The 143,731-nt window shown below is 46.5% G+C and overlaps 2 protein-coding genes and 1 pseudogene across 6 annotated transcripts; 2 read left to right on the top strand and 1 right to left on the bottom strand.

Annotated features, from left to right (window-relative positions):
• Positions 1-9,285: 9,285 nt before the first annotated feature.
• Positions 9,286-31,008, bottom strand: FAM167A (family with sequence similarity 167 member A). Of its 2 annotated transcripts, XM_050948956.1 has the most exons (3): positions 30,747-31,008; positions 30,585-30,659; positions 9,286-9,549 (listed from the first exon to the last, which is right to left on the bottom strand). In XM_050948956.1, exons 1-3 carry the CDS (start codon positions 30,954-30,956, stop codon positions 9,286-9,288), a joined length of 549 nt encoding a protein of 182 aa, XP_050804913.1. In that variant the 5' UTR covers positions 30,957-31,008. The 2 variants fall into 2 exon arrangements, with proteins under 2 accessions (XP_050804913.1, XP_050804912.1); XM_050948955.1 differs by having other exon boundaries at positions 30,585-31,008.
• A 28,428-nt stretch (positions 31,009-59,436) lies between these two features.
• Positions 59,437-63,276, top strand: LOC127050133 (nucleolar MIF4G domain-containing protein 1-like; annotated as a pseudogene).
• Positions 63,277-73,085: 9,809 nt separating this feature from the next.
• On the top strand, positions 73,086-142,549 carry BLK (BLK proto-oncogene, Src family tyrosine kinase). 4 transcript variants are annotated; one of them, XM_050948843.1, is made up of 13 exons: positions 73,086-73,275; positions 99,603-99,720; positions 101,569-101,617; positions 108,714-108,807; positions 110,120-110,218; positions 111,785-111,888; positions 126,282-126,431; positions 127,160-127,312; positions 130,499-130,678; positions 131,158-131,234; positions 137,191-137,341; positions 140,100-140,231; positions 141,742-142,549. In XM_050948843.1, the coding sequence occupies exons 2-13, from the start codon at positions 99,604-99,606 to the stop codon at positions 141,948-141,950; spliced, it is 1,515 nt and encodes a 504-aa protein (XP_050804800.1). In that variant the 5' UTR covers positions 73,086-73,275; position 99,603; the 3' UTR covers positions 141,951-142,549. The 4 variants fall into 4 exon arrangements, with proteins under 4 accessions (XP_050804800.1, XP_050804803.1, XP_050804801.1 ...); XM_050948844.1 differs by lacking the exon at positions 73,086-73,275 and adding an exon at positions 88,934-89,262; XM_050948845.1 differs by lacking the exon at positions 73,086-73,275 and adding an exon at positions 92,934-92,969.
• The last annotated feature ends 1,182 nt before the right edge of the window (positions 142,550-143,731 follow it).

Genomic DNA, 143,731 nt, shown 5'->3' with positions numbered 1-143,731 from the left:
CTGACCTGGGGCAAATTGCTTAGCCTTTCTCTAGCTCATTTCTCATATCTGTAAAAAGAGGATAATGACATTTACCTGTTTTGCAAAGGGGTCGCGAAGATCAATTAGCTGATCTTTGTAAACTTGTGCTAAGTATTATTAATAACAATTACCTCTGGGAACACAGCAGTCCTCCTAATGGACGACTCCTTTACAATATTGTTTCCAGTTCATAGGCTCAGGACTATTCAGACAGAAATCTAACGCTGTTTGGGGTATTTCTCACCTTGAAGTGGTTTTAAGATATGATGGAAGGGGAACCACTCCTTGCTGCACCCCTTGCTCCAAAGCAGGAAGACAGCAATCTAAAAACGCAAATCTTTCAAAATGTTCCAGCCTGTTCAAACTGGCAGGGCTAAACTTTCAGTTGTATAACCACATGATGCAACAGCTCCTCCAGTCCCTGTTAGAAGCCCAGAATGAATATCTAGTGGTGAGAAGAGTGGGAGATATTAGAAGCTCATGACAGCCAATGGAAAGTTAAAGATGCATCAGGCACCTTGGGCCTTCCTTTCACTTTGTCTTGCTTTGATAGGCCTGGAGCTATGGCCAGATCTTCAGAAGCTGTGGGCATCCCCATCTCCCCCTGAAGTCAACAGGAACTCAGCGACTCTGAAAATCAGGCCATGTAGGGTCCCCCAGGATTCGTCAATTGGTGAATTATCCTCACCTGACTGATAGAAAGGAGCATGAATGTCAGCCCCAGATCTCAGCTGCCCTGAGTATCTGGGAGGTTTGGAATCCTGGCCTATGCTTCACCAATGGCCATTCTCGCTAGAACGGGCAGAACCAAAGAAGCTGGGGTGAAATCCTGGCCTCACTGAAGTCCATGGCAAAACTCCCATTGGCCCCAACGGGGCAGGATTTCACCTCAGATCTGAGCTCTCCTGGTCAAAGTCCAGATCCAAATTTTGTAGTTCAGGGCACATCTTTAAGTGTTGTCATGTTGAGCTCAGCGGTTTCATTTGTCAAGGGGTTGGGCTAATGTCTGCTGTTTGGGGGTCACAAGTGCTCATGTTCCTCAAGAATGGGGTTTTGAGTGAGGTGCTTATACATTCTTGGCCCAGATCATGCATAGGTTTTGGGCTGGACAGACAGGCCAATTTTACCTTTACACTTTGCATTCTGCTCCAAATAGAAATCAGCTTCCCTGGAAGTTCACTGATGGTGGCAGGTCGTGATACATGCAGCCAGGGAAATGTTGTATGGGTTTGTTTTCTATGTATTACACCTTTACAATCCAAGGACTCTGCTGGAAGCAGCTGGCGTTTTGTGCTCAGCTCCAATGTAGCATTTTACAGAGGGGAGAAACATACACTGTGCTCTCTCAAGCAGACTTCACTTTGGTTCTTTTCTTTATGTTTTCCCTTATCTAAAATAAAACCCATTTAGCATATAGCTCCTCTCTGTGAGCCAAAAACACAATAGTGAGGAGGATACTCAGTTTCAGGTCTGTTATTATTCAGACAGCAAAAGAAGTAGCACTGCCTGATGCCTGCCATGCCTTAGAGGATGCCATGTATAGATTCAGCCCGGGAATACAGTTTCAACTCTCAGTTTCCTGGCTTTTTCTGTTTAAATGAGATCGGTACACCGTATTTTTGTCATGATCTTTTTATTTCAGTTCACTTGTCATAGCGGTAATATAGAAACAATAGTGGAAACCATGAAAATACAAATCACTCATTGCTCATGTAATAGCACTTTGTATTGCCAAAAAGTTAAGAATTAGATGCTTCCCTTAGGAAAAAGAAACAAAACCAAACCCATTACAGATGCTGTACTAAGTCTGCTGGCCTCTGGGGCTGGATCCATTGTGGGCCAGTCCTGCTCCTATAGGAGTTTTGCCATTGCCTTGGGTGAGAGATCAACAGGATTAGACCCTACTGCAGGTGCTAAGGCTGTTTTTGTTCACCAGGCCTTGTGTGATGCGTTGCAACGGCTTTAGTGCATGTGGATTCACTCTCCCTGAGTTTCACATTGAGCTTCAGGTTTGAACAAACTCAGCAAACTCAGAGCAAAACTCAGCATGGCCCCACTGCATTTCAGCTGCTTTTGCAACAAATGCCGTTTGAAACCACAGGCCAGTTGGCTTGAAAGAGCCACGAGCCATTTGTTGCACTTGGTCTGGATTGCGAGTGTGGGGCGTGACGTGACACCCAGGAAGCTGCACATGGCTGTGTGGTTTTTTAAATCACAGTCTGGCATTGCTCTGCTTTACAGAAGCTGCTATCCCAGGACTCTTGCATACACATGTGGCACAACTGTCCATGGAGTGTGACTACTTCAAGTCAAGGAACTCAGACACTTCTTTCTTCTCAGAACAAAAAAGGCACCAGTCAACTCTGCAGATGATTATTTGGGCCAGATCCTCAGCTGGCATAAAGCCATCTAGCTACCTGAGGCACTTACAAGTACCCATCCCAACTGTGTCTGAGCACCTCACAAGCCTTAATGCAGTTCTACTTATGACAGCCCTGTGAGGCAGTAAAGTGCTGCCATGCCCATTGTACAGATGGGAAACTGAGACATAGAGTCTAGCCCAAAGCCATGCAGGAAGTCTGTGTGCAGCAGGGAGCTGACCCCAGGCTTGCCTACAGCCCAGCCTAGCACCCAACCCCTGGACCATCCTGCCCTCCTTCAAGGAAGCTGCAGTGTTTCACGCCAAAGAAGGATCTGGCCCTTTGGCCGCAAAATCCCATTCCCCCACTCTCACCAAATATGTCAGTGCTGTTGTTGCCATAGCCAGTTGTTTTGTTAAGTGTCCGGACCCACTGTTCTTTGGCTGGTGAGTAACAACAACAAACTGTGACTGATTTTTGTCGTTTCCTCTACCTCTGCCTCCCAGCCACACAAAACCCTCCCCTTCATTTTCACTCTGTGTATAGCCTCCGTGCTCAAGCCCACAAGGCAAGCAGCTGCTGGTGAAGGCTCTTGGCTAGCACAGTGATGTGCATGGTGTACAAATCTAGACGGGGACAGATCACACTGAAGACCTTGCACACTGCTTGTGTGTTGCATCCCTCGTTAGTGCTTGGTCCACACAAAGGACAGCAATCTACTAGTGCTGCTTGATGATGGATATACTTCTGTTGCTCAAATGGTAGAGCGCAAGGCTAAAGGTTGCAGGTTCAGTTCTTGCTGATGACATAAGCTGGAGGATCGTCCATATTTGCATTGAGATGGCTATTCTTCTGGCTGAGGATCCTTCAGAGCCCGTCCATATCCCCCTGGCTGGAGGTGGAGCTGTTGAGTAATGTGCTACACCAGCTGGTGAGCAATCAGGGGCAGGAATCAAGCCTGACATCATTTTCTATTTTACAAAAATGTGCGTTTTGACTAACAGCTGGCAATTCTGACCGTCCCATCTCTAATAAATATAAAGATTCATTTCTTAAACCCCCATCTTTGAAATGTCTAACCCAGGCTATTCTGATTTCATTATTATGGTGCTTACAATACACTAACTTTTTGCAGTGACTGAGAGAGTCCTTGATGGTACAGGAATGAGATCCGTCTATTCCTGTCCTAAAAGACTGTCCATTGTGATAAATCCAATCTGGGTGTGTTTAGTTATGTAATAACCAGTCACTCATGTCCCCTTTTCTTCAGTCAGTTGGATGCAACTACCTCGTGCCTGAAGCTGGGCGGATTTTTTTCATCAAAGCATTTTTTCAGTGCAAACTGGCTTTTAGATCCAAATGAAAACATTCATTTTTGGTTGACATTTTTTGGGTTTCGGTTAAAAAAAATGTTTTTAAGTAGCTTTTTTGTCTTTTGGCAAAAAAATTTACTGCAAATATTTCTGAAAGCCAACAGTTTTTCATTTTTGGGTTTTCATTAAAAAAAATCTACAGGATTTTTTTTGAAAATGAGCATGTTTCAAAATTTCCTGCAAAAATACGGTAATTGGTATTTTGATCAGTTCTACTCCCATCCCTGTGTTAAAAAAAGAGAGATCCTGACTCTCATTGGTTAGCACATGCACAGCTGTCTATTGAATTTAAAGGGACGATGTACACAAGTAAGTGCTCACCAGTGTAACAATTACACAATCTACTTCAGGTACACTACAATAGTGGTCCGAGACCATACAGTATTGCTAGACACAGTGTTGCCTAGTGAATAGTGTATCACACTAGCACTCAGGAGCCCTGCGTTCTAATCTCACCTCTGCTATTAGCCTGCTGGGTGACCATGGGCAAGTCATTGGACCACTCAGTGCCTCAGTTTCCCCATCTGTAAAATGGGGATAATTATAGAACTGTGGGGCTGGAAGGGACCTCAAGAGGTCATTGCAACACTGGCATACCAGGTGCCAGCTCATGCCAAGGCCCCCATATCTCAGATGAATGCCGGCAAATACATAGCTAGAATCAGTCTGTTAAGAGTGTTAAAATAAATATTAGAATGGTAAGAATGTGTTTAGACTTTATTGAATGCTCGTGAGTTGCTGCTTGCATTAATCTCACATATAACCTTTGTATCCCATATTAGGTAATATCTAGTGGTTCTCAACCTGTGGCCTAATCAGAACACAGCTGTGGCCCATGTGACATCCTCAGGGCCACACAGGTAGCATTGGAGGGGCCCACATAACACATTGTGGGCCACATATGCGGCCCACAATGGTAAATAGGTTGAGAACCACTGAAAGCAGTTGTTCTATGAGACCCTGTGAAAATGACTGTGTAAAGTATTAGACAGGAGAGACATTAATTAGCATGAAGGGCTGATCTTCAGCAGAAGGTATTACGTCCTTTCCAGAAGGCAAGGACCACCAATACCAGATGGATCACTGTGGGACGCTGCAACTGAAATTTCCCCACATGCAGTCAACAAGAGGACAAAAGATTTCTTTGTCCTGCTGTCCTCCATGTAAAGATGAGTCAGGCAAGTGGATTCCTCCCATCAGCTGAGTTTGCAACTCAGAGTACATGGCACTAGGGGGATCAAAACCACAAACCAAAGGAATTTAGTATTTCTATGCTGCTTGGCTCTGGGGGGCACAGTGTTTCTAGGCATAAGTGAAGATCCCCAGTTGCTTAGCCTGGGTTAGCCCTAAAAGACATACAGAGCTTGCTGATTATAGAAGCTCCTATTACCTTTTGCAATTTAAGATTTTAACTCATTTGTGTATCTGTGTTGACTTTCTTTAACCTTCCTTTTCCTATTTAACTAATCTTTAGTTAGTTTATTATAGGATTGGCGATAGGCATTGTCTTTGGTGTGAGATCTAAGGTGCAAGTGACCTGGGGTAATTGACTGATCCTTTGGGACTCAGAGTAACCTGAATATTGCTGTGATCCTTGGAGTAAGGGACCATCTATCACAAACATCTGCTCACTTGCTTGGTGAGACAGATCAGAATACCCAGTGGGACTGTCTGCGACTCCATCCTCAGGCTGCTGTAGCGCCAGAGGAGTTTACCATTGGTAACTGGCTGTGGAATCTAAGTGTAGAACTCACAGCCAATCTGGGGTTTGTGCCTTGATTACTAACAGTCTGGCCTGAGGCAGGTACTCACACTTTTGAGCACTGCAGGCAGCATTAAGTCTAACCCATCCCTCCTCACTGAGGCAGGATTACGTAAACCTAGATGATCTCTGACAGATGTTTGTCTAATCTGTTCTTAAAAACCTCCAGGGACAAGGATTGTACAGCCTCCTGTAGTGACCTATTCCACTACTTACCTCGCCTCATATACGTTATAGTTAGAAAGTTTTTTCTAGTATCTAACCTAACCCCTTGCTGCAGCAAAGCCCATTACTTCTTCTCCAATCCTTGGTGGACAATGGAGCCCAATCAATCACTGTCCTCTTTATAACAGCCCTTAAGGTGTTTTAAAATGATCAGTCCCCTCTCAGTCTTCTCCAGGCTAGACATGTCTAGTTTTTTTTAACCTTTCATCGGACGTCAGGTTTTCTGTCTTTTATTGCTTTTGTTGCTCTCCTCTAGATTCTCTCCAATTTGTCCACCTCTTTCTACAAGTGCGGCACCCAAAACTGGACATAGTACTCCAGATGAGGCCTCACCAGTGCTGAGCTGAGTGGGACAGCTACCTCCCAGGTCTTAACGTACAACACTTCTATTCATACACCTCAGAATGATATTAACCTTTTTTGCAATTGCATCACATTGTTGGCTCATATTTAATTTGTGATCCATTATAACCCCCAGATCCTTTTCAGTAGTACTATGGCCTAGCCAGTTATTCACCATTTTGTAATTGTGCATTTGATTTTATCTTTCTAAGTGAAGTACTTTGCACTTGTCTTTGCTGAAGTTCTTCTTGTTGATCTCAGACCAATTCTCTAAGTTATTGAGGACATTTTGAATTCTAATCTTCAAAGTGCTAGTAATCCCTCCCAGCATGGTGTCAGCTGCAAATTTTACAAGTGTACTCTTCGCTCTGTCATCCAAGTCATTAATGGAAATATTCAATAGCACCAGATCTAAGACAGACCCCTGCAGGACCCCAATGGACACATCCCCCAGCAAAACATTGCTAACTACTCTTTGGGTACTGTCTTTCAACCAGTTGTGCACTCCCCTTATAGTGTTTTATATAGGCATTTCCCTAGTTTGCTTATGAGAATATCATATGGAACTGTGTCAAAAGCCTATTGAAATCAAGATACATCACATCTACTGCTTTGCCCCATATCAACTAGGCCAGTAAGCCTTCCAAAGAATGAAATTAGGTTGGTTTGGCATGATCTGTTCTTGACAAATCCATGCTGGTTATTCCTTATAACCCTGTGCAAAAATAGCAAACATCATTCTGGGATGTATGAGCAGAAGTATTTTTAAACAAAACACGAGAAGTAATTCTTCCCTTCTACTCTGCGTTGATTAGGACTCACCTGGAATATTGTGTCCAGCTCTGGGAACCACATTTCAGCAAAAAGGTGGACAAATTAGAAAACCTCCAGAGAAGAGCAAAAAAAGTGATCAAAGATGAAGAATACATGAGCTATGAGGGAAGATTGAAAAATTTGGGTCTGTTTAGTGTAAAGAGAAGACAGGATGACAGTTTTCAAGTATATAAAACGTTGTGACAAAGAGGAGGGAGAGAAATAGCTCTCTTTAACCTCTGAGGATAGGAGAAGAAGCAATGAGCTTAAATTGCAGCAAGGGCAGTTTAGGTTGGACATTAGAAAAAACTTCATAACTGGCAGAGCAGCTAAGCGCTGGAATAAATTGCCTAGGAAGGTAGTGGAATCTCCTTCATTGGGAATTTTTAAGAGCAGGTTAGACAAGCACCAGTCATGGATGGTGTGGATAATACTTAGTCGTGTCTTGAGCACAGGTGACTGGACTAGACCTCTCGAGGTCCCTTCCAGTCCTAAACTTCTATGATTCTATTATTCTCTAGGTGCTTACTAATGATTGTTTGGTAATTTGTTCCAGTGCCCTTCTGGGTATTGACAATGTTACTGGCCTCCTTTGTAAATTGCTTTGAGATCTGCTAATCAAAAGCATTGTAAAGAGCTGGGTATTACTATTGCCGTAGTAATCAGCCATTGCTACAGAATACTGCAGTACTGGACCAGTGCTGTAGGATACGGTTGATACTTTAATCAAGACTGGATGTTAGCAGTCGTCACACCCCCATGACAGACCCCCTGACCGGTTTCTGGGAGATGAATACCCCATGCACAAGAGGTGGCTAACTGGCATGCCTTACTGCACTAAGGATTGGTCAATTACCTCCAGCGACAATCCTGAACCACTTCTCACTCTGAAAACTGCTGTCCTTTCCTATTAAATGATATTGACACCCTGCAGCTGCTAAAGCCCAAATCATTCAAGGGAAGGAAAAAAACTAACCCCAAAAGACTTCACTGCCCTGTCATTCCTTTCTTGGTCCCTGTGGAGTCTGATTGGCTTATATACAATATAAAATTTGGAATCAAAGCCGTGCAGATGCCTCTGTCACCACCTTCTGCCATTCATCAGAGGAGCTTCCTTCAAGCTGACACTGAGGAAACAGATTTGTGAAGCTGATCTCGCAGGTAGGGGAGAGCACAGCTGGCCTGGTATGATGAGTAATGCAATGTTCCTTTATGCTTGTGCAGAAGTGCGGGCACTGCCCCAGAGATCTGTGTTCGGTGAAGGCTTAGAAGGGATGGCAGCAGGGTCATGAGACGGTCCTGATACAATATAGACCCACGGCTCTGCTTGGCTGTAACTGGTCACTCTCTGTGTTGCTGAGCACATGCTAATGCTACAGATCAACAGCAGACTTGGCAATAGCTCTCTTTCTTGTATTCGTTTTACAGTAATTCTTACTTCTACAATCACTAGGGAAAATATCCATTTTCCTCTTTACATTTCCTTGTTTTATTTGGACCCAGCTATCCTGGCACGCTGGAGGCTGATCCTGTGGAGCGTTGGCTGAGTGGGATGGGGATGTGGGTCACACAGTTTTGGTATATTGCTCTATGTTTCTTAGTCGGATAACAGAGCTGACTCGTACAGCTGTTGTAGAGCAAGCAAGTCAAGAATGAGATCCAGCACATTTGCAACCCTGATCATATCCTCTAGTGGGCACAGACCAGCCTGAATCGCTGTATAAATGTGTACGATGTCCATAGTTACCATTCACCGCAAAGGCACAAGTCAGGACAAGCCCAGCTTCTCTGCAGTTCTTTTGGGATTGTGCACAACGTAAACCCACTATCCCTCATGCCTCGGAGGTGCGGCTGCCAATGGAAATCAGCTTTCTAATCAAGATAGTAACCTTTGGCCCCTTCAAACAGAGGAGTATCATTGGTTTGTAGAGGAGCCATGGGTTCTGGCCCCAGGTGGATGAAAGGGGTTTTGCTTTGGTGTGTGGCTGTACTTCTAACCTTCCCTTTGATTTCCAAGCACCTGGGAGGTCCAGTGGCCTCCCGCTGCCTCGCCGATCCTTCTGGCACTGCTGCTGTCTTTTACAATGGCTTACTGAGCAGGAGGAGGAGGTGGGACTGCACTTGCAAAGAAGCAGACTAAGCGGCAGGCTCTTCCTGATTCCTGATGGTTCCTGATGCTTCTAATACCCCAACTTGTCTGTAGGCTTCTCCATACTGTCTCAGGGCTGAGAGCCAGTGGCACCACCTGGAGGCGAGAGCAGCTGTGGGATCTGCTCCATTTTACCTCTTCCCCTCTGCGTCCTTGTGAGTCTTCGGATCTGGCAGTTCAGTGGAGGAATCCCTCTGTCTGCCCCTCCGCTCCCCCGGCCCTCCCCCACGGACGCTCCCTCTAGCACAGCGAGAACCTGCGGGAGTTGATGTTCATCTTGGTCACGCCGATGAGCTTGAGGGGTGCGGAGAGGCTGAAGGAGCTCACGAGCGGCAGGTCGCAGAAGAGGTCGGCGAGCTCGTCCCGCTCCTCCAGCTCGTAGGTGGCGTCGTTGAGCATGCGCTGGTGCAGGTGGCACGTCTGCTCGATCTTCAGCTTGTTGATGTCGCTGCGCAGACGCATGAGCTGCCGCGCCAACTGCTGGTCCTGCAGGCGCATTTCTGTCTGAAACACAGAGACGGGGGGAGGGGGGCGATCAGTCACCGCAGCACTCGGGATTCACCCAGCTTCCCACTCCCTTTAGCCGAGGGCAGTTTAATTTATCTCTGAGTGAGCAGCGATTAAGAGAAACAGCAATTAGACAGGGGAAAGAATTTCCAGGGAATTATTCCCACCGCCTTGGGTCAGATCCCCTGCTGGTGTAAATCAGCCTAACTCCATGGAGTTACATATACACATCAGCTCAGGGTCTGGTGCATAACAGTCACCAGGGGCTTGTCCCATCCAGTTTTAAGTGACTCCTGTGATGGGGCTTCCTATGGAGAGACGGCTATTCTGCATTATAGTAGATATCACAACCTAGAGGTTGTTTCCTGATATCTAGCCTTGAAAGGTGGCTGATTCAAAAAGCATAAAAGGAAATGCCCTTTCACCCAACACATGATTAGGCTGTGGAACTCATTGCCACTGGATATCATGGGCCAAAATATTAGCAGGAGTCAAAGAGGGATTGGACATTATACGGATAATAAGAATAGCCAGTGTTAGATTAATAAATACCAAAAAAATTAAAGAGTTTTGGAAGGGAAATAAAAACCTTGTGCTCTGGGGCTTAAGCCAGCCTGTAACGATTGCAGACCAGGCTGAGATCTAATGTGGAGAGCAAATTGCATCACACCTGCCAACTGTGGGGTCCTTACACCTTCCTTCAAAACATTTTGTACTGGCCACTGCTGGAGACAGGATACTGGACCAGAGGGAACCAGCATCTGATCCAGTCTCGTCCTTCCAAAGTGCCTAAATTTTGCTTTCATCAGTTTCAGTCTGTTTCTCCTACCTGGTACCTCCTAACCACCCCTTCTCTCTGGGGCTTGCCCTCTTGAAATACTGGTAGATGGTTTTCATTTCCCAACCTGGGCCCTGCTCCCATGCCCATTGGAGTTAATGGCAAGACTCCCATGGATGTCAATAGGCTTTGGATCAGGCCCTTGGTGGTTTTCTGGCCAAGCCAAAGAACATCCAGCCACACTCGGACACCGATTTAGTTCTTTTCATCTTTTCCCAGAAGCCAGCTCGTGGAGGATTATGATTTTTGTCGCCTTTCTCTGGGCTCCCTCCCGTTTGAGCCTGTATCAGTTCCTGCGAGGCTCAGCAACTGACACAGAGCGTCCAGCTAATCCCTGCCCTGTGGGCTGGTGCCACAGAAGGGCTGGAGGGCCTCCTGGGGGAATGCCCTTGAGGCAGGGGGAACAGAGTCTGCCCTTGTGGCTCAATACATTCTTCCCACGCACAGGGACAAGGGGCTGTCATAACCTTATTCCCAGATCTGGACCTTAGCGTCCAAAATATGGGGGTTAGCATGAAAACCTCCAAGCTTAGCCACCAGCCTGGACCTGGTACCTGCTGCCACCACCCAAAAAATTAGAGTGTTTTGGGGCACTCTAGTCCCTCTGAAAAAACCTTCCCTGGGGACCCCAAGACCCAAATCCCTTGAGTCTCACAACCAAGGGAAATAATCCTTTCTCCCTTCCCCCCTCCAGGTGCTCCTGGAGAGATACACAGACACAAGCTCTGTGAAACTACACAGAGTGAATCTCCCTCTCTGTTCCCAATCCTGGAAACAAAAAGTACTTTCCTATTCCCCCAGAGGGAATGCAAAAATCAGGCTAGCAATCCAACACACAGATCTCCCCGATTCCTTCCTCCCACCAATTCCTTGGTGAGTACAGACTCAATTTCCCTGAAGTAAAGAAAAACTCCAACAGGTCTTAAAAGAAAGCTTTATATAAAAAGAAAGAAAAATAAGTACAAATGTTCTCTCTGTATTAAGATGATACAACACAGGGTCAATTGCTTAAAAGAATATTGAATAAACAGCCTTATTCAAAAAGAATACAAATCAAAGCACTCCAGCACTTATATTCATGCAAATACCAAAGAAAAGAAACCATATAACTTACTATCTGATCTCTTTGTCCTTACACTTGGAAACAGAAGACTAGAAAAAAGAAACTACTTCTCCAAAGCTCAGAGAAAGCAGGCAGCCAGAAAACAAAGACAAAGACACTCAATTCCCTCCACCCAAAGTTGAAAAAATCCGGTTTCCTGATTGGTCCTCTGGTCAGGTGCTTCAGGTGAAAGAGACATTAACCCTTAGCTATCTGTTTATGACACGCCCCCCAAATTGCAGACAGTGGGGAAGCTCACTGGCGGCGATTTCCTTCTAGAACTTGAAAATAAACAGATTAATACAACACATACACCTTTACATATACTCCTAAGTATATAACTAACAGACTTCTACATTTTAAGAACACTTTTTAACTACTGAATTCTGGGAAACTCTCACGGGAGAGTGCATCAGCAACTTTATTAGAAGCTCCTGTGATGTGTTGAATTTCAAAATCAAAATCTTGGAGAGCTAAACTCCAACGAAGAAGTTTCTTGTTGTTCCCCTTGGCAGTATGAAGCCACTTTAGTGCAGCATGGTCAGTTTGTAGTTGGAACCGCCGTCCCCAAACATATGGGCGTAGCTTTTCCAGGGCGTACACAATGGCATAGCATTCCTTTTCACTGACTGACCAGTGACTTTCCCTCTCAGACAGTTTCTTGCTGAGAAACACGACAGGATGGAAGTTGTGATCTGTTGCTTCCTGCATGAGCACTGCTCCTATACCACGCTCAGATGCATCTGTGGTTACTAGGAATGGCTTGTCAAAATCCGGGGCCCTGAGCACAGGGTCAGACATGAGCGTCGCCTTAAGCTGGGTAAAGGCCTTTTGACACTCATCAGTCCACTTAACTGCATTTGGCTGGGTCTTTTTGGTCAGGTCGGTCAGTGGGGCAGCGATTTGGCTGTAGTGGGGTACAAATCGCCTGTAGTATCCGGCCAAGCCTAAGAAGGATTGGACCTGCTTCTTGGACCGTGGGACAGGCCACTTTTGGATAGCATCCACCTTGGCCTGTAGGGGGTTTATGGTTCCTCGACCCACCTGGTGCCCCAGGTAAGTCACTCTGTTTTGGCCTATTTGACACTTTTTGGCCTTAACAGTTAGTCCTGCCTGCCTGATGCGCTCAAAGACCTTTTCCAGGTGTAGTAGGTGTTCGGGCCAGGAGTCTGAAAAAATGGCCACATCATCGAGGTAGGCAACTGCAAATTCTCCCAGTCCAGCTAGTAGACCATCTACCAGCCTCTGGAAGGTGGCGGGTGCATTTCGAAGGCCGAAAGGAAGGACATTGAATTCATACACCCCCGCATGGGTGACGAATGCTGACCTCTCCTTGGCAGGTTCATCTAGCGGTACTTGCCAGTACCCCTTGGTTAAGTCTATTGTAGAGATGAACTGGGCACGTCCCAACTTTTCCAATAGCTCATCGGTGCGGGGCATTGGATAGTTGTCCGGACGAGTTACCGCATTTAGCTTACGGTAGTCCACGCAAAAGCGTATTTCCCCATCTGGTTTGGGTACCAGAACCACTGGAGATGCCCATGCACTGGTAGATGAGCGGATTATACCCATCTGTAGCATGTTCTGGATCTCCCGTTCTATAGCAGCTTGGGCATGAGGAGACACTCGGTAGGGTGGGGTTCTGATTGGGTGAGCATTACCTGTATCAATGGAGTGGTATGCCCGTTCAGTCCATCCTGGGGTGGCTGAGAACAATGGGGCGAAGCTAGTGCACAGCTCCTTGATTTGTTGCCGCTGCAGACGTTCCAGGGTGGTTGAGAGGTTCACCTCTTCCACGCCACCGTCTTTTTTCCCGTCGTAGTAGACACCGTCAGGCCACTCAGCATCATCTCCCTGGACTGTAAACTGACAAACCTGTAAGTCTCTGGAATAGAAAGGCTTGAGAGAATTAACATGGTACACTTTAGGCTTTAGTGAGGAATTGGGAAATGCTATGAGGTAGTTTACAGCTCCCAGGCGCTCTTGGACCGTGAAGGGCCCTTCCCATGATGCTTCCATCTTATGGGCCTGTTGCGCCTTCAAGACCATAACCTGGTCTCCTACCTTGAAGGACCGATCTCTGGCATGTCTGTCATACCAGGCCTTTTGCTCTTCCTGAGCATCCTTTAGATTCTCTCTAGCAAGGGCTAAAGAGTGTCGGAGGGTGCTTTGTAGGTTGCTTACAAAGTCCAGAATGTTAGTTCCTGGAGAAGGCGTAAACCCCTCCCATTGCTGCTTCACCAACTGTAATGGCCCCTTAACCTCGTGACCATACACAAGTTCAAATGGTGAAAACCCTAAACTGGGATGTGGTACAGCCCTGTAGGCAAACAGCAACTGCTGCAACACTAGGTCCCAATTATTGGAGAATTCGTTGATGAATTTTCGTATCATGGCCCCCAAAGTTCCATTGAACCTTTCCACCAGGCCATTGGTTTGATGGTGGTACGGGGTGGTAACCAAGTGATTCACCCCATGAGTTTCCCACAGTTTTTCCATGGTCCCTGCCAGGAAATTAGACCCTGAATCTGTAAGGATGTCGGAGGGCCAACCTACCCTGGCAAAGATGTCTGTTAAGGCCAGGCACACAGTGTTAGCCCTGGTGTTGCCTAGAGCTACTGCTTCCGGCCATCGGGTAGCAAAGTCCACTAAAGTCAGTACGTACTGCTTTCCTCTGGGCGTTTTTTTTGGGAAAGGGCCCAGAATATCCACAGCTACTCGCTGAAATGGGACCTCAATTATGGGGAGTGGCTGGAGAGGGGCCTTGACCTGGTCTTGAGGCTTTCCCACTCTTTGGCATACCTCACAAGACCGGACATACTTGGCAACGTCCTTGCCCATCCCCTCCCAGTGGAAGGACTTCCCCAACCGGTCCTTGGTTCTGTTCACCCCAGCATGGCCACTGGGATGATCATGGGCTAAGCTTAAGAGCTTCCCCCGGTACTTAGTTGGAACCACCAACTGTTTTTGCGGCTGCCATTCTTCCCGGTGTCCACCAGAAAGAATTTCCTTGTATAAAAGTCCTTGGTCTATAACAAACCGGGATCGATTAGAAGAGCTGAGAGGCGGTGGGGTGCTCCGTGCCGCCGCCCAAGCTTTCTGAAGGCTGTCATCTGCTTCCTGCTCAGTCTGGAACTGTTCCCTTGAGGCTGGGGTCACCAGTTCTTCCTCAGACTGTGGACTTGGGCTTGGTCCCTCTGGAAGCGATGTAGGTGATGGTGTTGTTTCCGTTGCTGGTGTACCGCTCTCCGCTGGTGCACCTGAGGGTATTTCAGGCTCTGGCTGAGCCTTTTGGGTATGGCTGTCTTGTGCTTCTGCCAGTTTTGGCTCGCTGGCGCCCTCTGGCGTTGAGTTTGAAGATGGGGTTGCACTTGCTGGTGCTGGTTGCTGTTCCAGTTCCGGGCCTGGGACTGGAGATGCTGTGGCTGTTTCAGTGGTAGGCATGGAATCCGGGTCCACTACCTCTGTCTGGGTCTCTGGTAACACAGACGGGGCCTCTGTGGACGGCTCAGGAACAGGAATGGGTCTGGAAGCTTGCCTGGTTTGGCTACGTGTAACCATTCCCACTCTCTTGGCCCGCCTCACCTGGTTGGCCAAGTCTTCCCCCAGTAGCATGGGGATAGGATAATTGTCATAGACTGCAAAAGTCCACATTCCTGACCAGCCTTTGTACTGGACAGGCAGTTGAGCTGTAGGCAAGTCTACAGCTTGTGACATGAAGGGGTAAATTGTAACTTTGGCCTTTGGGTTGATGAATTTGGGGTCAACGAAGGATTGGTGGATAGCTGACACTTGTGCCCCCGTGTCTCTCCACGCAGTAACCTTCTTTCCGCCCACTCTCAAATTTTCCCTTCGCTCCAAGGGTATTTGAGAGGCATCCGGGCCTGGGGATCTTTGGTGTGATGGTGGTGTAATGAATTGCACTCGCATGGTGTTCTTGGGACAGTTGGCCTTGATATGTCCCAGTTCATTACACTTAAAGCATCTTCCATCTGATGGGTCACTGGGCCGAGGTGAGTTACTGGAGACTGGTGAGGTTGAAGGGTAGGGTATCTGTGGCTTTACTTGGGTGGTATGTGGGGTCTTTGGCTGTCCTCGGTTGTAGGGTTTATGGTCTGTGTGCCCCCTGGGGTAATCGTTCCCCTTGACAGTAGCTTTCTTGCTTTCTGCCAGTTCCATCCATTTGGCTCCAATCTCCCCCGCCTCAGCGATATCTTTGGGATTTCCATCTTGTATGTACCGTGTGATGTCTTCAGGAACACCATCCAAGAACTGCTCCATTTGTATGAGGAGGTTCAGTTCTTCCAAGGTTTGAATGTTGTTTCCTGTTATCCAGGCCTCATAGTTTTTTGCAATGTAGTAGGCGTGTTTGGGAAATGACACCTCTGGTTTCCACTTTTGGGTTCTGAAGCGCCGACGGGCATGATCTGGGGTTATCCCCATCCTGTATCTGGCCTTGGTTAGAAAAAGTTTATAGTCATTCATTTGGTGCTTAGGCATTTCAGCTGCCACCTCTGCTAAAGGTCCACTGAGCTGTGACCTCAATTCTACCATGTACTGGTCTTCGGGAATCTTGTACCCAAGACAAGCTCTTTCAAAATTTTCCAAGAAGGCCTCGGTGTCATCACCTGCCTTGTAGGTGGGAAATTTCCTGTGCTGTGGAGCAATAATGGGCGCCGGGTTGTTAGGGTTGGCTGGCACATGCAACCCAGCTTTTGCCATTTCCAGTTCATGTTTTCTCTGTTTTTCCTTCTCTTCATTCTCTTTTTGTTGTTTTTCCATTTCTTTTTGTTGTTTTTCCATTTCTTTTTGTTGTTTTTCCATTTCTTTTTGTTGTTTTTCCATTTCTTTTTGGTGTTTTTCCATGTCTCGGCGGTGGGCCGCCTCTTCTTCTGCTTGTTTCCTTCGGTAGGCCAACTCTTCTTCTTCTAGTTTTCTTTTGTGTGCTGCCTCTTGGGCTGCCTGTTCTCTTTGGAAGGCTGCCAGTTCTCTTTGGTAGGCTGCCTCTTTGATCTGTTCTTCTCTTTCTTTCATCTCCATCTCTTTTTGTTTTATTTCCAGTTGTCGCCTGTGTTCAGCTTCTTTGATTTGTTCTTCGGCCTCAATTTTTGCCTTAGAAGTCATGATTCCTGTTTTCTTGTGTTGGGGTGCCCTCCGGTGTTTATCTTCTGAACTGCAGGTTCTCTGTTGCCTCCTGAAGTCTGCCTAGCAACAGTGCCTTTAGCTAATTTTCCTTTTCTCTCTCTAGCTAATGTTCAATGAAGGGAAACCAGAAAAACCACTTTATTTGCATGCCTATAAGTGCTGGTACTTGCCTCCTAATGGGAGGGCTATTGCATGACAAAAGACCCTTAACATGCAAGCCACAAACTGCGAGAGAGAGCAGAAAAAAAAATTCTCTCTGGTTCCCTTTTAAAAACAACTGCTTCTCTCTGCTAAAAAGCCCTTAGCAGAGAAAAGAAAAATACAATATTTCCACTGGCTTCTGGATTCTGTCTATCCCGTAACCGCTGCTACACCATGTCATAACCTTATTCCCAGATCTGGACCTTAGCGTCCAAAATATGGGGGTTAGCATGAAAACCTCCAAGCTTAGCCACCAGCCTGGACCTGGTACCTGCTGCCACCACCCAAAAAATTAGAGTGTTTTGGGGCACTCTAGTCCCTCTGAAAAAACCTTCCCTGGGGACCCCAAGACCCAAATCCCTTGAGTCTCACAACCAAGGGAAATAATCCTTTTTCCCTTCCCCCCTCCAGGTGCTCCTGGAGAGATACACAGACACAAGCTCTGTGAAACTACACAGAGTGAATCTCCCTCTCTGTTCCCAATCCTGGAAACAAAAAGTACTTTCCTATTCCCCCAGAGGGAATGCAAAAATCAGGCTAGCAATCCAACACACAGATCTCCCCGATTCCTTCCTCCCACCAATTCCCTGGTGAGTACAGACTCAATTTCCCTGAAGTAAAGAAAAACTCCAACAGGTCTTAAAAGAAAGCTTTATATAAAAAGAAAGAAAAATAAGTACAAATGTTCTCTCTGTATTAAGATGATACAACACAGGGTCAATTGCTTAAAAGAATATTGAATAAACAGCCTTATTCAAAAAGAATACAAATCAAAGCACTCCAGCACTTATATTCATGCAAATACCAAAGAAAAGAAACCATATAACTTACTATCTGATCTCTTTGTCCTTACACTTGGAAACAGAAGACTAGAAAAAAGAAACTACTTCTCCAAAGCTCAGAGAAAGCAGGCAGCCAGAAAACAAAGACAAAGACACTCAATTCCCTCCACCCAAAGTTGAAAAAATCCGGTTTCCTGATTGGTCCTCTGGTCAGGTGCTTCAGGTGAAAGAGACATTAACCCTTAGCTATCTGTTTATGACAGGGGCAATAGAGGGTGGCAGGGACAGTGGCCAGGGCAGTCCTATGTCTGAGCAGTTCAGCTCTGAAAAGGCCTCTCAGAGCCATTGCAACAGGACTGCAAGTTAGGGGACTGCCCCAGCTTGTATCAGGGGCTGAAATAATCCCTGGCAGGTCCTGAGTAGGAGAAGCACAAGCTGCTTCCTCTCTGTCTCTGCACAGGTAAATGTTGCAGGGGAAAGACCTGGTGCCTTGCCCAGGGATGGTCTCAGTGTGGAACCACTGCCTCATATGACCAGTGAGGCCTGTTTCTCTCCCTGCCATTTTGTGGGACCTTGGGTAAGTCGCTGAGCAACTCTGGGCCTCAGTTTCCCTTTCTATCAGTTCTCTGCCTCCCTGGGATGCTGTGAGGACTCGTGCTTGATGGGTGTGCTCAGGGCTGAGGTTAAACACAGTTAGGATTAGTCAGCGGCGAGTTTCTCTCACTGCAGTGGTGACAGAGGCAGAGCCTGCCAGGCCCTGGCAGAATTTGCCCGACCGCCCTAAGAACATGGTGAAAACCTTGGATCCTCATCTCAGCGCATGGGGGAGGACTGAGTCACGGTTACGCAATTACACCAGGCCCAGAGGCAGCTTACTTATAGCACTGTCAACATTTGTGATGTCATTCCTATGTCTTCCCCACACAACCTCCACCCCCAAGCAAAACAGAGCCTTACAAAGTATCGATGTTCTTGAAATGTTTCCATTATGGGGGAAGTTTTCTCACTTTTCTGCAGGCGTTTTTAACGTTGCCAAAGAGGCTAGCAAAATGGCCGCCGAAAGTTTCTATTTATTAAGGATGTCGACAACCATTTAGATTATGTTTTCACTACTGTTTTCGGTTAACGGGCTCAATAAAAATTATTTTAAAAAGTCACAGAAATGTTGAAATAACTGTGAAAGTAGAATGAATTATATTGTGAAAATAGAAAGGATTAAAGAAATGCTGTCTGTACCTTTAAGCAAAACTGTTGGAATGCTGCAATCCAGGTGTCAGGAATACAGACATTAACATAGAACAATTGCACCGTTTAAGGGCAATTGGTGAAGTATTAGCCTTAGATCGATACGAGTTAGTAAGGAAGTAGGATATGCATGCTGTGCCCCACGTGAATTTTACTGTTTTGCTTTCTTTGTCCCTTTGTCTCATTCCCGCTCTTTTATCTGTATAAATAAGACCGTTTGGGTCTTGCATGACCACTCACATTATCTGGGTGTTATTGGCAGAGCGCTGCACTAATAAAACAGAGTGGTCTGACAAATTGTGAGTCCTGATTCTAACTTTGACATAACAAAAGAGGGGTCCGTGACATGAAAGCCACTTGGACATTTCCAATTTTTTCAGGAAACCAGCTTTTCCTCTTTTGGGACCCACTCTGGCCTTTCTGATGAGGCACTGGTATTCTGTTAGGACACCATGACATTTTCACACAAGCCAAAATACCAAGATGGCAGATGGTGCTCACATCTCTAATCTCGGACTTTCCTCTCCCTGCCCGCCTCTTGGTGACAACTGGGGTTTTAAAAAGGCAAGCCATGACTACTAGTCTCAGCTGTGCTGGGCAAGTCACTCTTATTCTCTTTGTCAATTCCGCCACCTTGCACTTTGAGATCTCTGCACAAAAAGTGCTCTGAGTGTGCTAAGCAGCTTTATGATCTCCACCGGCTGAATCACAAAGAGAGAGACAATGCACCAGAAACATGAGATGCAATGACTGATAGTAGTAAAATTTTCCCAGGGAGATAAAGCTCTCCTCTGGCTTTGTTTGCTTCTGTGGGGGGGTGGAGTTAGGGGATGGGTGGGAAGTTGCTTCTCTTTTGGCTGAGCTCCCTTAAGAAGAGCTGCTTTATTCCTTCCAGAAATACATAAAGGAAAAAGAAATAAAGCTTTGTGATGGCTGACAAAAGGATTATCGGCACAATGGCGCAACGATGCTGGAGACTCTGCCCATCTCTGATGGAGATCTGACGTTCAGAGTTTTGCTTCTTGATGACTAACAAACACCTTGTACAGTGACAACTCCTTCAGGGGTGTTTACACACCTGAGGCTTGTATTTGTGGAGACTTGACTACGAGTGAAATCCACGAGGCCACGTTCCACTCACATGGGGTTGGCTCGAGATACACAAAGGAAACCAGGCATCACCAATGGCTTGTTCAGTCTAAAATAACCCTCATTGCAATGGAACTATGGCAATTTACAGCAGTGTGGATCTGCCTCTATAGAGCTCACTTCCCTGATGTGATGATTTTCAGGGGTGCTGAGCACCCACAGACCCCATGAACTTCACTAGCAGTTCTGGGTGCTCAGCAGCTCTGAGAGTCAGACCACCAGCCCTTTGCACTTACAGAGCACCTTTCCCTGGAGGAGCTCAAATCTCTTTGAGACCAGTTGAACGCTCCCTCCCCATGAATGTGACTCAGGGGCCATAGTATTAGTGTCACCTCCATTTTACAGATGAGGAAACAATGGTGCCACAACACTGGAATTGCTGATCTCTGAGCCATCTAGGCAACTCACTTGTCACTGATGGTAGACCGGACCAGATCTGCAGAGGAAGGTTAAGTTATATATAGAGATATATCTATCTCATAGAGCTGGAAGGGACCCTGAAAGGTCACGAGTCCAGCCTCCACCAAGTACTGATTTTACTTCAGATCCGTAAGTGGCCCTCTCAAGGATTGAACTCACAACCCTGAGCAGGCCAATGCTCAAACCACCGAGCTATCCCTCCCACCAAGACTTGACTTGTCCAAGAGCACCCAGAAAGTTAGCAGAGCTTGGGGCAGATGCCAGAAATCCTAACTCTGCCTCTGCTACTCTAGTTCTTAGTTGACAGTGATGGGAACACCTAATCCGAGTTTAACAGAAGGCACTGTAAATGATCAATGACCTCTGTTATAAAGAGACACTGTCAGGTAGACAGAGTTCTACACAACTCATTGGAAATAGCTAACAAGGCTATTGTTTACATGTCAATGGCTGCAGTTGTTTTTTTCAATTTAAACGTTCACTCGCAGGGCCAGCAGCTCAACTTCATCTGGCCTGGACAATGAAACCAACCATAAACACACAGGTAAATAGTCCAGCTGTGTGAAGAACAACCAACTGACAGCATCACTGGTGAACGTCAATTGTATATTCCAGAATCCAGTTCAGAAGTCGCAGGTAAGAAATCTCTTTCAATATGATTTCTGTTTTGAAAAGATCCATTTACATTTTAAAAAAGTAGAAGAACAGAACACTGCAACTGATCCCTGTCATATAATCAGAGGGGAGTGTGTGACGTTATTGACATGAACTGTGACAGTATAGAGCATTGTTGTAACCAGGGTCCTATGGTTGCACCAGGTCTTGTACAGAGGAGGTCAAGTGGGGTGTCTATGGAAAGGTTGTAGTTTGCTGGTTATCATTATAGTGTCTGCATGTGTGTATCATTTTTGTATTTGAAGTTATGAATATTGGCTATGTACTTGTATCTCAATGTGTTTGAGCCTAAGTAGCCTCAGTGAAGCGTTTGGTCAACTTCTTGGGAAAGGACTTTTCTCAGGAAGTGTGCAATCAAGAAACACTTAACTGACAATGGACTTTGGGAGATGCCAATCCGCATCTGAGCTTTCTGGGAACGTTCACACTAACATGGAAACAATGGCGTCGGCCTGAAAAAAGCTGAATCATTCATGGACATGTGACTTGCCCAGGTGGCTGCAAACTCCATCTTGTTGCTTGGATTTTGCACAGGAGAACAAAGGGGTTTCCATCCACAAGAGAAAGAATATAAAAGCCCCTGGAAACTCCTCCATTTTGTCTTCAGCTGGCTTAAGAGATGGCTTCTCAGCTCCCAAGAGATGCCTAAAAGAAACTGGAACAAAGGACAGTAACTATGGGGGTGTGAGTGATTGCTGGACCCAGATTGGAAAGGAGTCCAGTCTGTGAAAGAAGCTTATTGGAACATGTCTAAGGGTTAGATTTACCTGTATGCAGTTTCTGAGATTTGCGTGTTTTGTTTCATTTTGCTTAGTAACTTACTTTGTTTTGTCTGTTATTACCTGGAACCACTTAAATCCTACTTTTTATACTTAATAAAATCACTTTTGCTTATTATTGAACCCAGGGTTAGTGACTAGTACCTGGGGGAGCAAACAGCTGTGCATATCTCTCTATCAGTGTTACAGAGGGCGGACAATTGATGAGTTTACCCCATATAAGCTTTATACAGGGTAAAACAAATTCATTTGGGGTTTAGGCTCCCACAAAGACTGAATCCTGGGTGCTGTGAAAGTCTATGTTAACTAAGAAGCCCCTGAGCTGAGTGGATCTCAGTTTCAGTGAACTGCAGAGAGGTGTGGATCTATGCTGCAGCTGACTGAAATGTCTAACTCAGCAAGACAGGAGTGGAGGGAAGCCTCTTCTGGCACGGAGGTTTGTTCTTAGTGGTATCCCAGCTCATCTAGGGATAGTCGTGAGGGAGTTTCTGTGACCGAACTCGTCACAGAGTGAAGCTTATTTTGCCATGGAATCCTGGAGATTAGAGGTGGAAAAGACCGGCTAGCACAACTAGTGGCTGGTCCTACTTCTATTGAAGTCAAAACTCCCATTGACTTCAACGGTGCAAGACTGAGCCCTGAATTCCTGCCCCTGTCAATGTAAGATTAGTCCTCAGGGTTGATTTATTCGCATTTTATGGAGAATTTGCTCTCCTGTTTCCTAATTGCTCAGTTTTCAACAAGGGACGCCTTGGAGGTAGTTCAGAAATGCACCATTTGTTTTGTCTCATTCTGAAACCACAGAAGGTACGTGTCCCAGCTATTGGTATATAACCTCCATTTTCATGTGGAGCATCAGTGAACTCTCAGTACCTCCATCCTAACCAAAGGGATGCATCTTGCTCACCCTCACCAGCCCAGAACGCCCTTTATCAGATATTTACAGTGGAGAGCACATTATAATAGGGAGTTTCATGGACCCACCTCTCCTTTCGTTCACATCCATGCAGATCGCTCCCCTCTCAGTGCAACCCCATAATAGTGCTGTCCATCTGGATAAGGTGCTTATAAAGTCTCCATTACGGTAGTATCTGAGCACCTTGCAATCCTTAAAGTAAGTGCTATAAGCTCAGTGTACAGATGGGGAACTGAGGCACAGAGAGTCTGAGCTTGTCTACACAGGGCAGGGGGGGAGGTGAGTCCGCATTAACGTTAGTGCCCACTCAAGTGACTTGTGTCCATATAGCACAAGGAATATTGTGTACTAACAAGCCAGTCATTCCATGTTCTGTATTCTGCTTTGAAAGCGGATTAAGTTCATTGTTATGGCATCCCACATTCTAAGTTAGCGCCCTAATCACTGCACCGTCCTCCCTCTTGGTGTTTAATGGTAGTCATTACTTCTGTGGGACAGTAATATTAGGAAAATATTTCATTTGCTTTTAACCTCTTTCCATGGCACACACCCGCTGGAAAGAAAAAGAAACCAGCACCATAGGAGCAGCCAGCTCTCTGCAGACCACCAGCAAGGGCCCCTTGGACCATCACTTGGGAGCCTGTGCCCCCTGCTTCAGTGGAGTCAAGGAGTTCAGCCAGTTGTGCCACGAGGGGGCAACCCACAGAAAAGCTTCCCCAGGGAACTCCTATGTGCCACGGAGTGATATTTCCCAGCATCTCTCGCTGCAGCAATGCAGAGCAGGGCGGTGGGAGGAGAATGGTCCTGGCTAGCTGACTGAGTTAGAATTGAGGGACACTGGTGGGGCCGCAGACGGAAGTTTGCATTGCCACGGCCCATGCTGTCACAGACAGAGACCTTTGCTCGCCCAGGCGGCCAGTCCTGCATCTCTCACTAAATCCAATCTCAGAAAAACCAAAGGACTCCTCCCATCCCCCCAGAACACCAGCACGATCTGCGGTGAGGTGCACATCGACAGAGTTCCTGCTCGAGTTTCTTCTTCCAAATTCAGCTAAGTGCCCATTTAGCTCATTTCGGGAGCAGAGGCTGGTATAAAAATAGGCCCATTTGGAAACCTATTGCAGAGTAACAGAGCTCTTGATGTGGATGAGAAATTGATCTGAAATGGAGACACCAAGGTTCATGAAGATTTATGTACCATTACTGCCTTTTTAATTAGGACCTGCGCCAATTCCCATTGAAGTCAGTGGGAAGACTCTCCGTGACTTCAGTAGCAGTCAGATCAACCTTAGTAAATCTGACCATTCACACCAACTATATTCACAGTAGAGCTGGGCGAAAAAATTTTGGACTAAGCTTAAGTTTGCCAAAAAATGCAGATTTGGGTTTCCTGAAAAAATGTCGCAAATTTGTCTCAAATTTTCCAAAGTGTTTGGATTGCAAAAAGAGAGCAAAACAATTTCCAATAAAATCAAAATGTTCTATTTCAACGTTTTCAAAATGAAACTTTTTGATTCAAAACAATTTTTTGTTCCAAATTTGATTTTAATGTGATTTAATTTTGTTTAGAAAAAGATTTTTAAAACCCATCAAAAATGAACTCTTTCATTGCAGGTTGACTGAAACGGTTTGTTCGACACAAACCACCATTTTTCCCCCTACTTCTTTAGTTTGGCCACCAAACTGATCAATCGATTATTTGCGCAGCTCTAATATTCGGGGTACGTGTTTTCTGCTACAGACCAGCTGGAATTAGCTCTATTTTACCTCCCTGAAGAAAGCATCAGATCTGGGGGTGTCTATTAGACAGTATTTTCTCCATCAGGGATGAGCACTGAGCCAAATTCAGACCCATCGTTAGAGGCATGAGGAAGTTGTGCTCACTTGCACCAAGAAGCTGAGAACTGAGGCTTGTTTTTAGGCTGGTAAAATGTATCAAAAACATTTTTAAAAAGAAAGAGAAAAATGTTTCTTTACAAACATTTTGACAAAACAGGAAAATAATTTCATTGAAATGAAAAATGTTCAGTTTTTGGATTTTTTCCACTTTCTTTTACACTTTTTTTTCCTTCCACTTTCTTTTCCATGCTGCCACACCCTCCATGCCAACCAGCTTTCCTGCAGGGCAGGACCCGGCTCCCTTTATCTATCTGAACCTGTTGGCCGATCCATGCTAACAAGTAAATATTAAAGGCCAAAGTCCGTTACTTCAGTCAGAGCTAACCACATCTGTGAGCAGAACTTGAATCTGTGGTGAGTGCAGACGTTGGGCCTTCCACTCTCAGGACACTGTTTAATTTACTTTGCTTTGGAAATACCAAGAAAATCCAATGTTGCAATGTTACTTTTAGGCCATGTCTACACTACAAAATTAAGTCAACCTTACTTACGTCAGCATACATCTGCTGCAGTAATTACATTGCTTGTGTATGTCTACACTTTACTCCTTGTGTCTGTGGTGCGTCCTCACCAGAAGCACTTGTTTCCATTGTATTGTCAGAGTGGGGCATTGTGGGAAGGCTCCTGAAAGCTAGTAACAGCTGACATAAGCAACACAGTGTCTATGTGAGACTTGTGTCGACCCAACTACATTGGCTTTGACTCTATGCCGCTCATGGAGGTGAAGTTATTAAATTGGTATAGCTGGGCTGTTACGTCAGCGGGAACAAAATTTAAGTGTAGACATTTCCATAGGTAGATAGACATGAGCTGCCTTGCATTGACCTAACTCTACTATAGACCAGGCCTTATTTTCTATAGGCCCACTCCTTAAGCCTTTATTCCCATTGACTTAAACGCTGGTTTTGACTGAGCAGGGAATTTAGGATTTACTCTATGATGTTAAAGGACCTTTAACATGATTTGAATACTCAGAACTGGTCAGAACTGTTCATCTAACATAAAAATCAAAGATGGGAATAATTTCCAGGGCTCGGGCATGCTGGGACTGAGAGTTGTTGAACTCCTCGAGAAGCTTGTAATGTGCTGAGCTGTGCAGTTTGCAGTTACAGCTGCACAGCGCGCCTTGGGAAGGAATTTGGATTCCAGAATCTATCAGACTTTAAAGGCCAGATGGTCAACTGATGCCAATCGGTGCAACTCCATTGACTTCAGCAGAGCTATACTAGTGTATGCTAGCTGAGGGGCTGGCCCTAATATGTGTTATGTCATGACTCTGAGGGAGTGCTATCTCCTCCTGAGCCACTAGAGCTGAAGACCATGAAAATTTCCGCTAGATTTGCAATATGGTCTTGGATTTGCCCCTTTGGCCTCTCTGATTGGACCTGTGGCCTTGAGGAGTCAAACTGGCTGCTTTTGAGGAGCTGAAGGCCGTGCCTTGTGTCCCTGGAAGAAAACATGCCCTCTAGATTTGCAGCAAGGGCTTAGCTCTATGCTATAGCTTTAATTTTATATCTGGGCACTTTGAATTGATCCATTTCTTGGCTGGGTGTCCCCACATGAGTGTGCCTTTGACCCCTCAGGGGTTAGATGAGCACCACCAGTTCTGACATTACTTCTAGGGAAGGCCACTCAGGCTAGTACAGACTGCAGGTGGCCACTTTGTTGCTCAGGGCAGACTGGCAAAAGCCAATTAGACTGCTGCTCTGTACTCTGCTGCCAGGTCAGTTCCAGAAGGTAGTTTAGGATGCTGGTTACTCCCTTAATTGTCCGTGTCCCGAGTTCCTCAGAGGTCGCCTCTCATGCGATGCCCTGTTGCTGCACCTGCATTCAGCTGGAGTGGCTGTCCCGGGACGGAGCTCATGGAATTCCCAGCTCCCTTTCTCTGCGCATATAACACAGGCCAGAAATACTTATTGCTCACCTGGTAGCTTGCCAAGGCCCACGGGTAGGGTGTTTGGGGGCATGCCAAGCTCCCTAGAGCAAGATGCCAGTGGCAGGCCCTCTTTGCTGGTATTTGCTCCTGCTATAAGCACATGTAAACCAAAGCCTAGCCACCTCTGGAGGCAAATTCTACCCTGGGAGTTGCAAGTGTAACACCTATTCACTGGGGTGCAACTGAGGCAGAATTTGACCTGTAAGAGGAATTCCTAGCCCCACCAAAGTCAACTGTTGCTTTGCCATTGATTTCAGTGCAGCCAGGATTTCACCCTTAAAGCGAAGTGTAAAATGGGTATTTTGTTTGTTAGGGTATTTTGCTAACTTCAAGCCTTGCTATGCTCTAACCATCTGCTGGCAGCTGTTCCCCATCGTTGGTCCATTCTAGGTGGGGATTAAGTGCTGTGGTGAGTCAAAAACATGGCCTTGTTTCAGGGAAATTCTTCTAAATTACGTAAAATGCAGTCAGGTCCAGTGATGAGTGTCTTGTGAGTGCCCATGGGTATCATTAGGAGAGTGGGACATGTAGATAGGTCTTTTTCATCTTTTTATTTTATCTTTCTCTGTTTATTTACAACTTTTATCTTTCATCCCATGGTGTATGTCCACCCCCAAACCCAAGCCCCAGATCAGAACAGCACAGCTGGGCTCAGAACAAATCTCTACCTGGTTAAAGGGCAGAATCCAAAGTCCAGATGCAAATCTGCTAGAACCTGGGGTTGGAAAACGAAACCTGCACCTTGCCATCACTGGGCCTGTTCAATCTGTTTTTCAGATTAAGGCCATTGTGGAGTGAGGTTTGAGTCATAAACCCAAATTCGACATGGATCCTAATCTGATGCAATGAGCCAAGATTTGCTAACGTGACTAATGATTGTGGGGGGCCCAACTTGACTTCTTAAAGAGGCTGATCTTCAGAAAAGGGCCAAGCACCTGTGCTCTGAAAATCAGGCCCCTGGCAAGTGTATCAAGCTGGACACCCAAAAACTGACACAATCAAAATCACACATCACTTTTGCAAATAATTTATATACAGGTAAACCAGAGCTGGGAAAATGCAGTAAAATGTATGTGTGAATATTCTTGTGAATGAAACTCATTTAAGTCACATTTATTCATTTATTTGCCAATATTTGGGTGGAGAAAATTTTATTCACAAGATTTTTTTTCTTGTGGAAAGCAAAGCACTAGTGCGAATAAATATTCACAAGAACACTCACTCCCAAAGTGCTCTCATAGCCATTTAGAAGAGATGTTATGATTATTACTGCAAATTTGGCAAACAGTTATGAATGTTGGCAGAGCGTTCACAAACAAACACAGAACCTTTTTCTTTTATAATGCCTAGGATGTTCAATCAGGGAACAGGAATAAAACCATGTGACTCAGGTGAACACTCACATGGCATGAATAATAAATACTCATTGTGACAATGAGGAATGGATTGTTGGGTGGTTAGAGCACTGGAGACTTGGGGTTAAGTCTCTGCTGTGCCACAGACATCCTGTGTGACCTTGGGCAAGTCACTTAGCCTCTCTGCGGTTCAGTTCCCCCATCCATAAAATGGGGATAACAACATTGCCCTATTTCACAGGGGTGTTGTGAAGATAAATACATTGAATGTTATCATTCCCTCAGATACTAGAGTAATAGGGACCATAAAAAAAAAGTAAGACAGATCAACTATCTCACGAGGCCAACATCTTTTCTCACAACCAGTTTGTTTGAATAACCAGTCCCTGTGTACAAATTGTGATCTGGTCACATGCAATTTCTAAAGAGGCAAAATAAAAATAAAAAAGTCTACAGTTCATCAGAGATTGCTTGCTGTCTAGAGTTTTCCCAGGGGCAACCCTGATGGTTGGAGTCAGCTCCAGCTTTGACCTCCTACAGAATGCTGTCACACAACCTTACCTTCCCCAAACCAGCCCCTGCTCCTGCCAGGTAAAGAAAAACCATAGAAGATTGTTCACTGCTGTAACTAGTGAGTCTCAAAGACAGAATGTACCAGACCAGTGGTTCCCAAACTTTTTTCCACCAAGGATCCCTTTGCCATCTGACTAAATTACCCAGGCCCATTTCATTTTGTATAGAGGTTTCATGTTCTTATTATTCTCTTTGTTGGGTGAATTATTATTTATTATTTGATCCTTGCTGATTTGATATTCTGTTTCAACAGTAGATAATTTTTTCTTCTTAATGCTTTCACATTTTAACCACTGATCTATTTTTGTCTACAAATTCACAGTCCGTTTTGGTCAATTTCACAGTTAGAGGATTTTAAAAATGGTAAATTTCATGATTTCAGCTGCTTACATCTGAAATTTCACAGTGTTGTAATTGCAGGGGTCCTGACCCAAAAAGGAGTTTGGGGGAGGTCACAAGGTGGTGGGGGGGATTGCAGTACTGCAATCCTTACTTCCGTGCTGCTGCTGGCAGTGGTGCTGCCTTCAGAGTTGGGCAGGTGGAGAGAGGCATCTGTTGACCCAGAGCCCAGCTCTGAAGGCAGAGCCACTGCCAGCAGCAGCGCAGTAGTAAGGATGGTATGGTATGGTATGGTATTGCTACCCTTACTTCTGGGCTGCTGCCTGCAGGGCTGGACCCTCAGTCAGCAGACGCCACTCTCTGCCAGCTCTGACAGCAGCAGCGCAGAAGTAAGGATGATTTGGTATGGTATTACTCCCCTTACTTCTGCGCTGCGACTGGCGGGGCTCTGCCTTCAGAGCTGGGTGCCTGGCCAACAGCCGCTGCTCTCTGGCCACCCAGCTCTGAAGGCAGCGCAGAAGTAAAGAGTGGCAATACTGTACCCCACTAAAATAACCTTGTGACACCCCCACCCCCTGCAACTCCCTTTTGGGTCAGGGCCCCCAGTTTGAGAAACGCTGGTCTCCCTGTGAAATCTGTACTGTATAGGGGAAAAGCCCACAAAAGACTAGGTTTCACGGTCCGTGATGCATTTTTCATGGCCATGAATTTGGTAGGGCCTACACATCACCCTTATTTTCACTTTAACTAAAATGATATTTGTGGTGTAGTCATGGTACTACTGGAATGCCCCCACCAGCATGAGCTCTCCTGCACCATGCGTGTGAGGTCACGAAGTGCAAGGACACCATTTTCAGTGGTGAGCTGGAGCCGGTTCCCACAGGTTCCCAAGAACCGGTTGCTAAAATTAGACCTCCGTGGAGAATCGGTTGTTAAAGGGCCAGGGAGTGGGCAAAGAACTCCAGTCCCCAGGCCGGACCACCCTGTTGCTCCCAGGATTCCCTGCTTCCCCCCAGCTGCAGCATGGCCAGCCGCCGGCATCAGCTGGGCAGCTCAGCTGAGCTCTGGAGTTGTCCTGCTGCTTTGAGCTGCTGGCAAGGTAAAGGGGGAGGGGGCTGCAAGCTCTAGTGTTGCCGGAGGGGCAAGTGGGGCAATTTACCCCAGGCCCTGCAGGGACCCCTGGCCCCACGTGTATGTCTCCCTCAACCCTGGCCCCTCCCCGACTCCCCCCTCTTAAATCAGAACGTTTTATAGGGAACCGGTTGTTAAGATTTTGGCAGCTCATCACTGACCATTTTATTCTCAAAATGGACCCCTCCGCACAGCGTGACCTTGCACAAGAAGATGGTGTCCTGGGTGACCACAAGGAGGACACCATCTTGTTCTCCAAATGGCACCCTCTCCACAGTGTGATCTCACCATACAGGGTGACCTGGCAGGTATGGTGAGATCACACTGTGGAGAGGGTGCCATTTGGAGAACAAGATGGTGTCCTCCTTGTGGCAAAAATGTCATAACACTGTACCAGCGCATTCCAGCCCCGCTGCTGTACTCTGGCTCAAGGGGCAGACCCCCACATAACCCATGGCAGACCCCACTTTGGGAACCATTGGATTAGACGGTCACTTTAAATTTCTCTTTTAAGACCATTATTTATCTTGGAAAGGAAACCACTTACCAGTTCCTTCCTGAGCCAATTCAGAGCTTCCTGAATGCTTTCAAAGCCACTTAGTTTCCCTGAAGTCAGAGTCACCTTCTCCTGGGAAGAACTCCCTTTGAGATGCACCTGCACCTTTCTTAAAGGGGCAGCTTCCTCTGTGGCCTTTTTTTCTTCTTTAACCTCTTCCTCCCCAGAGGGCTTGGGGCTCTTCCACGTCTGGTCCTCAAGTTTGGCCTTCCACTCCAAGTAGGAAGGGCGCCTGGTCTCCAGTCTCAGTTTCTCTGTCAGAGCCTTCAGGCTTCTCAGGTGGTCATGGGGGGGTGTGGCATTCTCAGAGGAGGCATCTGCACTGTCCACCACCTCTTCTATTTGGATTCTGGGCAAAGACATCCTCTTCTGTAGTAAAATGTTATAGAGGTTGATTGTAAAGTTCAGGGCAACAGCAAAACTCAGGGGATCCTTCTTCTGAGAACAGCTTCCATCTGTTGACTTGATACACAAAAGCAAGCTCTCGTAAGCCAGCCAGTCAGATCAGCTGCCTCTCCTCTCTGGCGTCACTTTAATTACGGAAAACACCTAAAAATAACGAGCGATTGTTTTAGCTGCAAGAAGAAAAAAAAGGAAATGACAGCTGAGTGACAGCTCCTCCTAAAACCTGTCTGGAATGCAGCGAGTGAACACACGTTATAAACCACCATGCAAAGCTCTTCCTGGGTTATGTTACTTCCCTACAGATTCCTGACTGTTCTCTTGGGCAAGAATTAACAAGCTCTAACTTTTAGAGAAACCTTTGTCACGAAGATCTCTCAATCCTTAAGCTTCAGACCATAAAGAGGTCAGGAAGAAAGCCTTGTCCCCCTCTACTGATAGCATAGCATTGCATAACTAGATGCCTTCAGGAGGTTTTATGCTTTCCTCTGAAGCATCCAGCGTTGGCCATTGGTGAAGTGAGGCTCTTGATCAGCCAGGCTCAGATGCAGTAAAAACTCAGATTTCTAGTCAGAATGCAAGCCAAAGGCAGTTGGGACATGTTTGATTAACTTTTTCTGTTCCAGCCCAGTTTTTCAGACTTTATTGTTTCAGATACAAAGGATTCTGTCTGTTCAAGCATCCGCTTTTGCATCCCAAGCCATAATATTCAGATCTAGCTCCTCATTTCAGAAGATCGGGAGGAGGGGACAGAGTTTGACCTGTTACAGATAAAAGGAGTGACTGTGACATACATATCCAGACTGGGGTTCAGACCCCAAATCTTTCCAAAGTTCAGTGTGTTTGGACATGGGATTATGGGCATCTTGCCTTCTCTGACATAAACACAGAGCAATCTGTACATTTAAAAACAGAACAAGACCTAAAACCCTACCAAAACAAAACACTCCACTGCACCCTTTGGGGAGAGGAGGAGCGAGCAAACAACACATGACAAGTGTTAATCACATCACTTAATGAATGTACGGTGATGGGCGCAGTATAAGGGTATCTATAGAATAGACCAGTATTGGGAGCAAACCTTAAAACTTTGAAATTTCACATATCTCCACTCCGCTCACACACCTCTTCATCTGAGACTAACTCTGCACCACTGGCACCTTTCAGTGCCGTGATCAGTATGTTTTACAGGCATCACTACTCTGAGGTAAGCAAGTTTTATTAGTCAGCTGAAATTACAGTGGATTAAGATATGGGTTCTATTCTCACTGGCTCCCTGTGTGACTGTAGCCATATCACTTCCCCTATTTGTGCCTCAGTTTACCCATCTGTAAAATGGAGATAAATGAGGCCAACGTGTGATATCTAAGTATTACCATTGTTACATGGAATGGGATGATGTTAGGGCAGATAAATTAAGTGACTTTCTCAAGGAGTTGCACTAAGTCTGTGGCTGAGCTAGGAATAGATCCAAAGAAGTAAAAACAGAAAACAAAAATCCGTGTTGCTGGGTTGGTAGTGTGCCCAGAAAGAACTGCCAGTGGATATCCAGCCTTCTAGCTGAATACATTAAATGTTGTAATCTCAGTGATTCAGTAATTCTTCTGCCTGCTATTGACGCCCACGAGGGCCCCTGTAATTTTGAAATTAAGACCATAATTACTCCTCGCAAATCTTTTCAGAGAAGATTCAATTTAAAATAAACACCAGCAGGCAGTAAGGTTTGCCCTACCACTGCGTGTCGGCAGGGAAACAGACTGGGGAGCTGATAATATACACACACACAGTCGGTGGGTGGAGAGCTATTCAAGTGACAGGATTGTTCCTGCTCCCCAAATTAATGGGAGTTATCTTGGGAGCAGGATGGGGCTGCAAAGCTAGAGTTGATTCAAGCTGGCAGCTCTCACTGGGGCTAGTCTGGATGTCTGAGGGAAGCATCAGAGTTTGGCTGTTGGGATCCATACACACTGCTGAGGAAGGATGAGTTAGTGGTTAAAGCAGGTGGTAGGCGATCTAGGTCCAGTTGCCAGATCATAGAATATTAGGGTTGGAAGGGACCTGAAGAGGTCATCTAGTCCAACCCCCTGCTCAAAGCATGACCAATCCCCAGATTTTTACTGCAGTTCCCCAAATGGCCCCCTTAAGGATTGAGCTCACAACCCTGGGTTTAGCAGGCCAATGCTCAAACCACTGAGCTATCCTTCCCCCTCTCACAGAGTCTCTGTGTCATCTTGGTTAAGTCACTTGCTCTCCCCGATTGAGATTTTCGAAGGTATCTAAACACCCAACTCCCATTAAAATCAACAAGAGTGAGATGCCTAGATACCTTTGAGGATGTGGGCCTCTGTGGTGCAGTTCCCTATGTGTGAAATGGGGGTATAAATACTCAATATTATTTGGATTATGGTAGCATCTTGCCCTGCCCCCTTTGTGCTAGGTGTTGTACAGATTCTTTTGTCTGTCTTCTCTGTCTAGGCTGCAAAAACTATTCAGAGCAGGGATTGTCTCTCACTGTGTCTGTATGTGGCTAGTACAATAGGATCCTGAAACTACTGATCCAGGTTCAGGCCCTTACTGCCAGACAGAAAGTATCAGCTGTTCCTTCACTGGTATTCCTCAGTGGGGAAATGACACTTTCTCTCATTGTCACAGGCTCCTTGGTTCAGGCAGGGGATTTGAGTTTTTCTGCACTGAAAGACAAGCCACTACCATTCGGAAGCTCGAACCCGTTGCCACTCTCGCCCCAGGCAAAAAGAGGCAATTTTCACTGTGAAATCTCCCAGGCCGCCCTGTCTCAAAATGTGCAAATAGATTTTTCTTTTGAACAGCAAAGCCTGTTATCCCTCCCACCCTTTCCAAATTCAATGCTGGCAAAAGGGATTTTATTCCAGGTCCCCTCCCCAAAGATATATTCACCTGGGGTCAGAGAGCTAATGCGGAAATGTTTTTGAAAGTTATAAGCACGTAAAAAAAGTGTGTGGAGTTCTAAGAGAACCAGTTTCGTAACCCTACCCCGAATTTGCTCCCCGCCCCTGGCTAGGATAAACAGAGATCCATCATATCCTAAGTTATGTTCAGCCCTTTGCACTGCCTTCTGCACAGGAGTGAATTCAACCCTATAAGCGTATGCCACTTTATCAGTGCAATATGGAATATATTACAACTCATGCATAATATATATCCAATATCCATGGCAACATGTGACATGTTGTATACGTAAGAAGGAACAGTAACCAGTACACATTATTTATAGCAAATTATTGAGAAGGCCTGGACAGAGTGACTTGGTTTGCTTGGTTACTGCTGGCAGGTAACTGCTCTTTCTGGTCCATAAGTGAATATGGCTCTAGCCAGCATTCTTTGTGCATCCATTGAAATCAATGGGCCTTTGCAGTGAGTAGATAATGCTCTGGTTTTATGTTCCTGCAGTGGACTAAGAAGAGGGCATCTCATGAACTATGAAGAGAGCGGAGACTCACTTGGCTGATTTTTAGAACAGATAAAACAAATCATGTTAATGCAATGGGTGATTCAGCCTGTGGAACCCCCTGCCACATGATATAACTGAGAAAATAGTAAACTCTGAAACAGACTTGGACAGTTATGAAACCGATAACTATAGTAACTGCAGTAAAAGCAGGCAGGGTAACAATACTCGAGAGCTTTCAATACTCATGACATAGGGTGTAAGCTAATTGGCCCCTGGGAACAGGAAGATATTCCCTGCCCCCAACGTTGGCATTGCACTACATGATAAGATGCATCTTGGGGGTTTTATACTTTCCTCTGAAGCATCTGGCATTGGTTACTATTGAAAACAAAATGGTAGTCTACCGTAACTAGGCCATTGATCTGTTCCAGTGAGCATGGCTATTCCTATGTTTCTAAGGCCTTGGCTACACTGGCACTTTACAGCGCTGCAACTTTCGCACTCAGGGGTGTGAAAAAACACCCCCCCTGAGCGCTGCAAGATACTGCGCTGTAAAGCCTCAGTGTAATCAGTGCCGCAGCGCTGGGAGCACAGCTCCCAGCACTGCAAGCTACACCCGTAAGGGATGTGGTTTACGTGCAGTGCTGGGAGAGCTCTCTCCCAGCGCTGGCGCTCCGACCACACTCACACTTCAAAGCGCTGCCGCGGCAACGCTCCCACAGTGCTGCTGCGGCAGCGCTTTGAAATTTCAAGTGTAGCCATACCCTAAGTGTACGGTGACGTCTTTAGCCTTTGAATGTTGTTACCCTAGCTGCTTTTACTGTCCAAGTTTGTTTCACAGTCTACTATTTGCTCCAGTATTATCATGTGGCAGTGGGTTCCGCAGGCTAACTCACACATTGCATTAACATGATTTTGATAATGATATTAATTAGTCATTTGCAACCTAATGCCTGAACCTCTGCAGGAAAGTGATCGCTCAAGTCCTTAATATAACTCTGGAGAGACGTCAGGAGAAGCTTCCATCCTGTAGAATGACCCAGCTTCCGTCTTGCCTTCATGTCTAGGGCACAGAGAGAGGAGGGATTTGAGGGATGCAGAACCTTCCACTTGCTTTGTCAAACAGGTAATAATAACATTGCCATTAGAAGTCAATCAGAGGCTGATGAAAGGAAATGGAAGAGGTTGCACTACAAATGACTCCATATTAAACAGTGCAGTTCATGGCCTTTTACATAGCTGTATAATAGAATGGGCATTTTAAATGACAGATTTTAACATCAACCATTTCCCCACCCCCTGACAGCTGCCCCGTGGCTTACGCGACTTGGCCCACGCTTGTCTTATTTGTCCACAGAGCACTACACCCAGTGACTCCAGTGAGCATTCAGCAGCGTGGGAGGTCAAGCGCCAGAGACTCAACAGGTTCATTTTATCGGGTTGGATTTTTTGGAGGAGAAAAGAAGGACACAGTTCTGAGATTTGGTTAATATTTTGTCTCAAATGGAGTGATGTGCAAAAAGCAAAGTAGCCCCTTCATTTCATTATGTTTGATGGATGGTACATTATGCTATTTGCCTGTATTATTCTGGATGAGCAGCAAGTGATTCTAATAGCCTTTATCAGTCTGCTCATTTATTCTTTGAGAAGAGAAGAATATACCATGATGCAAACCCTAGACTTCCCTGGTCCAAAGAAAGGACTTACATAGCACCTTTACTGACGAGCTCTCCAGGTAGCCTCGCAGAGCGTGCACTGGGCTGGCACCCAGGAGACCAGTTGTCTATTCCCGATCTTGAGCAAGGCACTTCACCTCAGTTTGCTCTTCTTTAAAAGAGCGGTAGTGATACTGAACTCTGCTGCAGTGTGCTACAGAACAGCCTGGTATCATTAGCAATAAAAAATAGGGGTGATCTATGCACAAATAGCAAAAGGTGTGAACGTAAACTGATTTCAGCGTGAGGCTACGTGGGAACACTCTAATTTCAGAATCAAAGAGGCTACAGTCAATTGTTTTAACCAATGTCAGTTAAATCAATTTTTGCTACTTTTAATCCAAAATAAGTGACTCCCCTCCCCCTCTCTCCCTCCTGCAGACATGCACCAAAGTAACCAAGTAGGTTTTAAGAATTTGACTGAGTTAAACTGGTGCAAGTTTGTGTGTAAACCAGACTTCCGGGCTGGACCTGGTGAGAAAAGCAAAGTCCTTCTGGATGATTATTCTGATTTGTATTGTGGTGGCACCTAGGAGCCTCGGCTGTGGACCAGGACCCCATTGTGCTAGGCGCAGGACAAACACAGAACAAAAAGAAGCTCCCTACCCTGAAGAACTTACAAGCTTAAGGGTCCTTCTTCCATATGAGGACCATTGAGGATGGAAATTTTAGCTGCCACTGGCCGGGTTACCTGGGCAATCATGCTATGGCCACTAATACAGTCAACAGCAGGAGTTGCAACATCAGCCAGGCTCCTGGGCGACACGTATAAGAGACCAGGGGAGACTAAGCCTCCCTAGAAAGGCAGGCCATGCAGAGGGGAAATGCCACGGATGCGGCATGGGACACCTCTCTGAAGGCAGCCGGAAGCAAAGCTCCATAGAAGTGGGGGGAGCCCACACTCTGCCCCGCCCCCCACTCCACCTCTTCCTCTAAGGACCTGCTCTCACGCCGCCTCCTTCCACCCCTGCTCCGCCTCTTCCCCTGAGACCTCCCCCAGCCCACCGCTCGCTCCTCTCTTCCCCCCACCATTGCTCACCTAAGGCAAGAAAAAGTGATGGGCCATGGCCCCGTGGCCCACTGGTGGCCCACATTGTTCCAGGAAGGTGGAGGCGGAGAGGTGTGAGCAGCAGGTGGGTGGGGCCTCAGAGGAGGAGGCGGAGAGGAGGTGCAATGAGCGGAGCCTCAGGGGAGGGGTGGAGAAGTGCGAGCGGAGGGTGGGTGGCAGAGACTTTGTGGGAGGAGGCAGAGAGGACTGAGTGGTGGGTGGCGCCTCCGGGAGGAGGAGGGAAGAGACGGAGCAAGAGGGGCCTCCGGGGAAGACACAGGGCAGAGCCTTAGGGGCAGGGCCATGGTCCAGGCACCGGTGCCCCCCACCATTTCTAAGTTGCTTCCAGCACTCACATGTGAGCCTCCTCAAATGCCTATGCCCAGTCCCCACCCTGCTCCAAAGCAGGTTTTGTATCCGTGGATCCATACAGCATAGAGACCCAGGCCCCTGTCCCATCTCAGATCCTCTCTTCCTGGGAAGCTCTGGAGGCCTGTCCCAAACATCTTCATCATTGTGAAGATGGGGATATGGCATCTGCTTTGCTACTATTTCCCTCCCCCGGCCACACAGTGGACCTGCTGCTTTTCAGCTGTTTGGGGGTCATCTCCACTAGTGCTGGACACCGCAAGGTTCAGCCCTAGCTAATTAATTCATCAGCATTTCCATGGCACTTGTCACTATCATATTGGAGCGGCCAGTTAAGCCTACCAGCATCCCCTCCTTCACAGGTGGGGTATGTGAGAACAGAGAGGGTCATGAGGCAGCCAGTAAGGATAAAGAAAAGAGCCCTGCTTCCCGACCCACGGCTCGAACCACTGCACCACATCCATAAAGGCAGAACAGCCAGATGATATGCGAAGGCTGGGGCCTGTAGATCTATCCAGACTGGAACTGCTGTTTTTTTTGGATAGACACAGTTTAGCAACTGCGGTTACAGAGTTGGGAGGCATTGCTCACCACGAAGCTCTGATGATCCAGCCAGAACTTACGTCTCCTCTGGCCGTGATCCAGCCAGGCCTTTGGGTTCATGAGAAAGTATCTGTTCTCTCCATGAAAGCACCAGGCCAAAAAATTTCAGGGACCAGGCATAGAATCATAGGGTTAGAAGAGACTGCAAGTGGATGTCCACCTAATGGACTTTCATCTCTGCTGTATGGTTTAAAATGAATGGGGAACCTGGGCCTCTCAAATGGAGTAACGAAACATTGCATTGGGGCTGAGTCCTGCTTGTCCACTGAAGCCAATGGGAGCGGAGGGTGCTCAGCACTTCTGGCCCCAAACCCATGGGAGTGCCATGTGAACAGGTCTCATAGCCAGTTACAAGGGACACCCATGTAATGGAGGGGCTGCTGCTAGAGGGGGACCACCTGTTCCCATAAGCGCCGACTTCCCCTCCTCCCAGTGGGTGCTCAATCCACCCCGCCCCTGGCCTCACTCCTGCTCTGCCCTCACCCCACCCCCATTCTATCCCCTTCCCCCACAGTCCCCAGCCCCTTCCTGCCCCCATTCCACCCCCTTCCTCCAAGTCCCTGCCTCTTCCCATCTTCTCCAGCTCCTCCCCTGAGCGTGCCATGTACCCGCTCCTTCACCTCCTTCCTGGAAAGTCCTAAGTGCCGCCAAACAGCTGTTAGGTGGTAGGAAGCACTGGGAGGGAGGGTGAGGAGCGGGGATGCAGCACGCTTGGGGCAGGCTGCGGGGAGGAGACGAGGAGGTGGGAGTTTGGCTGCTGGTGGGGACAGAGCACCCTCTAATTTTTCCCCCTGGGTGCTCCAGCTGCGGAGCACCCACAGAGTCGGCACCTATGCCTATTCTCTCTTCACCCTGTCCTGTGTATGCTGAATTCCCGCCTTTCCATGGGTAAGCCATGCCTGCTCGGTGTGGTTCTCTGTCCCCCTCTAATGGTAACTAGGCCAACTAGCAATTGATGGGCCTGCTACAGCCTTGACCACGTTAGTTGAGACAGTAGAAGCTCACACATTAAAATCCCAAGGTCCTGGTTTTGATCCCTGCTGCTGACAACTCCAACCAGGGGTGTCAGCGTTATACACATATGATCAGTAGAGGAGCCAGCTGGGCACGTCTGTGCCTGCTAATTCCCTGCCCTCTGCAGGTTCACACTGTGCACAAAGAGCACCGTTCAGACAGGGAAGCAAAGACATGATCCCTGCTATAGGGTGCAGGGGGTAGATGAGGAGGCAGTGTGAGGGTGACCAATAGAACAGAGTGCAGTTATTTATGGCTGTTATGTAAATATCTTGCTGGTTCTTGTAGGTGTATTGACTTTAATTTAATTGACAGATAAGGAGGTTAGGCAGAGGAGCTTCCAATTACAGCAGAAAGAGCTGGAAAATGGGGTGTGGGTGTGCATCTCTCCGGCAGCATACAGGAAGATGGGGTAATTAGACACACCAGCAATGTTAATTATGTGCATTGTAGTAGCATCTAGAGGCATGAAATGAGATTAGATCCCCATCACGCTAGATACGTGCAGACAATCACAGTCCTGAAGAGCCCAGAATCTAAATCAGAAGACCGACAAAGGACTGATTATTAGTCCCAGTTTGCAGATGAGGAACTGAGAGCGAGCGACTTGGCCAAGCTCACACAAGGAGAGCTGGGGAACTGACCCCAGGTCTCCTGGGTTTTAGAGCTTGGCTTTAACCATAAGGTGATTCTTTACCAGGATCGTTGAGTGCAGCCTCTCTCTGCTTACATGAGTAGCACCTGCCCTTTGATGTCAATGAGACTACGCATGTGAGTAAGGGCTGCAGGATAGGATCCCAATGGCTAGATGCGACATGTTTCTGAGTACTCATGATGATAAGGGGGGCACCAGTCATGGAGCAGGACTCTACTGTGCTTGGTGCTGAACAAACACAGGACAAAGGAATGATCCCTGATTCCAAGAATTTACAATCTAAGTATAAGACAAGTCCAAGTGGAAGATGACAAGCATCTTGGGGCGGGACTGTCCCTTTGTTACAGCCTCTTGCGAGGTGTCGAGCAGAGGTGGCTGGAAAACAGATTTTCTGTCAAGCAAAAAAAAAAAAAAGAGAAATCAAAAAGAAATAAATAAAAGTGTCCCTAATTGGGACAAACAGCTAAAATGTCAGTTATGTTCATGAAACAACATTCTGAACAAAAATTCACATTGGGTCAATCAAAGCATTTATTTCAATACATTCAAAATGTTTCTTTTCTAATTTTTTTATATAAGTTAAAATCAATTTCTAAACAAAAGGTGGTTTTGATGGGAAACATCCCAACTTTTCAGTCTGCAAATGTCAAAGTGGGACAATTAGGCATCTTCAGAACTTTTTTTTTTCTCCACTTTTTTCTTTTTCAAAATGAAATTTCATAGAAACGCATGAAAAAAATGCAGTTTCATCAAAGCGGCGTGACCTTTTCCGACGGAAAACTGCTTGGCAGAAAAATTTCTAGCCAACTCTAATGTAGACTTCTCAAGTCTCATTGAAGATACTCAGAGCTCTGGGTGCTCTGCACCTGGCAGAATTGAGCCCTGAAGGGAGCAGTTTTCTATCCCTCCTGAGCCTTAGGTTTGTGTTGAACAATTTACAGCTTCATCTCCTGCCAAAGGAGGGGAAGAAATTGCTTCACTCTCCCTAGGGTTGACTTACTTCCTGGGTATGTTTGGGGAAGGTGAGGAGAGCTATTGCTTTCTGCTGTCACCCGCTGACTTGCACCAGTGGGAGCTGGGAAGCAATAGCTAGTTGCACTGCACAATCTGCAGTGAGTTTGCTGTGGGGCTGGCGGTGAGGAGCTCGCAAACGTTGCCATAGAGATTAGAATAGGGCAGGAAGCTGGCTCCATTTTCCCTGCGACCATTAACAAGCAGCTTTCCCCCTGCATCCATATGCCAGCCAGTTCTTAGTGGAACCGCATCACAGGTATGCGGTGGGGAGGGTGCAGATGGTGCCGATGCTGGGAACAATGGTGGCTCGCCCTTTTGGCCTACGGTTTCCAATCAGAGATGGGATACTGATACTCTTGGGTTGAATAGCCCCTTGTTCCACAAGTGGCCAATGAATGGGGCTGCTCATGGAGGAAGATTTCACTCCGCATGAGGCAGGGCTATCAGAATTCGGCGGCTTTGGGTTAGCAATAGGAGCACATTTGGGGAATTGTGTTGCACGGATCTGTCTCAGTGCACTTATATACCAAAACATACGCAGCACTGGTGGGACAAAGAGCAGGTGGATAAATAACAGTCCTTGCATAATGGAGAGACTGAAAAGACCTGTTAGGTCATCTGTCCATCCCCAGGGCTCTGTGGAGGATTGCTCTCCCGGCATTACATTAGAGCTTGGGAATGTCTGATCTTTTACTGTATCGTTTGCCATATGTCCCTGCTGCACATCTCCATTTCCATAATGTCCTTCAATAGCCTGCAACAACCTTCAGTCCCAAGAATCAAGATAGAAAAAACTGTATTCAAGACTAGTCTCTCTCTGGGCCTGATCCAAAGTCCCTCAATGTCATTGGGAATTTACCCATTGACTGCAGTATATGTTCGATTGGGCCCTCTGAGGGTAGGTGTGTAGGGAATATGACATGCAGTGGTACAGCTTAGAGGACTGATTGGACTGAGTTTCATATGGTGGCTTTACTTATGGGTAGTGAAGCCATGAATGCATTATGCAGGTCGCTGCGGAGCAAACCTTTCTACTGTAGGACCACTATTTAGCATCATGTTCTCCTTCGACATGCTCTCAGGCTGTGTCTCCACTTACAGAGGTGTGTAGAGTCCAGACACTGCATGCCTTCCCTAGCATGGGTATAAACAGCAGTGGAGATGGTGAGGCACTGCCTAGGTGAGTAGAGACACACCAGAACCTTAGGGTATGTACCGTGCATGGCTCTCTACACCCCCAAGCAACATCTTCTCTGTCTACATTGCTAGTTTTAGCAGTGTAGTGTCCTGCTGCCGGAGCCTTTCCCCAGTGTCTCCCCCCACACCAGAGCCTTTCACCGCCATGCATAGCTACACAGCGCAATGTGGACACAGCCTGCTTTTCACTGTGGTGTGTAGCTCTACGTACCCTACACACTGCTGCCAGAGTAGACAAGGCTACAGACACACACATACACAGACTGGCTGGATCTGAACATGTTTCATTACGGAACAAATATGTTCAAGAAAAAACCCCTTTGGGAATGTTTTAGATAATTTTACACTTTTTACTGGGACCAGTTCTTGAACCTGTACTGGCTTAGTGCCCAGAGGGCCTCACCTCCACAGGTGCAGACAGGCATAACTCCTCCATGAGTGCAACTGCATGGGGCTGAGAGGGAGGTATACAAGGCTCCACATCTGAGCTAAAGTAACTTTTCTGAACCCCCAAATGTCACAATTTTAAAGTCTGACTGTTTCCCCCAAAATCTGTGATCATACTTCTTGCCTCTCGCCCTTTGTCTGTTAGCTCTTAAGCTCAGGACCATTTCTTACAATGTGTTTGTACAGCACCTAGCGCCATGGGGTCCCAACCCAGATTTGAACCTGGAGGTACTATTGTAATACCACAAGTGCCACCACTAACACAACGACAACTAAACACATTGGCTGGCTGCTGATGCTAGCTGGAACAGCAGTGAAATAGTTAACGCTGAGTTATCACCAGCGTTCCCACCATTGTTCCTTCTTCACGGTAATAAAATCTGATTGCGCAGTCCCATGTTCCAGCACCAGCTCTGGACTCCTCCCAGCTCATAAACATATTGTCTTTCCTATGGTAGCCCTGGCAGCTGGGGGAGAACATTCCCACCCTAGGCTCGCATTGCGTGGCATCCTTTACATTCCAGTCGCAAGCAAATGAAGTCAACGGAAAGACTCCCGTTGATTTCAACAGGTTTTGCATCGGGCCCTAAGTCTGGTTCCCAGACTGTGCGAGGCGAGTAGGAAGAGCTGAGCTTTCTTCACTTTCTGCTACCTGTAATTAGGCGATGCGTCCTGGCCTTTTCTTTTGTTGCTTCTCTCAAATAATGATCAGGAAGATCCAGAGAGGGGAGCCGTGGGGGCTGGCTGACCTGTCGCTCGGTTTGCAGGGGAAATGAAACCAATTGACCAGACTTCAGAGAAAGAGCAAAGCTGTGATGAAAAAGGATTCAGGGAAAAGGGAGGGGACTGGCCCTGTCAAACACACCCGGCCAGCAGCACTGCATCCCCCCGGTCCTCCTTGAGGGAGAGAATTCAGTGCCACTGACTTAGCATTGCCTTGTGAATCTGCTCTTCTTTCTGCAGGGGGAAGGCTGTTTGCCCAAAGAGGCCCTAAAGATTACAAACTAGTATTTTCCCAAGCATCAATCTGAGCATACAGTACACCCAGGCTCACTGATCCTGATCCTGATCCTAAGCAACCGTGACTCCCCCTGGCCTCACACTCTGCGGGGAGCAATGAAGATTTTGTTCCCTACATTTTATAGGACTTTTTCCAGGCTAATTTCAAATCTCAGTGGTCAGTCTCGGGGCTCCACTGTATAAACACAGAGGTAGGCAGGGTCCCCACAAGTGAAGATGCTACCCCCTCTTGTCAACCTCAGATAATTTCCCACACTTCCCAAGTGTGCACAGCCCGAGTTAGGGGGGGAAATCCTGGCCCCACTAAAGTTTTGCTAGTGATTTCAAGGGACCCTGGATTTCACCCATAGCGTTTAATTCTTACTTCCTCCTCGGAGGCCAGCTCCCAGCTTTTTGCATATGATAGGAGCTCATCCTCAGCCAATTGCAGCTGGTCCTTACCTCCTGTTATGCACAAACCCAGCCAGGGTCTGACCGGTACCCGTGCGAGAAAGATAAGCAGTTCTGGAACTGCCCTGGATGGAGCTAAAGGCTAGCCTTTCAGAAGCACTCAGGTCCCATTTGACAACAGACTAAGCAGCTGTATAGCCAAGGGAGCCCAGCCCGTTGAGTGCAGATCCCTTCTGAAAACACAGGCACTGCTGGGTGCCAGGCACTTTGCAAATCTGGACCTGCTTACGTAGGAGCTGAGCTCTGTTGAAAATCTGGCCCCATTGTGAGTGCAGAGCAGTTGGAAACCTGGCCCCAAGCTCTTTTGAACATGCTGGTCCCAAGGGCTTTGTTGTGGCCTTTGCCACAGCCTTGTGCCATCGATGGGGACTCCCGGCAGGGGTCTTGACCCACCATCCCAAACGAGGGAGAGTAATTAGCCATTGGAACCGCTGGCCCAGGGACATGGCCCACTGAGGTCATTACATGGAGATTGGATGGCATTCTCAGAGGTATGCCCTGGCAAGGAAATGTGACTGGGGCTCAGTGCAGGGATGGTTGGGTGGAATTCTTAGGAGGCGTGGCTAAGATGATCACAATGGGCCCTTCTGGCCTTAAAATCTAGGACACTGTGAATCCATCCTGGAGCACCTGAATGCACAGAGGCAGTGTGGACGTGAGCCCTGCTGTGCACTGCTTTCCCCCACCCCATCCACTTCAGGATGGTTTGTGCCCTGGCAGTGCCAGCAAGGAGCAGCCCCTGATCTACAAAGTGCAAGAATGGTGATCCTCTCCTGAGAGTGAGGGCAGGCTCCTTGTGCCCAGCTGCACACAGGTCAGACACACTCTGTTGCCGAAGATCCCAAGGGACCTGGGCCTGTGCCCTTCCCTGCCTCTCTGCTGTCTGCTGTCCTCCACTCCAGAACCAGCTGCGTTCCACTGGGGCTATGTGAACAGAGGCAACAAAGCTTAGCCTGTGTAAACTTAAAGCATAGCGTTCTGACTCCTTATAGGGGTGAATGAAAAATACCTCTCTCCCTGGGAGCTATGGGGAGCGAGTCAACTCTCTACATACAGGAGGGAATTTAGCCTACTGAGGGGTTTCTTGTAGAAGTTCTTTACTCCTTTCAGGGCTTGATCCTGTGAGCTGCTGAAGACCCTGCACGTGCACTGAAATTTTTAGGAATGGATGCAGCTCCCGGCAGCTCCCTGCAGCTTGCAATATTGGGCTCCGAGTTCCTTTTAAAACAATCCAGGAACAAGGGGGGTCGGTCTCCATTGTCTGCTATAGCTATTGTTCCGTACTCTCTGTCTAATCCAGTTCTGTGCCTTAGTATGGGATCCATACAAACACACGGCTGATTCATTTCTTTACCAGGCATTCACCACCATTGTCAATCCAACCATGATTGTTTAAAGATGAATTGACAGCTAACTGCCCCCGAAAGATCCAGCTCTGCTAACTACCAGAGGATCAGGCTCCTCTTTCCTGGACTCAGTTTCTCTGTTATGTTTTAAAAACTCTGGTGGCTGACAGTTTATGATCATAGGATATCAGGGTTGGAAGGGACCTCAGGAGGTCATCTAGTCCAACCCCCTGCTCAAAGCAGGACAATCCCCAACTAAATCAGGTGATGATGAGCAGAACACATATACAAAATGAGTTTATAATGATCACAGGACAAGAGGTAACATTTAAATATGCATTAACTGATAGTCCTGCTTTAGCAGAGAGATGAGAAATGTTAACTCTTTGAACACCATCCAAAACCACATTTTAAAACTACAGCACTTAAAGAAACAAATCACTGGAATCTACTTACAGCAGAATCTCTCGAATTTCTATTGACAACCGGGAGCTTCACTGAACTTTGTAAATTAGCAAATCCATGAGCAAACAAAGCAAAGATAATCAGTCCATAGCCAGATGGACCAGGGTTTATTTACTGGAAAGGAGCAGTTTAGTTGTATTAATGTTAATAATGTTGTAATCACGGCAAATATGCTGTTGTATATTTCATAAGGGCAGAGACGTCTTAATACTAAGAGAGCTGGCTGCGCTGGAATCTTTACTGAGAAGTAGGGAGAGATCCCTGTAGTAATTTACAGGTGTGTCAATTATACAGCACGTGGACTGGCGGTGTTCTGCTGTGCTATGATTCAAGAAACCCCAAGCCAGTGTAAAAGGCTTTGCAGGAGTTCTGGATTTTTTCCCAGTGTTAGAATAGCCTGTATGGGCCACCTCCTCAGCTGATGTAGATCAGTAGAGTTCTGGTGGAGCTGATTTGCTCCAGTTGAGGATCTAGCACCATGTCTGATTCAAAGACGGAATGACAATAGCTAAACCTGAAAACACCTCTCCCGCTGCAGCCCACCAACACCTCCCCCAGTGCCATCACCCCAACACTCACTTGCACTGTGTCGGGGCTTTGAGCAGCAGATGATTTTCCCTTACGTGGGCCAGACTCTGCTCGGTTCCACCGGTGTCCGTCTAGGGATTTTCTATTGACTTTGGCCAAGTTACCCCCCCAGCCACATCCCGCTTACAGCCATGGAACCAGGAAGGGAATCTGTTCCTGTACAGGCTAGCTGGGAGTCTAACTGAATGTCCTTGATGGGGTTTTGGGGGGGATTCAGCAGCCACTCAGGGCCAAATTCTGCTCTGACCCTGCCATAAGCCCATTCAAATCAACAGCGCTGCACAGGGTGTAGTCCCTGAATGGATTTTGGCAAGCCATTAAAAAGTGTGCATTCTGGGGGAGGGCGAATGCCCCTCTGGAGCCCATGAGCACACAGGATAATGCCCTTTCCTGAACTACGCTGGGTTAGCATGGACAGCTCTCACCAACGGGCTCTCCACTCTACCTCCACCCAGTTCACAGGCTCAGATATCAATATCTGACCATTGTCCATATTACCAGGGACAAAATAAAGACCTGTTAGGCCATCGAGTCAGTCCTCCTGCTAGTGCATCTTTTATTTAGCGCTTCGCTCCATCACCTGGATGAAACTACGGTTAGGAAGTAAATAAAGGAATCAAACTTACCGAGGGCTGAGTGACAATTACTACGCCAGAGACACATTTTTTTCCTCTGTCGCTCCTTCAGCCTCTGGTTTGCAACTCGGGGTTTGCAAAGCTCGGTCAGTGGTGCCATCAGGTTTCTGTCTCGCTCTTGTCTGTGGCTTGCTGCTGAAATCTCTCTATGTCTATGTGTGTGTGTGTTTTAAGAGCTTTTTTTTTCGGTGGTTGCGTCAGGCCTGTTGCCTGGATACAGGCGAGCTATTCCAGTTGGAGCTTTTCAGTCCAGAATTTCTGTCTCCCTCTCATTCACACCACTGAGCCCTGGACCCTACCTCCCACCAAGGAATAACCCAAAAGAAACCTGAAAGGGAGCAGCAGCTGGGCTGGGTCCTAAACACACCCAGGTTCAGCTTGTTTGGGTAAGGAGCGAAGGAGGGCCAGGTGCATGAGACTCGAAGTCAATGTAGCTGACAAAGCAGCTGAGTTGCTGGCACTTGTTGAGGATGGCAAGCCGAGATGCCTGAGATGTAATAAACCAGATGTAATAAAAACAACAGGAGTCCAGGGTATTGCAAAATGTGCCAATGGCTCTTGCATGAAGACTCCCTGGCATGAAGCAACTCCAGAGCCACCCCAAGATATTCCTATTTGGGACAATTACCAGCAGTGATTTGGATATTTTGTTTCTGCTTATTGGTCCCAGACCAGGCTCCTTGCACAGAGGCCACAGAGCAGTCATGGGCGCCTATGGGAGGAGCTTTGAAAGCCCTTTGTTCAGATCCAGATCCTGAGAGCTACTGAGCACCTCCTGAGTAGGGCTGAGCTCTGAACGACTAGGTAGGGAGATAGAGAGGCACATGAGTGAAAACATGTTTCTCTTATAAGATGTATGACGCCGTCTGGCCCTGGCTACACCAGCCACTGAAACAGTGTTATGTGCTTTTCTAGCAACAACCCTCCCTTGTGTTTAAACATTTCTTACTGGAAAGGTGCTTAGATGCCTTCATATCTCAGGGCTGGTCCACAATGGAAGCTTACATTGGCACAGCTACATCTCTCCAGGGTGTTAAAAATCCACCCCCCAGGAGACATCGCTGTGCCGACCCCTGTGTAGATTGATGGAAAAACTCTTACCATCTCTCAGGGAGGTGGATTGATGATGCTGACGGGAGAACCCCGCCCGTCACTATAGAGAACGTCTACACAGCGGTGCAGCCGCAGCCCTGCCGCGGTAGTACTTTAAGGGTAGTCATAGCCTCAGAGACTGAAAGAGATCCTGAATGGCCAGAAGCTATCTCAGCCCACATTCACCAAAGCCCTATACCTTGGGATGGATTTAAACACTGTGTTTAAGTGAGTAAAGAGCAGTGGATGCCAGGTGTCGGGCTGAATTTAATCTCTTTCTAGCAGTGTTAAAGTTTAAACCTTTGGAGACTTGTAAAGCTCTTTTCACCTTAGTATCTAAGTATCTGTGCCTGACTTTAAAACACACTGTGGTTTGCAGTGTTGTGGTAGCTGTGTCGGTTCCAGGATATTGGAGAGACCAGGCAGGGGAAGTCAAATCTTTTATTGGGCCAACTCCTGCTGGGGAGAGAGACAAGCTCTCCAGCGTGAGCGCGGTGTAAGCTCGAAAGCTCATTTATCTCACCAATAAAAGATATTGCCTCCTCCGCCTTGTCTCTTTAAAACACATTGAGCATTCAGCTTTTGTTTGTCTAGCAGTTTGGAAATTGCTAGTGCTCTGAAGGGTTAAATCCTTTCATTCCCCATCCCCACTTTCACATACTGCTCTTAAGCTTTTGTGAGAGAAATGCATGACCTCCCCCTTTGTGTAGGTCAGGGGGAAAAATGTCTCCCACTCTATGTTTCTTTGCCTTCCTCTCTCTGCTGCACACCAGGGCCATTCACATGGCACACACACACAGCAGCGAGAACTCAACTCCTCTTGCTCTCACAGGACAGGCCCGTATGTAAAAGGAGACTCTCCTGTAGCTGTTAGCAGAGCAGGGCCTATGACACACAGCTGAGCAGTGCTGATCCCAATCAAGAAAAAGCTGTGGCATTGAACACACTAGCCAGTTCTTTACAGTCCATGGATTACGCCTGGAATTTTTAAAGGGATTGGGGAGCCTCCTTTGAAAATCACAGCCTAAGGGTGGGATTGTCCAAAGCATCTAGGTGATTTATGGAATGTCTCCTTGTTCTGTGTTTGTACAGCACCTAGTACAAAGGGGTCCTGCTTATGACTGGGGCACTCCCACGATAATAATAAACAATAATAATGGTCATAATAATACGTGCCCGACTAATCATACACCATAAATGTCCAAGGCATTGATGAAGCTAACAGCTCGCAAACAGCCCATGGGGAGAAATATTCACATAAAGTGATTTTCAGCCCAGATAACAAACACATTTGAAAAAAAATCAAAGTTCATTTGTGGATAATTTGCAAATAAGTGGGGGTGGGAGAGGAAAACGTGTCAAGTTAATTATTTGCTGCACTTTCACCTCTTGAGAAATTCGGATTCCATTCAGTAGAGGGCAATGTTGCGAATTCACCAGCCAGTCCATTACAATGTTAAAGATGGCTCCTCCCCAGGGGGTGTGTCTGATCTGAGTTTAACGTTCTAGTGATTTAAGACTTCATTCTGGTTTATGAGTCATCTAACCCCTTGAAATGAACCATGTTTCTATGTATAGTCAGGTGTCAGGAGGGAGGGGTTTAAATTATTATTTATATTAACTAATGCGAAAAAATCACATAATTTGGATGTAGCTTTGAAAACATTCAGTGTGGATAAAAAATATGTGATTTGGAGTTTGTGTTTGAAAATAAAACTGTGTGTTTCTCCCATCCCTTTCCCACCTCGCCTCTCAGTAATCACACCACTTATTTGACCCGATCTGCTTGCCTGTCCACCATGGTATTAGATTTCTTGGTTTCTGGCTCACATGCATTGCCAATGGTGGGCTTCATCTTCCAGCAATGTCCCTGTCAATGCATCATTGCCTAGTACTTATCAAGGACTTTCTCAAGCCAACACACTGAAAACTTGGTTGCTAGGTCCATCGTACTGGACTGGCTTATTGTGGGTTTGCCAATCCACATGACGTCAAATGGACTCATGCAGAGTTGCTGTCCGCCATTTCTCGGACCAGGTGCTCTAGATTGATCAGTTGCGTGGAACTCAAGCTGGCTGCACATAGGGAATCAGCAGGTGTATGCCATCTGCACCGTGCAGGTGGAGATTTTCAGAGGTGCGTAGGAGATTTAAATGCACAGCTCTAGGTACCTTTGAAAATCTTAGTCTTAAATTACTGGGGAGAAATTTCTTATGAGGCTTTTTTGTTGTTCTTCGTCAGGAGGCTGTGTGACAATTGCCATGGAAAGGAAGGATGGTCCAGCGGTTAGGGTGCTGGCCTGGGACTCCTGAGACGTGCTTTCACTGCCCTTCTTGGCTGCAGGCTCCCCATTTGACAAGGCAAAGTCTCTCTGTTTGCCACCTGTAAAATAGGGAGAACAGTGCTTCCCTCCCTCATCAGCACGGTGTGAGGTTAAATGCAACAGGCACTCTGGTAATGGAGCCGTTGACCTCCATTTTTTGTTAACATCTGTGGTGCTTCCCACCTGAGGATCCCAAAACACTTTGCAAACACAAATGAATGTAGTCTCCCAATATTGCTGTGAGGAAGTTAACACCTCCACTTGACAGATGGGGAAACTGAGGCACAGAGGGATTAAGTGATTGACCCAGCATCACACAGCAAGTAAATATCTGAACCGGGATTAGACCCCGGGGTGAAATCCTGGCCCCACTGGCAAAATTCCTATTGACTTCCCCAGGGCCGGGATTTCAACCCTAGTCTTCTAATGCCATTAAGCTCTTTGTTAATACAGCCATGCATATTGTATATCAGTGAATAGAGAGCATCATAAATGTCCCTGGCATTTTACAGATGCATAAAACATGAAGAGACATGCTTCCCACCCCAGAGTCTAACCTGGGCAGATCTGACATGGGGCGAAGGTTCAAAGGCAGGTGCTTGTGAGCACGCCTGCTAGCAGCAGATCCTCAATGGCAGGCTTCATGGAAAAATACTCTTTAAGAAGGGATTGGAAGGAAATACTGAGCCCTGGTATACATAAATAATAATATACTAGGCTTTGTAGAGCCCTTATATCTGCAGATCTCAATGCACTTTACAAAGAAGGTCAGTACCATTATCCTCCTTTTACAGTTGGGGAAACTGAGGCAAACGTCAGGAAGGGATTTGCCCAAGATTACCTAGCAAAGCAGGAAATTGAACCCAACTCTCCAGAAGCCCAGCCACTAGGCCACACTGGCTCCCCTCCACAGGCTGCTCCAAGCACAGGTAGCATCCAACAAGACCCAAGGGCCAGAGTGGGAAAGGAAGACATCCCTTTTCAACTGTACAGAGAGGGTTGTAATGAGCAAGCAGAGGGGTAGGAGGAGCAAAATGAGAGTGAGGTGGGGAGGTGGAGTCATGCAAAGCGAGGCCAGTTCTTTGTATCCTGCATGGCTTTGTATACGCTAAAGTTTCTCTGAACCCAAGTGAATTGGATGCTGGTTAATTCAATTTAGCTAACACCTTTGTAGTCGTTAGCCTGGACTTTCACCAATTTCTTCCAGGTTTTTGGCTTCCCAAACAGGTGTGACCTGGACTAAACAATTGGGGAGGGGCCAGGCCCTACTCACCAGTGTGTTCGCCAAGTCAGTTGACAATAATTAACTTGAGCTAAAAACCATGCCCTGTAACTAACACTATACTGTAGTAAAGGTGTGAGCTGGGAAGCTGTAGTGATCACAGCCTGTGGAACAGCATGGGAAGATTAGGGTTATATTGCTGGGGAGAGCAGGGTGTGAGTCTGGATAAAGGGCTTGGGTACGAATTAGGGCCCCAGCCCACCCCATATAGGCACAAGATTGTCTGAATATTGCTCCCTCCCATTCTCCGTGCCTCAGTTTCCCCCTCTGTGAAAGGAGGCTAAAGATACTTTGTAAAGTGCTTTGAGATCCTCTGATCAGGTGTAAAATATAATCATTCCTACACTTCCATGCAAGTGTTGCCCTTCCTGGCAACAGTATAAAATAATCATTATAAAATGCACATTTAGGTCTCAGTCCCACATTGAGTTCCAGACAGGCGGGCCCAGGAGGAAGACCTGCAAGTTACATAAGAAAAGCACCCAGACCCCTGCATATTAGAATGGCATGCAGCTGAGTTTAAACTTTAATAAGAAATTTTGTTCTACCCAGCAAATAAATGAGACATTTACTTACACAATAAAATCAATACACACACAAATAAAGGCTGGAGAACTGCATTACCACAATAATGGAGCTGGCGCTGACCCCCTGTTCATATTCTATTCGTATTTGTGTAACTGATTTCAACTCGGCACATTCAAAGTTGCCAGGAATACACAGGAATTGACTTCAGTAGGCTTGGGAGCAGGCCTTACATCAGTAACTAAATCACTTTAGTACAAAAAAGAACCATTGATGGCCCAAACTTAATGCTTATTTCTCCGTCAGTCACTGCTTTTATGGAGCACTTGCCCTGCAGAATGCATCTCTGAACAATGGACTGGATGCCAAATTATGTCTAGTCCAGTGTGAATGTGCAAAAGGAGGAGTGGACTGGGCATATGCGACATTGGCACTTCTCTCCTGGCATGTCGATACACACCTAGGCCAGGTCTATGCTAAAAAGTTAGGTTGATCCAATGTCGCTCAGGGGTGGGAAAAATTCACGTGTGTAGTTAAACTGACCTAACCCCCGTGCAGATGGCCCTAAGGCATAGGTGCCAACTCCGTGGGTGCTCTGGGACTGGAGCACTCACAGGGAGAAATTAGTGGATACTCTGCACCCACTGGCAGCCAAGTTCCCCTCACCCCCTACCCCACCTTCTCCTCCTCCTCCTCCCCTGAGCACACCACATACCTGCTCCTCTGCCTACCTGCCAGCACTTCCTGCCTGGCTGCTGCCAAACAGCTGTTTGGCAGCATTAGCATGCCCCAGGAGGGGGTGGGGGAGCAGGAATGTGGCTCGCTCAGGGGAAGAGGCGGGGCCTGGGTGGAGATTTGGGGAAGGAGTTGGAGTTGGAACTTTGGGGAAGGGGCAGAGTGGGGGAGGGGCCAGGGGCAGAGCAGGAGTTTCGAGCACCCATGGGAAAGTGGGGAAGTCGACGCCTATGCCCTAAGGTGATGGAAGAATTCCTCTGCCAGCCTAGCTACCACCTCTAGGGAGAACCTCTCACCAACTTCTGAGAGAGGTTCACGAGCTACATAAAAGCTCTTCTCCAGGTCTAGGGTCTGATCAACACTGTGGGGGGGAGGGGAGGGATCGATCTAAGATACGCAACTTCAGCTACAAGAATAGCATAGCTAAAGTTGACATATCTTAGATCGAATTAAAATTACTTTGCGTCCTCGCGGCACTGGACTGACGGCTACTGCTCCCTCACCGACTTTGCTTCCGCCTCTCGACTGCTGGAGTTCAGAGATGTATTGTGTCTACACTGGGAGAGGTACTCAGAGCGTCACAGCTAAATACAAGGTGGAACAGATAGTTTATCAGAAGACGTTAGCACATATTCTAAGGGCCCCTTCAAGGTGAAGTGGTCCGTTAAAACTCCTGCAGTGGTAGGCCAGAAAGGGGGCTTAGTGGGTTACTTTTTGTAGGATAATAGTGAGGTCACCTGACGATCAAACTTGCTTCACCCACAGAGTTTCCCTCACCTGTCTTGTTGTGTGGGCATGGACAAGTCATTAACCTGCTCCATGCTTAGTTTCCTCATCTATCACACGGAGACGACTGCACGTACCCAGCGCTTGGAAATCTTAGAATAAAAAGTACAGTTCAAGGACAAACTTTTATTAATTATCACAAATCTATGCTTACAGCTGATGCTTCGGAAGAAGGTGTAGGTTTCCCATAATGCACCTCACTGTGCCGCAATAGACCTGGGCAATGCCAGGCTACCGCTATTCCTGAGCGTGTGCCGGTTCATTTTCTGACAGAGGGGCCTGACAGTTGTGTTAGAGGAACTGAAAGGTGATAGCCTCGTGAGCCACAGGCCCAGCCTGACTAATCCTGGAGGGTTCCCTCCTGTAAGAAGCTGAGTGCCTTCAGCTCCCATTGTAGTCCGGAGGAGCTGAGAGTTACCCCATCTGAATACAGTCATCGTTCCAGCAGCATGAGCGATAATGGCTCAATCCTGCTAAGACACTGAGCACCTCTTGTAAATTGCAGGATGTACTCAGCACCCAGACTGGATTGAGCTCTTATTGGCTAGTGCAGTCTGCTACTGAGAGGTGCTATACCAATTATATTAGACCAGTAAAAACCAGCAGGATCTTATTAAAGGGGACAAGACAAAGATGCCACATTTATTATGATAATTTGATTTATGACTAATAACTAATATCTTAATTCTTATACACACACATTATACCTAATACCTACACACACACACACATACACACATCCATCAGATGTTCTGCAGCTGCTGCATAGTTACCAGTCCTGAAGATAGCTTAAGTTCATAGCTTGATTTTGTAGCTTGGGTTCGTAGCTTGTGGCGGCTAACTGGCCAGGAAAGCCAGGCACAAGGACAAGCTGGATCTCTGTTGGGCAGGCACTGATGTCCTTCCATGTTGGCAGCAGAATGTTACCCAGAGTCTCTCATCTCACCCTTCTTTTTTTATAGGCTTTTAGTTTGGATTCAAAGTCTATAGGTCTTGCTGTGTCACGCTGCCTCTGGGTTTAGATTGATTACCCATCAATTGCAGGCGTGACTTTCAGCCTTGAACCTGGCTTTGATCTTCCTTCTGTTGTTCTGTTGTCCTTTTCTTTTTAGGGTGGATGCTTCTTACTTTGTTTAGGGCTGTTGTCTAGGTCTTCAGCCATTGGTATTTGAACTTTATCTCATTAGGACAGGCTGGGGCTGGAGGTTGATTCCATCATTCATACATACCTCATTCACACATCTAAACTAAACTAATAAGATTACAGCAGGGTTTGCAAAAATGAAGGTTGGAGGATGCTTTTACAAAATGGAGTGAGTGTTTTAAAATGGGGTTTGAATTACAATATGGAACAGAAGTTACAGTATAGGCAAGTGTAGTGAATGGTGAACAGAAGTTACATTAATAAAGTGAACAATTGAAAACAATTTCATTTATCAGTTCTACAGAGGCTCACGTGAACTCACCGATGGAGCATCATGTTTCGCTAGCCTGCTAAATGACCTCATTACCAAATCATATCTCCAAATACCCAGGGGCATTCATTGACATTTTAAAGTAATAAGAGTGCACTATCCAGTCCATTCTCTGGCAGAATGAAGCCAGGAAGTGTTATAAATGCCAGCTAGATGGGGAAACCTTCCCTGCTTATGGAATGATAGAATCACAGAAGTGTGGTAGGACTGGAAGGGACCTCGAGAGGTCATCTAGTCCAGTCCCCTGCACCCAAGGCAGGACTACGTAATAACTAGACTATTCTTGACAGGTGTTTGTCTAACCTGTTCATAAAATCCTCCACAACCTCCCTAGGCAATTTGTTCCAGTGTTTAACCATCCTGACAGTTGAGTCTACACTACACACTTACTTTGATATAATTATGTCATTCACGGGTGTGAAAAATCCAAACCTCTGAGCAATGCAGTTATGCCAACTTTAACCTCTTGTGTAGACAATGCTATGTCAGTGGGAGCAGGAGAAGTGTAGGGTGCATGAGGTCCCACCCTTCTCTGTGGCCCTGCCCTCTGCTCCTCATCTTCCCCCCAAGGCCCCACACCCTCACCAGGCCTGAAGCTGGAGCCAGATAATGGTAAGAATCACCCAAGGAACGTGGTAGGGTGACCAGATGTCCCAATTTTATAGGGACAGTCCCGATTATTGGGTCTTTTTCTTATATAGGCTCCTATTACCCCTCAGCCCCGTCCCGATTTTTCACATTTGCTGTCTGGTCACCTTAGAACCCGATGAAATTCATTCCTATGCAAAGGACCTACACAAGGCCTACGTGCCTCTTAAGTCCAAATTTCAGGGGTAAGAGGAAGTATGGGCCAGTGACTTGAGCACTGGCCTGGGTTCAAGTCCCTGCTCTACTACAGACTCCCTTGAAGAAGTCACCCCATCTTTCTGGGCCTTGATTCTCCATCTGCAAGATGGAGATGAAAGCACTGTCCTACTACCTCACAGGGGTGTTGTGAAAATAAATCCATTACAAATTGTGATATCCTATGGTAATGGGATTAGAACATCTGTACAGCAGTGACTTTCATATGGACCAGCAATGGGTCTATTTTAGTGCATTCATGTAACACTGGCTTCTAGATAAGGTTGAGTTTGAACTTCCGGAGTGCCACCACTGTTCCAGTTGTTCATAGCTCTTCCAATCAAACCCCTTATGGGGTGAAATTCTCTGTGATTTGTCTCAGTCCCAAGGTGAACTGCTCCAGGGAGTCTCAGCAAACTGAATCCAGTTATTGTTGAGTTATTCCAGTGCCTGAGTGGTGGAAAATCCTCTAGAGTATGTTCTAATTAGGGATTTTAACTCAAGAATGGCCGAACCTAATAAGTTTGGGTAAAATTGTGACTTGGACTGCACACTCATCCATAGGCACCAACTTCCCTGCTTTTCTGGGGGTGCTCGACCCCCACCCCTGCCCCTGGCCCTGCCCCCATTCCACCCCTTTCATGAGGCCCTGCCTCCTCCCTTCTCCCATTCCAATCCCTTCTCCAAAGTCCCTGCCACAACTCCACCCCCTCCCTGCCCCTATTCCAACTCCATCCCCGCCCCAGCCCCGCCTCCTCCCCTGAGCACACCACATTCTGCTCCTCCCCCTCCCTACCAGAGCCTGCTAACGCCACCAAACAGCTGTTTGGCAGTGTCCAGGCAGGACACTCTGGGAGGTAGGCAGAGAAGCGGGGACGCGGTGCACTCAGGGGCAGAGGAGGAGGTGGAGCAGGAGGTATGGGGAGTTTGGCTGCCAGTGAGTGCAGAGCACCCACTAATTTTTCCCTGTGGGTGCTCCAGCTGGAGCACCCATGGAGTCGGCACCTAGGCATCCATCCAGGGGCATGAGAGGAAGTAAGACTCCCTCAGACTGCTGAGTGAGCTCCCTGGATCTTGGATCTGGCAAGTGGCATGTGAGTGACTCATACCCATGACTCCTCCCCCAGAGCAAGTGGACAGGCAGTAGGTGGAACCAAGGCTCCACTTCTCTGGTGTACCACCTTGTGTGGCTTATTAGCAGCACTGCGCACTCCGAGCAAGGAGGAAGCAGGGAAGGAGAGGTGCCCGTGTCACCTCAATCTACCCAGGCACTAGAGTGCAACAGCCACATACAAGCCACTGTGCACTGCACAAGGAGTTGCAGGATCAAAGCGTGGGAAGTGCTTTGAGATCCTGGAATGTGAAGTGAGAAACATTGTTGCAAGTCACCCAGAAAATATGTCAGAGCCCCCAGTAGGGGAAGCAAATCTGTAGCTAGTGCAGACAGTAGCTGTCACACAGCTAGTGAAGGGAATGTAGATATATATATATATCATCTGCCTGTGTCACCTGCCAATAGCTGAGTGACTGTACGATACAGCCGAGGCGTCTGTGGAACTGGAATCACTGACAGAGGCCACAAGGGCTCTGCCATCCCCGGAGATACTGGATGGTGTGAGGTTCCAGCAGGAATCCTACAAAGCAAAGACACTCGCTAATAACTATAATTCCCTGGGAACAAATCAGGTGAGGGAGATGAGCAGTTGCATTCATTGTAGATACAGAGCATCCAGTGGAGAGCTGTAAAGGCATATGAAGCTGGTGTGTCACCTCTCAAATACTCGGAAACCTCAGGGCCTGCCCACATCTCCATTGGAGTCTGGGGGATTTGCTGTTGGGAGCAGGATGAAGCCCTTAGAGAGCTTTGTGAGCTGGGTACAGGATTGCTACAAGGGCCCCCAGCAGTGTTATAAGGAAGAGCCAATTTAGAGATGAACCTAGAGAGGATCCCTCCCAAAGCCAGCGGAGGCAGACTAGGCATAGTTCTCCATCCTTGTGCTGTTGCTGATCCCTGCACCAAACGAATGCAAAGTAAGTGACTGGGTTGCTTTCCATAGCCACTTGGCACTGCAGTGACTGCAGGAGGGGAAGGCAGTGGAGAGCAAGGATTCACTGCGCGAGTGTAGGGAGCAATGTATTTAGTTCTCAGGGACAACATGGCCTATGTGGCAATGGTGAGTAGGAGGGGGTGGTGTGAGCTGTACTCATTTCTTTACCCTATAGGCTGGCTTGCTGCCTGGTGCTTGAAAGGGCGGAATTTGGGGATCTGTGAATGTTCTGGTTGGGAGTAGAAACTGGTGGCAGCCAAGTATTTCTTGGATGCAACTTTGTGTAGTTACAAAGAATGTACAAAGTCCTGTGTCTCTGATGACAGAAGGAACCAACTTATCAGCCCCCATAAACCCATGTAGTCAACACCAGACTCGAAAGCTCTCTCTAGCTTTTTCCAGAGTCATGCAGGGTGTGTCTACACTGCACTAAAACTCCCCTGGCTGGTCTGTGTCTTTTGACACAGGCTCACAGGGGATCAGGCTCTGGGGCTACAAAACAGCAGTGTAGATGTCCGGGCTCCCTTGTGGGGTCCTAGATCCTGGGCTCCAGCCTGAGCCCAGATATCCACACTGCAGTTGGATTGCCCTGCAGCCTGAGCCCCAGAAGTCCTCATCAGCTGACGTGGTCCAGCCACTGCAGCGTAGACACAGGGCAGGTCAACACTACAAACGCTGCATCCACACAGCTGCACCAATGCAACTGCACCGCTGTAGCGCTCTGATGCAGATGCTCTAAGCGGACGGGAGAGAACTCGCCCATTGGCTTAGGCAGTAGCTATATCAGCAGGAGAAGCTCTCCCTCTCTCTACACGAGGAGTTAAGGTCGGTATAACTGCATTGCTCTGGGGTGTGGATTTTTCACACCTCTGAGTGACGTATTTATACCAAAGTAAGTGTGTAGTGCAGATCTGGCCAAGCTCTTTATGGTAACAGGCTCCTGCTTGGCTTTTTCTTACTTCTTTTCCACTGCCTCTCTCTGTTCTTGTCTGTCACCTCAGTATGTGGGTTTGCTCACGCTCCCACACCCAAAACATGACAGTACTCAGCCCAAAAGCTCCTGGGCCAGTTCGCACACACACCTTTTGGTTTAGGTGGGGCTTATGTTTGCAGGAATGTTAACTGAAGGGCAAGTTCTCACCTCTGAATCTAATGGGGTTTTAACCCAGCCCATAAAAACATTCCCTCACCTCAGCTTCATTCACCATCCAGAGGAGGCCTGAAACCCATCCCCTACAGAAATAAGTTACAATGGCCCAGATGTCTTCACATCACCAACCCAAGATGGTGGCGCCCAGGTAGTGTGCTGCGTCACTGTGGCCCCACTGGGAGGAGCATGATGCAGGCAGCAGGAGTCCGAGGAGGCCGCCCTGGGAGCAGGCAGCTGCAGAAGCTGTGGCTGGTGGTGCAGGAGTTCATACAGGTGGCTGGAAGCCACCCTCCTCCTCCCCTGTGGGGCCAGGAGCCCAACCCACATGGGGCTGGAGCAGGAAGAGCCACCAGGAGCTGAGGAAGGAAAAGTGCAGGCTGAAGTGGAGTTGCCAGTGCTGCCTGCACCACCAGGAGCTGGGCAAGGCAGGAGCTAGCCTGGGTGAGTAGCCAGAGGGCCAGGATAGGGGCCCAGAGAGATGCCCCTGCTCTGCTGCAGTTCTGGCCTCGTCACCTCCTAGAGACCAGCACCGGCAGCTTTCCCAGGAGAAAGCTAAGCAGCTCTTCCAGCAGGAACCCGGCGCCTCTGCTGTGGCCTCTGTACAGAAACAGGCCTTGCTGGTGGCCAACGTGGAGAAGGGGATCCGGCAGCTGGAGCGGCGTCTGGGGCTCAGCAAGCACAGGAAGAGGGGGGCATCTCCTCCATGCTGCACAGCTTCACGCAGAATGGGCTGGGCTATATGCTGGAAGTCCTGGGGCCCGAGACCACCCTCTCCAGCCTCTATGAGGAGAGCAGCAAGGAGGATCTAGATCCAAAGAGGAAAAGGATGCAGATGAGGGGCACCTAGATCTGAAGGAAGGGAAGAAGATGATAAGGAGGATATCAATATGGAGTCACTAGATGAGGAGTGGTGGGGAGCTAGATAGGGAGGAGGAAGATGAGGAGGGGAAGTTAGACAGAGATGAGGAGGTGAGGATAGAAAACACTTTAGAAACCTCAGAGAAGGCAGAGGTGGAAAAGAACTGGGAGCATGAGAGGAAAGGAAGCAGAAATCTTTCCATGTCCCCAGAGGTTGGTGGCATACATAAACCCAACAAAGCCAAGACCTCCAGAGAGGAGACGAGCTTTCGCCATAGGGCTCCAAAGTGTGTTCCCCCTCCAGTGAGAACAGCTGATGAGACAGTGGATTAAAAGAAGAAGGAAGAACTGGGAAGACTGAAGAAAAAAGTGAAAGGTCTAATTAGCAGGTTGAGTGAACCAAATTTGGCCTCCATAAGTGGACAGTTGGAAGAGATATACATGGCTAACAGTAGCAAGGACAGGAATAAATGCTAACAGATGTTCTTATGAATGCTTGTGTTATTGCAGTCATGATGCATGCTGGATAGATGGATGATGGCACCTGTCATTTGGGACAGCATTCTTCATCATCCCGTGGGAACTGAGGCTGGTGCTCACTTTTTGGAAGTGGTGGTAAGGAAATTTGATGAATTCTATCAAATTGATGCTGAAAGGAAAGAACGGGATAACCTGTCTGCTGTCCGTATAAGTTTCACATAGTGCATTTGCTGCTGATCTCTCATATTCTGAAGTCGCTCATTAGCAGTTTTACAGAACAGGGCTTTGAACTGATTCTGCTCCACCTGGAAAATGTGAGTTTTTCCTTGAGAAAAGATAATGCTTTGGCCCTGAAGGAGCTGGCCTGGAACAAAGCACATGCTGTGGGAAAGAAATTTCAGGACCAGTCTAGGGTTCACTTTATACTACTATAACCCTTCTGCCCGTTTGAGTTGGCAGCAACAAGGGCCGGGTTCAGTATCCAAGGGTTCCGTTTCAATAACACAATGCAAAACCGGCTTGACCCCCCACCCAGTGACCTGGGACAATTACATACCACCCCCTGGGCTCCTCTAAGAGGCAATACTTCCCCTCTTGCAAGCACGTTGTCTGAGTTTAGCAAAATCCTTTTAATAAAGGAGGGAAACAATGCGGCATCATGTTGGGGAAACACCACAAACAGGATTCATAACACAAACAATGAGCAAAAGACCCACCCCCAAGTAAGTTTGGCAGTATCCTTTCCCCCTCAGGGTCTTAAGTCCAACAACCCAAAAGACCACCCCCAAGTCCCAAAAGTCTCTTCAGTCCAGCAACCCAAAAATCACCCAAAAGTCCAACAACCCAAAAGTCTCTGTCCCTGGTCAGTGCAGTCCCAGATTCAAAAGTTTATCTGCAGAGTTTTACACCCCCGCCCCCCCCCCCCCGCAGCCTTGGTGGAAATTGGGGAGGTGGAAAGGGGCATGCAGGGTGTTAAGGGGCACCTTACACGATCCGAGGCCAACTGCCTCACCTCTCCATGGCGTTCTGCTGCAGCCTCCACCATGAGCCACTCCACTCCACCAGCTGTTCCATGAGCTGTGCCAGCCATCCCACAAACTGTTCCACTCACCAGCTACTTAGCAATATATCTTCAGCTCCCCCACTAGTTAACACAGCACTCAGTGATCTCAGCTCTTAAATAATTTTAGCTTTTTGGCAATTTCAGCTTGTAGTAGGGAAGCCCCAGATCTGGTGCACCATTAGCCCAAAGTGAATTCAGCACAGCAGCCTGTAACTAAATTCTTAACAGAAGCAAAATTAGCTGTGCTATTCAACAGTAGAGATTGGAATAGGTACAACTGGTATTTCTGGCCCTCAAACAGGAACCTATACCATCAGATACACTACACTATACAACTCTCACTCTCCATTCACCGGGTGTTGGAACCCATGTCCCTTGTCTAGCGAGTGCTACTTAGTTGATGGTGAGTCTCTCTGTCAGAAAACAGTTCCACTGGCCTTGATTCACATAATCAGGGTAATAACACTTTATTCTTCCTGCCCCAATAACAGAGAAACTGGGGATCCCACAGCAGTCAAAATGACCATTTGGGCAGCTGTGGGCTCACGCTAGGCAGAGTGGGTGTGCCTATGCAAACAAGACCAGCCTCTGAAGTTCTTTTCCACAACTCACCACAATTCACCACCAGATGTTAGGGTAGAGCTCATCCTGACTCTGCTTACACTACTATGCTGGCACTAAAAAACAATGATATACAGAAAATTCCAGGTTACGACTCTGAGCCAGTTGAGAAGCTGGGCAAGCTGCAAAGAACACAGGTCCACCACAGTGGTTCTGGAAGATAAACTCAACTTTGTGTGTCATTGGAATCTCCCCTCAATGCTGACTGGGTTGGCCGTTAGTGGATACTAGGGTCATCCTAGAGTGGAGTACCAATGACTGGTGTTACCAACAGCAAGACTCACCACAAACTGCCTGTAGGAAAGATGAGTTCAAAGATACTGGAGCTTGCTCGTAAGCAGAGAATGCACATGGACATCAGGAGAAATATTTGTTGTGTCTTGATGAGTAGTGAGGACTTGTTGGATGCATTTGAAAAACTTCTGAAGCCTGGACTTAAAGATCAGCTAGAGAGACAGTTCGTGTTCTCATAGACTGCTGCCTGCAGGAGAAGACATATAACCCCTTTTATGCATATTAGGCTCACAAGTCTTGTGAATATGATAGAAGATTTCAGACAACATTCCAGTTCAATATGTGGGACGAACTCCAAGATTTGGGAAACCTGTTGGCTGCCAATTTCTTTAACCTGGTTTCTCTCTTGGCCCACTTGCTAAAGACAAAATCACTATCGGTCTTCAAGTTCTTGGGTGATAATGCACCAAGCCAACTGTAGCTGAAGTCAGTGAACTAGATAAATCTGAAGTCCACTTCTTGCAGCAAGTCTTGTATATGCTATTAATAAAAACAGACTTGGTAGAGCTGACCATCATCTTTGGAAGGTTAACGGGCAACCCAAAATTAGGAATGTAGCGTGAAGGTTTGAAGCTTTTCCTTTCCCACTTTTTCCTGAAGAATGTAAAGCATACAAAAGCACTGAACAAGCCAGCTTACTAAAAGAAAGAATTGAACTAGTCGGCAGGAATTTGCAAGACAAAGAATACAGATTAAAACTAGAGTTTTAGTCTTCAAATAAACGTGCATGGAAAATAAGAACGCACAAAGCCTGACCTTGACATTTTTCACAAACCAAAGACTTGAGGTGCTGAGCAGGGCTGTAATGCTTCAAAGGACTCCATGTTTTGGGGTTATGTAGCACTGCATACACCCAAAACATGGTTACATGGGAGAAAATAGACACAGAAAAATAGAGCACGGAAGAAGAAAAATAGTACAGATATTTATACATTAGTGTGCATTGTTTTAAAAAAGTATTGTCTTTCCCATCGACCTCCGTTCTGTATACCTCCCGTTGCCAATTATCATCAGAGGAGATAGCTGAGTTTCCTTTAAATTTTAGTTAATTCCACGTATCAGTCAGCAAGCAGTAGACTTCAGCAACCCCAAGCTTCTAGCCGTCCTGATTCCTGCAAGCTCCTGGGTTAAGACTGAGGTTGATACTCAGAGCTGCTCACTTTTTTACAGGTATTATTTTAAACAAAACACAATGTGTTTCTATGCTGTACTCTGACCTATAATAGTCTATGTCTGATTTTAACTGGAAAGCTTTTTAATAGCACAAGAGTATTGTTAGTTGTAAAACAGGCCACTAGATGGTGCAGTCACTGGTAAAGTTTGTAACTACTCTCCAGTTTTAAATAAAATTGAACTGATTGCCTTAGGAAAAAAGCCCAACCCAAAATAATTTTATTCCCTCCCAATTTTCTTTGAGGCTTGTCTCTGCTCTTTCCTTTTATCTGCAAGAGAAGGGCCCCTTTCAGACAGCCCCTGAGGAACGCCTATTGTTTCTGTGGAATTTGCTGGCTGAGCCAGACACTGCCCATTCTGTTCATATGGGGGCGGAGGTGGTGGGGAGAAGGGCTCATTGCTGTCACAACTTTCTCAGCGTCCACAGTTAGTCTCAGATTTGGGTGGGGGCAGCCATGCAGAAATCCTATCCCCCTGATATTGCTTTAAAGGGTCCTGATGGAGAACTCAGGGTTTAGTCCTGGGACCCAACTGTGTCCAGTATACCACTTTGTTTAGTTGAGCCACTTCTGAGTAGCATCTCTCCCAAGGTATATACAACTTGGGGCTCCTCCCTCCTTTCTCCCAGGGCTGTGGAACCAGCCCAGGTCCCCTCTTTTAAACATTGCCTCACGTGACTGCATGTCATAGAGAGTGGGTGGCCAAACTGCAGCTCGTGAGCTGCATGTAGCTTTTTTACAGAGAAAGCGCAGCTTGTAGAGCTCCCCCCTCCCCGACCACTTACCAGACTTGTGGAGGGAGCTCTAGGTTTCTGCCCTGCAGCAGGGTGGTGGGACTGGGGGTGTCTGTCAGAGACAACTGGTGCCTGCTGAGAGTAGGGGCCCCCACAATTTAAAGGTCCCTCCCCCCCAATAGCTTGAGTCATGCCCCCTCAGGCTCACCTCCTTTACCCTCAGCAGCCCCTTCCTGCAGCTCCCAGGTGTTCACGTGACACCGACAGACAGCGGTGGGATCGAACCTGGGACCTCAGTGCATGAGCCTCTCCTGAGTGAGCTAAAAGCCAACTGGCTGCTAGCTAAGGCTGTAGAGTAGACAGGGCTGGCTCCAGCTTTTCTGCCACCCCAAGTGGCAAAGCAGGTGTGGGGGGGAGATAAAGCCGCAATCGGCAGCACTTTGGCAGCGGCTCAACCACGCCGCTTCATTCTTCGGCCGCAATTCAGCAGCGGGTCCTTTGCTCCAGGAAGGACGGAGGGACCTGCCGCCAAATTGCCGTCGAAGACCTGGACGTGCCGCCCCTTTCCATTGGCTGCCCCAAGCAGCTGCTTCCTGTGCTGGTGCCTGGAGCTGGCCCTGACCCAGGAGGTGTGTGGGTTACAGCAGCACTGCACGGAGAGGCAGCCGTCAACAGCGGGGAGCTGCAGGGAGGGGCCGCTGCGTTAGCGTCGCATGCAGAGGCAGCAGCAAAAGCAGCGGCTCTCCCTGCAGCTCCCAGCTTGCCGGCTCCAGCAGCTGCCATGCAGAGAGGGGGCCCTGCAGCACCATGTGACTGAGCGGGGCCAGCAAACCCTGGCAAAAGTGGGGAGGGAATATGACCCCATGTGCTCCCTCCATGTTGCCTCCGTATTCTGCCCAAAGGGGAGGGGGGTCTTGGAGCTTCAGCCCCACGAGGGGCTCCTGCAGTGGCTTGGGGCTCCAACAGAAGCAGGACTGAAGCCCCGGCCAGCATGCCCCAGCTCTCGAATGTCAGAAGATTGTTGTGTGCAGCTTGGAGGGTCAGCGCACGTGGCTACCCTTGAGTCTCTGCATGGTATCAGAGGCTAGCCTCCCATTTTCCCTAGCAAAATGCTGCACTTTTCCCACTTTTCATGGAAGGGTTTCTCCATAGTCCAAGTCCCTCTTCAAGAACTCCATACAAGAGGTCCTTAGCTAGTGATTGAACACAAGGAGTGCAGGGGTATATTTTGTACTCGGAAAGGCACCTCTTTTTGGAATCACTCACAATTCTTTGGGCTCAGTTTCAAAGTGGCCACCTTCAGTTTACCACCGACCATTTGTACAAATGGTTTAGCAAATGCACCAGAATATCATTGAGGCGTAACAGCCAGGCTGAGAGGGGCACTGCATATCAGACCCTCTCCATTCGTCTCTCAAATGTGGCTGGTGCATTGCACAAGCCAGAAGACAGCTCTTAAACTGCCCCAAGCCTGGGCCTGTTGTGAAAGCAGGTTTTTCACTTCCACTTGCCAATACCCACCTTTAAGACCCAGTGTGGAAAACCAGATTAAACCTACTACAGCATCAGGGTATCATCTATTCATGGTAATGGACAATAATCATTTAGGTGCCTTCATTTAATGCTCTATAGCTCCCACAGAACTTGGAACTGGCCAGAGCTCTGGGTGAGAATCAAGGGCTGGTTGAAGGCTCAGTTATGCCTTCCTGCTACATTTCCTCAATGACCGATAGTGCCTCTTCCCTGTTTGCAACTGGCAACTGGTGAGGCGGCTGTTAAAAGGGTTGGCTTGCCTCAGATTCAGCCGACTGCTGGACCAGTGCAGTACAGCCTATGACTCTGTTAGGTCAGGAAAACAACTCCTGGTTGCTAACCAGAAAGGTTCTCGAGCTGGTCTGCTGTTCCCCATTTAAAAGTACAGCATTGCACCAGAAGACCAACAGAAACTCTGGGAGCTCATCTTTCCCCCGCTCAATCTTTCCTCTTGTAGTTTTCTTCTAGACTGGTATTTAACTGATCCACTATTTCACATTTTGCAACAGCAGCTCCCCTCCCCCACCCTGCCTTTTTTTTTTTTTTTAACTATTCTCTGTTTGTCAGAAAGGTTCCACAAATGAACAGTGCTCAGTTCTCCTTTCAGATCCACAGGAGTGCTAGCAACTAAGATTGCCCTGAATGCCCGAGTCTCAGATGAGTTTCAACCACTCCCTAGCTGTCTCTTGCTGGAAAGCTACACAGCATGTAGCTGTTATAATGGTTTCTACCTGCAGGGGGAAGAACAACTTCCCTACTGCAAACCAATTGCCTACAAACCATTCATCTTGCTTGGGCCATGTCTTTAAAGGGAATTTCCACCCACTGAATTTGTCAGACTTCTTTCCTGACATTGATTGACAGTTATTGGCCCTCTTGAAATCCAAGGCAATTATTAGTTCATCCACTGTTTCAGCCACCCAGATGTCTTGCTCACATTTCAGAGGTGCAATCTTGAAACCCAGTTTTCCCAGTCTTTGGACAGGCGCCCTTCCCCTAGTCACTACTTCATTTGAGTCAATGAGGTGGCTCAATTTTGGATTCACAATTCCCTAGCCTTTTTAGCATGTCCAGTCTAATAACTGTCATGTTTGAGCCCATGTCACACAACACAGATCCTGATACACACTCAATAGCCAGACTCTCATTACGGTTGTGTAATCACCCAGATCTAAACAAAACTGTGGGACTGACACTTGTACCTCCAAATTCCCCCCCCCCCCTCAGCTTAGGGTCCCCCTCATTTTCTAAACTGGGAGAGAAACTTTCACTAGGTGCTTGCAACAGTCTCTCTTGGCCTGCCTTAAATTTATAACAATCATCCAATTTTTTCACAGTACCAGCAGAAAAGGAACTGGGGGTTATAGTGGATCACACATCAACAGCGTAACACCGTTGCAGAAAAACCCCAAGCATCCTTTTTAAGATGTATTAGCAGGAGTGTTGTAAGCAAAACACAAAACATAATTCTTCCACTCTACTCAGCACTGATAAGGCCTCAATTGGAGTATGGTGTCCAGTTCTGGGCACTACACTTCTGGAAAGATGTGGACAAATTGGAGACAGTCCAGAGAAAAGTGACAAACATGATTAAAGGTCTAGAGAACATGACCTATGAGGGAGGATTGAAAAAACTGGGTTTGTTTAGGGTGGAGAACAGAAAGCTGAGAGGTAACTTGACAACAGTCTTCAAGTAGGTAAAAGATTGTTATAAAAAGGAGGGTGATACATTGTTCTCCTTATTCACTGAGAACATTACGAGAAGTAATGGACTTAAATTGCAATAAGGGAGAATTAGATTAGACATTAGGAAAAACTTGCTAACTGTAAAGGCAGTTAAGCACTGGAACAAATTCCGTAGGGAGCTTGTGGAATTTCTATCACTGGAGATTTTGGGAATAGATTAGACAAACACCTGTCAGGGACGGTCTAGATAATACTTAGTCCTGCCTCAGTGCAGGGGACTGGACTAGATGAGCTATCAAGGTCCCTTCCAGTCCTATATTGCTATAATTTAACTGAACTTTTTCCCTTAATTCTTGCATTATTGCCAATTTCCCTTGTTTTACAAACCAAATTGATCATTTGTGCCAATCGTTCAGTACAGTAATGGACCAGATTAGAATCCCTTCTTTCATCACACATATTGGACATGGAGCTGTATTTACAGGACTCATGGTGATCAGCTTCCACCTTCCTCACTCGCAGCTGCTTCCTTTTCTGGTGCACTGCTGCAAGAAAAGATCCAAATTCCACACCTACAGGAATGGGAGGAGTTCTCCTGTCAGCGTAGGTAACCCGCCACGTTGCTGTTGGATGTGTCTTCACTTAGGCGCTACAGCAGGGCAGCTGTGCCACTGCTGTAGTGTTTTAAGTGTGGACATATCCTGAGCTGGCTATAATTTTGAACCGAGACAAAGGGAGTTTTTCTCTCAATGCTTTTATATTATTTGAGTTGGGACCGCCAGACCTCTTCCCTCTGGGCCCCTAGAAAACTGTTGTCAGTGTCCCGTCTTACTCAAGTCCTCTGGTTCTCTCTCAATTCCTTATCCAGATGGCTGCTTTCCACTGCGGGCAGTGATCCTTTGATTTCCTTCTGTAGCTGAGGTTTTAGCTTCCTAAGTCCTTGCTGCATCTCATTGCAGTTGGCGAGTTCCAGATTGGCTAAAATTTGTTTGATCTGCATTATCTGGTGGAAAAACCTCTGGTGTATGGCAGTGTGATTGCTGGTCACCTCATCAGTCCGTTTTACCCTTCCAGTCTAGCTGTGCTGCAGTGGGGTTTCCCAGGCTTTCTGGGCCCTTTGTAGTTGCTGCTCCAACAGGGATCACATCTCAGCCTGGAAGTCCTTGAGGCCTTTCCAGGAAACCTCCAGCTCTTGTTCTAGGTTTGGCTTAAATCCTTTTGCAACGTTTCTAGCTCCTGCTTTAAAGCCTGCTGGCTACTTTGGGTTTCTTCGGGCACCTCCACTGTTTGTTCCATCTTGGTCCACCAGGAATCCCCACTCACATGCCCTGTCCTGGAAACTAAATCCCACAGCAAGCACCAGTGATGCCCCTATTTGACCTAGGTGGCTAGTCAGCATTTGGGGCTGTGTGGGTGTCCCAGTTGGGAGTAGAAATTGGTTAGAGCCAGGTATTTCTTTCATACAGTCTTGTTTCATTTGCAAAGTCCTGTGTCTCTGAACACAACTGGAACCAAGAACAAAAAGGAGCAGTTTCTGAGCTGACCAGCCACTCAAATCCTTTTAGTCAACAACAGATCCAAAAGCTGTCTAGGTTTTCCTTCCAGGGTCAGCGGCACTGTGGTTACAGGCCCCTGCTTGGCTTCACTTGCCTTTTTTCGGGCAGGTCTACACTAAACCCAGGGGCACCGGAACACTTTGTATAGTGGAGGAGCAACAGCCTCCCTTATTCCTGTCCGTATCCCTGTCGCCCCCTAGAGCTGGGGCAGGAGCAGGCCCATGGATCCAGGAAGGTGGGGATGTGGATAGGGGAAAGAAGGCTGAGGCTGGGACCACAGCTGGGGCAAAGCCTCAGGTGTGGGGCCAGAAGTGGAGCCCTGAGCATGGGGCAGGCAGCCGGGATCCTAAGTGTGTATCCAGGAGCAGGGCCCCACGTAAAACCTGGGGGAGCTGCAGCACCCCCTGCACTGGATCCCATGCCTGTGCTTAAAACACTGCACCGGTGCAGCTGTGCTGCTGTAGCATTTCAGTGAATATGCTACTAAGCCAATGGGAGAGCTTCTCCCTTCGGTGTAGTTAATCCACCTCCACGAGCGGCAGTAGCTACGTTGATGGGAGAAGCTGTCCTGTTGACCTAGCACAGTCTACATTGGAGGTTAGATCGGTGTAACTGTGTGGCTCAGGGGAGAGGATTTTTCCCACCCCTGAAAGAAGTAGTTAGATCAATGTAAGTTTATAGTAGACCTGGCCTTCCTCTTTCTTTGTTCTTTCAATGACCTTGGTATCTGTGTGTTCTTTCACAGTCCCACCCAAAACAATACACAGCTTTAACCCAACCCATTACAGGTTTCATTCAGCTCATAACAATATTTAATCGCTTGTCTAGTTAATGGCTCCGGAAAGGGGCTTCCATCAGATCCCTTGTGAAAATGAGACGAAAGCAGTATGGGGAAATAATTTCAGCCCATCTTTGTTATAGGATAGAGAGGGATGGTGGGCAGGGCGAGATGCTGTGATTTAGGCTTTGGAAATATTAAAAAAAAAGAGTGGCCAGTCTGATTCCAGGCCAAGGAGGATGATAAGGGCGGGAGCAGTTCCAAGGTTAGAACACAAAGCAGGAGTTAGGAGTTCTGTGTCCCATGACTGCCATTGACTCTGCATGTGGCCTTGGGCAAGTCACTTATCCCCTCTGTGCCACAGTTTCCCCATTGACAGAGGGATAATAAATTGTCAGCACAAATCCAAAATACAAGGTCAGCCAATGTTCCAATATGCAGGGTCATGTCCCTGGTACAACATCACTGAGCTCGATGGGGTTAGTTACCAGCTGGATTTCATCCATTTAGTTTAGGGCAGGACCTTAGTGTCTCTTCCTGAGTTCTTTTATCTCGATCCTCTTCAGCTTCCATCTGATATTTTATTAGTGGTGTGGAGGTTGCTGAACAGCCTCTCAGACTGGATTGCCTTGTGCTTAAACGTCAATACACTCCACCTGTCACAAACCACGTCTAATAAAGCAAAAAATCCAGGGAGCTGGGGGCCCTCCACCAAGAATGGCCTATATCCCTAGCCCCCAGAGAGCAGAGAGAGCTTCTTGCTTTTAAAGGAACAGATCAAAGGAAACAGAATATCTCCATCACATTTTCATGGCTGCATTCCCCACAGTAGCTAGGTTTCAGGGCATATATGGCTTTCTGCATTAACACCAATCCTCTGAATTACAAACAGCAGAGCAGTCTGGAGCACAAGCATGGCAGGTTCACTCAGGGCAGCCTTGTCCTGGGTGGGAGGAGTCTCCATGGGGAGCCCTAACTAGAGGACAATATAATGATCCAGCATTGAGGTGACCAAAGGACAGTGTAGTAAGGAGGTCATGTGACACGCACAAGTGCTTCTAAAGGTTGTGCCCCGGTCACTTGGTAGGTGTCAGCATTCCAGAAAGGCCCCTTTCCCAGAGAAAGAGACTCTCCTCTGTGTTTAGCCAGGAGATGGCGTGTTCTTAGCCAGCGTTGCTACCTGACATTGCAGGGGCAGAAAGAGGCCCAAACCATGCTCCTAGACAGCAAACTCTTTTGATGAAAGGTTGGCACATGTTTCTCTGGAGGGAGCTGACAAAATTCATCCTGGCCTCCCGCAGCATCATCTCTGTCTCGGCTGATGAAGCTCCAGCCAGCTTGCCTTCATCCACGCCTCATTTAAAAGCCATTGAAGTCAGTGGAAAGATTCCCGGGCTTTGCTGGGTTTTGGCTCACGCCCCGGGCGAGAGGTGGAGAAGGCACCGTCTGGATCCAATGAAAACAGAGGTCAGCTGTAGAGCAGAATGAAATTTTTTAACTACAAATTTTTTCTGTTAGAAATTCAGATTTGGGACAATTCAACTGTTTCTCAAATTCATATAAGCTCTGGCAAAGTGTTTAGGTCTGTAAAAACCAAAACCAAATTCAAGGTTTGAAAAGATTTCAGTGTTTTGTTTTGACTTTTTCTAAAGAAAACATTTCAATTTTTCCATTCAAAATGACTCGAGTTCGATAATGATTTTATTTAAAAAAACTTGGAAAACTTAAATGACTCAAAATCAGATGTTTCATTTGACCAGAAATTTATCCTCCCCCTCTCCCCACCTCAATTTTGCAGCATTGCCAGTGAACAGAAAAAATAAATTATTTGCCCAGCTCTTGTCAATGAAAATGGTTGGGTTGAAGTGTCCAGAAAAATACAGAATGACACAATCCTAGATAAACAATAGTCTTGGCATTCAGCCCCATTCATAGCAATAACACCCACAGAAGTACCACAAACTAAGGGCCTCAGTACTGCCATGAGCTCTGTGTGGACACACTCTTGTCTCAGCATAACACTGTTGACTTCCATAGAGCTCCAGGAGGGGGCACAGGCTCTGCCCATGCAAAGCTGATTGCAATATCAGGGCCTAATTGTACAAAAGGTAGGAAAGCTCATGGGAGAAATGCAAATCTCCACATGCCCCAGTGATAGGGAGAGACTGGGCAGCATGAATTACCATCTTCTGCACTTTCCATCTCCAATGACTTTCCTGTCGCTCAAGCTGATCCTTCCTTCACCCCTAAATGCAGCCAGCTTTACCATGGGCTATGGGGGCAGGGATAGTTCAGTGGTCTGCACATTGGCTTGCTACCCCCAGGGTTGTGAGTTCAATCCTTGAGGGGGCCATTTAGGAATATGGGATAAAAATCTGTTTGGAGATTGGTCCTGCTTCAAGCAGGGGATTGGACTAGATGACCTTCTGAGGTCCCTTCCAACCCTGATATTCTATAACTGTTATTTAAGCACGCACATCAGCTGTACTATAGTCCTGAACAGAAAGTGAACTAGAAAACAGTACAATAACCTAGATGAATACACAGGGGGAATTCTAGTTAGGCAGGATGTATAATCATTTGCCCTGGAATCTGGCCAGAGGTAAATCCTCTAAAGTTCAGTTTACCCAGTACATAGCTCAGTTCCCCTCTACACACCCCACCCCAGCTGGCCAGAGGGTACTTACTTGTGAGCCATTATGCAGAATCCTGAAGGCACGTAGCCAAAAAATTTCAGGGCTTGCTTCTCCTCTCATTGATACACCTATTTGACACCCTTGAGTGGAGTTACATTCAAATTGCATCAGTGTGGGTTAGAGGGGGAGCAGGCGCTATCTGCACTCAGACACTGCTTTTCATATAGCCTGGTGAGTCTTTGCACGGTGTGCGAGGGGGTGGGGTGGGGTGAGGTGGGGTGGGAGGGGGCTGGGAAGAGCACTTATGAGCTGGTCCCTGTTCTAACATTAGCTCGGGGTGTGCAGTGCGGTGGTGCTACCAGCCCCTGATTACTATAAGTGTAACAAACCAGCTAGATTTGTCATTCAGCTGCTCTCGGCAGGAAACCACTAACAGCACTCAACTGACAGAGCCAAGAAGAATTGGGGTTTCTCTCGGTGTGTGTTTTAAGAATTAAAACTTATCAAGCTGGGCTTATGTTCCTCAACACACACCCTGCAAAGGACTTTTTCACACCGGAGGATGACTAGGAGTTAAAGAGCGATGCTGTAGTCCAGTCAAGAGACACACCAAAGTAAGTGCCTGCTTTTCCATTAGCCCCACTTTTTCAGTACCCCACTTATTGAATGAGTGCTGTTTATCATGAGGATTATTCTTTTACTGATTGCATAGTACCCCGACTACTTGCCTTATGAAAAAAATATTATATGGACTAAACAACATCTTGAGACCCCTTCCAGGCCTACGTTTCTGTGATTCTGTGCTTTTTGGGGTTTTTTTTTTTGGGGGGGGGAGTGTCAGATCCTCCGCTGACATAAACTGGCATATCTCCATTGACTTCAATGGAACGATGCTATTTCACACCACTTGAGGAACTGGCCTATTAGTATTCATTGCCAAGGGGCCAGGTGGTTAAGGTATTTAAGTGCCTGAAGATGCAGATAGGCACCTAGTGACACTTTCCAAAGTGCCCACGGGAGTTAGACACTGAACTCTCATTGATGTGAGCAAGGCTGCTCTTTAATTAATGTCAAGTTGGAAATTTGCTGGGTAGTTAACGGCAATCCAATTTATTTATTGTGGTACTATTGCAATTAACTGTCAAAATCCACTCTGGCAACTTTCTTCTTGGACATTGGTCACCTTTTTCTTGAAAGAATTAAATCCATTGAAACATAAATGTACCATTAGCTACTTCTCCATGTGTTTTTTGTGAAAGCAGGGCCCAATCCTGAAGTTAAGGGGAGTTGCAGGACTGGGTGCTTAATAGATAAATGATGCTTGTTGTATTGTCCTCCTGAAGGGACTCTGTGGGGTTTAAACCAAAGCCGTAAATGTCCATCATGGCATGATGGGCAGAGAAGACACTGTAAGAAGAGGGCACCTTCCTCCGCTTTGCCCCGCAGCGGGTTTTGTGATTCAGTGACGTTTCTCTCCTCTTGGGAAATATTTTCTACTTTCTCTCTCTTTTTTTTTTTATTTAACTTTGTAGCTCGCTATTTAACCTGGGTAAGGCAGACAAAGGGTTTTGTTTAATTGTGGATGGAGCTTCTGGGATGCTGGTGATCTCGAACAGAGTGAGCTGGGGTGTAATTGCTTCGCTCCCAGAAGACTTCATCACCCACACATCTGAAATCTTCTGGCTAAACCTCTCTAGCTTTCAGTTGTCTGTACCCCAAATCTTCAAATCCTCTACAGAAGAGCTCTACCTTGCAGCCGTGTCATCTTATGGGTGTGTTTGATGTCAGTCGGGGTTCTGTGCATTGAGTGCATTGCGTGGTTGCAGTATTGAGCCCTGTGTATGTATCTCAACCATTCATGTCATGGGCGTTGGCCCAGATCCACAAAGATATTTAGGTTCCTAACTCCCACTGAAATCAACATACCTCTGTCCAAAATAGAAAGCAGCTCGCGGAGTTTGGCACCTCAATATCTTTGAGGAGCTGGCTGTGTGTAGGGTGACCAGACAGCAAGTGTGAAAAATCAGGACAGGGGGTGGGGGGTAATAGGAGCCTATATAAGAAAAAGACCCCAAAATTGGGACTGTCTCTATAAAATTGGGACATCTGGTCACCCTAGCTGTGTGCCATAACACTTACAAACAAAAGGCAAATTTTTCCTAGCCGATCTGCACTGGGAGTCAGGACTCCTGGGTTCTTTTACATCCATCTCTGCCACTGACTCTTTGTGCCACCTTGAGCAAGCTGCTTAATCCCTCTGTACCTCACCTGTGAAGTGGGACTATTCATAGCTACCTCTCAGGGTTGCTGTGAGGCTTAATCAATTAAAAATCATCAAGTGCTTTGAGGTCTTCAGATCAGAGATGCAGTATACATGAAAAGTGTTATCCTTATCTGCATGGATTCCTAGTGCATACTCAACACTCACTGTGTGCACTGACCTCTCATAGCTGCTGTGTATGTTGGACAGGAATATGTTGCAATAAATCAGCAAGAAAAATGGACAGTTGCACAGAAGTAAAGGCACCCGGGTTAATACTGGATCAACATTTGCAAATGCTGTGGTACCAGCTGAAATAGTTGCTTCAGAGTATTAAATGACTTTAACAGAAGGTTTTGCATGGACCTTTGAGGGCTGCAGACCCCGGCTGGAGGGTATGTGAGTGTAGCAATCACATATTTTTAGTAGGATCCTGATGTGGTTATTTCATACTCATGACACAGTTTTCAAAATGGCCTTTTAATGGTGTCAGTTCTAGTTTTATTCTGCAAAAACAAGACTTTGCTGTGCATGGGTTAAGGAGGCTCAAAATCTGACCTCTGAAAAGCCTCGAGACTCGAGGGGGCCAAAAAATCGAAAATATTTGGACCAAAATTCTCAACTTGAGACATCCCTAGTCTTTTAATTTTTAGCTGCAGCTCCTGTTGCCGCTGGTGCCGGGGGCTGCTCATCATCTCTGAAAAACAAGCCCACGATGTCTCCAGCTGAGCACCCAGAATCACTGGCAGCTTTTTGAAAACTTGAGCTATACTGTCCATTTCAGACAGGGATCTGGGCTCCCTTCTTTACTGCTGTGGAGCTCTTCCTTCACCCAGGAGGTTTTTTTAAGTCCCCCATGATACCCACAAAAATCATCCTGTTCATAGGTCCAAGGAATTCCTGGGTTTGTATTTAATAAAGGATAGTGTAAGAAAGAAGGTTCCCTCCTCCAGCCCGGTTCCTCATGATGGCTTTTGAAAGAGGTAGAACTACTGTTTAATATCACCATGGAGTTAAAAGAAGGCCAGGCAGTCTATAGATGAGCAAAGTCGGAATGCATGGATCCTGTGCTGCTGCACCATTCTTTGCAACTTGTTTAACAAAACGTCCTCGCCTTTTTCTCGTTCCATTTCTCTCTCAAAATTAAAAGATGCTTCAGAAGGACACTTTCCCTTTCCTTTTTTACACCTCACGAGACAGAAGAAAGGCACATTTGTTGTTCAAGGATCCCTTAGGCCATGATCCTGCAGTTTACTTGGGAGTGAAGCCTATTCCCCAGTGACACAAAGAAGGCTCTGGGCAGCCATCGATGTCTACTTGCTGGTATAAATGTGCAAGATCCGGGTCCTAGAGCTAAATCCTGCTCCAGCTGATGACAGTGTCTAAACTCCCATTCATTGACATCAATGCTGGGCAATCAGCTCTTTATTTAATGCTCCAGTATTTCTCGTCAATGTCTCAAATCTGTGTCCTGTTGTAGGAGCAGTAAAAATTAGATCTAGTTAGAGTGAGATGAAATTAGCATCTAAAGCAGTGGTGGGCAGCGTGTGGGCTGCATGTGGCCCTTCAGGGTAATCCGCTGGCGGATAAGACAGTTTGTTTGCATTGACTATTCGCAGGCATGGCTGCCCACAGCTCCCAGTGGCCACAATTTGCCATTCCTGGCCAATGGAGGCTGTGGGAAGTGGCGTGGGCCTCAGGTTGCCCACCTCTAATCTAAAGCGATGTATATGTAACTCCCACTGCCCTTGACAAAAGATTACAGTCTCTGATTATCGATATTAAGTGTGATGGAGATAGTGACTATCCCTCGACGTGCAGCTCTGAGCCATGGATTAATGAATGTGCCTAAATGCGGTTTGATGGGATATTAGTGGGCCACACAGTCATTACTTTTTTTAAACGATCAGTAACATCTAACCCCCATAAACAGGAATAGCAACCCAAGCCTGTACATTTCATTCTCTGCACACAGAGTTGCTGTGCTGGAAACGTAGCGCTCAACCTCCCAGCCAGCCCACTGCACCGAATGTAAGACGCAGCAGAGCTGACCAAAGAACAAAAAGCAATGGTTTGGGAATGATTTATGTGCCGACTGATGTTGGGGAAAAGAACAGTGAATAATTGATTTGTCCAACATGACCACATCATCTATATGGCCGGTGGACAAATTAAAAGCTTTATTAATGAATAATGTATTTGCTAATTGATTAGGAAGGTTCATGGACTAATCTATTTGTATTTTTCATCCTGCTGCACGATCCCAGCTAAGAGTCCTTGCGGCTCCTCCACTACCGTGTTCTTGCAGCACTAACCCATTGAGCACATGGTTACGGGCCACTCAGCCCACAAAAGGCAGCCCTGCAACTTGAGAAAATACCTCTCCAACTGTCAAGACCCAAACTGGGGTAATGGGCAAAATGGGAGACAGCAAAATTTTTCTTGCAGGAAAGTTGAAATGCAGTGGGATTCCTTCCACCAGCGCATACAGCGCTCTCTCCAACAATGGTTATGGGTGTCTGGTACAAATAATTTTCAACAATAAAAGTAAGGGACACCTGCTTTGTGTGGAAATTTGGAAGTAATCTTGGGACAAGAGGAATGATATCTCTCAAAATGGGGTACTCAGGAGGGGGATGCTTAAGAAATGGGCCATGGGCAATAGTAAAAGCTAGATAAGACGTATGGGAAAATCAAAGACATATGAGATATGTATGAATGGAAGGATTGAGAATAAAGCCATGCTAGATTAACAGAGAAACTCAGGTAAAAGATACATCTTGGTTTCTGCCTCGTCTCCTCTCTTTTTTCTATCATATATTTCACTCTCAGTGAATGAGAAGTATTGAAAGAGAAATGTCCGTCTTCAGATGGGATAACATAATGCAAATAAAACTCATTGGGAAATTGCTTTTTCTTGGGAAACATTTTGAAAAAAAAAAACACTATTTTGACAAACACTGTTTTCCATTTTTGAGGATATTTTTAGTTTAAATTTTTGGAGTTATCATTGAAAAATAATTTCAGTTTTTGGTAAACACTGAATATTTATTTATTTATTTATTTATTTATTGAAAACTGGGTTGGGGGGAATCTGTGGAAATGGACATTTTTCACAAAAATTTTACTTTGTAAAAAAAAATTTTGGTAGATTTTTTTTCTGGTAGCTCTAAATAATAGACGAGAACAGTAATAGCCAGAGGGTCCGGCATTTACAAGAAGGGTTTAAGTGAGAGGGAGCTAGACGCTGGAAATTCTGGGCCTGATCTGAAGTGTGCGTTACTCCAGTTTTATACCCATGTAAATCCATTGATACCGCTGAAGCTAATGGGAGTTTTAATATTGACATCAAAAGGAGAAGGATTCAGACTTAAGAGATGTTTTCATGGTCAATAAGATTAATTTACACTACCATGAAACTGGAGTAGCCCATGGTGAATCAGGATTATAGTCTGCATTACTATGCTGTAAATAAGTGAATTTCTATAACACACAACCTTTTGCCCTGGTCTCATCCTTTGTACATCCAGACTCCACACTGATTTCAGTCGGGTGTTGCTGATGTGAAGGTTGCAGGGTCAGCCCCTAATTTGGTTCAGTGTCTTTCATGCAAAGTGGATCCTGACGAGAGAAATAATGAAATGACATTTAGATGAGGAATAATAGCAGAGGGAGATAGAAAAAAAGAGCTATGGGCAAGGGAGATACTTATGTTCAGGTGAGAATTAGAAAGGTAGTGACTTGCCGGAGCAGACAGAGAAAAGCATTCCAAGGACCTTAGAAATGCCCTTACTCAGATCCTTCCAACTCACTGATCTTGGTTGGAAGGGAAATCTTAATGTTAATACAATCGAGATTGTGATATATTTCTTGACCCCATTAAAACTGTTTAGGAACCAATTTATTTTTTGGATAGTCCCTCTTGTGTGGGACTATCAGTGAAATGGAGACTTGAAGAGGACAAACAAATTCTTGATTGGTCTTTTCATATGTGCATAATTGCCTGACTCATTCAGCCCTGTCTCAGCTGCCTTTCTCTCAGGTATAGCAAAAATACTAAGGCTGTAAGGCCAGTCCTTAGCTCCTTATGAGTCAGATCCTTGGCTGGCCTAAATCAGCATAGCTCCATTAACTTCAGTGGAGCAGAGTTGATCTATACCAGCTGAGCATCTGGCCTCCTCTATGTTCAGGCTTACCTTCAGCTGATGGGAACTACAGACGAGTCTAGCCCCAAATCTCGGAACTGAACACACCAAAACTTTGGGGAAGTCTGGATTCAGTTCTGAGTTTCACAAGTCAGGCTCCTCCCTAGATACAGCCCAGCATGACCTGGTAAACTTGCATGGTCCTCCTAGAGCGGTGGGAGGGAAAACCACAATGCTTGTGAGGGAAAAATCATTAGTCAGCTCCTCAGCTGGGTCTAAGCTCATGTAAAGTGGCCCAGTTTGGCTGATTATGCCAGTTTACATCAGCGGAAAATCTAGCTGCAGTTTTTGTGCAGCCAGAAAAAAGGTGATTTGGGTGGTGGGAGTAAGAAACCCCTCTCACGTCATTTTCACAGAAAAAATGAAACATCATCGTCTCCCCAGAAAGCATCCCCTCTCCCCTCCCCCACACCACATTTGAGCAAAATTTCCATATACAGTTTCCAAAATTCTCTATACCTCCCATATACCCAAAACTCCCTCCCAGTTCCCATTGGCCAGCCACCGTCCTCTCTTCAGTCAGCCCCCTCCTCAGAGGTCCTTTCTTCTGCAATGTCCACGAGAAGTGAGTCAATAAGAAGTCATCATCGTAAGTCATTACAAAAAATACTTTGCAGGGCCATCTCGACATGTGCCTGCCCGAACGGAACAACCCTGTCAGCGTGTTTCTATAGACCTGCAGATGATGACGTGAAGAGGCGGATGGGTAAATAATGATGAGAATCGGGCACTCAGTATTGCAATACGGATAGTTTGGAAATCATAGAATCATAGAATATCAGGGTTGGAAGGGACCTCAGGAGGTCATCTAGTCCAACCCCCTGCCCAAAGTAGGACCAATCCCCAATTAAAGCATCCCAGCCAGAGCTTTGTCAAGCCTGACTTTAAAAACCTCTAAGGAAGGAGATTCCACCACCTCCCTAGGTAACCCATTCCAGTGCTTCACCACCCTTCTAGTGAAATAGTTTTTCCCAATATCCAATCTAAACCTCCCCCACTGCAACTTGAGACCATTACTCCTTGTTCTGTTATCTGCTACCACTGAGAACAGTCTAGATCCAGCCTCTTTGGAACCCCCCTTCAGGTAGTTGAAGGCTGCTATCAAATCCCCTCTCACTCTTCTCTTCTGCAGACTAAGCTGGCAAGCTGGGTCCATTCAAACAAAATGAGTTTTAGTACGCGCAGTTCGACATGTAGGAACAAAGAACACTGGGCTAAGCCTCCAGAACGGAGGACAGTATCGTGGAAAGTGCTGACTGTGAAAAGGAGTTAGGGGTCATAGTGGACAAACAACTGAGCATGAACTGACAGTGCAATGCTGTGGCAAAGAGGGATCCTGGCATGTATAAGCAGAGGAATAGCGAGTAGAGCTGATTTTTTTTGGTTTGCTGGCGGTGCCAGGAAAAAAAATTTTTTTGGTTTGGCACAACATGAAACTGAATTTTTTTGGAATTTTCAGCGCATCAGAAAAGTAAACAAACATTTCCTTTTGGATCAACAGAAACGTGGCAGTGCCTTGAAATGAAACTTTCACTGAACTTCTGTGCAGCTTTTTTTTAAATATAAGTAAAGAAAATGACGGGCTAGTTTCAAGCAACTAGAAGGGGAGGAGGTGCCATGGTTGTCTCCTTTTTCAGGCCAGGGTCCTGTGGTTAGGGCACTGATCTGGCACGTGGGGTACCTGAACCCAGGGTTCCCTCTCGAGGGCTGTGGAGTGCCCTAACAACAAGCGATAGCTAGACTTGGCAGAATTCCAGTTTTATTCTTTCCTAATTTCGATGGATGTTGATGTTTATTTTTAAGCATTTTTTCTGCTTTGATCTATTTAAATTTTCACAGTCGTAAGAAATTAGGGGTGGTCAGACAATGGTGGGGTGTCAGACCATCATTATTCACTGATAATAGATACTGAGGTTCAAAAAGTTGCAGCTTTATAGCCATGAAAACACAAATTGTCAACATCACACGTCAACATCTACAAAGTCAACGTCCTTTGGTCCATCTGTAATAAAAGTCCTCAAGGAGCATTTTCCTAATTTTGCCAATCTGCACATTTGGATGATCGACTGGAAATGCTTCTGCATCTGTTGGGGATGTGTGTGATAAGATCAATGTTTACCGACATTGACTGATAAAAATCTCATCCTTCCAAGCCTCGCTATTGGGTATCCGGGTGTGGGTCTCTTTCAATTTCTCCTATTGACACTGTTTCACTTTGTATAAAATACGCAAATAGTCACCGGGCCAGAGATGTGAGAGTTCCAAGTCCAACGGTTATTTAATTATTTATGGGACAAGGTAACTAGGTGAAACTTAATGGCCTGTGATACGCAAGAGGTCACATTGGATGATCTAATTGTCTCTTCTGACCTTAAATTCTGCTTATCATCTTCCTACACCCCTACCCACTCCCTCCATATTGCATGGAGTCTGCAGTTGAATTGTCGGCCCATCACAGCAGGCCAGGAGGTTGCAACCTTTTCTTTCCAACACAGACCTCATTGCTATGATTCATGCCTGTGTCACTACCAAAGATGGTTGCCACGTGCTCTGCTTCGGGCTACGTCCCTACATCCATTTGGAAGCTGAAGTTGGGGCAGAATGAGACAGCCTGCTTGCTAAATGGGATCTCTTGCCATGAGCTGGGTGCTTCATGACTGCGCTGCCTGCCTGCAGGACTCCAGGTGGAGTTTAAGGGGTTGGTACCAAGTACCAATCCTTAAAGCCCTAAATAACATGGGCCTCTCTCTTTTAGAGTTCTCCTCATACATGAGACCAGCAGAGGCACCCAAGCTGGAGTTCTCCTGGTTATAAGAGAGGGAGCTGCAGGCGATCATTCTCTGTGAGGGCGTTGGAACTCCCTCCTGCCTGTCCTGAAATAGCCTCAGTCTAGCTTGTTGGGTTTCTTGGGGGGAGGTGTTCCCTGAGGAGCAAGATTTATTCTTATTAATATGACAGCTGCCCCAGAAGCCACAACCAAGATCAGGGCCCAATTATGCTCTGCCATGTACAGACATCAGAAGCAGCACTTCCTACTCTAAACAGACCAAGCATGGGAGGCAAGACAGAGACGTTTCCAAACTTGTCCAAGATCACCCAGGGACTGTTAGGCAGAGGACCCAGCGCTCCTGACGCTAACATGAGTGGTCTTGCTACTAGACCATGCTGCATTCATGGCTGCTGTTCTCTAGCACCCCATGTTCTCGCAGTCTTCTAGCAGTGGGAGCTCTTAAAATATTTCTGCTCACTTGAGAGGTTTTTGCCGGTTCCACTGGCTTTCTCATTTTAAGTATAGAGAGCTTGTCTCAAAACAGAAGAAAGTTTTTGAGTGGACTCTCGACTCATTTCCCAGACCTACTGAGAGGACTTGGGTTGATACTAGACTATTTATACCTCTCAGCTGTATCTGGTCACAGCCACTCCGTCCTACCTAAGCAGTGGAGAATAAGTTCTGAACAAGCAACTTCCCTTTTCACAGGAGTAGGAAGTGAAGCTGTGGTGAGAGCAAAGAACTCAGGTACTTTATCTGGCTATGGAGGAGACCCCCCACTCCGGGTGAATCTTGTCTGTGTTCAAGTGAGGCACCTTTTGTTGGTTTATCCTGAAACTGCATCCCCGGCTTCAGCTAAGTGGAACCGATAAAATGAAAGTTCAGGAGGGAGAAGTTCAGCAAATGCCTACCCTCAGGGCTTCCTCATTTAGCTGTCTCCTGGGCATGCAAACATAATGGTGTAAATGTTTAACCGTGAGGGCAGTTAACCACTGGGACAATTTACCATGGGTCGTGGTGGAGTCTCCTCTGTTGGCATCCTGTGGCCTGTGCTATACAGGAGCTCAGACTAGATTAGTGCAAGGGTCCCTTCTGGCCATGGGATCTATGAAACACAGGGCTTGAGCCTGCAAGTGGCTTTGCTTAGGGAAACCCACCCTACACTGGGGTCAATGAGACTCCATGCAGCCCCCAGGCATCCACCCACGCGTGCTCAGTTGCAGGAACAGGGCCATACCCTCTCTGAGTGTTAGTAAAAGTAGCACACGTGTGGGGCGATTAACCAACCTAAGCCCCATCCTGCAACTGCAACCAGAGAGCAGACTTTTGTGCCCATGCAGAGCCCCATTGACTTCAGCGGGTTTCCCCACGGGAAGAGGTCCACCTACGCAGGGCTTGTTGCAGAATCAATGCCTCAGTGACTTGCATAGATTGAATTTTCATGAAGGGCCTGATGAAAACTGACACCTCCTTCCTTTTATACTGTCTCATAATCCAGGAACCAGAGTCCCTCAGTTAAAAAGAAACAGTTCTTTATGCAGCCTTGTAGCGGGGTGGTTACCCGCTCCTGCCCTTCAGGGCTTAAAACAGCCCAGGAGAGGACTGTGGCTGAGGCAAGAAGCCTGGGCTGATTAGGGAGGGTAGGCTCAACTGGGGCCATGCCTCAACCAGGCCCAACTGGCTCCTATAAAAGGCTGTGAGCCAGCGGCCCACTCTCTCTCTGTGTTCAGAAGGAGAAGAGCCTGGCTTCAGGAAGCTAGAGATAGGGCACCTGAGTGGAGCAGGGCTGGGGAAAGGCAGAGGAGCTGGGGAGCTCCAGCCTGGAAAGCCCCAGGCTGTGGCCTAGCATGAGGCCAGCAGGTACTGGGGGTTGCAGAGGGCAGCCCAGGGGTAGGCCAAGGCAGAAGGTCCAAACCCAACCTTACCAGTGATGAGTAGGCTGATACTGCAGTCTGCCCCAGAGCATAAGGGCTAGACAATGACTGGCAGTAGCCTTATACTGAGGCAAGGTGGGGATAGAGGGTGGGGGTTCCCTGGGGAGGGGAGACTCAAAGAGAAAGGGGTTACTGCTGGGTGGCAGCACCCCAAATAAAGGGGCACCAGGTCCTGGGAGGGACACGGGGACCAAGAGACAGGTGGATCACCGGCCTGCAGAGGGCACTCCAGAGGCTGGAAATCAAGCTAATTCCCTGAGAGACCAGCAGGAAGCGCCGGGGGTGAGTCTGCGCACCTCCACAAGCCTATAGGCAAAGTCCCAGCAGGTTTTATTAAATAATCAACACAACTACCTCTTACAGGATTCTTTTCATCAGTGCACCTCAAAGTGGTAAATTTCATTGTCAAATTTAACAGAAGGGTAAACTGAGGCACAGAGAGAGGAAAATGACTTATCCCAGGTCACCTAGTTGACCAATGGCAAAGCCAGGAATAGAACAGAAGTCTTATGAGCACCATTCTCGTGTGTTAGCCCCTAGGATACACTGCCTCCCCAAATACTGTAGCTGAATTAATTTATGGTCAATTAGAGCTGGGTTGAAATTTTTGGAACCAATTTTCATTGAAAATGGCCTTGTGGCAGGGCTGGGGTATAAACCCCTTAGATGCTCTGCCAAAGGGATAGCTTCTCCCCAGCTTCCCCATAGAAGGGCCAAGTGCAGGGGCCCAGACACTCAGCAAAGAGCTCAGCCACAGGCTTTAGCAATGGCAGGCTCAGAGGAATCAGCTGAGTTGAGTGGAGCCAGCTGTGCTGGGGGCTGGGAGGAGATATAAGCCCAGGCTCATTAGGGGGAAAAAGGCGAGCCATGGAAAGATAGAGGGACTGCAGCTCTGTCACTAATGGCTGCAGAAAGCCTCAGGGGCCAGTAGACCCAGAGAAGAGTCAGAGTGGGGATTGGTGTTGTGTGAATCGGGACTTGTATTAAGCACTATAAATAAAAAGACACTGATGAACCACCTGAAGGAGGTGTTGGACCCTTACTTTGACCAGACCGTGCACAGGGACGAGAGGGCAGTAACCTGTGCAGGCCCTGTGACAGGCCTTTTTTATCAAAAAGTGCAAATTATTGCAAAACCAATGGGGTAAAAATCTGTCTGGGGATTGGTCCTGCTTTGAGCAGGGGTTTGGACTAGATGACTGCCTGAGGTGCCTTCCAACCCTAGTATTCTATGAGTCTATGATCTAATTTTTTGTTCCCCAAATGTTTTGTTTTTCAACTTTTTTCTATGGAAAGTTTTGACGAAAAATATTAGCCCGTTTATTTTACTTCCAAATATATTTTCATTGAGTTGTTTGTGGGTTTTCATGTAATGGAAACGCAGTTACTCAACTCTCCATGACAAAGAGGAAGAGTATCTAAAATAGGTATAATAAGCGTCAGATGCTCTTTAAAAAAGGTGCAACCACTAATCTGGAGTCTCCATTGACTTCACTGAACCTTTGAGCTTAGTAAGGCCTTCAAGGGTTGGATCAATGGTCAGAGCAGCAGGAAGGGAGCCAGCATTGTCTGCTCTGCAAATCCACCCTCCATGGCTGCTCTCAGGGGACAAAGAGGGAGGGTAGAGGGTGGAGCACAGCTGTCTTTAACCCCCATCGATTCACCCCTTCCCTCAAGCTGCAGAATCCCTCTGCACCAAGCCCAGCCACTAGGGCTTGGTGCATGATTTTGCCAAGGTCTTTAATCCTGGATAATTGGGCACTTGGTTTTTATTAACCCAGCAGACAGAAAAATCTGAGAAGGGGCAACAGTGTTCAAAGCTGCCTCTCAAACCACTTCTCTCCCCTCCTGCTGGATGTGCACAGAAGAGTGGGGCTGCAGGAAAGGCGTTCTCGGCATTCACGTCCTTCCCCAGGTTTGAGATAACTCAGGCCTTCAGGGCAGCTGTCAGGCCCAGCTATTTGCTTAGCCGTTGGGGGCGCAGGGGGCAAGGTGGTTTGGTTGGGGGAAGATGGAGCATATACAGCACCTGTCAGGGAATGGTGGCTGGGTGGGTCTGGTTGTGTTGTCGGAGTTGTTGTTTGGGACTGATGCTGTTGCACAGGATTTATCAAAGCTCTTAGGGCCCAGGATGGGGGATTTCTGCTCACACAAAAGGATCAGAACCTTCACTGATGTAAACTAGTATAGCTCCATGGATGGTGATTTACGCCAGCTGAGAATCTGGCCCCAAGTGGCTGGCAGGACATGGCTCTTTGCCAGCTTTGAACTTCTGGGTTCTCTCAAACCAGTCCTTTTATTGCCACTCTGGGAAGGTGGCAAACGGCATCTTCAATCCCCTGTCTCCTTATGCCCGGTAGGCACTTTTCACTCCTCTGAGCTGTTAGATCCTGCTGTGTCTTTGTTCGCCTTGTCTGTGAGCCCTTTGGGATTGGCGAGGTGGTGTCATTCACTCGGGGGTAAATTGTGGCTGTCCCCTGAGTGGACGTGCCAGGATGGATGGTTACTCCTCCCCATCCCAACACCACCGTAAAAGAAACAGCCAGAATTCAGACTCACTGCACCCGTGAGCCAGCCGCTACACCTAGGAGTCATCCTTGTCCAAAAAGGATGTGGCCAGACAAAAGGGGGAGTGGCCAAGGCACTGAACCACATAGCCCACCTGCTGGCTTGCAAAGACAGACATGGACAAGAGTACACACTGTTGATTACCTTAAGCAATGCAAATACTGCCTCCTGGGGCATTCTGCTTGTATCTCCCTCCTTGCTGGGGCACTTTGCCCACTCCCCCACCTCCCAGCCGTGTAGAGCTGGGCAAATGCGCAATCTAGCCCTTTGTTTGGAAAGCACGGAGTAAATTCCCAGTACAGAATAAATTGCTGATGTTAATTAGTAATAAATAGATGATAAAAATTAAAACCTACATCCCTGGAGGCACAATCTAGGGTAAATAAAGCTCCAAGGACCAGCTGAGTTTGCCTGTGAAAAGCCTCTTACTGCTCAGCAAAGTAGCTGGCAGGATTCAGCTGGTTGCTGTTCTCTGTGAAATCAGCAATTTTTTCTGCAGACAGGGGTTTTGATCAGCAAATAACCATGCCGGCATCATATGGAGATTTTCTACTTCTGGAGAGAGAGAGAGAGAGAGTTTATTTTTCCCCTCCCTTCTCATAAAGCGTTTGCATCTGCTCAGACTGGAGCCCCTAACCCCCCAAACACTGTGTGGTCTATCATCCCAGCTGGCTTCTTGCTAGAAGGCACCACCTTTTGGAGCAGGCTTTAATGAACCAGTGAATCTGTTTTTTTTCCGGCTGAATTCACCTGCTGGAGCAAGAAAGTTGAAAGACTCCGAGAGACAGGTGATTCCGAACCAGCCTTTGTTTGGATGGAAGTAACAAGCTGGCCTGATATGGTTTGAGAGATCCCAAATTAATCCATATCGTAGTTACTCCATTCATGTACCTGGAGCACAGGTTAAGGTGGCTTTGAAGCATTGTTTTTCTCCCTAGGTTATGGATCCATGCAGGAGCCTATCCGGCCCCACGTGTAAATCAGAGAAGCCTCTGGGCTGCTCTGACTGATGCTCTGCTTCTAACCCTCATGTGGTATGTTCAGCCACATCTCTGATCTGCCTCAGAGTTGGGAACAGGGGTACCCTCCAGATTCTCAGAGGAGATCAATTCTACCCTCTGGGGATATATCTACAGAGTCAAGCCAAAGATCCCCCCACATTCAATGGCTCACTGGGCTGACGCAGTTAAGGCACATCAGTTTTATATGGTTCACAAGGGAGCGATGGTGCTCAACGGTGCACAAGGGAATGATGTGGTCAGCATCATGTCTGCCTGCCCTTGACTGCCTGAACCCAGTACCCATTCTGCCGCTGAGGGAACCAGAGCCAGCCTTTCAGTGTGAGATTGTGCAAGACTCAAATCCACGCCCTTTAGGATTGTGATCAAGCACCTCAGTGACTCAGCCACTGAGAGGCATGTAGCTGTGCTGTAATGTAAACCCAGGTGTGAGAGACCTGTGCTTGTGGACTCAGGGTTTCCAAGCCTATACACTGCACTGCAAAGCTGGGTTTACAATTGCTGGATCTGCATCTCACAGACGTGTTAGTGCATCTGTACTGCACCACACAGACCTTCTGACTCAGGTCTGCAGTTTGACATGGATCCACACACTGCAAAATGGCAGGGCTTGGACCCGAGTCACAGCAGGAGTCAGGATGTGACCCACCCACCTCACAGGCAGAGGATCCAGATCCTGAGAGCTCGCTGACCCGCGTCAGACTGATTTGTGTGTGGATGAAAGGGGGGGCTTGGGCCCAAAGCTGAGTCAGAGCCCGGGCTTAATATGAACCCTTGCACTGCCAAAATGACATAAAGGGGCCTACATGAAACTGCAAATCAGGCCCAATATCTTTATATGGCAAAGGGGAGACTAGATAGGACCAGAGCGTCGCTAATAGGATAGGACCAGTTCCCAAGCTGACTAACATGTAGGTTCACATCTGCAGCACACGCTAGCTGGGGCCCCACCCTGCTCCTTTGCAAAGGACCAAGCAGTGTTGCTTGTAGGAGGCAGGTGTCTGCTCTGGGCTATCCTGCACCAGCAGGACAGCGCTGCTCTATTTGCCCCACACCCAGCCTGGCTCCTACCAGTCAAGGCAGCGATTGGCTTGAGGAGCCGCCATTAAAGGTGAAGAACCGGCAGCTTTTTGGCGACAACCAGCAGAGCTGGAGCCCTGGTTAGAACTAATTCCCCGTTCCCAAACACCCTAAGGGCTCCTGTAAAACCAGGGATGGATTTCCCCAGGCTACCCCCCAGAGCATTTGCTGGCCAATATTGCAGCATTAGGAAAGCAAAGCAGATGCCAATGCCTGTGAGATGGGAAAGTTTAAATTAGGCCCTGACCACATCAGCCACTGCATCCTGCTACAGGAAGATAGTCACGCACTCCACCTTCTCTGCCTGAGCTAGACCTTGTATCTGATGGGGACTGTTTATAGTACACTATGGTTGTGTTATCTTACATCTCTTTCTTGCCCTTAACCTAGGTAACTAATCATTTAGCGACTCAAAAAACCAGCAAGGGGATGGAAGCCAGTTACGTTATATGCGAATATCTGTAAATAAGTAGGGCTTTCTTTTTCAGAGGCAGAAGATAAAGAATATAGGACAGGATTCCCCAGTATGCTGCAGCTACTCTGTACAGCTCTAGTGATGTAATTCATCCCTGGTTTAATGAGCTGGTTTTTCAGCTGCTCTATGTTGTCCTACTCGTGCAAAAGAACTGGAGAGGACCAGTGCATCTGGCCCATAAAATGCAACCACGCCGACAACTCTGCAAACAACAAAAGAGACTCTGGAGTGTTTAATGCGGCGGGGGTCTGATTTGCCACAGCACAATTTCACAAGAGTGAGGTAGACAGGTGAGCTGAGATGTCTGCTTTTTGGCTAAACTCTGTTTTATTTAGGGTGACCAGACAGCAAGTGTGAAAAATCAGGACAGGGGGTTGGGGACAATAGGAGCCTATATATGAAAAAGACTCAAAAATCAGGATTGTCCCTATAAAATCGGGACATCTGGTCACCCTAGTTTTATTGTTACCTTGTGATCCCAAGAAACCTCCCTTTGTCTGTTTCATCCACATGTTTTGTCCTGGCTGGCACCTGGACTGTAAGCTCTGAGGGGTGAGGATTGTCTCCGGTGTCATTGGTCTGTACAATGTCTAGTGCAAGGGGGCCCAATCCAAAGCACAATTGGAACAGAAATAGTATAATTGAATCCTAGGGTCTGGTTGCACAATGCACTGGTGAGTGTGTGTTACAAGTCCCCTCTGGGCCAATCCATGAGGATATATGTTGGTGCAGCCTCCAGAGACAAAGTTTGCCTCTTCAGCTCAAACCACTTACTCTTTTAGCCCCATTTTGGTCCCCAGGGTGTTGGTCCAGAGAGAGGCTGTCCCAGTTGCTTTGTGCTGCTCTGGAAGCTCCAAGCAGCTGGAGTGGATTCGTGAATCTAGCACACAGAAATCAGAGTTGGAGAAGACCTATTTGGTTGACCTTCCTGTCCACCTTCATGGTTCTGTTGAAGGCTGAGCTTGCTCACATTGAAGTCAATGTCAAAAACTTCAGTGACCTTCAGTGGGAGCAGTAGAGTGTTTGTTCCTCTACAGCAGTGGTTTTCAACCCTTTTTCATTTGTAGCCCTTAAAAAATTTTGAACAGAGGTGCACATCCCTTGGGAAATCTTAGACAATCTGCAGACCTCCAGGGGTCTGCAGACCACAGGTTGAAAACCACTGTTCTATGGTAATGACAACCTTACACAGACCTCAGACACATAGTATGTGTCTCCAGTTTCCATAGAATATTAGGTTTGGAAGGGATCTCAGGAGATCATCTAGTCCAATTCTCTGCTCAAAGCAGGACCAACACCAACTAAATCAACCCAGCCAGAGTTTTGTCAAGCCTTAAAAACATCTAAGGAGGGAGATTCCACCCCTTCCTAGGTAACCCATTCCAGTGTTTCACCACTCCCCTAAGAAAATAGTGTTTCCTAATATCCAGCCTAGACCTCTCACACTGCAACTTGAGACCATTGCTCCTTGTTCTGTCATCTGCCACCACTGAGAACAGTCGAGCTCCATCCTCTTTGGAACCCCCCCTTCAGGTAGTTGAAGGCTGCTATCAAATCCCCCCTCACTCTTCTCTTCTGCAGACTAAGTAACCCCAGTTCCCTCAGCCTCTCCTCATAAGTCATGTGCCCCTGCCCCCTAATCATTTTCATTGCCCTCCGCTGGACTATCTCCAATTTGTCCACATCCCTTCTGTAGTGGAGGGACCAAAACTGGACATAAAACTCCAGGTGTGGCCTAACCAGTGCCGAACAGAGGGGAATAATCACTTCTCTCGATCTGCTGGCTATGCTCCTACAGCCCAATATGCCATTGGCCTTCTTGGCAACAAGGACACACCTGCTGACTCAGTTTCCAGTCTCATTTTAAAGACATCATACGATTCATGTGATTTAGCCACATCCTTTCAACTTCCCACTTGATGTTCTTGTACCAAAACACCAGCCTTACTGAAAATCACGTGCTGACAAACAAGAAGGTGCAAAAGTCAATGCAGACAGTCTCACGAGCAATGGTCACTGGGGTGAATGGGGGTTACAGGAACATGCCACGAAGGGTGGGCAGATCAGCATGTTCCTAGTTGAGTGGTGGAGCTGCCCGAGACTGACCCATTGCACAAAACTTTTTGGGGGCAAAAAATGCAGCTTTCTCAACACCGAAACATATTGTGAATTGGTATCAGTTTTGCCAAATGGTTTCAGTCCAAAAAAAAAAACTAACAAAATTTTCAGAAAGTTAAAACATTTTGATTTTTCTTTTTGAAATAAGATTTCTTTTAAAAAATACCTTTCTTTTTATTTTTAAACTATCAAAAATGTTTTAAATGCTAAGAACTGATACAAAATTTGAACTTTGTGTGACCCACAACTTTTTTTTTAATTTTTGTTTTACCAAAAATTTCCTTTTTATTTTTTGAAATTGCCAGTGAGCTGAAAAATCCATTGTTTGCCTAGCTCTCCTTGTGAGAAGGAGATTAGGTTTCTTTAGTGTGGAAGTCATTGCCTGGATTTGAAGTCCAAGGCCAGCTCCATCTTATAATAATGGAGATCCAGAAACGCAACGGGGTGAACCCCATAGTCCTGATTCAGTTGAATCAATGGGAGCTTTACCTGAATAAAAACTGAGTAAGGACAAGAGTGGGGTTTTCAAAAGGGTCTAAGCAGAGTTAGGTTCTAGTTCTCATTGATGGCTAGTGAAAATTGAGTATACCAAAGTCCCTTGCACTTTGGAAACTCTCACCCTTAAGGACTTGGTCCCCAAATGGTTTGCGGGCTTTAACTAGATACAAAAGTGCTTTGTTTTCATTCTTGTCCTCATCAAGCTTGCTGTGTGATACATGTATCTACAATGAAGGTTGGATCGGTGTGGCTTCATTGACCTTTATTTACCCTGTCTCCCCCCGATGTTTTTCTAAAAGAACGGCTCTAGGAAATATTTTAGGGAAGTTCTTCGGTGTGTGTTATACTGGAAGCCAGACCAGCTGATCAGAATGGTCCCTCTTAGCCATGGAATCTAGAATCAATGTGATCTGGCCGTGAGTATTTAGCCACCACATAAGCCATATCATTGTAGACACCATTTTACATCAGCGCAGCAAGATCAGTGCATGCAGCTCACACCAGGGTAAGGTAAACTGATGTCAATCATGTCTACACCTATGGGGCTTTGCACTGGTGCCTGAATGCCCACCAGCAATGAGGCTTAAATGTCTGTCATCTGGAAGAGGTATTTGACGGCTAACTTAAATAGTCTTTTGTATCTCTAGAAGTAAACAGAGGCTTTGCTGTGCGCAGAATTACACTGCGTTGAGCTTCTCAAGATGAGCCTGTCCTTCTGACCTCACTCTACCTACATGTGCTGTGAAATGGGTCTCAAAAGCTGCCGGGTGAATGATACTTTTTGCAGCAAGAATGGTGCAGATATTTCACTTCATTTGGGCTGGAAATGAGGTGGGATTCAAGGGCAAAAATCTGCACTGGTCAATGCACCAAGAGGTATATGGTCTTTCAGAGGGCCGCCATCCTTTTGGGTGTGTCTACCCTGCGACTAAAAAGCCCAAGGGAGCAAGTCTCAGAGCTCGGCTCAGCTGACTTGGACTCACGGGGTGCAGGCAGCAGAGCTATAAAATAACAATATTGATGTTAGGGCTAGGCTGGAGCCTGGGCTCTGAGCCCCAGGAACCTGTGTCAGCTACCTTAGCCAGCTGCCATGGGTCTCTTTTTGCAGAGTAGACGTATTCTCTGTTACTCTTTGAAGCACATGGCATATTTTGGAGGTGCTGTACAAATAATCAGTGTGTCTGTAGCCTTTGTGTGTTTTCTGACATACAGTATGAGCCTGATCCTTGGGGTGTATTAAAATCTGCGTTAAAATTGTAGGCTGTCACTTTAAATTTCAGGGGGGGTTGGCTGGGGGCGGGGGTCTAGGGGAAGTGTGTTATCTGCGTCCCACCTAGAAGCACCAGTCAGCCAGCAGAGAGCCAGCCTAGTGTAAGGCCGGGTGAGTTGCGCCTCTCTGTTTTGGGGAGTAACCTGCTTTTTCTCTCTGTTTTGGGGGTTTTGTGTGTTCTGAATTTTGAAAAAATAAAGTCACGCTACATTGCAACCTTCCAGAAAGAATATTTATGTTTCTATCTAACAGCTCTGTGTGTATGCCATGAACGTAACAATCCCATGCAGTGCTGATTTCCCTCAACTCCCATGGACCCAAGTGGGTAGAGCGGGTCAAAAAACCTATTATTTTCCCTGTGAGCAATTTCAGACAAAATGTTTTGGCTCAAAACTCTTTGATGCCAAATTTTGATTCTTTTGCAAAAAGCTTCCAAACTAAATGAAAGTTTTGATTTCAGATTGCAATTTGTGTTTCATTTTTGGTTCCGAACACCAAAACCAGTTTGATTTCCAAAAATGTATTTTTTACTGTTTTTTAACTTATTTACTTTCTGGAATGGGGTGGGGTATGGGGAAATAAGCCAAAAAGGGAAAGAAAGTAGGGAAAGACATTTATTTGATATTATGGTGGTGACAGAGTAACATTTGCAGTTAATTAATTAACTGACAACTCAAGCGGTTAACACAAAACAAATTAGCTAGATTAAAAAAGTGTTGCAAGTACTTAATTGGCTGATTGAATGTTAATCAATTAACCAATAAATTATTTTACCACCAATCAATTAACAGTTTAATTGATTGCTTAGTTGCTTAATTAATTGTGACTATTTTTTAATCTAGTTCATTTGTTTTGCGTTAACTGATAACTCAAGCAGTTAAGTAATGAACTGCAATTAATTAACTGCACTGCTAAACAATAATGGAATACCAATTTAAATTTATTATAAATATTTTTGGATGTTTTTCTACATTTTCAAATATGTTGATTTCAGTTACAACCCAGAATACAAAGTGCACAGTGCTCACTTTATATTACAACAGGGCAATGTGAACACCGGTTCTCACTTTCAGGTGACATTCAACATTATCTCCTGCAAATGTAAACAAACTTGTTTGTCTTAGCGATTGGCCGAAGAAGAAGTAGGACTGAGTGGACTTGTAGGCTCGAAGTTTTACATTCTTTTGTTTTTTGAGTGCAGTTGTGTAAAAAAAAATTTACATTTGTAAGTTGCACTTTCATGATAAACGGATTGAACTACAGTACTTGTATGAGGTGAATTGAAAAATACTATTTCTTCTGTTTATCTTTTTTACAGTGCAAATATTTGTAATACAAAATAATAATATAAAGTGAGCACTGTACACTTTGTATTCTGTATTGTAATTGAAATCAATATGTTTGAAAATTTAGAACATCCAAAAATATTTATAATACATTTCAGTTGGTATTCTTTTATTAACAGTGTGATTAAAACTGCAATTAATTGTTATTTTTTTAATCTCTTGATTAAAGTATGGGAAAGTGGGTCTCCCCTGCCATTTCTCTCATTTTTAAAAAAAAAAAAATCCAGCTTTTTCAAGTGGGAAAAGGTAAATAAGAGGGCTGTCAATTAATCGCAGTTAACTCATGCCATTAGCTCAAAACAAATTAATTCAATTCAAAATATTAATTGCAATTAATCAGTTTTAATTGCACTTTTAATAATAGAATATCAATTTAAATGTATTATAAATATTTTGCTGTTTTTCTACAACCCTAATAAATAAATCAGAATATTCCCTCCACACACACTTTTTCTCATCTTTTTACCTCCTTCCCCTCTTTTTCAGAAGAAAATAAAGGAGAGAGTAGGGGGGAGGCTAAAAAAATTGAGAAGGGAGCATTTTCCACCTGTTTTGATACAAAACTTCTCAAACCTCTCGTCAAATGTTTTTTTTCCCCAAAATTAAAAAACTCAATTTCTTCAAAAACAATTTTTTGTTAAAAAAAAATTCAACTCTATTGGTTGAACAAAACACTTTATTTTTGTTGGGGGGAAAAAAAAAAGCAAAGACATTTTGACCATCTTTGGAGGCTCAGCACCTCACAGGAGGCCTGGCAGACTCTCTCTTATCTATCTATCTGAGGGTTTTGCACAACAGTTATCTGCATGTAGGACTGGCATATCCGCAAATCAAGAGTATAAATAGAGAGTTTCCAGAATGTATGAATCAGGTCAGAAAGGGGCTAATGTATATTGTAAATGCCTACAGCTCTGGTCTTCTTACATTTCTTAAAAAAATAGGGCGGAATGATGAGCGGTGGAAATTATTCGCAATTATTTCACAAATTCCAATTCCCATCTAGGCAGAGCCACATTTGTTGACTTTTTCTGTGTAGTTTTGCAAGAACCATTTCTAAATGTGAAACCTTCCTACGCCATCAGACGAACCAGGCGCCACCATCTCTGTTTATCCTAGGGCGCTCTTTGCAGGTCCTCTTGTGTTGTTAAGACCCATAAACTTTCCGTCTCGGAGTAGTGTTCAGTGCAGCCTTTTCTGTTTGAGGAGGAACTTATATTTGTGCAAATGCACCTGGTTGTCTGCAATTCCACTTACTCTTGTCTGGATATCCTCCATGTTGAGTGGAAGGATGGTCTAGTGGTTAGGGCACTAAGCAAGGACATGGAGACCTGGGTTTAATTCTGTCCTTTGCCACAGACTTTGTGTGTGATGTTGGACGAGTCACTTAGTCTTTCTGTGTCTCAGTTTCCCCATTTGTAAAATGGGGTTAATAACACTTGCTGTACCTCACAAAGGTGTTTTGAGGAGAAATACATTAAAAGATAGTGAGGTACTCAGATGCCACAGGGGTGGAAGCCATAGCTAGATACACACTTAGAATGAGGCTGACAGTAGCTAGACAATGCAGAAGGAAAGTGAATGGTTTTAAGTAGGGTGACCAGATAGCAACTGTGAAAAAAACGGGACGGGGGTGAGGGGTAATAGGTGCCTATATAAGAAAAAGTCCCCCAAAACAGGACTGTCCTTTTAAAAATGGGACATCTGGTCACCCTAGTTTTAAGCCAAGCAGCTTGTCTATGATCCAATCAAGGATCAGCAGCAATGCCTCAGTGGCTTAGTGGACCAGTAACATGACTTGAAGAGCAAATTCTGAATATCCAATACTCAAATGCCCACATGTGGCAAGTAGTTCAACACACAGGCTGAAATATAGTTGCACAAAGTGTTAAAGAACTTCAGATAATGAGCAAATTCATTAGAGTCATGATCTGTTCATGGACAATTCACAAGTGGAAAGAATGGGGCAAGATCAGTAAATAGATCACATTTGCTCCTAATAATCACCTAGTTCTGCTAAGCAGGGACAGGCCCTGTCAAATACTTGGATGAGAGGCTGCCAAGGAAAGCCCAAGCTGCTGAAGGAAGTGGAGTAGGTGTCTGAGTAAGTGAGGCTTTCTCTTCTGAGACAGTGGCGTTAGAGGGCTTTGTACTGCCACATAGATCATCCAAAAACTCAGGTCCTGACTACCTGAGTGCGTTGAAAAATTCCAAGTCACATTTTGCAAGAGCAGGGCATTTTGCCAAAGGGGGGAAGCTGGAAGCTCTGCCCCATCAGGCAAATTCTGTCTTTTACATTTGGTGTACCTGAAACTCCCCTTCTTGCTGGAAGCCTGTATGCTGTGGCCTCCCCTTCCTGCTCTCAGTTGCCACCAGATTCCACCTCAGAGATGGCTGCATATCAATGGTGTAGTGATTTCTATATATACACAGCTAGACTGTGCCACTCTAGTGCAAATTGGTGAGCCATTCCTCACAGCAGGCCCTGTGAAGTCAATGGGAATTCGGTGCCGCCAGCTCTCGAGAGTTCATTGCAAGTAACGCCAATGGTGCCATTCTCTGAGAGTGCTGGGAGAAGCTCCCACCCTCTCAAGCATTTCAGCTCCGCTCAAGGAAACCCCCCTCTGATTGCCTGCCTTCAGCTTACCTGCCTCCTGGGGGAAAGCAGCCAATCATGGATGCAGCAGGAGGTAGGCAGAACTCTCCCCACTCCCCGTGGGAGCCTAATGGGCTTTTTGGTAGGGGTGGGGGATTAGCCGGTACCATTCCCATGGGGTAGACAGGGAAGGGAAGCCAAATTAGCCCAGCAGTGCAGGGTGGCTCTGCTCCCCCATTTTCTCCTGTGGTGAATGGGTCAGTCTGCTCTCTGTTCCTCTCCTCCTATCCCTTCAACACCAGACCTGAGAATGGGGGGGAAGGAGGATTTGGTGCAGCGGCTCCCCTAGGCCTGGGAGACTGGGGTGAAGAACCCTTGAAGCAGGGATGTGCTGAGGAGCAAGGGGCAGCGGTGGGCAGTATTGATGTGGGCCCGGGGATGCATAATTACAGCTGGGATGGGCAGATGTGGGGTTGGGTGGGCACAGAAGTCATTAGACTTTTGGAGGTGAGGGGAAACTGGTAGCGCAGCAGTCAGCATGTTAGGTAAATCTGTGTGATTTGCTCTCAGCTGGGTCCTGCCACCAGAGCTCCTGGAGCAGGGCCCAAATCATCCATTTCAGGAGAATGGGCAGCATGGTATGTCTCACAGGTGCTGGGTGGTGAGGGGAGCTCAAAGAGAGACCAAAACCACAGGAGATGGCTTTTTGATACACATGATGTTTGAGTCAGTCTAGTGACTTGTTGGGGTCTGGCACATGCCATTTGAACTTTGGAAGTTGGCAATTCTGGGGTGATTCATGGATAGGGTGACCAGATGTCCCAATTTTATAGGGACAGTCCCGATTTTTGGGTCTTTTTCTTATATAGGCTCCTGTTACTCCCTCGCCCCCATCCCGATTTTTCACACTTACTTTCTGGTCACCCTATTCATGGAAAATGTGCTGCTCAGCTGGAGTCAGGATATCAGAATCTGTCCTAAAACTGGTGAAGCCCTTTGGGAACCATGTGTATAAAAAGGACTGCCTAGGTCAGCTTCTGATATCCTCACTCACGGAGAGCATAATTTACTCTTCACGTGTCTCAGCATCTGACCCCAGAAGTACAAGTCAATGACCATCATGTAACTAGAAACACTGCCCACTGTCTGTGCACCCTGGATTTCCATAGGTTATTGAGCTCCTTTTCCAATATCACACGGAGGAGCTTTCCTCTTCTCGTTAATCAGGTGACTTGTCTCTTTTACCCTCTTCCTGTTGTTTCCATTGAAGAGCTGAGTGGCAGTTGCCAATGGGGAAATCAAAATCGGCTTATAATTTACAGATGTTTTACCCTGCTTAGTGTAACCCATGGGGAGCGTGCGTTCCTGGTTCCTCTCTGTACCAATCCACAGAGGCTATGAGAAGTTATAGCTTCCAGCTAGGGAGCTTTATCTCAAGGGGCATCTCATGCTATTAGCTGGTCAATCTCTGGTGTGTCATCCAAGAGGTTAGTCATCACATCAGCGTCATATGTGGGTATAATGCTCCACAGTGGAAATAGAGATGGATTCCTTGAGTGAAAGATCTTACAACCTAGGAGCCTGGTGCTGTCACGCTGAGTGTGTGGGACTTGACAAGCTGCCCTGAGTTACAGGCAGCAGTAGCTGCCCTGCCATTGAAGCAGACTCTCAGAGTCAGAGTTCATTTCCTGGCTTGTCCCCCTGGATCCAGGGTAAAGATTCAGTCTGCTACTGATTTAGACAAGGAGCAGAATAATTCCTCTTCCATGCAGGCTCAGCAAGGGGGGAATGAGCAAAGTCAGGGCAGCCCCTGCTTCCCACTCCTGTTCACCCACACCTATCAGAGGGGGATCAGCAGTACTATGGAAGCTACTCTCCCACCCCTGTCAGGGTGCATAGCCCATGCAGGGTTGTAAAGGCATCTACGCTCCCTTATTCTCCTGCCTCAGCCTGTAGAGCAAGAGATGATTTTGCAAAACTAAAAAATTAGAGCCAGTTGAAAAATGCCAATTTTTGCTGGCTTTCTCCCCCCCACCCCCCCCAAAAATATATATATATATAGGGAAGGGTAGGTGTTTAAAAACCTGTCACTGACAAATCTTTGGGGTATCTGAAAACTGAAAAGTGAACAATTTATTTCTCAGTAGAAACATTTGGGTTTCCTAAACCTGATGTCTTTTCTCCTGTCATTGGCAAAGCAGAACATTTCCCGACCGAAGCAAAGAAGTAGGTTGTGGTCAGAAAGCCAGTTTTTGACACAAACATTTCAACCATCTCTATTCAAAACTTCTGCTACCTTCCAAATGCTTGGACCCAGAGTTCCCGTATACGCTCGGGGCATTGGAAAGCCAGGATGTTAGCCTCAGAGATGCACGCCCAGTGCCCTGCTCTGCCACAGATTTAGAATCATAGATTATTAGGGCTGGAAGGGACCTCATCTTGTCCCAACTCCTTGCTCAAAGCAGGACCAATCCCCAACTAAATCCCCAAATGGCCCCCTCAAGGATTGAACTCACATCCCTGGCTTTAGCAGGCCAACGCTCAAACCACTGAGACTTCCTGTGTGACCTTAGACAAGTCACTTATCTGTCAGATGCAGAGAACAGTGCTTCTGAATCCTGCAGGCCTGTTGTGAGGCACTCAGGTATTACAATAATGGGGGGCTTTTAAGTACCTCTCACTCATCCCTACCATTTGTCCTTACCTTAGTTTGGGACCTGCTAACACCACCCTTGCTTGTACTGAATAGCACCTTACTCCGTGAATCGCCCCCCGTCACGTGCTCATTTGTGTTCTCTCTCACAGGATGGGACTGTATGGGAGCAAACGCCACCAGTCCACACCACAAAAGCAATGTGAGGCTGCGAATAGGCAAAAACCTCAGATATTCTCCAGGAAGAAACCTCCTCCACCCCCGCCCCCAGTAAGTAAGCAGCTTGTGACTTCCTTTCTGCGTCCTGTGGTAGCGTAGCCGCAGCGGCTCAGGTAGTTCTGAAATCCGTAGGGCAGCACTTGTGTATGCCAGCGGTAACTCGAGCCCTTTTGTTCCCTTCAACTCGGGCCACCATCTCTGTAAAGGTGAGGGAGGATGGTCCAGTGGCTAGAGTGCTGCACGGGGCCTTGCGGGACTTTGATGCTATTTCTGGCTGAGCCTCAGACTTCCTTAGGTTTGATAAGTTGCTGCCTCTACTCTGTGCCTCAGATCCTATCTGTAAAATAGAGTTAATGCTCCCCTCCCTCATAAGGGTGGAGTGAGGATAAAGCCTCTTCATGACTGTGAGGTGCTCAGAAGCCCTGGAAGCATCTACCTGGGTAGATTCTGTAGACCAGTGGTCATTACTCGGTCAGTCGAGATTGACTGGTCGATCCCAGAGAATCTCCCAGTCGATTGCGATCTCCGGCGGTGCAGAGGGACTGCCCCCGAACCTCCCATTGGCTGGGAATGGGGATCTGTGGCCAATGGGAGCTGCGGGGCGGTGCCTGAAGAGAGGGGCAGCATGCAGAGCAACATGCCCCCCGCTTCCCACCCCCAGGGGCTGCAGGGCCATGTTGCCCCCTTCTGGGAGCGGCATGGGGTTGGAGCAGGCAGGTAGCCTGCCTTAGCCTCACTGCGCTGCCGACCGGGAGCCGCCCAAGGTAAGTTCTGCCTGGTGGGAGGCTGGCACCCCAGCCCTGAGCCCCCTCCCAGAGCCTGCACCCTGTGCCCCCTCCTGCACCCCAGCCTCCGCCCCAGCCCTGACCCCTCTCCCAGAGCCAGCACCCCGAATCCCCTCCTGCACCCCAACCCCCTGCTCCAGGCTCAGCCCAGAGCCTTCTCCCACACCGTGAACCCCTTGGCCCTAGCCCAGAGCCCTCACTCACTCACTCCCTCCTGAACCCCACCCCCTACCCCAGCCCGGTGAAAGTGAGTGAGGGTGTGGGAGAGAGGAGAGGATGGAGTGAGCAGGGCGGGGCCTCGGGGAAGGAGTGGCACAGATCCTGCTTCCCCTTAAATTCAAAAAGTGATCTGGGGCATAAAAAGGTTGAAGACCACTGCTGTAGACATGAGAGGGGTTGAGACCAGATGGATGGCTGGCACGATCATTTGCTGACACTGTGCATGGTATCGAAGTGGAGAATGGACTGGATCTGGGAAGAATACAGCTAGCTAGGTGAATAACCACCCAGGCTTTGCTGTTTTCTGTTGCCTCGCTGAGAAAACCTGGAGAGATTCTAAATGGCATAATTTTACAACATGGAAAACTGAGGTGCAGAAGGATTAAACCCCTAAAACTTGGGGATTAAATGTAGGCATCTAAAGTTAAATCTGTGTATTTAGGTGTAAATAATTAACCCTGATATTCCTGAGCAACCAACATTCTATGAGCTGGAGACAATTATGGCAGATTCCTGGTTTTCTGCCTGAAGTAATACTGATTTGTAAATTCCTTCAGGGGGTTCATTGATTGCATCATGCATCATTTAACAGAGATCTTGCAACAATGAACTGCATTACATAGTATGGCAACGTTTGAAATCTAGTTAACTCCACTATAATCATCCAAATCAATTGACCAGTGAGTTTTTAAGGACATGCACAAGCAAGCTCTGAATGCATCATAGTAAAATATGCTAACACCATGAAAATACATGAAGAACCTGTTCCTAAGCACATTTAAAGCAATTAAAAAACTCCTATTGAATTCAATGACTTTAGGCCTTGAGTGACTTTTGTGTCACAAAGCAGGTCCTTCCCCTAGTAACAAATGGACTTTTTTTGTTTCTCCCAAAGTTCAGACAACATATTAGTACCTCGCCTCTAAACCAACCATCACAGCAAGGTAAGATTTTTACATTTAACCACTTCACTGTTTCCTTCTCCTCCTCTGGGGTTTCTGCAAGACAATGTGTTGTGACTGGGTGAACCAGTTCTAATATCATCAATTCATTTGTGTGGGAGGGGTTTTTTTAGTTTTCATGCAGATGCACTGTTAGCTCCTTATTAGTACATCTAGGCCTGGTCTACATCTAAAATTTAGACCGCCTTAGCTGCGTGGCTCAGGGGTGTGAAAGTAGACGAGTTGTTAGAAGGATTTGATGTAAGTATTGGTAGTCATCCATTTCTCTCTCTGGTCAACAACCATAAGGGAAAAAACGTTCTCTGTTAATTGGCCAAGTGGAGCAAGGTCTACACACAGGGGATTGAATCAGGAACCTCCAAAACTAAAATTAGGAGTTGGTAGAACTTGATCTAAAGAACTAATCTGTGTTCTCTCTGGCTATAACAGACTCATATCCTCTGTGGACAGAGCAGTGAGTAGGCAATTTAACGTACATTCAGTAGTGAGTTACATGCACACGCACACAAATTTCACTAAATCAGTTTAGTTAAATTGATGCTGGCCCTTCTGAAACTGGTTGAAGAGTGCTGTATATTGAGTGCTTACGTTTAATAAGGAATAAACTAAATCATCCTTAGGCATTCTTCAACCAATGTTAGGGTGTCCACACAAAAGTGTTGCATTGATAGAATTAAATTGGCACGTTTTGTGGGTGAGCAAAGCCTGAGACTCAGAAGAGCTGTGCTCATTTCCTGGATCTACTCCAGACATTCTAGGTAACCCCAAGCAGCCATTTCATATCTCTGTGCCTCAGTTCCTCATCTGAAAAATGGGCTAACAATTCTTCTTTTATGCCATCCTTTGCCTGTCCTGTCTATGTAGATCGTAAACTCGTAATGCAGAAGACTGTGTCTTATTCTCATTATTTTATATTCCGACTGTGGTAGCACCTAGCAGTCTTGTACAAACATAGCAAGAAAAAATTCCTGGCCTGGAAAGCTCACAACGTACAGTGCCTAGCACATTGGGGCCCCAATTTAGGTTGGGGAGGGTCTCATGAGTGCTCATAGTTTACTGTCCCAGGATGTTTTTTGTCAATTTAAAGGGAAAATGTTACAATTAATATTAAGGATTATGGTGCTATTATATCAGAATCTGTTCCATGACAAGGTTGCCTGCAAAAGCAGAGGACTGGAGTGGATGGCCCAGGTTGTCTCTCTCAATTCTATGTCCTATGAGCTCTGGACCTACCACTGTTACATATTAAGTAACAATTATTCAGAAACTGAGGGTTATGCTATTTTTATTTCCCGTTTGTGCAAAAATTTTAGCCAATAAAAATAATGCAAAAATGCAGGACTATCCATAGAAACCCAAACAAATAAGCATCAAATTCTTCCTACCCTAATTGCTATTAACAAAAGAACTTCAAGGTATGGAACTAAGCGTCTGCCCAGACAAGGAGCCAGACATTTAAATGATTAAACTAAAATTTATTAAAATCTCTTAACCTGGGCTGGTTGAAAATTGGAATTTCCATCCCCGTGGGAAATTCCGATATTTTGCTTTATGTTTTTGGATGAAAAGTCGAAACGTCAAAACTTTTTCCAGATCGGAACATTGCTAAAAATATCAGTTCAGAAATGTTGAAATGTTTTGTTTCAGGCTGGTTCAACTTTAATTGGTGTTCCCAAGAACTCCTGTGGAGCCTCATGGGAGCTGTGATTTGACTGCCTCGGGAGTCTAGGTGTTTTCCCGTGGAAAGATTTTGCAGAAATTGCATTTTCCAGAACGGAAAAAGCAACATTTTGACAGAAAATTCCCAACCAGCTTTATTCTCAAGTCTTCAAAATCAGTCTGGAAATCTCAAATGCAGGCTTTTGAGGGGATTTGTCATCTGCTGTTTGCAGTCTAGCCAGAAACGCAATGAGAGCAGCTTCCCTCAGAACTGGAGCTTTCACTTCTGCTTCTGGCTAGAAGGCAGAAGTACAAAGGTGCTCAGTGAAAATGAAAAATACTTCAATGATATATTACAGGAACTTTTTCCATTCCATCTCAAAACACACACCCATGCACTCACATGCGCGCACGCGCACATACACACACACATACACAAAACCAAAAAGGCTCGGTTTGGGGTTGGGGTCAGTTCTAGTTTTGGGGGAAGGTTCAAAGAAACAGAGTAGTGAGGTTCTTATTTTTTCCAGTCTGAGGAAGGATTTTCAAAAGTGCTGTTTTGCTACAACACAGTTTTATGAACAGTTTTGGAATAATTAGTTTATTCCGTTAAGACAAGACAATTAATGTGAATTGACTGAGGAAACTCAAAATCTAGGCAGTCCAGCCATCAAAAAAGCCTAAGAAATAAAAGACCTGAGATGTGTTTTCTTCAGTATTGCCAACCCCACACCTTCAAAACCCATGATTGAAGGCACAAAAAAATCATGAGAATTGCTTTAAAAATCACAAGGTGTTTTTGTTGTTGTTGAAAGACTAAATGTTGGGTTCTTTCTCTTTGCCTTCTGGCTTGTGAAACTTCAGGGTGAACTTGTTTCACATTTTCAATCTCTTCTCTGCAACTATGGTTGCTACAAACTGACTTTTTTTTTTTAAAATGAAAGCTGAGACTCTTACGTAGTCACTTGACTCCAGAGGCTGGAGCTTTAAGAAAAATACCAAAATTCAATAGGATCCAGATAAACTCACAAGAATTGGCAGCACTGTATGGTATCTATTTCAATTAGACCTATAGGCTCTATAGTTAGAGATTTTTAAAAATACAAACCTGTCGTCTTGGTGAATCTTTGCTCATTTCATGCCACATGGGTTAAGTCCCCAGTGGTGACCCTGAGGATTTGAAAGTTGTCATTCCCGAAAAGGCCTACATCTTCCCTGAGCTCTTAAGGGTGGGGATTATCTTTTTGTTCTGTTTGTACAGCACCTAGCACAATGGAGTCTTGGTCCTGCATTTGGTAGGGGGAAGATATGTTGGTTTTGTAAAGGTGTTTGGTAAAGGGAATTCCCTCTTCCTCTCTCTTGCTATCCACATCGCAGCCTGGATTTTCAGAGAACACCAATGGTTTTTGAGTGCCTTCATTTTGGGGTCACCAACCTGGGGCCTGGTTTTTCACAGAGCAGGTGCTGAGTGCTTTCTGAAAATCGTGCCTCCCCCCCCCCCGCCCACATCTTTAGTCACTTTTCAAAATATTTGTCCTAAATCTTGTCCCACCAGACACATGGACTAAAGCATGGAGTGAAGAGGAGTTCTGCCACTGGAAATTTTGGCAATATTGAAAAAATGAAAAATGAACATTTTTGACCAACGTCTGAAAAACTTTCAACCTAAAACTAAAACATTTGTGACCAAAAATGTTCAACTTTCTGGAAAAAACAAAACAAAAACAAACCTGCAATACAAACAAAAAATCCACCCACAAATTTTGACACTTCCCATGAAAATTTTCACCCAAATTTGCACAGAAAAAAGGTTTTGATGGAAAATGTTTGAGCAGCCCGAGCCTGAGAGGCCCCTGGCATTACGTTACACCCAGTGGTAGCAGCAATGGAAGCCGTTGCATAAACAGGCCTCTGGCGTTTTTATGAAAGTGTTGTCTAACCTGCGCTGAGCCGCTTACGGCCATGTCTTAAAGCCATCAGCTCTAGAGAACAGGGCCATTCCTAGCTGACCTGTGAGCACAGGACGAGAGAAAGCACAGTCTGTTTGATGTGCGCACACTAGCACGGCCAACCCATGTTCTGAACTGTGGCTATTTTGCCTCCACCTCCTCCTAGCACTATCGTAAACCATTTCGGGCACAACACCCTCTGAAGAACTATCCCACAGAACCCAGCTCTCTGAAGCAGTGGATTCTGGGACATCTGTAACCTCCACCAGTGCATGAGGGGACAGCAGTGGGAGAACTGTTTGAACTAATAGGCCCTAAACCTATGCAGACTATGCTGGTGTTGAAAGCAAGGCTCACCCAAGCGGTCATTGGGCTGTAATTAAAGTATGCGGTTTGTCGGTTTTATACTACAGCAGCACATAGTGGTCCCTTCCGAGGTCAAGGCTTCACTGTGCAAGGTGCTGTACAGAAGAGCTCATAAAGTGGTATTATCCTTATTTTACAGTGGGGGAAATCCACTAGTTAGTCAGCAAAGTCTATTCTGGTGCCTGGTCTGAAACAGCCAGTGTGGAGTAAGTCCCGCTGTCATCACTACTCTTGTGACTAAAACCAGGACTGGGAGTAAGGAGGTGTGGGTTCTGTTTGTACCATACGGTACTTATGTGGCCTTGGGGTAAGTCATTTAGGGTGCATCTACACCACAAACAAAGACCTGTGGTGCTGAGTAAGGGTTTGGGCTCAGGCTGTGGAGTGAAAATAGCAGTGCAGATATTCTGGGCTCTGAAACCTGGCAAAGTGGGAGGGTCTTAGAGGCCAGGATCCAACCTGAGCTGGAACATCTACACTGCTGTTTTTAGCCTAATCCAAAGGCCACTGCAGTCAAGAGAGAAACTGCCATTGACCAGGGTGGACCAAAATCAATGACATTTAAAAAAAAATCCAAACATTTAGATTTTTTTTTAAATTTAAATTGGATTTTGTTGATTTTGTTATTTAAATTACAAGTTTTTCTTCTTAAATGTTTCTTTTCTGTTTATAATGAAATCTGAATTTAATACAAAATATGTTAAGGTCTAAACTTATCATAATCTCTTAAAACACAAGGTGGGTGAGGTAACATCTTTTATTGAACAAACTTCTGTGGTTAAAGATAAGATTTTGAGCTTATATCGAAGAAGAGCTCTGTGTAAGCTCAAAAACTTGTCTTTCTCACCAATAGAAAGTGGTCCTGTAAAAGATATTACCTCACCCAGCTTGTCTCTCTAATATCCTGGAACTGAGACAGCTACAACAACACTGCAAACATAATCTCTTAAAACATTTAAATAAAAAAATAACATGCTGGTTTGTGTGTTGAATTAAATTCTACCATCCTAATTCAGCTTGACGTAAATCATGAGCAAAAAGTTAGTTATCTAGTAAATAAGCAATATGTCATAGACCATTTTCTGACATAATAAAAATGTACAGTTAATATGAGTGTGAAAATATAATATATAATTGCTTAAATATATATATATTGTTATAGTGTACTCTCCTAGATAGCAAAAAGATGTAGCAAATCTAGTGTAAAGGCACTATTTAGTTGTAAATCAACATGTTTTAATGATGGTATCAGTCAATGACAATTCACCTTTCTTTAGAAAACATTGGGCATTTGACCTCTCTTCTTCTCCCAATCTCATTATCACTAAAACAGGGGTAAATATTAACTGCCTCAATGGGATGATGTGGGCGGCTGGCACATTAACCTGTGTGACATGCTCTGAGATCCTCAGATGGAAAGCCTCACAGTAATGCAAAACATTATTATGTTTCCAAGTTTTCTCTCTCACTGGAGCTGCTCCTACCTCATATCTGGAAGACTCAGACTGACACACTTGAATCTGCCCAGTTGACCTTCAAGTTCCTCCCTAAAAGCTGGAGGAGGCTTTGGTTTCCAGAGCCTCACGATTTCCCCCTTTGATCATGCGACATTGCCAATAAATCCCAAAACAATAGCCAGGCCCGGCACACACAAAACTCGTGTTGTTCTGGAGATGTATTATCTTTCAGTGAAAAGGGGTAGTCTCGGCTGCTTGCTGATGGCATTATCTGAAAAGGTCAAAGAGAGAATGTGACTTGACTGTCTGTCTTGAGACATTCTATATATAGAATGTTGATCACCCCTGCTGCATTACTTAGGCTACGCGCACACAAAATCTTTCCACATCACATGGGGTTTTTACTTAAGCTCCTGGTAGGGTTTGATTTGCCCTAGAATGTCAGGAGAGCAGAGGTCTTTTCTGCTTCAGTAGCCGTAACCACACAGAGCAAGTGAATAGTTACATACTTGTTCAGAGATATGCAGCCATGCCGTGAGCACAGGGCATGGAAATGTAGCAGTAAAACAACGTCACCAAGTATTTCACTGACAAAAGGTTCACACTGGAGTGGATTATTATGTTAGTCATACTCTGACAGTGTCCACAGGGTGCTGGGTGTGGCCAGCATTTTAGAGTAAGATGCAGAGCCCGAGGCTACGTTTCATGGCACCTCGTTTACACTGATGCAACACCGCTGGTGTAAAGTTGGTGTGTGTGGACAGAGAATCAGGCCTGGAGCCTCGGCCCTGAAGTGTTTACAATCTAAGGACCTGATCTAAAGCCGATGGAAATTGACAGCAGCAGCACCAGTACTCTGAATGGTCTTGAGTGGGGAAAGGCCAGCAAGGAGAAAGCAGTAGTTGAGATATAAGAAAATGTGGGCCTGAAGGAGAAATTTAGCTGAGTCAACTGAGAGGACAGGCTGGGTGTCAGGCTATGTCTACACTTCACAGTGATATGTAGAGTACAGACACTGCATGCCCTCCTAGCACAGGTATAAATAGCAGTGTAGACACTGAGACATTGTTTAGGTGAGTAAAGACACACTAGAACCTTAGGGTATTTACCCTACATGGCTCTCTAGATGCCCAAACAATGCCTCCCGCATCTCCATTACTATTTTTAAGCGTAATGTCCCGTGTCCTTCCTGTGCAGGAGCCTTTCCCCGATGCAGGGAAAGGCTCAGTAGCGGGGAAAGGCTTTGGCGGGGGGAGCTGCGGGAACCTTTCCTTTCTGCCTCCCCGCTGCCAGAGCCTTTCACTGCTGCATATAGCAACATGCCACACTGTGGACGCAGCCTGCTTTTCACGGTGGCTACTCATACCCTACACACTGCTGCCAGTGTAGACAAGGCCTCAGAGATGTTGTGTAGAAAGTAGCGACAAGATTTAAATGTGGCCTAGATGTGCGGGTCTAGAGAGATATTGAATTAAAAGGGAAGGCCCAGAATACGCACTTGAGAGGATGGTGATGTCGTCTACTATGACCGAGGGAGGCGGGAGGAGGTGGGGTTTGGGGTTCACTAAAATCCATGCACCACATATTTAATTCCCCAATCAATGGCAGACCAGCTAAACCCAATAGTGTCACTTTCTCTTGCCGCAGATGAGGACTTTGTGATTGTACTGTATGATTTCGCCTCCACGAGTGACCGCGATTTGGAGCTGACCAAGGGAGAGAAGCTTCAAATCCTATCTAGGTAAGGGATCCCCCTGCACAGCATTTGCCAGCCCCTGCTGGAGAAGTCTTTACAAAATTCCATGGAGCTCTGGAGTTCTGGGTTCAGTGCTTGGTTCTGCCAGGCCTACTCTGTGATCTTGAGAAGTCACTTGGTTCCCTATCTGTAGAACAGGGATTATAACATATCTTTGGTCTACTGAGTTTGTATGGACAGCACCTAGCAATGTGGCTTTGCTGTGAGTTGATGCTCATAGGTGCTGAAGTAGTATAAATAATGACTTGTCAGCACATAGGCTGATCTTTGCCTTAAAAAGGATGTGGGTTTGGTTTAGTTTAGTTTAAAAAAATTTGTGTGACCATAGTCCTGGTGAAAGAGAGACAGCCCTGAAACAGGCACCATGTGTTCATCCAAATGAGAATAACATTGCAGGCTTGCCTCACATTGCCCTACCATGTGGCTTTCCACTCTCTTGCTCAGGGATTTGCAATGAGAGAGCTATTCATTAAGTGTTAGTCCATAACCTCTCTGTGAGGCTCTCACAAATGGGGTTAGTGATGCTGATGGATATTTCTGATTCAGACACCTGTCCCCTGGGCTGAGACCATTCAGCTGGTTACATGTAGGCTCCTGAACATCCAGCAGATGAGAACAGCTTTCAGTTACTACCCTGGTAGTGCTGTGGTTTCTGGAGGCACTCGGAGTGGCAAAAGCAGAAAGCTGCCTCATGTGATAAAGGAAACAGCAGTGAGGAGCAGATGGGGAATTGAAGACAGTGCTCGGGTCTCTGTCTGGGAGCTCGGGACTGAAAGTGGGAAGTGAAAAACACCCACTTGTTCAGGGTTGAATAAACCAGTGTCTTTAAAGGCTGCCTTTCTAGACTGCCTTCAAACTGGGGGTGGCCTATAGGAATGGGCGTCTATGGGTCTGCCCACACTGGAGCTGGGAGGTGTAATTCCCAGCTTGCGTAGACATACCTGCACCAGTTCTGATCAAGCTAGTGTGCTAAAAATATCAGAGTGGCCCCACAGCAGCATGTACCTATGACCTCAGACCAGGTTGTACTTGGGCAGCTAGCCCAAGTCACCGCCAGTGCGGTTGCAGGCACACTGCTATTTTTAGCACGCTAGCTTCCTCACCCCCAAGCTGCAGTGTAGACACACCCCATGGTGCTACCTGTAGAGTACAGGGCTACCTACATGAGAGAGGGCTTCAGAATGTGCTTCCTATTTTGCAAGATTCATGAAGCCTCCAAATCCATGAGTCATCTTAGGCGGGATCCATGTCAAAACTCCTTTTGGTGTTCATGCTTCTTGTCCTGTTTGGTTTGTAGAGATGGGGACTGGTGGCTGGCAAAGTCTCTCACCACTGGAAAGAAGGGTTATGTGCCCAGTAACTTCGTCGCACAAATGGATACCTTGGAAATGGAAAAGTAGGTGCACAAGCTTATATGAAACATTAACGCTAATATCATTACTTTATATTTATAATAGCCCCTCCGAGGGCTCTTATAAATATAGGAGCAGGGAGGGCTGACAATGGGAATTGTTTCAACCATCACCGAAATGCAGCCACAGCTGTGATGGAAGGTGACAGCTGTTTTACAGCCCACAGTAACACTACACGTTAATTTAGGAGAGGATGTGGAGTTTAAAATGCAGAGTGTTTTATGGGATTGGAATTGCCAAGAAGAATTTGGCCAGAAGACTAATAAAAACACTGATACTGTTCCCTGTCTTTCTAATGGGAAGACTGAATTCCTAATATCTTCATATCTTTTAAATACCAGTGAATTAAAGGGCTCAGAGAAGGTGCAAATGGAGTTTCTAGTGTTAGAGAAAGGTAAAAGGCAGCATTCAATTTCAGTTTGGGAGGAATCCAGTCCCTTAACATATCTGCAAACAGTAATAGCTTAAAAGGGATACACTCTGTAATATAATGCCATATGATTATATAGCAGCTTTGGTCCCAAAGAATTCCAAAGGAGACTACAATGAGTGCAGTTAAAAAAAAAAAAGGTCATTCCAGTTTAGGGTGACTGGATAGCAAGTGTGAAAAATTGGGATGGAGATGTGGGGGGCAATAGGCACCTGTATAAGTCAGAGCCCCAAATATTGAGACTGTCCCTATGAAATCGGGACGTCTGGTCACCCTACTCCAGTTTCAGAGATATTCCTGATTCCAGTGATATGCTATCTATCTGTAAAACAGAGAATACAAGTAGAACCAGCAACATCTCTAGAACTAAAATGTACTTTTAAAGTGTCTCGACTGAGGAAGAGCACTTGCATATACAGCCATCACTCCGCTCACCACTGAAAAACCTTTTCCTGGGGCAGAACATGACAGCTCTTTAACAGCCCAGCGTCATGCGACTTAGTAAGCTAGAGAAGTGAAGACATATCCAGCTGAACCTGCAAATGAATCTATACAGGCTTATCCCTGGGATATACATTCACACTGATATTTGGACACAAAGTGAACAGATCTTAATCTCTTGAAAATGTTACATTAGGGGACCCTTCCCAACCTAAAACCATCCTGAAATGTAGTCAGTCTTAGACAGAGGAACAGCCAACCTTGGACTGAAAGTGACTGCTTGGGTTGAGTCCAGTCCCCTGCTGTCACAGACAAGCACCTCACCTAATCCTGTTCATTAACCTATCAGCTTCATCTTAAAACTAGTGAGGTTGTTTGCACTCACTACTCCTATAGGAAGGCTATTCCAGAACCTCACTCCTCTGATGGTTTGAGAGCTTCTTCTAATTTCCAGCCTGAATTTAATCATGCCCAGTTTATCCCCATTGTCCTTTCACTTAAATAGCTCTTCTCACTCCCCCAATGTATTTCTAAAGAGCAATCATGTCTCCTCACAGCCTTCATTTTGCTAGACTAAACACAACACTCAGCATTTTAATGGCACAAAAATTGAACGGCTGGGTAGGATTTGCCTCTTCTTGGAGCTCTTTATAACTATTTCATGACTTTTCTCCCTCAGATGGTTTTTTAAAGCTCTCAGTAGAAAAGATGCCGAACGGTTGTTGATGGCTCCTGGCAACAAAGTCGGGTCTTTCCTTGTAAGAGAGAGTGAAACAAATAAAGGTAAGATTTGGGTGGTGGGTGGCCTCTGATTATTGCCGTTGCTGGACAAATCTCCTAAGATTTCAAATTGAAACCCCCGCAAACGTGGCTCCTTCTCCTATGGTTCTATACTCTTGAAATGTACTGGAGCTGTACCAACCTAGACAGATTAGATTAGATACAACACATCTACAAATCTGGGCTCTGATTTCATGAGACCAGCTTTTCTCACAAGATTTCTTGCATTTCCAGTTCCGGTGCCTGGGTGTGGGTGTGGAAATGATGGCTACCCACAGAACAGCCCCTGTCATATTTTGTGTGTGACAGGGTCAGGCCAGATGGCTACAGGAGAGTGATAGAAGGCAGATATATTAGCCCCAGGTTAAGTGAGTCCACTTTCCCTGGGTAAGGTAACAGCGAAGTTTCCAGAACAATCACGAACTTTCTGGAAACAATTAAGGCAGACAGGCTGATTAGAACACCTGCAGCCAATCAAGAAACTGCTAGAATCAATTAAGGCAGGCTAATCATGGCACCTCGGTTTAAAAAGGAGCTCACTTCAGGTTATGGTGAGTGTGTGAGGAGCTAGGAGCAAGAGGTGCAAGGAGCTGAGAGTGAGAGAATGTGCTGCTGGAGAACTGAGTACAAGTATTATCAGACACCAGGAGGAAGGTCCTGTGGTGAGGATAAAGAAGGTGTTTGGAGGAGGGCATGGGGAAGTAGCCCAGGGAGTTGTGGCTGTCATGCAGCTGTTACAGGAGGCACTATAGACAGCTGCAATCCACAGGGCCCTGGGCTGGAACCCGGAGTAGGGGGTGGGCCCGGGTTCCCCCCAAGCCTCCCAACTCCTGATCAGACACAGGAGGAATTGACCCGGACTGTGGGCTCCACCAGAGGGGAAGATCACTGAGGCGAGCAAATCCGCCAATAAGCGCAGAACCCACCAAGGTAGAGGAAGAACTTTGTCACAGTGCCAAAGATGTGGGTAGTGTAAGGGGGAGTGATGGTCAAATTTTTTTTCACAGAATTGTTTTTCTCTGATGGAAATGTCTTTTTTGGCAAAATGGACACTTTTGTCAACGTTTTTCATAGAGCGTTTGGGTTTTCAACCAAAACTCAACACATTTTGAAGAACATTTTGATGAAAATAATTTCATTTTTGTGTACATTTTTCACAGGAGGCAAAAATCTTTTCCCCGTTACCTTTAATGGGGGGAATTGATCCAAATGTTTCAGAGCCTCTGAAAGGCTGGATTCTGTGCATGGACGTACATTTTGGCCGGGGGAGAAAGGGTAATTCGCGAGCTTTCTGAACTGATTCACCCACCCCTAGTTATTAATTTTCACATACACACCAACACACACACATGTTGAGGCCTCAGTCAGCTATAGATGGAAGGGAGGAATTGCTGAAGTAAACAATTGTAACCCACACACGCCCTGGGTGTGGTATTCTGTCCCCTCTAGTAGCACCAAGACCACTTAGAGATTAATGAGTTTGCTACAGCCTTAGCTAAGGGCCGCATAGCTCCAGGCTTATGCATTTAGCTGTAGAAGTCCCAGGTTCGGTCCCGACTGTGGTCTGTCAGTATTACATAATCTTTTGTGTGTATGTAACTGTTAAGATCTTGTTTCTTTGTGCTGCACTATTAGAGGTTGCCCCTTTGGGATAAAGGCAGGCATTTATACAACATTCCCTGGGTGACAGCATTCCTGTGGGCCAGTGCTGGGGTACGGCCCTCCAGCTATATATCTCTTAGCGAGTCCACCCCCTTCCAGGAGAATATAAAACAGTCCAAATAAAAAGGCAACTCGTCCCAAGGTCCACAAGGAGCCAGACCCCTCCCTCACACAAAGAAGGGGCAGCTCTCTCTCTGGCTCCACAGGAAATCCCAGCTCCCGTTCTCCTCCATGGCTACAGGCCAGGAGATAGTCCTGGAGATGTCAATAAAAGAAACACACCAGCCTGTCTTCTTTTCTCAGAGGGAGCAGGCTGGCGGTGCTGCCAAGCTGTTCCTCAGCAAAGAACCCCACGCCCTAGCCCTTGTCTACACTACAGATTAATTCAGTATAATTTACATCACTCGGGGATGTGAATAATCAACACCCTGAGCGGCATAAATTACACAGACCTAAGCGCTATGTTGGCAGGCGAACTAAGACAGCCACAGCCTCTTGCAGAGGCAGGAATTATTAAGCTGATGGGAGAGCTCTCTCCCGTCGATTTAAGAATGTTTTCACCACAAGCTCTACAGAAGCACAGCTGCATTGGTGTAGCTGCTGTGCTGGAAAAGATGTAGTGTAGACGTAGCCTCGGTCTGGGAGCTCTAGCTCTGCTTGTTTCAGCGTGTAAACTCAACGGGGCTGTGCACCTCCCCCTTAAGGGTCCACCCCCAGGCCTGACAAGCCATGCAGCTGGCCACAGAGTTCTTTAAGCCCTTCTTGACTGGTATGTGTGTGGGCAGGGGGAGGTTCTCTGCCCTATCACATATGCTTTTACAATTTAGGCAGTGTGCTGTCTGCAAAGTCCAGCAGCCATTTTGTGTTCACTTCAGGACAGAGGATTACCAGGAAGTTGCAGACTGGCTTCTCCAAAGGGGACTTTGTTTTTGTTCTTTCTTGTTTTATGGTTCTTGCATCCATCAGCATAGAAGATGGAAGTCTACTTGGTCATAGAGGAAAGGTGGTTCTGTGGTTTAGGCTCTAGCTTAGGGCTTGGGAGAGGTGGTTCATGTCCTTGATCCACACAGACTGCCAGTCAGGTATCAGAGGGGTAGTCATGTTAGTCTGGATATGTAAAAAATGACAAAGAGTCCTGTGGCACCTTATAGACTCACAAACGTATTAGAGCATAGGCTTTCGTGGGTGAATACCCACTTCATCAGACACATGTCTGCCGGTGTTACTTTAAACACGTCATTTGGTTTCTCTGTGCTCCTCAGTTCCTCATCTGTAAAATGGGGACAGTGGCATTTCCTTATCTCCCAGTGGTGCTGTGAGGCTAAATTCATTAAAGATTGTGAGGCATTCAGATAATACAGTATTGGGGACCATATAAGTATCTTAGATAGGCAGATAGAGATTTGGAGTGTCCCCTGCATTGATCTGAAAAGCTACTAACCTCTCCTCATTGAAATCCCTCTTGAATGCCCACTTCTACAATATATTATTCCTAAGAACCGCCACATTGGCTTAGACCAATGGTCCATCAAGCTCAGTATCCTGTTTCTGACAGTGGCCAGTGCCAGAGGCTTCAAAGGGAATGAGCAGTACAAGGCAATTATTGGGTGATCCATCCCCTGTTGTCCAGTCCCAGCTTCTGGCAGTCAGAGGCTTAGGGGCACCTGGAGTATGGGTTTCCATCCCGGACCATCTTGGCTCAAAGCAGTTGATGGACCTATGCTCTATGAACTTATCTAATTCTTTTTTGAGCCAGCTAATAAAAGCTTGGGGGAGGGGCAGCTGGTCTAGATGCTTACTTTTTTTTAAAGTGCTTGTATGTGATCACAGCTTTCACCATTTTCATGTGTTTCCTCTAATAATATAAGAGATACACATATCTCATGGAACTGGAAGGGACCCTGAAGGTCATTGAGTCCACCCCCTTGCTTTCACTAGCAGGACCAAGTAGTGATTTTGCTCCAGATCCCTAAATGGTCCCCTCAAAGACTGAACTCACAACCCTGGGTTGAGCAGGCCAATGCTCAAACCACTGAGCTATCCCTCCCCTGTAACCTGTACTTTTTCTCTTATATCCTGTTCTCTTGTACCTTTAGCAAGGAAACTTCAAACAGGGACTGTCCCTTTCTCTGTGTGACCAGTCCCTAGGCATATTGTGGTCCTCACCATTACATAACAATTGTTTGGGTGACAAGCTCTCTTTCCAGCTCATAACACTGAGAGGAGCCTTAGTTGATTAGATGTGCCATCTCAGGCAAAGAAGATCTTACCTTGCTAAGCAGGGAGAGCAAGTTACTTGAGACAAGAAGACTGGAGGGGAACCTAATAACAGGTTTTCAGATACCTTAAGGGCTGTTATAAAGAGGAATGTGAGCAATTGTTCTCCATGTCCACTGAATGTTGGTCAAGAAATAGGCTTAATTTGCAGCAACGGAGATTTAGGTTACATATTAAGAAAAACTTCCTAACCAGAAGGGCAGTTAAGCTTCCAAGGGAGGCTGTGGAATCCTCATCAATGGAGGTTTCTAAGAACAGGTTGGAGAAACACCTTTCGGGATGGTCTAGGTCAGTGGCTTTCAACCTTTTTCCATATGCGGACCCTTAAAAAATTTCAAATGGAAGTGCAGACCCCTTTGGAAATCTTAGACATACTCTGTAGTGGACCACAGGTTGAAAACCACTGTCTTTGCATGGAGGAGTGGACTGGATGACTTGTTGAGATCCTTTCCATTTCTATGACTCTCTGTATCTATGCTCAAACCCCTGTGTTTGAAGCAGAGTGACAAACTTTTTTTCTAAACATAAAACCCCGCCTTTCCCCACTCAGTGGGGACTCACTGAGTTGGCTCTAGCTAGGTGGTTTCTTTGTACATAGATCTGTGACATCCAGAACTTCAGGCTTATTGAGGGCAAGTTCTGAGACAGGAAAATCTGAAAAAAAGCGCTTAAGAGTTTCACCTCAGAGAGCCACTCAGTAACATTAATATTGATTCTGCGGCTAGCAGGATGTGGTCCCTTTAAGCAAGCCAGGAATAGACTAGCGATGTAGCCACATGCCTTGATCACTGTTACTTCCGTCCTCTCTTGCCCACTCTTTCCTTTTGTTTTTTATACCCATTATTACAGAATCATAGTACTGGAAGGGACCTTGAGAGGTCATCTAGTCAAGTTCCCTGCCCTCATGGCAGGACTAAGGATTATCTAGACCATCCCTGACAGGTGTTTGTCTGACCTGCTCTTAAAAATCTCCAGTAATGGAGATTCCACACAGGCCTTCCCTAGCTATTCTGGGGCCCTACGCAGCCCCCTGACGTGGGCGGGGGGCAGGCCTCCACAGGAAGGGGGGGCGGGAAACTGGCTTGGGGGTGGGGGAAACCACCCTCCCAGCACTCACTGGAGGTGTGGCTGGAACCAGGTCACTGCACTTTCCGCTGCTGGTGAGTGCAGGCCCGGCCCTGCTGCAGTCCTCAGGAGCGGGGTAGGGACAGAGCAGGGTGGGGACTTTGGGGAAGGGGTAAAGTAGGGGCATGACTGGGACAGAGCAGGGGCAGTAAGGGGTGGGATGGGGCAGAGCAGGGCAGACTTTGGGGAAAGGATGGAGTAGGGGGTATGGCTGGGGCGGGTCTGGGGCAGAACAGGGGCAGGAGCTATGGGGAAGAGGCAAAGCAGGGACTAGAGCAGCACGCAGCTGCATAGGGCACCAGGAAATGTGGTGCCCCAAATTTCCTGGTGCCCTACGCAGCTGCGTCCTTTGTATGGGTAAAGACGGCCCTGATTCCACAACCTATCTAGGCAATTTATGCCAATGCTTAACTACACTGACAGTTACGAAGTTTTTCCTAATGTCCAACCTAAACCTCCCTTGCTGCAATTTAAGACCATTGCTTCTTGTCCTATCTATAGAGGTTAAAGAGAACAATTTTTTTCCTCCTTCTTGTAGCAACCTTTTATATACTTGAAAACTGTTATCATGTTCCCTCCCCCCGAGCCCGTCTTCTCTTCTCTGGATTAAACAAACCCAATGTTTTCAGTCTTCCCTTAGAGGTCATGTTTTCTAGAACTTTAATCGTTTTCATTGCTATTCTCTGGACTTTCTCCAATTTCTCCACATCTTTCCTGAAATGTGATGCCCAGAACTGGACACAATACTCCAGTTGAGGCCTAATCAACGCGGAGTAGAGTGGAAGAATTACTTCTCATGTGTTTCTTACAACTCCTGCTAATATATCCCAGAATGATGTTTGCTTTTTTTGCAACAGCGTTACACTGTTAACTCATATTTAGTTTGTGATCCACTATGACCCCCAGATCCCTTTCTGCAGTGCTCCTTCCTAGGCAGTCATTTCCCATTTTGTAGGTGTACAACTGATTGTTCCTTCCTAAGTGGAGGACTTTGCATTTGTCCTTAGAGAATTTCATTCTATTTACCTCAGACCATTTCTCCAGTTTCTCTAGATCATTTTGAATGTTAATACTATCGTCCAAAGCACTTGCAGCTTGGTATTATCTGCAAACTTTATAAGTGTACCCTGTATGCCATTATCTAAATCAATGAACAGACCCACACCCTGTGGGACCCCACTCGTTATTCCGTTCCAGCTTGACTGTGAACCACTGATAACTACTCTTGGGAACATTTATCCAACCTTATGGCTTGATATAAGCCTGGGTAACTGACTTCAGTGGGGCTCTGGAGTGGCTGGGACAGTCACATTCAGTGGGACTCCATGCAGGCCCAGCAGTCCATCCTGTGCTGTCAAATGAAGGGCTGGAAAGGGAGTGAGGTAGGGTTGCCAACCCTCCAGGATTGTCCTGGTGTCTCCAGGAATTAAAAATTAATCTTTAATTAAAGATTGTGTCATGTAATGAAAGATCCAGGAATTCATCCAATCAAACTCATTAATGCAACTCATTAATGCAACCCTTTGCCCATACATATTCCTAGTCTCTTTGGTATCTATGGTCTAGATTGTAAATACTTGGTGGCAGGAACCATTTCTTTCCATACACATGTACCGTCTGTGGAACAGTGAGGGTCTGATGCTGATTGGGACCTGTGGCAAATAGATAATAATCATGAATAAACTCTATATTTGTCAGTGCTATGGAGAATGGGTGAATCTACCCCACATAGTATTTTCTATCCCTGATTAGATTGATACAAGAGGTGGAAGTAGGATCTTGTGAATAAAATATATGACTTGGACTCAGGAGACATATGAACATAGGCGTGGTAAGGCTGGATCAGAGCCGTCATCTTCAGTATTGTGGTCTGAAGAAGTTGCAGAGGAGCACAGAAAAGTGTGAGACATCTTGAAGGAGGTAGATGTGTCAGCATAATCTGTGTAGTTAAAAGTTTGGCTGTGTGTGTGTGTGTCCTCCCTGTGTGCTGCCCCAGTTCTGCGCAGACAGCCAGCACAGCAGACCTTGAGTGAACTGCCCAATGACCACAAGATCCGTTATGGTACAAAGGCACCAGGCCAGGTTTATTGTCAACAAAGCACGGTAATAGCCCCCGGCAGATCCTACAAGGATACTAAGACATGTATGTCTGTGACAATGGATGCAGGTCTGTGTATGGCGGGACTTTCCATTCTCCCCTCGGCTGAACCAAAACACTCTCTCAGAAATACCTCTTTATACCCTGATACAAACAAGTTACATACTGCCCCTCTGACGTAGTTAGTTACTGCCTCCGGACGTGGCTAGTTATCACCCATCACCTTGTACATGGTGGTTCACTCCAAACATCTCTATTCATCATACTGTCATCCTGACCTTATCTTTTAGGAGGGCTCAGCGTGTTCCTGTTATCCTTGGGGAATGTTTTTGTACCATCCTTGCTATCAGGATGTTCTGGTACCACTCTTCTGGAATGTGTTTCTGTGCGTGCTCTATGCCTAGCATTTCTTAGGAATGTGTGTTTCTGCAGTATCAGCCCTGTTCTTGCCAGATTCTGCGGACTTGCAAGCAGGCAGAGCCTGATGTTTGCTCACAGCCTGATTTTTGCTAACTTTGCTTTATATCAGCGAATCTTGCCCACCACTTTAGCTCAGGCCTCATATCAGGGCCTCATATAAGGGTTTATATGTCAGGGTCTCTTCCAACTACAATCTACTCCATGATAAATTCCTCCTGACTCGTAATAGTCAGTGATTATCTTATACCTGAAAGTGTGAGCTTTTATCTTCAGTCTGACACACTCTGTTATTTTGGTATTTGTTATTCTGCCTCTGGCTGTCTTTATCCAGATAAGAGGTCAATCCCTCTTTTAATCTTACTAAGTTCTTGACCTCTGTTTATCTGATGTCTCTGCCACAGGCTTCCTGAATCACCTTGGTCAAGCTACTTAATCTCTCTCAACCTTGGTTTCCCAGTCTATAAAAGGAGAAAAGCTGTCCCTCAAAGGGTATTGTGAGGATGAATTCACCAATGTACAGCACCTTGGGATCCACACACAGAAGTGCAAAGCTATACATTAATACACACTGTACACTGTGGTTGAATTCATGTTGCTCTTTGAACCTTAAAGGTTTTTTTGTTCTTTAGTTACATATTTATTTACATCCACCTTTCATTGTGTGGGTCATCAGCAAAGTTTATACTCCCGATCTTCAGCACTGGTCTCTACCTTTTGAGCTAAAGGAGTAACTCCATTAACTGGTACCAGTAGTAGGCTGTTATCTGTGACTGTCGCAGGCACTAGATGGGGACACAACACACTTTGCTAGTGTATTACATGTTCAGAATTCATCCTTACCATTGTAGTGATGCAGGTATTTACAGTTTCAGTAATCTAATTTTGTCTACGATTAATTTTCTAAAGTATTGTAATGCTGGCAATTTCCCTTTAAATTTAAATTTTATAGAGGACTCTAGGGGTATATTCAAGAGCACATTAAGGTGGGGCATTTGTCAAGACCACCTGATAAGCAGGTCACTAATAAAACAAATACTAGAGAGCAAATCTGCCTAAGCTGGAGAAAATAAACAAACTTTCCAAAAAATAATAATTGTTCTGAAACTTGTGGAAACAGCTGTGCCTCACTAACCTCAGACTAACAGAAAATGAACCTCTCTGGTGTGGAGGGGGAGGAAGAGTTTACCCGCAATATCTCGCTTTGTTTCCTCAAGATCACTGAAGTTTGAATGTTGGAAGGGCTAAGAAAATATTAACCGTGCAGTTACTGATCCCACTGAAGCTGATTGGGTCTTGGCGACTTTCTTAAGGCACCACTTGTAACTTTTTCTAAAAATGGGCAGATCAGTGCTGTGGGGCTACATTACTATGATGAGGGCTATTTTCTTCTCACGTTCCAGGCACAGTGGAGTAAAAATCCCATAAGAGAATCAGAAGTTTCTCATCTAATTTTGCAGACTCAGTGGGCCAGTTCTGATCTCAGTTATCCTGGGTGTAACTCCACAGAGAGGAAGGCTAGACTTGTGGGCAAGACAGTGGTGTAGGACTTGTGAAATCTGGGTTACGTTCCCAGGTTCTGCCACAGACTCACTGCGCGCCCTTGGGCACATCATTTAATCTCCCTCTGCTTGGTTCCCCGTCTGTAAAACAGGTCGTGTGTGAGAATAAATGCAATACAGCTTGTGAGGTTCCCAGATACTACAGGAATGGGGGAGTAGGAGGGTGGAGAGCCTGAGGCTAAGACAGCCCTGATTACAAAATGAGCCAAAACCAGGCTGAATCAGGTGAACCCAGTATAAAAAAGAGTAGGAAAGTGCAGAGAATAGGGGAAAGCCCAGGCGATTACGGCGGCATCTGTAGGTACCGCAAGGAGCAAGGAAGTTCCTGCGAGGCTGTGAATCAACAGGGTAAAAGCTAAAGAAGCAGGAGAGAGGGGGAGCAGGGCTGGGTTTCGGGCAGGTGACCCATAGGCCCACCTGGGGTGCCAGGCTTGGGGCCGTTCCAGGCTTCAGTTCATGGTAAGGGCGAAAAAAGCAACCTTTTGAACTAAAGAACTTGAGTTAACGTTCTAAGGCTGGCACCTACTGATACCCGATTTAATACTGGTCCACCTAGTGTTGGTGTGCGGTTCTATTTCTTGGTGTTAGTACATTTTAGTTATTCTTAAAATTAAAAAGCTTCTGTAAGCTTTAGCAGAAACTCATTTTTTTTTAATTTGCTTGAATAAGTACGGATTTACAGATCCCAGCGTGCAAATGTATCATTTTATATAACAGGTATTAATCATGCATGCAAATTGTGCATCATAGTCATGAAATGGGCTACAAATGCAATGAAAAATGAGGTATTCAAACATTTAACAAATGGCAAGGGGGCAGGGCCGAAGATGCTCCTTGCCTGGGGTGCCATTTGGTCCAGGACCGGCCCTAAGTGGTGGAAAGCATTTGTAGGCAGAGAGGCTGGGGAGAGACCCTGTCTAAGCAGGGGAGAGACTGTAAAGGCCAGCTGGGATGAAGTCTGTGTGAGTTTGTGTTCTGTTCTGTGTTATTTTGGATTAATCAGGGGAGGGATACTGAACTGGGCTCGAGGGTCACTGTGTCCTCGGGGATGCAATAAATTGGACCCCAAGAGGGGTTTATTTTAACTATCTTTTGTACTGAGTGAGTTCTTAAAGGGCCCTGAACAGGGGGCGAGCAAAGCTGTGGCATTCTAGGGGCAGCTGCCTGATATTACATAGAAGTAGCTAGATCAGGGGTGGGCAAACTACGGCCCCTCGGGCCGTATCCAGTCCGTCAGATCTTTTATTCTAGCCCTCAAGCTTCCATCAGGGAGAAGGATTGGGGGCTTGCCCCACTCCGGTGCTCCAGCTGGGGAGCAGGGTCTGGGGCTTGCCCCACTGTGGCACTTCAGCCAGGGAACATGATCGAGGGCTTGCCCCGCTCCGGCACTCCAGCCAGGGAAAGGGGTTGAGAGCTTGCTCTGCTCCAGCACTCCAGCTGGGGAGCGGGGTTGGGGGCTTGCCCTGTTCTGGGCATGCTGTGGCTCTGCACAGCTCCCAGAAGTAGGAGCATGGCAGGCATGTCCCTCCTCTGGCTCCTATGCATAGGGGAAACCTGGGAGCTCCACACGCTGCCCCCATCCCAAGCGCTGGCTTCGCAGCTCCCATTGGCTGGGAACTGTGGCCAATGGGAGCTTCAGGGACAGTGCCTGCGGACAAGGTAGAACCACCTGGCCGCGCCTGGGCATAGCACCCAGAGAAGAGACATGCCCACTATGCCACTGCTTCTGGGAGCTGCGGGGCTGGCGCCTGTGGACAGGACAGCATGCAGAGCTGCCTGGCCATGCCTCAACGTAGGAGCTGGAGGACGGCCATGTCGCTGCTTCCGGGAGCTGCTTGAGGTAAACGCCATCCAGAGCCTGCACCCTGACCTGCTCCCATGCCCCAACCCCCTGCGCCAAGCCCTGATCCCCCTCCTGCACCCCAACCCCCAATTTCATGAGCAATCATAGCCTGCCATATAATTTCCATACCCAGATGTGGCCTCTGGCCAAAAAGTTTGCCCACCTCTGACCTAGATAGACGGTTAATACACTGAATTCAGTAGTGTTAGGCTGGATTGGGGCCTGTGTGCATGAGCTCAGAATTTTGTAGAATACATCTGAATAGTTCAGAGAAACATCTGCTTATTGTAACAGAATTGCCAGTCCACTCAGACAGGTACATTGTTTCAAGGCAGTCTTCATGATTTCATGCCATTTTCTTGCTCACCTTTACTTGCTCATTATTATGATCTGTATTTGTCTTGTGGTAGCACTCAGGGGACTTGAATCAGGGCCTCGCTGTGTTGCATGCTGTACATCCACAGAACAAGAAGACGGTCCTGGATTTCAAAGTCTTCTCTTATGATGAACAACAAGAGGTGGATACAACAAACCAATGACAGGAGGGGTTGTTACCCGGAGTGGCACCCTAAACCCTCTTCCCTCCTGCTTTGGTCAAGCTGAGTTTGCTGAATGGCCAATTTACAGCTTGCTGACTAGGCCGCCTTTAACAATAAGCCATAGTGGTTTCAAGCGCTTTAGTGGTTTGCCAAAGTCTCCCCGTACAGGGTGAGGGAAACAAATAACAGTGAGATGATCATGGTTAGTTCCAACACAGAAATAATAATTAGCCCTTGGAAGAGTAAAATTCACCCCTTCCTTTTGGCCACAGATCTCATGCACATAGTGACTGGAGGGTTGGTCCCCCTCCTCCTCCAAATTCTTACTGCAGGGATGCCTCTGCATGCTAGGATGTGTACACTGAATTATTATTGTCGGGCTGATTGAGCTAGCTGGCTTTACTCATTGGCTTATTATTACAGTGTTCCTTATTAGTACTAAGCTCTGCATGCAGCTTTATTACTGGGAGTCACTGAGGCTACTAGTGTTGGGGATTTTGTGTCAATCTTTCGTTATTATTGTTGTTAAGAGAAGAAAGAATTGAAACCTTCCAGTCTTGACACTTTCCCTTTCCACTAGCAGCAGGCGTCCGGCTCTGTTCTGTAATCAACCCTGAATGAGTAAATGACTTTGAAAGGAACCAGACCCTGGCGGTCTCGCATTTCAGATGAACAGCAATGGAAACCACTGTGAAAAAATCTTTTCTTCCGCTCCTCTGAAATAAACCGGAGCTGCTTAGGAAAAAAAGGAGTGCCCTGACGAAGTTCAAGAAACAGACTAAACTCCCGTGCCAGCTGAAGTGCATTCTACACTGCCCAGAATGATACAGCCATTCATTAACATAAATGGCAGGGTAAATATTAAGGCTAGCATTAGACAGCTGATTGATTTGCCTGTAGAACCGCTAGATACTAATCATCAGGCAAAGCTCTTATTAGGGTGGGATACTTCGTTGAGAAAAGCAAGTTAATCTCAAGCAAACAGAAGTGCTGGAGAAGAGGATACTTGGATAATCAGGATCTGGATTTCCACCAAGTGACCCCTAGTTTTGCCTGCCTCCATTTTTGGTTGGCCAACTTGAGCTGACTTGCAGAGGTGTCGAGCGCCATCGCTTCTTTTCACGTCACTGAGTTATTGATGTTAAGGCTACAAGGGCCCATCCGATCACCTAGTCTGATCTTCTGCATCACAAACATCTCTTCCAGAAAGGCATCTAGTCTTGAGCTGAGGATCGCAAGAGATGGAGACTCCACCACTGTCCTTCAGCGTTTGTTCCAGTCGCTAAGGGTCCAGTAGTTTTCAGTTAAAAACTGATTGCTCAGCACACTCTGAAAATCAGACCCAAGTAGTCTCAGTCTTGTAACCCAAAAACAGAGGCATCCCAAAATTACTGGCCACTTTTGAAAGCATTGGCCCAAAGACCTCCTGAATCCTCATTCCCCAGAAGCTGAATCTGCGTCAGGGTGAATATATCCAGAAGAATTTTATGTAAGAGACAAGCACAATTGGTCATGGTTTCCAGTCACCGCTTAGGAGAGACTCAGGGCTGCAGCAGGAATGGGTATGGCTGCAGGGTGGGAGCAAGGTGAGTTGGCAGAACAGTCAGGACTGGAATAGCAGGGAATGCTGTTGGTCAGGGCTCAGGGTTGCATCGCAATGCAAGAGTGAACTAGTAGGGGGTATTGCAGACCAGGCTGAAGTGCATTGACAGGGTGATGGGGGCTCAAGACAGGAATAGCAAAGAATATTGCATGTCTGGCGGGGAGGGATGGACCAGGAATACTTATACAGATAAGACAACTAGCACTTAACCATATTCATACTGACCTTCCACATTTTTTACTGACACAAAACAAAATACAAAAAAGGCCAATGGGTCGGTATTACACATTTTTAAAAGTCCTCCCATGTCTGGAATACTACGATTTCAAAGCAATTTTGGACGCATATGACTTTTGTTTATGGTCCTATATGACAGATTTTCTTCTATAGAATCCAGTACTTCAAACTTCAAAAAATCACATAAATCCAGGTTAATCTGGCATAGTCCTAGTCTGGAAACATAGTGCAGACAAAGGAAATACTGTCTCTACACTGTCTTGCCATTTTTACTGATGTTCATTTTAAACTATCATTCCATAAATGTACTGGCTGCTGGCAACCCATATTGGACTGGACTAGCAGGGAGCTGAGAAGAGCAGAATAGAGGTGTATTTTCAGACCTGCATGAAATCCCAGGATTTAAATAATAAGGATGTTGCATTAATTGGGGATTGATCCTGCTTTGGGCAGGGGGTTGGACTAGATGGCCTCCTGAAGTCCCTTCCACCCTGATATTCTATGATTCTATGGTTCTATGTCAGGACTGAGGTGCTTTGCCAGATACTGAGATGGTCATCACCAGTGTGTGAAGTCTCAGAGGGGTAACTGTGTTCTTCTGGATCTGTACAAAGCAACAGAGTCTTGTGGCAACTTATATACTAACAAATGTATTGGAGCATGAGCTTTCATGGGTGAATATTAACTTAGTCCCCACAGACATACATGCTCGGAAGCATCTAGTGTTCTCCATGGGGTTGCTGGACCTCATGGACCAAAAGCTAGATCCAAACTGGTAAATGCTATGTCCCTATGAAATGTGATATGGCTAAAAGGACAAGTGCCCGGATCTCACCAAGACGGAAGATGGATGTGGGGCAGTCGTGTAGCGTGCCCTGCACCTGAATATTCCCAGCACAGACTCACTTGTCTGTGAGAGGGGCTGTATCCCATTGCAGACACGGGGCTACTGAAGGAAGATGAAAGCCATCAGGTTTGTCTTAGACAGTGCCAGTCAGGCCAGTAAGTGTGGTTTCTTCTGCTTGCTCCCCAGATGCCTTTTCACTGTCCGTGAGAGACAGCACCTCTGCTCAAGGTGACATCATCAAACACTACAGGATCCGCTCCTTAGACGGCGGGGGATACTACATCTCCCCCAGGATCACCTTTTCCTCACTGCACCAGCTAGTCCAGCATTACAGCAGTAAGCTGCCCGTGTTCCCGTACAGGGCCGTCTGTCATAGCATTTGAGATTGCTGGAATGAGGAGGCCACATGCTCTGGTGCCTCATGGCTAGTCGGGGGTTATCAATCAGTCACACGCCCATTGAGCAGCGACTGCATGTGGAGCAATGCCTGTAATAGGTAGCAGTATAGGGAAGGGGGAGGTGGACACAGGGTGGGCATGAAACGCCTACTCTAGCTAGCACTGGGAGGGGGTGCAGCAGAATGCAGGTATATGGAGCGAGTCGAGCAGCCCCTGCTGGTCACTCCCCCCACAGCCATAAGCAAAGTGACTACCTCAAATCGAACGTGCGCACGAGCAAAACCGCCCCTTCCAGGGGCACAGCGAGCTTCACGAGGCACAGAAGGGACCATGGAGGATCCCCGGGGGAAGGGATGTGTGTAAAGACTGGATTCCGGAGAGAGGTGTTCAGGGGGAATTTGCAATCACTGTGAGGCACTGGGGCATGAGCCGGCTGGGGAAGGGCAGCGCTAGGGGATCTGCCATTGCATGGGTCCTCCAGGCCAGCTCCTGGGGTGTTCAGAGCTTTGGGGCTGAAGCAGCCTGTGTGGAGTGGCCATTCCACACGCTGAGGAAGAGGAGGAGAATTACCCTCTGCACGTCTCCAGCCCAGCGACTCAGGCTGGAGGCTGGGTGGAGGGCTTGGCTCTTTACCAATGAGCTGACAAGTGTTCTCTCAATACCCAGACAAAGGGGATGGTCTGTGCCAGAGGCTGACCACTCCATGCACATCCCTGGTTCCCCAAAGGCCCTGGGCGCAGGATGAATGGGAAATCCCACGGGAGTCTCTGAAGCTTGTGAAGAAACTTGGTGCAGGACAGTTTGGAGAAGTATGGATGGGTAAGTGCAGTGCTTTCCAGGCCCAGCAGGGTCAGCCCCAGTTGCTACACATGGCCACAGGAAAAGGGAAAACCTTGTTTTCTCAGAATTGTCACGAATGCAGGACCTTGCTAGGACCCAGGCCGCTGCTCGTGGTGGGGGAGAGCTGGGAATTATGCAGCCCATTCAACTGTGCTTCTTTTGGGCTGTATTGAGGCTTTAAAGCACAGCTTTTGCCACAGGTATAAGACAACTGCACCTGTGTTTTCCCTTAGTGTTTCAGCAAGGGCACCTCCTCCCAAGCTTCTGGCCCTCTAGCCATTGCCTTTCCTGGGGGGAGACATCTCTGTCCCTCCTGACTGGGAAATGTCCACCCTGAAGAGTTCCTGCCTTTCCTGTGTTATTCCCAGCAAAAGACTGGCTGCCGAAACAGGCTTGCATGCTTTCTTTTCAGAGACTAATAACAGAGTGATTGTCAACAGTTATAGGTTGCCACCCACCACTTCCTATCCAAGCCTATTTTATTCTTAAGGTAAACACATTCCAGAGAAAACACATTAAAACAGTAGAAGAACCTATGTATATGCTAATAAGCTTATCAGAGATCCCTCTGGCCTGCCCCAGCTGTCTCCAACATGGGTTCTGGCAGGAGAATCCTTCAAACCACCCAGAAAACAGGTTCCAAATAGCCTGAGCCTAGAACTAGCCCCCTCCTGAAAAGTTTACTCTTCCCTTGATACAGTTCAGGGGTCTTTGATCTGGAATTTCCAGAAGCAGGTCATTTTTCTTCCCGAGGTGTAGCTTCAAAAGGCCTCCCGGGTACTTCCTAGGAATCCCACTTAACACGTATTGTCCCAGACAGTTCTTTGAAGTTTCTAACATTTACATTGCAGTCCTACAATAACACATAAACGATCGCATGTTTAATACAATGGATGCCAAAGGTAGGAAATAAGATTAAATCTAATTCAGGAAAGTTCATTCCGGATATTGCAGGAAATTGCCATCTGTTACAGCCCGGCTTGTGGGGCCAGGGGGAGGTGAGTAGTGGGAGGCTGTGTGCCTTGAGGGACACTATACCTACCTACCACACAGGGACCATGCATCCCCCTTCAAAGGATGCAACTTGTGCTCCTATACGTGGCTGGTCAGGGTGGGAAGGAGCTGGAGCTTAACTTCTCCTCTTCTTCCACCTCTTTGTGGTTGATTGCTCCCAGGAGAGTGCAGGAATTGCAGTTGTGGCCAGCACAGTGCAGAAGACTTGAAAGGAGCTAGGACTTTGCGCACACAGTCATTATGGAGTCAGACACCACGGTGAGGGGCATAGCTAGATAGCTGAGAAATGGGATGACACGGCAAAGGACATGAAGGCCGTATATGAGGAGAACATTTCCTATCAGTCGGGGTCTGGTAAGCAAGGGAGCCGTCTCAAGGGAAGTGGTGGAAACCACATTGTTTAAGTGACTTAAAACCAGACCTCAGAAAGGTCCTGAGAATATGCCATAGGGCAGGGGTTCTCAACCTTTTTCTTTCTGAGGCTCATCCCAACATGCTATAAAAACTCCACGGCCTGCCTGTGCCACAACAACTGGTTTTCTGCATATAAAAGCCAGGACCAGAGTTAGAGGGTAGCAAGCAGGGCAGTTTGTCCAGGGCTCCACGCCACAGGGGCCCCCATGAAGCTACATTGCTCAGGCTTCAGCCCCAGGAAGGTGGGGCTCAGGGCCCTCGGCTTCAGCCTCATGCAGTGGGCTTCAGCTTTCTACCCTGGGCCCTAGCGAGTCTAATGCTGGCCTGGCTTGGCGGCCCCCTGAAACCTGATACCTAGTTGAGAACCGCTGCCATGGGGATAATCCCGCATTGGCGGAGAAAGGGGAGTAGACTGGAGGCCCTGGTCTGTCTTCCTCCTGTGGAACATTCATGATTCCTCTCACCAGGAACTCAATAACCTCACACCACCCTGTGCTTTATTGCTCAGCTCCTCCAGAACAGAACCCTTAAAGGCTCCTTCCCTCCCCATCCCCAGCATGGAAAAGGGAGCCACCGAAATGTGGCCTGGATCCCCTGCCTCTTTCATTCTGGGGACACTACCCTCTGGAATAGCCTCTAAACCTCTTCCAAGGTTACCTACTCCCCGGAGGCATGAACTCCACAAGATCTATTACAGACTGGCTGAAAACAGTGCTTATATGGGCCATCCTCTCCATCACTCCAGCATCCCCCACCAGTGCACTGCAGTCTGTTTCCCCAGTTCCTAGTGTGTACCCAGCTGCCTCCACTCTCCACCACACCTTCCTGGAACCTCTACACAGTAGGGTTGCCAATGCCTTCAGGATTGTCCTGGAGACAGTCTCCAGGAATTAAAGATTAATCTTGAATTAAAGATACTGTCGTGTGATGAAACCTCCAGGAATTCGTCCAACCAAAGTTGGCAACCCTACTACACAGAGACCCTCTCAGGGGAGATGGGTCCTCTCCACTTCCTTCTGAGGCTTCTGCCATCTTGGAAGGATTGTTCCCCGTGGTAGATACCCTATTGCTTAGCACATTGATTGGTATGTTTAGCTATTTCACACGGTAACAGGAAGACCAGACCATCACATCAAAGGGCTTCTTGCTGTTAGTTTTCTATCTTAGGTAGGTGACCCTCCCCCCACATCACTGAAAATGGGACACTAGATGGAGAGGTCTCTGAGTAACTACAGATAATTCTTTCCCAGGTATCTGCCTGGTGGGTCTTGCCCACATGCTCAGGGTCTTACTGATTGGGAAGGAATTTTCTCCCAGGTCAGATTGGCCGAGACCCTGTGGGAGGGTTTTGCCTTCCTCTGCAACATGTTTGCAGCATGGGGCCTGGTTCACTTGCAGATTTAAACTTGTGTAAATGGTGGATTATCTATAACCTGAAGTCTTTAAACCGTGATTTGAGGACTTCAGTAGCTGAGCCAGAGGTTAGGGGTCTATTACAGGAGTGGGTGAGTGAGGTTCTGTGGCCTGCAATGTTCAGGAGGTCAGATCAAATGACCATGATGGTCTGTTCTGACCTTAAAGTCTATGAGGTAACTGAGCATCTCGTAATCTTTGACATATTTACTCTCATAACACTCCGGTGAGATAGGGAAGGCCTATTATCCCCATTGTACAGATGGGGAAACTGAGCCACAGAGCTTCAGAAGTAGTGAGACCCTCCTGTCTTTTTTGCTGCAGGCTATTATAAGAACAGTGTGAAGGTGGCTGTGAAGACCCTAAAGGAGGGATCCATGCCTCCTGATGCCTTCCTGGCTGAGGCAAACTTGATGAAGATGCTCCAGCATGACAAGCTGGTCCGGCTCCATGCAGTAGTCACCAAACAGCCAATCTACATTGTGACAGAGTACATGGCCAACGGTAAAGAGCCTCCCTGGGCTTTATTCTTTAGACATTTTGGCTGAGTTTCAAAGGTTAGGCCAGTGCTTAGGGTTTGTGAAAATCCTGTGCTTGCAACAGGTAATGTAGGGGACGATGCCCCAGGTGCTGACTTTCATTTTTCTGGGTGGGTGCTCCAGCTCTCCTCCGCCCCGAGGCTCCGCCCTCTCCCCAAGGTCCTGCCCTCGCTCTACCTCTTCCTGCCCTGCTCCTCCCCTGAGCACACCCTGCTCTCACTCCACCCCCAGTGCTTCCTGCCTGCCACCGAACAGCTGATCAGTGGGTAGCGTAAAGAATCCTGGTGCACTTGATAGAGACAATGAAGTTCCTGAGATCTTCCCAGAAGTAAAAAAGCTGTAGACAGGTTGGATAGCAATGGCTAAAGAAGGACTGGGACCTAATGTGTAACTTTCACTCAAATCATATCGTCCAGAGAACACCGTGTGTCTCCTCTTTCACAGGGTGCTTGCTGGACTTTCTGAAGACAGAGGATGGAAGCCAACTAACTCTCCCGAAACTCATTGACATGTCAGCCCAGGTCTGTAGTCAAAGACACCAGGATGAGCGTTTGAAAGACAGTGCAATGTTATCCAAGATGACATGTTTGCAGGCGCAAAGGGGATACATATTATTGGAGAGGGTTCAGAGAAGAGCTATGAACATGGTTAAAAGATTGGAAAATATTCCTGATGGTGATGGACTCAAAGGGTTCCATCTATTTAGCTTATCCAAGAGAAGGTTGAGGGGTGACTTGATCACAGTCTATACATATTTATACTGGGAACTGAAATTTGATAACAGAGAGCTCTTCAATCTATCAGATAAAGGTATAACAACCACCAATGGCTGGAAGTTGAGGTTAGACAAATTCAGACTAGAAATAATGTGCATTTTTTAACGTTGAGGGTAATTGCCCAGTGGAGCAACTTACCAAGGGTTGGGGGGTGGATTCTCCAGGACCGGTCACTTTTAAATCAAGATTGAATATTTTCTAGAAGCTTTGTAAAAGTTATTGGACTTGAAGCAGGAATTAATTCAGAAAAGTTCTATAGTCTGTGCTATGCAGGACATCAGACAAGATGATCAAAATGGTCCCTTCTGGCCTTAGAATCTATGACTCTGAACTTCCAGAGGTAATAGCCAGGGGTTCCTCCTTTCACCTGCAGTATTGATGGGAATGTCAGCGCATCAGCAGCACCATCGGACACCTCACATAGGGACCCTTTTCTTAGCACTCTGCGTAATATGGAAGACAGAGTCTTTCCTGGCTTAGTGAGCAGAAAAGTCTTTTCTCTTTTCTCCAGACAGCCTTAGTAAGAGAAGGTCCTGCTCTGGAGTGACAGTGATCTACTATATGTAGGGACACAGGCAAGAAGAAAATCTGGTTTTCAGAGATGCTGAGCATCTCCAGTTCTAGCTGACTTGATTGGCAGTAATGAGTGCTTAGCCCCTCTGAAGATGAGGCAACATAGTAAGGGGGATTAACATGCACTGAGGTGCCTAACATTAGGCAACACTTATTCTTGTAATATGACCACTGTGTCCTCTATCTGATGATCTCAAAGTGTTTTTTTGCAAACATTAACCAATGTAGCTTCACAACTTCTTTGGAGATACATACACATATTAACCACCTTATATGGGTGGGGAAACTGAGCTGCAGGGTCTTGCCCACAAAGCTGGGGATTTTCAGAAGCACTTAACGCTGGCTTAACACTGCTCCTGGTGGAATCAATATGAGCTTTGTCATTGATTTCAACAGGAGAAGAGCTAGGCTGGCATTGAGTATATTAGAAAGCCTGACTGAGGACCCATCCAAGGTCAGAGCTGACATGAGAACCCAGTGCTCTTGGCACCCAATGCAATTCCTTAGCCACATGGCCACCATTCCGCTCTTTGGTGGCGATGAGCTAACTTCACAGTAATTTTCAGTTGTTATATTTAACAAGTCTCTTTTCCAAGGTACTACAGCATCCAGCCACAATTCATATTTGTTTTTAAATGAATAAAATACCTGGAAATGTGTATTTCTGAGGAGGTGCTATCTGACACGACAGAAGCATCTGCTTTTCATTTTACCCAGAAGCAAAAATACTGAAATATCTTTAAGAAGCCACCCCATTAGCTATTTTTATCCCTCTCGTGAATGGTGTAACAATTCTTTTCCTCTTCACTCGTGATAAAATCTGGTCTGCTGCCCTACCTTTGATATCCGTAATAGAGTAAGGGGAGCAGCTGCAGACTTAGTGGTTAGAAGTTGTTTCTGTTTTTTATAACTTGAAGGAAATAATCATCGGTTAGTTTGAAATTCCCGAAGAGAAACACAACCGACCAAATTTAACCCTCAGGTAACTCCTTCAGTTGGGGGTTACACCGGGGAATTTGGCCCAATGAGTTTGTAGGGAAGAGAGAGAAAAATGCCATATCAGGAGCAAAGCTGAGCAAATTTAGGAAACTGGGGTAAAAATCTGTCTGGGGATTGGCCCTGCTTTGAGCTTTGAGCAGAGGGTTGGACTAGATGACCTCCTGAGGTCCTTTCCAACCCTGATAGTCTATGAAATAATTGATTTTTTTTTTCAGTTTAGCCACCAAATCAAAATATTAGGGCAGGTGGTGGGGCGGGGGGAATTGTTTCTGGTGGACTCAAACCCAAAAATTTTTGGTTTGTCTTATTGAAACAAATAAATGAAAAAAAATTATTTCAGGTTGAACAAAATGTTTTGTTATTGTTGGATTTTTTTTCCATTCTATTCTGTTTCTTTTCCAGGAGTTTTTTTACCCTTTCATTTCTTTGTTTTTTACAAATAAAACTAGCTAAATATCTAAAGGAAATGTTTCAAAACAAAAAGTTGAAATGTTTCATTTAGAAAATGTCAAAACATTTCAATTTTTTCAGGAAAAAAAAAAAAAACCAGCCAAAGCTATCCATCAAATTTGACCGGAATTCACAAATAGTTTTGGTCGACCTGAAACTGCATTTTTCTGCTAATAAACTATTAATCCAAAAAAATTCAGCCAGCTCTAATCTGGAGAGACCAAAGTGCAGCCCCAGGTCAAATATGGGCTAGAGAATTCCACAGTGAAGCCATCAGCCCGTTATCTTCACTGGGGTGGTGCGGGCTGTAGTGACCCCAGGGCCCAACATGCATTGTTCCATCCATGCTTGACCTCAGCAGAACACTTGCCAAGCACTTTGAGAGTCTGGGGTGAAAGGGGATCTCATGACCTCCAGACTGGCTTACCTTCTGCTGGAGCCCTCCCTAAGCAAGTGCAAGAGGCCCAGGTCCTCTAAAACTGCCCTCTAATGGAAAGATTCTTAGTTTAACAAGAGACCGTTGGGGTCTCAGTAGCCCAGCCCAAAGGAATGTGACAGTGGCTTGTTCTAGTCAGTCCCCTCCAAAGAAACAAACCAATTGCCTGCAAATCAGCACATTTATGCTGATCATCCTCCCACTCCTGGCCTAGCATGGGAGACAGGGGCCCTTTCCTGCAGGTAGAGCATCTGTCCAGCTGCCCTCAGAACTCCAGTGCTCTGGGCTCCAAACCTCTTTGCAGCGGAGGCGGCATTCAACCCAGCTGGGCCTGTGTTAACCCTTTCCTTGCTGCCCAAAGGGATGACACTGAGACACGCCACTACACACGCATGTGTCTCTAAAGCACTTAGGGATGCTTCTGAAGGAATGCTTAGGGATGCTTTCTCTGAAAATCCCACCCAAGTGGGCAATGCTATCTGTTTCTATTCACAGGCCCTGTTCTTTATTAAGCAGAGAAATCTCAAGCTACTGAATCTTTGGTTTAATCTTCAAATAGAGGGAAGTAGGGGGCATGCACTGTTAGCGTCATAAATCCCCATTAAAGTTCCTACAGTCAGGTCCCTCCTATGGCCCATGTATAAAGCGGAGAATATCTCCTGCCAGGCACAAGGGCTGACAAAACGCATTCCAATGGCTGGACTTGCTATGTGTGTGCCCAGCATAGCAGAGACAGGTAGATTATAAACCCAGAAGAGACTACTATGATCATCTAGTCTAGTCTCCTGCATAACACAGACCAGAGGATTTCAGCACAGGCCACAGAATGCTGGGATCTTGCAGCCTGAAGACAGTGAATCTATCACATGCACCTAATGATGGGATGATTTAGTTGGGAATTGGTCCTGCTTTGAGCAGGGGGTTGGACTAGATGACCTTCTGAGGTCCCTTCCAACCCTGATATTCTATGATTGTAAAGGAGGCTTCAGCTCGCCAAGCCAGTGCAGGAGCTACACAGGGATTTTTTGCATCCCTTCACGCTGTGCACATCTGTGCCATTGCAGGCCTGGTGCAGAGCCAGAACTTTCCAAACCCCAATTGCTGGGCTTCAGTTAATCACTGACTGTTTCTGGCTGGGGTGATGTAAAGCTAGTCATGCTCTTTCACAACATGTTTACTCGTGGTGTTTTGAATACGTCATGTCCCAAGGCAACTTGACCCTTCAGACGCAATTTGCAGCCAGTAGCATCACCTGTAGTTAAAATTAGAAAGTTTTGGGTGCACCGAATTCATCCTGTGGTCAGTCTCACACACACACACTCGGATGCACACACATGCTGAAAGGAAACCGTATAGTCTAGTGCTATCTCATTAACATCAGGACAGGAAGTGACATCAATTCTTCCATTTTCCACTGAGGCAAGCAGCGCTCAAGCTTGAAGGGTGTTGATAGAGGGTGAAATACATATTTGGAAAGTACATGTTAGTATCCTGTTTAAAACCACATGTAAGCAAGAAGCTGATGAGAATCTTAATGGGTGGAAAATCGTAATGCCCTAACCTCAGGGCGTGTGAAAACCCAGATTGGTGCTAGGCCTTCTTGCCAGGGCTTATACTCATCCACCCATTGCCCTGAGTGTCTGGGCTAAAGCTGAACCTGTCACTTTTCAAATACCCCTTCAGAGCTCCCTGCTTCTGCAAAGCCAAATTTGGCAATTCATTGATCTATGACTATTAGTGGTAAATAGGCCCAATGGCCTGTGATGGGTTGTTAGATGGGGTGGGATCTGAGTTACTATAGAGAATTCTTTCCTGGATGTCTGGCTGGTGAGTATTACGCACATGCTCAGGGTTTAACTGATCACCATATTTGGGGTCGGGAAGAAATTTTCCTCCAGGGCAGATTGGCAGAAGCCCTGGCGGTTTTTCGCCTTCCTCTGCAACGTGAGGCATGGGTCACTTGCTGGAGGATTCGCTGCCCTTTGAAGTTTTAAACCACAAATTGAGGACTTCAATAGCTCGGACATAGGTTGGGGCAGGGGTTCTCAAACTGGGGGGTCAGGAGCCCTCAGGGGGTCATGAGGTTATTACATGGTGGGTCATGAGTTGTCAGCCTCCACCCCAAACCCGACTTTGCCTCCAGAATTTATAATGGTATTAAATATGTAAAGAGGTGTTTTTAATGTAAAAGGGGGAGGGTTCACACACAGATGCTTGCTGTGTAAAAGGGATCACCAGTAAAAACGTATGAGAACCACTGGGTTAGGGGGTTGATACAGGAGTGGGTGGGTGAGATTCTGTGGCCTATGTTATGCAGGAGGTCAGACCAGACGATCATAATGGTCCCTTCTGACCTTAAAATCTATGAGTCCATGATTCTTTGAAAGCCCGCAAACCCTAAAACTTGCTATTACTCTTATTTACAGGAGAGTTTATCATGCGTTCGACACTTCCCAAACTCTGGTCCCTTGCTCTAAGGAGCTCAGCATCTCAGACCAAAAACAATAATAATCAAATTATATAGAAGTTAGCTCAGTTCAGGGAGTGTTTCTAAGAGGGACATGAGCAGGGTCAGGGGCTTGGCTCAGAATGCTAACACATTCCCATCATATTAACGCTCTAGGATACAGCTTCCATTGGTCTCTCAGTGAGTGATGACTGTATGCTTACCTATACTGCTTGGCTGTCCATGCCACACTGTACAGAAGAGGTGAATGGATGAGATTATTAATGATCATTTCCTGTTGATCATCTTAGATTTAAACTATTCTGGCTATGACTGAAAAATGGGAAGAGGTTTTTTTAATTTAATCTGCAATGTTTTCAACTAAACGCCAAGATGTAGGGGATTAAAGATGGTCTTGTGACTGAGCCTTGGAATCAGAAGATCTAGGCTTAGTCTCTGATTCTATCACAGATGTCCTGTGGCCAAGTCTCTTCATCTGTCTGTGCCTCATTTCCCCATCTGTAAAATGGCAAGAACAACCCTTCCTTTCTGCCACACTTTGTCTGTCTTGTCTATACTCTTTGAGGCAGGGATTGTCTCTTCCTATGTACACTGAGCGCAGTCCGACCCTAATCTCATCTGCAGCCGGTAGGTGCTACCATAATACACGGAATAACAGCACAATCTTGTGTCAGGGAGGGGATGGACAAGGTCTTTTCCATCTTTAATGTCTAGGGACCAGGAGGCTTATTTGAATATTCTCGTGGTAAACACTGTGGCCATGTCTGCTCTCCTAGGTTGCAGAAGGAATGGCATACATCGAGAGAATGAACTCTATCCACCGAGACCTGAGAGCAGCCAACATCCTTGTCTCTGAGACGCTCTGCTGTAAAATTGCTGATTTTGGCCTGGCCAGGATAATAGAAAATGAGTACCTGGCCCAAGAAGGTAGGTTCCACTCATGGCACTGTACGGAAGAACCTAGCTGAAGAAGTACCAGTTACATTTGCAGCTTGCGTTTCTCCTTCTCACAATTCCACGCCCACACAGAATGAATATAACGTTGGAGACTAAAACAGGGTTCAAAAAAGAACTAGATAGATTCATGGAGGATAGGTCCATCAGTGGCTATTAGCCAGGATGGGCAGGGATGGTGTCCCTTGCCGCTGTTTGCCAGAAGCTGGGAACGGGTGATAGGGGATAGATCACTTGATGATTACTTGTTCTGTTCATTCCCTCTAGGGCACTGTCCACAGTTGGAAAAAGGATACTAGGCTAGATGGACCTTTGGTCTGACCCAGTATGGCCGTTCTTATGTTCTTATGGAGTAGAATACTATAGATACAGGGGCATCCTATGGATTCATGCTAAGATCTCTGGCTCTGCTAGTGGATAAACTCAACCTCCCTGAGGCTAGGGGAAAAACTGACTCCTGAACTGAAGTCTTTGCAGGGAAATGAAAATTTTTTTTACCTATATCTGCATACTATAGTGGTGCAATATACAATGAAACTGTAAGAAATGGGCTTGAACTGCAAAATTTGGGTTTGGATCCAGATTTGAAACACGGCCTCCATTCTGATCCAGGGTTTTGGTGTGGCCAGGTGTAAAAGCCAAGGACAATTGACACAATTTGGATTTTTAACTTCCATCCCCCCAAGTTTGGAGACATATCTGGCTAGCGCTGTGGTTCTGTTAGTGGTTCTTCCGAGGGGGGAAGTATCTCTATAAAAAGATACGCAAGGAGCAACTTCTAGCTGGCTCCGTTTATATGAAGCTGCTTTTTGAATCAACTGATAGAGCCAGTGCCCTGAACAAAGCTCCCAGTTTGGGTTTCTGCTATGGTAATATGTGGGACTAAGAGAATGTGAGCACCAAAAGGGTATTGAGCTAGGTGGTTCAATTCACTCATCTGTCTAGCCACACCCGACTGGCACACAGCAAAATACAGTTTACTCAGCTATAGTATTCTTTAGCTACCCAGATGCTGGTTATGAGAGAGATTCATTCAGCTTGCTATGAGCCTTTATAAAGTATACGGGAAACAAAACAGACCGTTTTTTAAGTTTCATTAGGTCTCCCGTAGAGCTGGCTGGAGGATGACGATTCTGTTTGGCAAAGGATTTTGAGACTTCGAGATGTCTTCTGATTTGCAACAAAACATGAACATCTCAAAAGCCGCCCCCCCTCCACAAAATGTTTCATTTCAACTAAAATGTTTTGCGTTGGGTTTGATTTCTGATACTGTGCCCGTTGTGTTTGGGTTTGCAGGATTTCAGGGAGGTGTTTAAATCAAAATGCTGTTTTCATCAAAATCGTTATAATATTTAGTTTATATTAGGGTTGTTTTGTCCTTAATAAAACCTGAATTGTGGGCTTACCCTCATCTGATGCTGGCAGAGCCACAGAACCCTGAACTTAGGTTTTTCCAGGTAAATAAAAGTGGGACAGATTTTCAAATATATATTTTTAATTTACATATATTTATATTTCTCCATACCCTCTGTAGTACACTGGCTAAATACTGTGTCCCTCTCTAGTGGCTGATCTGCATAAAAGATAAATCCTACTACCGCTGGCCTCTAATGGAGTTACTCCTTTACCTTAAGTGACAGAGGCTTTAGTTTTTGTGATAAAGATCTTGGGTTCTAGCATAGGTCGCAAGTGAAGGTTCCCCTTGGAGAGGCTAGCCCCCTGCCCTGCCTCTCCTGGCAGCGGCCATGCCCCCACTCACTGCTCTCAGTGCCCCTCTCTTCCCTCCTCCCCATGGCTTAGCCTCTCAAAGCCTCACTTATGCGTCACCTATGGATTCTTGCTCCACTGACTACTCATGGTAGGGAGATCATTACAAAGATATTAATCCCTATCTGAATGCACCATGCCCTCCACTCATGGTTAGGCCATATAGAAGGTAAAAAGCTACATGTGCTATGAGTTATAACATTCCTTTAGCACAAGTGTTTGCAGCCTGTGCTTTGGTCCTGAAAATCCTGGGCTCTATCTCTAAAATATTATTGTTGGAAGTAATACTTATGGCAAGTATTTTCATAGAATCATAGGTCATTAGGGACCTCAGGAGATCATCTAGTCCAACTCCCTGCTCAAAGCAGAACCAATCCCCAAACGGCCCCCTCAAGGATTGAGCTCACAACCCTGGGTTTACCAGACCAACGTTCAAGCTACTAAGCTATCCCTCCTTCCAAAGCCAAAATCTATTAAATCCATGGATGATACAAAAAATGGTCTTCTAAGCCTTTTGATCCTTTTCACTTTTCACTTTATTAGTGTAATTACAAGCTGTTCTTTTCTTCTGTTGGCTATTACTCATTTTCTGTAATGTTCATATCATGCATGTGTGGTTTGCATGCTGCATGTGATTTTTGATGTATTTGGATACCTTTTTATCTTAATTTGCACTTGCTTTTTAAGGTTATAGACCATTCATTGTTTTATAAAGTAGAACCAGAGAGAGCAAAATAAAATTACACAGACAAGGATGCCTGATAGTGAAGGGGAAAGCCAGGAACTGGTCCATTCTATGATGAATTATTTTGATTCAGTTGTACTTTAAACAAACATTGTATCAGCCCCAACATCTGGATAAGACCTTCTGAAAACCAACATACTTGAGCAGAGTGTGCAGAGTATGAATCCAGGAAGACACTCCACATTAATGTCCTTTTTCAAATTTCTTTCTTCCTGACAGGTGCCAAATTCCCTATTAAATGGACAGCGCCAGAGGCAATTAATTTTGGGGTTTTCACAATCAAATCTGATGTCTGGTCATTTGGGATTCTTCTAACAGAAATTATAACCTATGGCAGGACCCCTTATCCAGGTACAGTTCCTCGAGAATACAGCCTTCCTTCCCATTTACTGTGGAGTGCATCACAATTCCCGCTGAAACTGCTACTCCAAAGTTACGAGGACTATTGCTCAGGGGATCAGCCATGAGATATGGAGCCTTTTACCTCTCTAGTAGGTTAATTGCTTGACTCCTGCCAAGGCCCCAAGTCAGCGAAGCACTTAAGCAGGTGCTTAAATTTAAGTCCCCATGGATGGAACTACTCAGGTCCTTGAGTGCTTTGCTGAATCAGAGCCACAAAGTCATTGCAAAGCGTAGGCTGTTTGGTGGCCTATGTGGAATGTGTCTGGTGGTTGCAATCCAGTTCCCACTGGGCAGCAGTCTATGGCACAAAACCAGCCAGCTTAGCCTAGGTGTGTCCTTGTTGGCAAACTCTGTAGGGAAGCTAAGGGCTGGGACTGGTCCATGAAATGCAGATGGCTCTCAGAGATGGTGCTGGAAGCAGAGAGGGAAAGCTGCCTGGCATTGCTCCAAGAGCAGGAAGTGGTTCTCTGGGACCATTCCTTGCTCTTTCTATGCCTCCAAGCAGAGTTCCTCTGGTTAGCTTCCTCTGCTAACCTTGGAGCAGTGGGTGCTGTCCAGGGTTCTCTGCTCAGTGTTCCACTCTGGGGCCCTTGTTTTGACCTTTAACCAGCCTCCCCCCTTCCTGGTTTGATTATTTTGTTGATTCCGGGGTTCTTTTGCCTCTGCCCTTCTGTTAAGGGGGAAGGTCCTTATTGGTTTTATAGGCTGGCCTCCCTCTGGGGTCTCAATCAGGCACACAGGGCTTAAACAGGCTAGGGTAGGTCATGGAATATCAGGGTTGGAAGGGACCTCAGGAGATCATCTAGTCCAGCCTCCTACTCAAAGCAGGACTAATCCCCAGATTTTTACCCCTGTTCCCCAAATGGCCCCCTCAAGCATTGAACTCACAACCCTGGGTTTAGCAGGCCAACACTCAAACCACTGAGCTATCTCTTCCCCCCCAGAAGGAGAAGGAGAAGGAGAAGGAGAAGGAAGAAGAAGATGCTGGACTCAAGCAAGATTTAATCCCGCTAGCTCAGATAGGGGCGCAGTGAAGTTGCAGCAGCATGGGCTGTACATGCCTGCCTGGAAACCTGGGTAATTACGCAGGTGGCCAGCCCACCATTAAGCCCATGGCATTACTGCTCCAGGACCAGAGCTAGCGAGACTGAAGCTAGCTTGGATGTGTCTAGAGGAGAGACAGCCACACCCCGTGATTGCAGTGTAGATGTACCCTGACTGCGAGTTTACTGAGGCAGCTTCTGTGCCTAATGCCATGTAGTCCTGATCTTCACTGGGGCTTCTAGGAGCTACCACCATGTCAATAATAATAAGTAGCCGCTGAGTTCTGTCCTGGGGGGTGGCCTCAGCAGCTGCCATGATGCTCTGCAGCTTTAAAGCTGTGCTCTCCTCTCCTGGCACATAGACGCCCATGCATGGTGAACTCACGCTCAGGGTCGGGGGGTGTGTTTTGTTCTAGGCATGACCAACCCCGAGGTCATTCGGAACCTGGAGCGGGGCTATCGCATGCCATGCCCGGACGATTGCCCTGGAGAACTCTACACCATCATACTGAGGTGCTGGAGGAGTAAGCCAGAAGACAGGCCCACCTTTGAGTACCTGCAGTCCGTCCTGGAGGATTTTTACACGGCAACGGAAAAGCAGTATGAGCCAGAGCCTCTGCCATAGCCAGGAACCTCACCACCCCCTGTGGGACAGCGTTGCAGGAGACGGATGACAGCATGGAGTGCTGGCTGGGGAAGATCCTCCACTAAGCCTTCTTCAGCCACTTAGCTTGGGTATCCTGTGGACATCTAATACAGGCTTTCCCCTCCCCCTTGTTTGGTGTATGCAGATCAGTTCCAGATTAGGCTAGGAAATGATGCATTTTGGAGGCTTCTGGGAGGGAGGGGGTGGGACTCTGCAAGCCTGTGGAGATGCAAAGAGAAGCGTAATCAGTAGTTGGCAGAGCTCATTCATCCCTTGCATGGGAGTCCGAGCCCAGGGAGCCAGTATCTGCATCACAGTCACATTGGCGTCACAGTAGGGGCCAGTGGACTCCCTTGTGGGATAAGAGAAGACAAGGGCTGACCGGCCCATGGAGACTGATGTACTCCCTGCCCCTGGAGCTGGGTCCTTCCTGTCAGGGGGTTGACAGGGCATCAAGGGAGAAGCTGGCCCTGTCTCTGTCAGTGCTGCACTGGTTTGGCTGGGGCCTTTAACGTCCAGGACTGCCAGTCCATGCAGCACCTATTGCCGGCCAGCAAATAAAGAACTTTGTTATCCAAGCACGCTTCTGCCTTCATTATTAAACTCTCATTTGGCATCATGATAATCATGTGACACAAGAAAGTAGGCCATGCTGGCTCAGACCAGTGGTCCAGCTAGCCCAGGATCCTGTCTTTGACAGTGGCCAGTGCCAGGTGCTGCAGTGGGAATGAACAGAAGAGGGCAATTATCACGTGATCCATCCCCTGTCATCCATTCCCAGCTTCTGGCAGTCAGAGGTTCAGGACACCCAGAGCACAGGATTGCATCCCTGATCATCTTGGCTAATAGCCACTGGTGGAGCTATTCTCCAGGAATTTACCTAATTTTTTTTAATCCCACTTACACTTTTGGCCTCATAACATCCCCTGGCAATGAGTTCCACAGGTTGACTGTGTGTTGTGTGAAGAAGTACTGCCTTCTGTTTGTTTTTAATCTGCTGCCTATTCATTTCATTGGGTGAGCCCTGGTTCTTGTGTTATGTGAAGGGGTAAAAAACACTTCCTTATTCACTTTCTCCACACCAGTCATGATTTTATAGACCTCTATCATATCCCTCCTTAGTTGTTTCTTTCCTAAACTGAACGGTTCCAGTCTTTTTAATCTCTCCTCATACGGAAGCTGTTCCATATTCCTAATCATTTTTGTTTTCCTTGTCTGTACTTTTTCCAGTTCTAATATATCTTTTTTTGAGATGGGGCAATCAGAAATGCACACAGTATTCAAGGTGTGGGCGTACCATGGATTTATATAGTGGCAATATGATATGTTCTGTCCTATTTTCTATCCCTTCCCTAATGGTTCCCAACATTCTTTTTGCTTTTTTGACAGTCGCTGCACATTGAGTGGATGTTTTCAGAGAACTATCCATGATGACGCCAAGATCTCTTTCTTGAGTGGTAACAGCTAATTTAGGTCCCATCCTTTTGTGAGATCTCTTTGTAACTCTTCACAGTCAGCTTTGGACTTACCTATCTTGAGTAATATTTTATCATCAAGAAATTTGCCACCTCACTGGTCACCCCCTTTTCCAGATCATTTATGAATATCTTGAATAGCACAGATTCCAGCACAGACCCTTGGGGGACTCCAATATTTATCCCTCTCCATTGAGAAAACTGACTGTGTATTCCTACCCTTTGTTTCCTGTCTTTTAACCAGTTACTGATCTGTGAGAGGATCTTCCCTTTTATCCCATGACT

Source organism: Gopherus flavomarginatus, chromosome 4 (assembly GCF_025201925.1).
Source record: "Gopherus flavomarginatus isolate rGopFla2 chromosome 4, rGopFla2.mat.asm, whole genome shotgun sequence".
Taxonomy (NCBI): domain Eukaryota; kingdom Metazoa; phylum Chordata; order Testudines; family Testudinidae; genus Gopherus; species Gopherus flavomarginatus.
The sequence above is the reverse complement of the archived record's forward strand: the minus strand, read 5'-3'. Positions and strand labels throughout refer to the sequence as shown.

Excerpts from the sequence above, each read along its gene's own strand:
- FAM167A (XM_050948955.1), bottom strand. The coding sequence starts at position 30,956 with ATGTCTTTGCCCAGAATCCAAATAGAAGAGGTGGTGGACAGTGCAGAT. Across the intron at positions 9,550-30,584 it reads ATTGGCTCAGGAAGGAACTG|ACAGAAATGCGCCTGCAGGA; the intron begins GTAAGTGGTTTC and ends TCTGTGTTTCAG.
- BLK (XM_050948843.1), top strand. The coding sequence starts at position 99,604 with ATGGGACTGTATGGGAGCAAACGCCACCAGTCCACACCACAAAAGCAA. Across the intron at positions 101,618-108,713 it reads AAACCAACCATCACAGCAAG|ATGAGGACTTTGTGATTGTA; the intron begins GTAAGATTTTTA and ends CTCTTGCCGCAG. Across the intron at positions 108,808-110,119 it reads AAGCTTCAAATCCTATCTAG|AGATGGGGACTGGTGGCTGG; the intron begins GTAAGGGATCCC and ends TTTGGTTTGTAG.